General features: G+C 37.6%; 2 protein-coding genes, 1 non-coding gene and 2 pseudogenes across 6 annotated transcripts in view; 1 reads left to right on the forward strand and 4 right to left on the reverse strand.

The window, feature by feature from the left end:
* Positions 1–11099: 11099 nt before the first annotated feature.
* On the forward strand, positions 11100–107441 carry Cdc42se2 (CDC42 small effector 2). The gene is made up of 7 exons (XM_058586553.1): positions 11100–11241; positions 35404–35575; positions 65718–65814; positions 68115–68447; positions 99674–99775; positions 104183–104298; positions 104796–107441. The coding sequence occupies exons 4-6, from the start codon at positions 68394–68396 to the stop codon at positions 104279–104281; spliced, it is 255 nt and encodes an 84-aa protein (XP_058442536.1). The 5' UTR covers positions 11100–11241; positions 35404–35575; positions 65718–65814; positions 68115–68393; the 3' UTR covers positions 104282–104298; positions 104796–107441.
* On the reverse strand, positions 42234–43224 carry LOC124109155 (tRNA methyltransferase 10 homolog B-like; annotated as a pseudogene).
* On the reverse strand, positions 87480–87586 carry LOC124109174 (U6 spliceosomal RNA). The gene has a single exon (XR_006856884.1). It is a non-coding gene; the product is annotated as a U6 spliceosomal RNA (small nuclear RNA).
* A 19514-nt stretch (positions 107442–126955) lies between the features above and the next one.
* Positions 126956–128126, reverse strand: LOC124109156 (glyceraldehyde-3-phosphate dehydrogenase-like; annotated as a pseudogene).
* Positions 128127–131279: 3153 nt separating this feature from the next.
* Positions 131280–144179, reverse strand: part of Rapgef6 (Rap guanine nucleotide exchange factor 6) — an 83975-nt gene continuing 71075 nt past the window's right edge. For all 4 annotated transcript variants that reach the window (XM_058586554.1, XM_046467685.2, XM_058586555.1 and 1 more), the window contains 4 exons: positions 141102–141327; positions 137547–138049; positions 135535–135849; positions 131280–134645 (listed from right to left, as the gene is read on the reverse strand). In XM_058586554.1, coding sequence (XP_058442537.1) covers positions 134620–134645; positions 135535–135849; positions 137547–138049; positions 141102–141327 — 1070 coding nt within the window. In that variant the 3' untranslated portion in view covers positions 131280–134619. The remainder of the gene's footprint in view (positions 134646–135534; positions 135850–137546; positions 138050–141101; positions 141328–144179) is intronic.

Consider the following 144179-nt stretch of genomic DNA (forward strand, 5'->3'; position numbering starts at 1 on the left):
AGGCCTGAGAATATAGCTCAGTGCTAGAGTATCTGCTCAGCATGCTCAAGGCCAAGGTTTTCATCCATGGCACCATACAACCTAATAGATAACAAACCAAAACGAACTTGGAAGAAGTCAACTTCTCAAATGCCCATCAAAAGCAAACATATAAGCATGAAATAATCCTGTGGATACCATTTTCTTTTTAAGGTTTCACATTCTGCTCTTTATGAATGAATGTCACATGAAGTTTATCAAGGAACCAAACAAAGCAAGAACATTGTAAAGTTCAAAGGTTATGTATAATAAATTAATAATTCTCCATAGATATAAACTTTATTCTTAAAGCAACATCATTAGCACTTTTGTCTTTCTGCCTGCCTCATTATCATCTTCTGAATAAAGTGAAACTCCTTAGCATGATCCAGTGTCTTTCTGCAGGTTCAGTATTGTTTCCTGTCTGTGCCTACATGCACCCTTCTCACCCTGCATTCATTCTTTAGCTTCTAAGGGCATCACCCTTTCTCGGACTGTTTTGATTTTATACATGTTGTTTTTTCATGCCTTGAAAGTTACTACCTTCCTTTCATTCTTAGATAATTCCTCTGAAGCATCTGCCCTTTTAGGACTCCTTTCTGGACCCCCTCAGCCTGCATCCAGTGCCCTCCACTAGAACTTTCTCTGCAATAATACTTAGCAAACTTCCTCTCACACAGACTAATGCTGGAGCCGGAAGCTGTGGTGGGAGCTTCTTGATTCAGCAGCTTCCTGGCTGCAGCTAGAGCCACAGTAGGAGGGGGAGGCAACTCCTGCATGTGGGTGCAGGACAGGGGACAGAGGGTAAACCAACCACACCTTCCCTGGCAAGGCTGGCCTGAGCACAAGGTCCAGACCAAGAGCCATATCCTTAATAGAGGGCGGAGACACAGAAGAGGCAAGAAGTTGTTCATGGGTATAGGAGGCGAGCATAGGAAGACTTGAGGGGGATGTAAAGGATGGTGTGAGGTGTGAAGAGCTGTTGGAACCAGAAGGTGCTATATTGCTGCTATTGTTTTTCACCATTCTCCTCCCCAGCAGTCTTAGGACAGAGACTCCCATCATTAAAGCTCCACTGCCACACAACAAACGGTTCAACAGCTGAACTCCACTGAATTGAATCGAGTCTTGTTAGCCTTCTCTTAAAGACCATTCTGGAACAACTCTTATAAAGGATACTTTTCTAGGAAATATTCGTTCATCCCCATCAAAAAGGATCCTCTTTTTACACATATGGTGTGCAAGCATCTCTTAGTGTCTTTCAGTGTTCTACCTTGTACTGTATGTGTTTGAATATAGCCCATTTTTTCTGAGTCTACTCCAGGAGAAAGATCACTGTCTGAGTCATCTTCGAAGATCTCACAGGACTTTCTGTCCAGTAGAAATACCACGGATTTGTGTGTGTGTGTGTGTGTGTGTGCGCGCGCGCATATGTAGATATGCTGAGTCTTGGATGGCTGCTGTGTGTGCATCGCTCCAATTTCCTACCATTTCTGATTTGCTCTAATATTTATTTATTTAGATGTAGGAGCTATTTTTTAAAATATTTTTTTAGTTGTCACTGGACTTTATTTATTTTTATGTGATGCTGAGAATCGAACCCAGTGCCTCACACATTCTAGGTAAGCGCTCTACCACTGAGCCACAACCCCTACCCTAATCTTTATTCTTGTATAATGGGATATTGACTTAGGAAAAAAAAAAACAAGCTTATGTAGAATTCAAAAGTCTAGTCCTTTAAAGGAAAAGCAAAGGAAATAAATATATAATCATCTACTGAAGTTGGTATAAAAACCAGTGTGTATCCTTCTGTGCAAGACGGGGTTTTGTTTTAACCTGGCAATCTCGGTTGCCAGGTATTACTTTACTTTGGCTGCACAGTTTGATTTGTCTTACATTTTGCAATTTGAAACTAGAAATTACTGCACCACGTATACCCTGATCCTCTGATTGAAGAATGACTCATTATAACTGAAACAAACAAACAAAAACTATTTGGTGTATACCCGAGTGTGACATACGTGTATGTGTGTTCTCACTTATCTATAATCATCTATTTATCATGTATTTATATTAATTTTAGGATTATCAAAGAAAATTTGTTGAAACATATATTTAAAGGTCTAGAATTGGACTATCCAATACATAGCCACTAGTTATATGTTGCTATTAAATTCTTTTTTAACTATATATGTATGTGTATATATATATATATATATATATATATATATATATATATTTAGTTGTCAATGAACCTTTTGGTTTTATTTATTTATATGTGGTGCTGAAGATCGAACCCAGGGCCTCACACATGCCAGGCAAGCGCTCTATCATTGAGCTACAACTCCAGCCTGCTATTAAATTCTTAAAAAATGGTTATTCTGAACTGAGATGTGTTATAAATGTGAAAAATACGTACTAAAACTGGGCTGAGTCATATGTTTGTAATCCCAGTGACTCAGGAAGTTGAGGAAGGAGGATTACAAGTTCAAGACAAGTCTGAGCAATTTAGCAAGACCCTATCTCAATATGAAAAATAAAAAGGGCTGAAGGTCTAACTCAGTGGTAAAGCATCTCTGGGTTCAACCCTCAGTACCACAAAAAATCAAAAGAAAATACATAATGAATTTTGAAGTTCTAGTTGAAAAATATAAAATATACCATTTATTAGCAGTGGCACAGTACAAAAAAATTATGTTCACAGTATTTTTGATATGTTGGGTTAGATAAAATATATTATTAAAGTTAATTTGACATTTATTTTTTATGTGGCTTCTAGAAAATTTTAAATTATTATGTGACTTGCATTCTATTTCTGTAGGATAGCATTAGAAAAAATTTCCCATAGTCTCCTTCCTCATATAATCATAAACAGACAACTCAGGCTTATTTATTAGTGCCTGAGAATCAATGCATTTGTCTTTATAGTTGACAATAGAATCTGAGATTCACTCTTCAAGCTGGAGGGCTACCACAACAGCTGGTCTAGGGAAGGGTCAATTCAATGTCAGAGGCTGTATTAGTTTTCTATTGCCGTGTAATAAATTAATACAAATGTAATGGGCTGAAACAACACACTCATTTATTAGCTTATATTCTCAGTAGGTCAGAAGTCCAGCACAGTGTGGGTAGGTTCTTTGCTCATAGTATCACAGACTGAAATCAAGATGTTTGCAAGTCTGACTTTCCATCTGGAGGCTCTGGGGGAAAGATCAGCTTCCAAGCTCTTTCTTATTGGCAGAATTTAGTTCCTTGTGGTTATAGGACTTAGGTCCCTGTTTCCTTGTCAGCCATGGGCCACCTTGTTACTAGAGACTGCCTGCATTCCTTGCCACATGTCCCCCTCCCATCCTCAAGCCAGCAAAGCTGAATCAAATCCTTTTTTATGCTTCAAACTTCTCTGATTTCACTTTTGCCACTAACCAAAGAAAACTCTCCACTTTGAAGGGCTCACGTCATTAGATCAGGCCCACCCATACATGACATAATCGTGAGAATGACATCTGGTCCCATTCACAGGTTCTGGGAATTGAGGACTGGAATGTAGATGGAAGTGGGAGGAGGGGCATTTTTAACAGTTGTGTCCAGCACAATCCAGGGTATTATATACAGCATATACCCCACCACAGTGGCAGTGGCAGAGAACAAGGCACCAGAATCCTCCCAGCTCCTTGGCTTAGCTAGTGGTGGGGACAAAAGCAAGAGCTGAGTCTTTATGAGACAGTTAACCCTTTCTGGGGGAGGAGTGCCAGTGGTATACGAAGGTTTGCCATCTTCCTTACCTTCTAATTTTACCTCTGACTTTCATTCATTAGGGGAAGCAGCCAGTAGATCTCTGTACTACGAGGAAGTGGCAACATTTCTGTCCTACCTGTTAGAAAGAAGGGCACCAATCTCCAGGTGCTTAAGGCCTGGATGCCCTATGTCTCTTGCTGGAGGCCTGGGGAATGCTGGAGACGGAAGTCCTGTTGGTGCTTACTAAATGGCCTCCTAACAGACCACTGGAGGTGACTTCTGCTCTCATTGAGCCTCCTTAAGGTGTCAGGCAGAAGCCTCCTCTCCTCTGCCTATAGTCAGGGGCTGAGTGAACAGCCAGCTCAGACTCTATTGGGGGCCTCCTGACTTTTGGAATTATCTTTCCCAGCTCTTGCATCACAGTCTGCTAATACCTAGCTCAAAATTAATTATCCTTCTTGCTTTCCCTGGGAACACACCTTGAAGATGCCAGTTTCTGTACCTTTGCTCACTAAACTTTGTGTTTCCTATAAGCCACTTTTTCTTTGTCTTTATTGCCATTATTGCTTACTTGGTAGGTTTCTATAGGTGAATCATATTTTTAACTTCATATTTCAACAAATAGAGAAAGGAAACTTTTATTGCTATCATAGGAAGAAGATCTGCATTACTTGTCATATGTAGATGTTATTAAGTGTGAAAAAAAAAAAAAAGAAAGAGAAAGTCATGGTCCTCGACATTTAGTTTTTATGTGGCTTCTAGAAAATTTTGGTGTTCTCTAATCTGCCATATAGCAGAGTGATTCTCAAAAGATTCCCTTCCAGCCAGCTGTGGTGGCACAGGCCTGCAATCCCAGTTACTTGGAAGGTTGAAGCAGGAGAATTCCAAATTGATGACGACCCTGTAGTAAGACCCTGTCTCAAAAGTAAAAATATAAATAAAAAGGGTTGGGGATGTAGCTCAGTGGTAGATCACTTCCCTAGCATGTGTGAAGCCCTGGGTTCAGTCCCAGCACTGGGGAACAACAACAACAAAAAGACTCCTTTCCTCTTCTCTTTCCCTGTTGTCAGTCCCTGGAGGCCTGCCTTTCTTTCTTCCTGCCCTTCCTTCTTTGGTACTGAACTCAGGATCACTCGATCACTGAGCTATATTCCCACCCCAATTTATTTTTTTATTTTGAGACAGGGAATTGCTAAAACACTGAGGCTGGCCTGGAACTGTGATTCCCCTGCCTGAGGCCTCCCAAATTGCAGGATTACAGGTATGCTACACCTGGCCCCAGAGGCATTTTGATTTAACTTTTTTTTTCAGTATTGAGGATGGAACCCAGGACCTCACACATGCTAGGCAAGCACTCTACCAACACTCCCAGTCTTTCCAGAGGTATTATTACAATTCCTCACCTTTTTTTTTTTTTTTTTTTTAGCTGAGGGGCTACAATATAGTTAGATTACAGGCTATGTGTTGGAACTTTCTCCATCCTTGCCCCTGCCCTCCCTGCAACCCCTAATGAAGTATGGTACCTGAAGTCAGCTCTCACACCACCAAAGGTGTTTAGAAGACAGCTCTTCTAAGTAGCTAACTACCTTCATCCCAGAGGCCCTCCTCAAATTCCCCTCCCTCTGAGGAGTCTTTTCTGACCAATACGGACCTCACTGATCCCTTGACTAAATTCATAAGGCTACTGTGTCTAGTTATTCAAATGCTGCTGTGTGACATTTCATTAGGAAACAAAGACCTTGCTTTACCCTGAGCTTTCCCACAGCTCTTGGTATGCTACCTGGCAAATAGTGGGCATTCAGTGAATATTTGTGGTTTGATGAGCAGCAAGGGTCAGCTCTAGGTAGAAGAAGCATAAAGTCAAGTCTGAATTGTGTTCCTAACCCACCTTTGGCTGTTTTAGTCACTGAAAGAACTCTTTTCTGAGTTGTGCATTTTCTTTCTCAATAAGTTCTGTGGGTTTCCTGATTTTTCTCAGTCTTCTTAAATTATAATTCATCTGCTGTGTGTCTGTTTACTAATTAGCTAAAATATTTGATGTTTGCCACGAGTTTTAGGCTACTTGCCTGTATCATAATTTTTTCTTACCTTCAATGACACCAAAGATGGACCATGTATGCCTAATAGGTGCTTAAAAGATGTATGTTGTATAAATAAGAAAATATGTGTTTTATCATTTATTTCTTGGAGTGTCCCTTTTGTATCTTCATGAAAAAAACTAAATCTCAAAGTAATTCATCTAACATCAGTCAATGTGATTTACCAAGTTTTTTTTTTATTAGTTACTGTCCAAAGCACAAGTATAGAAGACCTAATGACATCATCCTTTCCTCTTTTATTTGGTTTACCTGGCCAATTCAGATGTACCTTTCAAGAAGCAATTTAAGAGCTGGGGGGTGCGGTTTAGTGGTAGAGAGCTTACCTAGCATTCCTTAGGCCCTGAGTTCTAGCCCCAGGGCCTACTAGAAAAATTGTTATTTGGTATTTTGTAATTTCAAACTACATCTTGACATTGATGAAATGTATTGTCAATGGTTTGGTAAATAAATACAAAGTTTCTTCTACTCTTGTTCTTTTGGAACAAGATTTTACTTGGCAACAAAAAGGGAAAAAAGAGAAGCCATTTAAGTCTGTATAGCTTTCACAGAATGGATGGCTTCCCCTCAATGTCCCAAACCATTTGCCTATACTTCTCATTAAGAGTTACCATATAACTGAGCATCAAAACTGGACACAATTGAGAATGAAAGGGGGCACAAGTAACTATTAAACCAGAAGAGATGTGACAAACATTCAACTGTAAAACTCTCCTAAGTCTGGGCCTTATTTCTCTTTGTTGCCTAAAACCATCTAGCACATTGCAGTGATAGAAGAAATGCTAGAGCCCCTTAAAAATGATCATTTAATTGAATATTTTATTATCTTGATATATAACTTAAAGATATTTTGATATATAATTGTCTCTTTTGGGGCTGCTTAGCCTGTTCCAGGCCCAGGGACAAGTATTTTTCTTGAATTCTCTCAATGATTTCTTACAACAGTCCTCCAAGCAGGGTTACTCTTGGTCCTATTAAATTAAGAGAATAGGGCTGGGGCTGTAGCTCAATGGCAGAGCGCTTGACTCGCATTCGTGGGGCACTGGGTTCAATTCTCAGCACCACATAAAAACAAACAAATAAAATAAAGGCATTCTGTTCATCTACAACTACAAAAAGTATTTTAAAAATATAATAAATTAGGAGAATAAGCTAGATTGAAAAAGAACTTGGCTCAGCATCACCTAGTAAATTAAACAGCAGGACTTGGACATGAACTCCAGATACCAACTCCTCTAAACATGGAAAAAGAGGTCACATCAAGTTTTGGAAAGCAGTTAAAAAATATTAATAGCATACTTTTAGGAAAAATCCATTTGCTTTAAGATTTTTGAAGGAAAATTTATTTAAGTAAAAGATTGCAAAATCATGTCAGTGTGGCAGCTACTTGATTAGCAGTGGGTTGGACCAACATGTTGCTTCCTGTTGCCCTTGGTGATAATGTTTCCACTTATTATGGACTAGTAATCACTCCAAACAGTTTCTTTTGTTCTGTAACAGTAGCATTTACTTATCAGTATTTTTTATATACACTATGTGAATAAATTATGAATAATGTCTATTTTCTACTCTTGTTCTTTTGGAACAAGATTTTACTTGGCAACAATTTTAAGGACAGTGCAGACACATCATATTATTGATTCTAGAAAAATTATTATTTGGTATTTTGTAGTTACAAACTACATTTTAAAAAAAATTTTTTTTCAGTTGTCGATAGGCCTTTATTTATTTGCTTATTTATATGTGGTGCTGGGAATCGAACCCAGTGCCTCACATGTACAAGGCAAATGCTCGACCTCTGAGCTACAACTCCAGCCCCTACAAACTACATTTTGATATTGATGAAATATATTATCAATGGTTTGGTAAATAAATATAAAGTTTAATTTTACTTAAAAAATTTGAATTGTAAAGCATAGTCTGTAGCTTTACAGGTTTTTTTCTTTTTTTTAACATTCCTTATTTCTTTTTCTTTTTTAAAAAATATTTTATTTTTTAGTTGTAGTTGGACACCACACCTTTATTTCACTTATTTATTTTTTTATGTGGTGTTGAGGATCAAACCCAGGGTCTCACACGTGCGAGGCAAGCCCTCTACCACTGAGCCACAACCCCAGCCCCTAACATTCCTTTTTTAAAAAATTATTTATTATAATTTGTTATACAGGACAGCAGAATGCATTTCAACTTATAGTACACATATAGAGCACAATTTTTTTTTTATGTCTCTGGTTGTATACAAAGTAGGGTCACACCATTCGTGTCTTCATACATGTGCTTAGGTAATATGTCCATCTCATTCCACTATCTTTTCCCCATACCCACTCCCTTCCCTTCCTTTCGCCCTATATAAAGTTCCTCCATTCCTCCCATGCTCCCCCCAAACCCCCATTATGGACCAAAATCCACATATCAGAGAAAACATTAAGTCTTTGGGTTTTTGGGATTGGCTTTCTTCACTTAGGATGATACTCTCTAACTCCATCCATTTACCTGCAAGTGTCATGATTTTATTCTCTTTTAATGCTGAGTAATATTCCATTGTGTGTGTGTGTGTGTATATATATATATATATATATATATATATATATATGACAGTTTCTTTATCCATTCATCCATTGAAGGGCATCTAGGTTGGTTCCACAATTTAGCTACTGTAAATTGTGCTGCTATAAACATTGAGGTGGCTGCCTCACTGTAGTATGCTATTTTTAAGTGCTTTGGGTATAAACTGAGGAGTGGGATATGCTGGGTCAGATGGTGGTTCCAAGTTTTTTTTTTTTTAGGTGTAGATGGACACAACGCAATGCCTTTATTTTTATGTGGTGCTGAGGATCGAACCCAGGTCCCTCCAGTGCTAGGCAGGCGCTCTACCGCTGAGCCACAATCCCAGCCCCCCAAGTTTTTTAAGGAAGCTCCATACTGCTTTCCAGATTGATTACAGCAATTTGCAGTCCTTTCAGCAATGTATATCTTTTCCCCCACATACTCACCAATACTTATTGTTGTTTGTATTCTTAACAGCTGCCATTTTGACTGGAGTGAGATGAAATCTTAAGAGTAGTTTTGATTTGCATTTCTCTAATTGTTAGAGGTGTTGAACATTTTTTCATATATTTGTTGACTGATTGTATGTCATCTTATGAGAAGTGTCTGTTCAGTTCCTTAGCCCATTTATTGATTGGGTTATTTGTTTTTTTGGTGTTGTTTTTTAAATTCTGTATATATCCTAGAGATAAATGCTCAGTATGCATGTGGTAAAATTTTGCTCCCATTCACTGATTGTTCCTTTTGCTGAAAAGAAGATTTTGAATTTGAATCCATCCCATTTATTGATTCTTGATTTTATTTCTTGCACTATAGGAGTCTTAAGGAAGTTGGGGCCTAATCTGACATGATGAAGAGTTTTACAGTGTTTTAAATCATAAAGGATCAATTAAATATGTCAAGAGACTATGCTATGAATATACTACTGAGTAATACTCTCTCAGAAATGGTATTATGAATCAAACTGTCCTTAATTGACTTTTTTCTACTGACAATAGCAATTGAAATTGTCATACTCTTCAATCATGTTTTTTAATAAACAAAATATGAAATATATGAAAATATATACTCACATAACGAATTTTTACCCTTTATTAATAATGGTAGGAAATGTTACTTAAGGCATTCAAACTTTATTTGTAATTCAAAGGGATGAAAACAAACATATACATCAAATTCATAATTTTCTGCATCTTTTGCCTTAGGAAATTTTTAGAAACAATATGCTGCTGAGTATCACATCAGTAAAGTTCCTTTGCCCTATCACGTTATTCCTATTCAGTAAAATAGGATACCAGGATATCACTGGTCAAAAAATTGCATTAAATGTAAATAAATGGTATCACTGTACTCTGGGTAACTGAAAAATTAAAATGCTTATGGGATGATATAGATTAGGGTTTTACAGTTAACTGATAGTAATTGGAACCAATAGCAAATTTAAAATGAAAAATTGGTCATTTTTTGTTGCTTTACTCTTTTTATTCTCAGAAAATCTTAAAAATTTTCATTTTATTTCTAGGTACTTAGAACAGACCAAAATCTCAGCTTTTACTTGATGAGACAGATACTAAAAGAAAAACATATGGAATAAAAAAGTTACAGACTGTTGTAAGAGTCATGGCAAGAAAGAAACAAGACCAAACAAGGTAGGAAGGATTAAGAATGGGAGTGGGGCTGTAGCTATTTTAATAGCGTCAGTAGGCTGACCTTTGTTAAAGTGAGATTTAAGCAAGAAAAAGAGGTGAAAATGACATTAAGGGGAAAATGTTCTAGACCCTGATTCTGATTTATTTTTAAAGTACATCCAACAAACTCTCTTGACAGATTGCAGGTGAAAACTGAGTTGCCAAGGAGAAATTAAAAGTTTTTGAACTGAGCAACCAAGTAATTAGGTCTTGCTATCAAATGAGATGTGCATTACAAAATTGTATTCGGAGTAGCTTATACTTGAAAATTTACTTTAATGGTATTTGGTTCTTTCCCTTTCTTTTCAACCCATGATAAAAGTTTGGTAGGCGTTTCGGTGGAGTATGAGCTAGATCACACGAAACACACTCTGTTTCTGAGACATATAAAGTATACAGCTAAAGGAGTCACAGAGGTCCAGTTAGACAAGTAATTTTCACACATTTCAAGTGCCAGGTGGATATTCTTGGCCTTAAGCCAGTGAATCATTGACGCAAAGATTCCGACTTCTATCTTGTACAAAAAAACAGTAACCGGAGGATTTCGTGGCACCTCTCAACTGCCACCGCTGAGAGATGTCTTGTTCCACCGCCCACTCAGCACAGATGCTCCCTCGCCCGCGCGCGTCCGCTGCCCCAAATCGAGAGCTGGTACCGCCCCTCCGCGCTGCCTCGGAGGTGCGTGGGTCGGGGCCCAACTGAGCGGACAGGGGCTCCCGCAAGCCCCACTGTGGTCGCCATTTTCCGGGATGTCCGTTCGGGCTCCAGCCCCGGTTCTCGGCCCACCGCTATCCTCACAGGCGGCTTCCAATCTCGAGTGATTCAGATCTTCGGGGTCTCCAGAGCCACCAGCTAGTCCATTCCCTAGGCGGGGCAAGGGGCGGAGACTGCCTGGGGCCGCGGACGGGGCGGGGCCTGCCGGGGGCGGGGCCTCGCGAGGGCAGTTGCAGCTGCGCGAAGAAGCCCTGCCTCCTGCCTTTCCAGGGGCGCGCACCGCCTCTGGCTCCACCCGCTCGCGAGCCTGGGCGGGGAGGGCGGGGGCCAGGAAGCGGCGAGCGCGCCGGGGAGCGCAGCTGCGGGCGCGGGGACTGTAGGAGCCGCGGAGCCGGCGGTCAGAGCGGCTGCAGCTCGAGCGAGCGGATGAAACAAAGGCGACGGTGAGTGGAACGCCGGCCCCACGCCTCACTTTCGCGGCCCTTCGGGCGAGGACTCGAAGCCCTGAACCCCCGCCCCGAGGACTCCGGGGCGAGCGCGGCCCGGCCCTGCACGCCGCGCGTTGCGGGCTGTGGGCTGAGCCTGCGGCTCCATTTTCAGGTCTGGGCGAGGTCTTCATGCCCGAGGACCCTGCCTTTCATTTTTCTTCCATTTGCTCTGAGGAATGCTTACGTGCTCTGTTCAGAATTCACGGCAGGCAGGCGGGCGGGCAGGCGGGCGGGCGGTTGAGGCAGCCAACAGTCCGCCTGATGTAAAATGGAAATGCAGACCCCTCCCCCCAACTTTGCAGGTCTACAAGTCTAGAAGGTGGCGCGAGCTGAGAGGGCCCGGGTCCTCCAAGTGCAGATTTTGGAGGGCCGGGGACCTCCGGCACCGGAGCCCGGAAATTCGCCCGAGGCTCCCCGCGCGTTCCGCCGGAGGTTCCTGCTCTGGGCCCCCGGAGAGGAAGCCCTGGCCACCTCGGAGGAGCTCGGACTACTCTTACAGGTTGTTTTACCCAGAGCTGGATGCTTCAGTTGTGATCATTGGTAACGGGTGTGGTAGGTAGCGGCTAGCTGACGTCGCACTCATAGCTGAAAAGCAACCCTGTAGGCTGACTTCATATATACCGGCAGCAGCATTGGGATTCCACTTTGGCTGCAGAAAGGTTAAGATTTTGTAGAGGAATTTGGTGTGATTAAAAACTTTAAACGTGTTAAGGGTCTGACATATAGTAGATGCTCAATAAAATATTGGTTGAATGAATCTTGAAACATCAAAGCTGATCTCACATCAAGTAAGATTTAGGCTCATACCCTTTTAAGACTCAGATTAAGGAAAAAACGTTGGAACCCGTCATTTTATCTGCTTGTTGTTGGTTTTTACCCGCTATGACCCCCCCCCCCCCCCCCCCCCCCCCGTGGTGCTTGGGATTGAACCCAGGGCCTTGTGCATGTGAGGCAATCACTCTATCAAATGAGCTATATCCCCAGCCCCCCCCCCCCAACATGTACTGTTGATCAATAATCACTTATTATTGAAATGTGAAGTTTTTCATCTTGAGAAGTTGGCACACATTTTCTATTTCTTAAAACAGGGTTATGGACTCGAGCTGTACCTCAGTGGCAGAGCGCTTGCCTAGCATGGGTGAGGCACTGGGTTTCATCCTCAGCACCACAGAAAATAAACAAAGGCATTCTGTCCGTACACAACTAGTAAAAAAAGTTAAAAAAAAAAAACAAAAAAACAACCTTATTTCCTTTGAGGATACTGGAGAAGATAAAGAGATGTTTGAGTTGTAGTTTGAGATGGAGCTTTGTAGTTCGTTATGAATAAAGTTATGTCTTTTGAGGGACTGGCTTTATGATCAAGGAAGAACACTGAAGGGGTTGAGGGAGGAGAACTAAAGTTGCACTAATCTAATTAAAGGGCACCATTGGCAAACCGATCGTCAGACATTTATTATGCGCTGAGACCTGTGTTGGGTGTTGAATTTTTGGATGCCAACAAAACCTACAATTATCATTTTTTAAAACTTCAACATAAAGTTCTTTCATCATCATCATTATTTTTATTTTACTTTTTTTTTTTTTTTAATTTTGAGATAGGGTCTCACTAAATTACTTAGGGCCTGTAAATTGTTAAAGTTAGTTTGAACTTGCAATTCTCTGCCTCTAGAGTTGCTGGGATTACAGGCATGTGCCTCCATATCTGGCTCTTCTGTTATTATTGGCCATTGGGGACTGTCTTAAACCCCTAGTGCCTACTTTTGGGAAAGATGGCAGGTGAACTATAGGAAGTGTCCATTCATAAGTCTGTTTAAAGATTAATAAATAACTTTTTAGGGCTAAGATTGTTGGGTTACACTTTCACATTGTCAGTTAATAAAAAATCTGTCAACATTTTAAAATGAAGGAAGGAGTTCAACAAAGTAATATGCTTATTTCCCCCCTGATTTTAGATGGTTTGGGGAAGGTATGTTTATTGAAGGGTAGTTTACTGATGGGTATGCTTTCTATAAAAACATGTTTGCAGTAACATCATTTTGTCTTTAAAAATTCCCAAGGATAAACAGTGGATTTCTTTTCTATAAGAAACGTTTTTATCAGACTGGATATGTGGCTCAGTGGTAGAGTCCTTGCTTAGCATGTGCTAGGCCATAGGTTGGATCTCCAACACAGCCCCCACCCACCAAAAAAAAAGTTTTTAAATAAAGCAACTTTTCAGAAATTTTATTTTGGCCTTTTGTTTATCATCTACAAACAAAAACAGTATTAACTTGATAGTGCTAAAAAGGGGAGGATTATGATAATAATTTGTGGTTCCATGTTTGAACTTTCCCTCTATTACAGGTGTGATAAAGCTTCTTACTAAAAAGAGGATGAGATTAGCGTTACAGTTATTCTGAACATAAAATTGCATTGCTTTTTTTTTTGTTGTTGTTCTGAGGATTGAATCCAGGATCTGTATCATATACTCTTATCATTGAGCCTCTGCATTGCCTATTTAAAAATCTTTTATTTATATATGTTTTAAAAACACTATAGTCCTGTGTCACACAGTTACTTTCTAGTCAACAAGAGACTGTATATACTACTAGGTACATAGTGGGCCTAAAACATCTAGGTTTGTGTAAGTGTACTTTGATGTTCATGCAAGGATGAAATTGCCTAGTGACACGTTTTTTTCTGTCTCCCTGTCATTAAATGACACAGTACAATTTATTCATTATATTTGGCCACTTCAGAAGTCCAAATTCATATGCCACAAAGTCATTTATGATCGTTATAGGATATTGTAGATTACTGATGTTTTTATAGTTAGCTTTTGAATTTAATGTACCCTTTTGATTTATCAGTGCATAGACTTTTCTTTAAAGGTCTGATGTTAATGAGAAACCTTATAGTGAATGATAATGGAGATGGTAAAGAACAGTGTAAACTAAACAAATTGTGAGATGTTAAATGAATAGTGACAGGTGCCAGGCACAAATATATATATATATTTTGATAAGCACTTCACTTAATAACATTTCTATATATTATAAATCTTGACAATCAGCAGCATTGAGACATGGTAAAATATTTTTTCCAATAAATAAGAACTCATGATTATTTTTATATCTTTAAAAATATTCTTAAGTATTCTTACCTTGGAGTAGTTCATGATGTTTGAGGCCAAAATCCAGGATTATTATTTTTTACAAATGTTGGAATATTGGAAATGTTGGTGGTTTCTTTTTTTTTTTTTTAAATTGAGGTTTATGTATCTGTTGAAGGAGATAGTTAATTTTTGTAATGCTTTTTAGAAACAATTTGGAATGATTTTAGATTTAGATAAATTTCTTTATTCAGATATAAGTAATAAAATGATTAAGAATGATGCTGATGTGACATATTGCATCTGTACCCATATTCACCTGTAAAAGATTATAGAAGTTTATCAGTTAAATGTTAATATAAAAAATTTTAGGGCTTTTTAACTAATTTCTCATTTATTATCTAAGATAGGTTGCCATTATATTTTTTAAGTCTCAATTGTCTTTCAAGTCATGAAAGTGTTTAGTTTTCTTGTCTGCTTTGGATGAGTCTAGAAGATTTTGTAAGATTTCTCTGCACAATTGGAAATGCACGTTGATTTTGATCTGTTGTAGTGTTCTTTTTTTTTTTTTTTTTTTTTTTTTAGTTTAGAGGGATACAAGACCTTCTTTTTATTTGTTTATTTTTATGTAATGCTGAGGATTGAACACAGTGCCTCACACATGGCCAGGCAAGCACTTTTATTTATTTATTTATTTTTCTGGGAGAAAGCACTTTATTAATTTGAGGCTTTTGATTGTGTGAAAGAATTGTAAGTGACAAAGATGAGAACAATGTTAAAAGGGAGTAACCATACTACCTTGGCCTTTCCCAGGATAATTGATTTAAAGGTGATATAAACAGGGTGAAGAATGAAATGTGGTTTTAGAATTCTTATCCCAAATGATAGATTTTTAAGCAACACTTTCTTTTTCGAAGTTAACTTTCAATAATTCACAGTATGATATGTTCATTAATGAATTATTCTTCACATTTACAATACTTTTGTCCATTCTGTGGCCATTTTCCTGCTAATTAGAACTTCCATACCAGTGTAAGAGAGCTTGCGGGCGGCAACTGGGCCCTTCCTCCAATTGGGGTGATGTGTCTACCACACCGGCGGGCCGCTGGGCCTGTTCTCCCGGTCAGTCGCAGGTCTGCCTACCTTGCAGGCACTGGCAGCGGCTCTCTAGGCAAGCACTTTTATCACTGAGCTACAACTGCAGCCCCTATTGTAGTGTTCTTAATCGGAATTTTCATGAAGGAAATATTTTAGGATTTTATTGAGTGTTAAATATTAGTAATGGTTTAAGTCTGTCTCGGAGACATTATAGGTTCTTTTTATTTCTTTGGTGGTGGTGCTGGTGATTGAACTCAGGGATTCATGTATGCTAGAGAAGTGCTCTTCCACTGATGTACAAACTCAGTTCCTCATGCATTCTTTTTTTGGGGGTCCAAGGAATTGAACTCAGGGGCACTTGACCACGAGCTACATCCCCAGTTCTATTTTGTATTTTATTTAGGGACAGGGTCTCGTTGAGTTGCTTAGCACCTCACTTTTGCTGAGGCTGGCTTTGAACTTGTGATTCTCCTGTCTCAGCCTCCCAAGCTGCTTGTGATTATAGGGATGTGCCACCATGCCTGGCCCCACTTCATTCTTTTTTATTAATATTTATTTTTTAGTTGTACACAATACTTTTATTTATTTTTATGTGGTGCTGAGGATCGAACCCAGGGCCTTGCACATGCTAGGCGAGCGCTCTACCACTGAGCCACAATCCCAGCCCCACCACTTTACTCTTTATGGTACAATAACATTCCTTCATATGAAGATAGGACATTTTGTTTATCAATTTAAATAGGTAACAGGCTATTTTTTCTATATATTATAAATGATGTATGTAGTAGTTTACAAGATTTTATACAGACAGATGTTTTCTAGTCTCCTGGGTACACATAGAAATAAAACCAATGGATCGTATGATAACTCGATCCTCCTGCCTCAGCTTCCTGAGCCGCTGGTATTGCCAGTGTTTGCCACAGCGCCTGTTCCTTCATGCATTCTTTTTTTTTTTTTTAGTTATATATGGACTCAATGTCTGTTTATTTTATGTGGTGCTAGAATTGAACTTGAACTCAGTGCCTCACACTTGCAAGGCAAGTCCTCTACAACTGAGTTATAACTCCAGCCCTTGTGCATTCTTTAGAGTAACTGAGTGAAACATTGTGTTTCATGTTAATGTTTAACTTGTTAATTAGGAGAGGACATTTTTTTTTCATACAACCTAGAAAAACTTGAAATTTAACTTATTAACTTTATGCATCCTGGTGCCTCAGTTCAATATTTAGGTATATTTGAATCTTTTTGTAATGTTAATAAATAATGAACAGAGCAGGATATAGCTGAAACTCTCTGGGACCTTGTCCAAAGGAAGTTTCTGAATTGAAATGCCAAAAGATTTGGTAAGAAGTCTTTATCCTGACACTATAAAATAACTGTAAATGTATTTTAGTCACAATAAATCATAGTAAAACAAACTCCCCTTTCCTGGAAAGCATACATGTGTTCACATTAAATCCAGGCATATTTGACAGTGACTAAATGATGAGCCCAGATAGTTGCCTTTTGTTGCTCACCTACTTAAATTCATGCTAAGATTTCTTATGGAATCTCCATGATAGAATTTTGTATGCAATATGTACTAAAAGATAAACTCATGCTAAGCAAGATAAATTCATGCTTAGCAAGATAAATTCATGCTAAGATTTCTTACGGAATCTCCATGATAGAATTTTGTATGCAATATGTACTAAAAGATAAACTTACTTTTCATTTGGTTTAATAAGTAATCTTCTTTGACTTTTTGCTTTATAAAGCAAAAATGAGTTTTTGCTACATAGCATTTCATGCGTTTGATACCTTATTTATAGTGTCAAATTATGATATCCGTAGAACTGGGTTGTTTAGTGGTAGAACTTAATAAGGTTTAAGCAGAAAACAACTTAATTCTCCGCTGTGCTTTCACACCCTGCCTCTTAGAGGATCTTAGAAGAGGTCTTAGAAGATCAGATAGCTTTCTAATCACTTTTAGGTAATAAAATGTCTTCTTTCACCTGTCAATACAAGTATTACTTTTGTTTCTAGAAAGTCCAGTTTCAGTATAGTATTCAGGGTTCAAGCTTGTTCACAATTTAGAACTCTAGCTGCTACAGATCTAAGAGCATGCTTTGGAGGAAGTATCGTAGTCAGTGTCCCATTTTTCTTTGTCAGCTCCTCTTCAAAAATAAGGTATCCTCACCTTTTCAGAGTCCAGCTTGGTGGGAAAAAGGTAAGGTTTTTAAGGTGGCTCATCTGTGATCTGGTGTTTATGCCACGTTGAACAGGCTGTTCAAAGATGAATGTGTCTCTAATTGTGCTGGGAATGGTGTTCTCTGGGGTTTCATGTATGGAAACTGTCAGCTACAATTTCTGTGATAAACTTCTTCCCTGGCTCCAGTTTAGCCTTCCACTTTGCCTCATCTGCAGGCTCACTTAGCCCAGGGAAAAGTTTTGCTTTAGCCTTTAAGGTAGTGCAGTAACATTTTAACCAGAATTACCCATACTTTATTATGATTATCTCCTACAACGTAGTTTCAAGCATTTCACTGGGGTGTCAGCATCCTGTCTTTCCAACTCTTTCTGTCAGGTACCTTCACTTCAATAGTATTTCTTTATGGAACTTTGAATCTACTGCTACTCCATCTTTTTAATGTCCAAAGCCCCCCCTTCCTCCATATCCTCACTTATTTACCTTGCTTTGAAGCCATAGGCCACTATTTTTCTCTTCATACACCCTCAGTTCCCTGTACCTCTTTTTTCGTTGTACTCAACTAGCCACCCTTTCACCCCTATACCCTTTATATCTATTTCTCCATCTAGTTCAGTCTCCACCTGGGCAGTTTTACATGTACACCTGTGCTGACCCAGGTCTCCCTTTAAATTCATGACTACTGACTTCATGCTGCCCCAGTCCTATAATCCTAATACATTTCCCTGGTTGAATCACTCTTCCTCTTCCCTAAAAGACTAGTTTACACCTCTCTCCTCAATTCACTAGTACTTTTATTGTTCCTTTATTTTCAGCTGCAACCTTGTTTCCTGTATATTAAAAATGAAAGCAATCATATTCTCTTGTATCTTCACCCATACTCTGCATTTTCTACTGTTCTGTCACCTTTGTTTCTACTCTTGCCTTTGCTTTTATCCCCTTTCTTATGTCAAGGACATTGCTTTGCTTTAGTATTCATCTCATCCTCCTGCATGCCAACGAGCTGCATTGTTTTCTCATTTCTACTGGATTTTTCCTGTCGGAAAATAGATGCAGATAATGCTGAGATATCTTCCATGTTTGAAAAAATGAAACAAAAACTTCCTCAATAATATATCTTTCTTCAGTTTATAGCTCTTCAAAAACATTATATTTTTGGTAATCAGTTAGTTACTCCCTGACTTTTTTGGATCCATTACAGTCAGTCTTAAAATTTTTTTCCTTTTCTGTTCCACTAACTGCTTTCCATGTTGTTGTTTTGAGGTTACTATTGACCTTCTTGGTGTTAAATTCCCTAGTCAGTTCTCCACAATAAGCTCAGTGGAGATAGCAGCATTTGATGTAATCGTTAATTGCTTTCTCCTTTGAAACCTTTCCCCCTTTGCTTTGGGGTATTATTGCTTATTTTTAGTTTCTTTTGCTGATTCCTTTTCTTGCCTCAGCTTCTAAACAGGAGGCAGTGTTCCAGGACTCTATGTTTAGATCTCTTCTACATTTATATTTAGTTTCTTGTGATCTCATCCTATCTAGTTAGAAATATCATGTATTTCAAACTGAAAATTTTCTCTTTAGTCTAGATTTCTTAACTAACTTTCAGGCTTTGGTATCCATCTACCTACTAGGCATTTCCAACTAGATGTCTAATAGGCATTTCCTATTTTAACTTGTTGCAGTTGAAGTCTTGTTAGCACCTCCCCCAGTAATTGTTCCCATTCTAGTCTTCCTCATCATATTAAACGTCAGCTCCATTTTTCAATTTCTCTGACCGAAAACCTAGTAAATATTCTTTCTTTCTCATACTCCCACATTGACATATCATGAAATCAAATGACATATCATGAAAGCTTGTGCTTTACCTACAATAAAAGCTATGTTAAGTAAAAAGGTAATCACAGTTTGCTATCTTCAAGTGCTGGCACTTCTTAAGCAAGTGTCATCTTTTTCCTGTATAATTTTAGTAGACTCTTTCTAGTTTTCCTGTGGCTTCTATTCTTTTCTTTTCTCAACACAGTAACTAGGGTGATCCTCTTAAAATTAAAGTTCACTGTAATCCCAGCAATTCAGGAGGCGAGGCAGGAGTATGCCAGGATCCCAAATTCAAAGCCAGCCTGTCTCTAAGTAAAATACAAAAAAAGGGCTGGGGCTGGGGCTCAGTGGTTGAGTGCCCCTGAGTTCAATCAAAAAAGAAAAAAAAAGAAAAGTCAAGTCCAGTTCTTAAACTCCTGTGGTAGGGCCCTTCAGTGATTTTTCCATATTATTGAGAATAAAAACCAGAATCTTTACAATGCCTGCAAAACCCTCCATAATCCATACCTCCTGCATCTAAATTCAGGTCCTACTAGTTTCTCCTTGTTGTACTCTACTTCAGCCACATAGGTCTCCTTGAAGTTTCTTTTATGTTTTTTAGTTGTAGATGGACCCAATTCCTTTATTTATTTATTTTTTTAAATTTCTTTTTATGTGGTGCTGAGGATCAAATCCAGTGCCTCACACCTGGTAGGCAAGTGCTCTACCACTGAGCTACAATCCCAGCCCTCCTTGAAGTTTCTTAAACCTACCAAACACAGGGGTTTTTTTAGTATCCATGGTGGGGAACAGAGCTTTGTTTTATTCACTGCAGAATTCCTGGTATTCAGAACAATAGATGGTACATGGTGAGCATTCATATTGTGCTGTGTTTGGTAACAGCTTGTGTGTTCAGTCCTATAACCAAAAGTATCTGAACTTATCCTAAAGCAGAAAATTAAGTACTTAAAATTAAGTAGAAATAGATTTAGTTACAAGAAGAAAAGGTAAGTTTGTAGTCAGCTTTTGTGTATGAAATGGGAAAAGACCCAGTAAAATGATAAGAGATAGAGAAAAGAGGCAGGAAAAGAATGAATAGAGGAAAGGCAAATGAAATAAAGAAAAGGCTTATTTGGAAGTAGAGTAACAATACTTAAAATTTTGGGGGGTTTCCTTCATATTTCTTTTAAGCTATGTTTTTAAGCTATGTTTCTTGAATTCTAAGTATTGTTGATTTGCATGGACTTAAATACTTGAAATTACACTGTGTTAGGCTTTTCTTTTTATCATGGATATTGGCTCAAATGAGATCAAAAGCCAAAACCTCATTATTTTTCTCTTTTTCAACAAATTTTTGTTAATGAAAAGCTGTTACTCCTATGAAGAAAGCCTGGCAGTACTTGTTTTTTTGTAGACAGCTCAAATACATGTTTCAAAGTTTTAGGCAAATGTGTTGAACAGAATGAATAAATGAATTAATTAATGGACCAGCAGTGTAGCTCAGTGGTAGAGTATATGCTTAACATGAGCCAGACCCTGGATTAAATCCCCAGCACTGCAAGTACAAAAACAAACAGGAAGAAGAATGAATGAATGTATACTTCTATGCACTCTTTTAATGACCCCTGAGAGACAGATCTCACCTATTAATTGCATTGACTTTTCTCAATATGATCATTTTATTATTTATTATTTCACAATACATATGGAACATTACACAGTTGAAGTAGTACAATATGGCAGGCCTTAAACTATGAATATAACCAAAATAAACTTAGTATACACCAGTTCAAAAACAGGGATCTTGCTTTTTTTTTTTCTTTTTTTGGAACTGGGGGTTGAGCTTATGGGCACTCAACTATTTTTTTTTTTAAAGAGAGAGAGAATTTTTAATATTTATTTTTCAGTTCTCGGCGGACACAACATGTTTGTTTGTATGTGGTGCTGAGGATCGAACCCGGGCCGCGGGCATGCCAGGCGAGCGCGCTATTGCTTGAGCCACATCCTTAGCCCGCACTCAACTATTGAGCCCCATCTGCAGCCCTGTTTTGTATTTTATTTAGAGACAGGGTCTCACTGATTGCTTAGTGCCTTGCCGTTGCTGAGTCTGGCTTTGAACTTGAAAAACAAGAATCTTATTAATCCAAGATAGGTTTTTCATATGTGAAATGCTAACATATGAATTCTGGTAGGTCAGTGTTGAATTTTAATAAAGATGACCTAGTTTATAAAATAAAAAGATAGTTTCAAAACTACAAACATTTCTAGTGTGTCAACCAAAATTTTAATTGTCATGTAAATAGACTTGTGAAAATTATAATGTTCATTTTAATGTGAAATAAAACTACCAAAGCTGATTTTTATGGATATTATTGCTTAGAAATTAAAAGATACCAAGGTAAGTTTAAATTTAAATTGTATCTCTATATTACAAAAACTTTAAAGATGTAAATATACACACAAACACCTATACTCCTCTAGCTATGAAAATCAAGTCCATGTTTTCGCCATATAAATGTCCCACAAGACAAATCAGTAGGACACAATCACATATTACACAAAACTACAAACATATTTAGGCTGATTTATGAAGAATCTATTTGTTCAAGAACTTCTCAGCCACCTTTGTCAACAGTTTACCTAAAAGATGTTTTTTTAATTGACCAACCAGAAATAATACCAACAGCTTAGAGAAAAAAAATGTGGTCTCAGCAGAATACTAAAAGTTTGCATATAATTAATTTCCCTGGAACTCTCATTTCTTTTCTAAAAATTTTTTTAGATGTTGATGGACCTTTATTTAATTCATTTATTTATATGTGGTGCTAAGAATTGAACCCAGTGCCTCACACATGCTAGGCAAGCGCTGTACCACTGAGCCACAACCCCAGCCCCTAGAACTCTCATTTATTACCTATGTTAAACTGCAGTTTTAAAAAAATGTATTTATGTATATTAAATCATTTTTTATTTAAGAGCACAAATATGTATATCTATATAATAAAATATTACTAAACAGTTATATATATATTACTGTAGCTAGATGCTAGTTTGCCATGGAAATACAATAAATAGATTTATGTACCTCTCCCTTTTGAGAGGAAAGTAAATAGATGTATGTACAGTACTGACAGGACTAATAAATTTTTGCATGCTGAAAATCTGTCCTAAATTTTGAGACCTATATTTGAGCTCGATACAAAAAAAAACACGAAGCGTGACCAGACTTTCTCAGTAATAGTAACAGCTTTTCTTTAACGAAAGGAGCTTATTGAAAATGCTGTGGCAATTTTTTTAGGGTTTAACCTAGTAGAGTGACTTGAAAATAATTTCTTCAGGGCTGGGATTGTGGCTCAGTGGCAGGGCGCTTGCCTTGAATGTTCTATCCTCAGCACCACATAAAAATAAATAAATAAAGGTATTGTGTCCATCTACAACTAAAAAAAATTTTTTTAAAAAATAATTTCTTGGGGCTGGGGATGTGGCTCAAGCGGTAGCGCGCTCGCCTGGCATGCGTGTGGCCCAGGTTCGATCCTCAGCACCGCATACAAACAAAGATGTTGTGTCCACCAAATAAATAAATAATTAAATATTAAAAAAAAAATAATAATTTCTTCATTGGAGTGCTTAGTGCTTTTCTTAAAAGTATTGTTACTGAATTCATATTTGATAATTATTTCTAAATTTATTGAATATATGAAAACTGAATATCATTATGTTTGAATATTAATTCCATAACTATATATCTAATTGTTTAACTAGTTCATCTCAAAACAGGAACAAAAGATCTTTTGATCCTTCCATGTATTCTTGGTTTTGTTGTTGAACTTTAAATGAGCCTGTTGAAAAGTGTTTCTTGTCTGATGAAGAAAGCAGATCTGATTCAGTTTGTTGTATATCATTATCAACTTCTTTCTAAACTATTCCTAAGTTCAGGTTGTTTTTTATTTTTCCCCCTTGTTTTTCCTTTTTCCCATTGTCACCCTCAAAGTGCTTGCATCTTTCTTTGATCATTTACTTTCTGCTACTCCAATTTCTTTTACCAATTAGTATCGCTGAATCAATGAAATAATTTTGTCTTGTTTCTCAATTTTAGTAGTTTCTTTCCTATGGTCACCTGGACATTCCAACCCATTTCCCACCCTTATGTTTCTGGTTCTGTAAAAATACAAAGTTATGGGCTTTGTTTTCCTATCAGAGTAGATTTATTGTTTAAAAGTTGATCTTTGTTGGGTTCAGGGGATTTTACTGGCAACATGTACTGTATTTTAACTCATTTCTCTTATCCTTTAACTTAAATTGTTCTCTTATGGGCAAGCACTAAGTAAAGTAACCATATATCATGAAGAGCATCAGAAAATACATTTAAGCTAACAAAAAAGCTTTGATCTTACAACCCTAATGTCACTGGTGATGTTTTGATGCTGATCCTTCTAGACAAATATGTGAAAATGTTTTTTCATGAAAGTAAGATCTTATTACACATAGTATCCTATAACATTTAACTTTTGCAAATCTTTTTTTTTCTACTTTTTAAAAAATATTTATTTTTTAGGTGTAGATGGACACAACACAATGCCTCTATTTTTATGTGGTGCTGAGGAATGAACCCAGGTCCCACCCTTGTTAGGCGAGCGCTCTACCGCTGAGCCACAATCCCAGCCTCAACTTTTGCAAATCTTATAAAAGCATTGCTTTTTATTACTTCAGTGTAAAGGAGTCTTATTGGAAAGCAAAAAGTTTGTTTGACAAGGATAAATCTGTTTATAAAGTTGTGATTAAAAACAAAGGTGCTAGTGGAGAATGTGGCAAGTTACCTCAAGACAAGAATTACTTCAGCAGTAATTTTTTTCTTAAAGGCTGTCTTACCATCATACAATAGCCTGATTGTATTATACTACGTAATGAAAACAGTGATTTTATATGTAATAGAATTATTTTAATAATGGCCCTAGGGGGGCTGGGGATGTGGCTCAAGTGGTAGCACGCTTGCCTGGCATGCGTGCGGCCTGGGTTCGATCCTCAGCACCACATACAAACAAAGATATTGTGTCCGCCGAAAACTAACTAACTAACTAAATAAATAAATATTAAAAATCAATCTCTCTCTTTCAAAAAAAGAATGGCCCTAGGGTAAAATATAGACCTGTAGATGGGTTTGCATTTTTTGTCTCCCCCAACTTTAGTAATGTCTTAATATTAAAATAATTTGAGAAAAATAAAGCTTCTTTCTCTTCTTTTTTTTTGAGTGGGGAGTTGCAGGGGATCCACCCCAGGGCTTTGCACATGGCTGTATAAGTGCTCTATCATTGAGCTGTACCCCTGCCTGAAAAGTGTGTTTTATTGAAGGTCTTCATCTATCTGTATTTAAGACATCTATCTGTAGTATGACAATATTGTTAGATATTGCTATAGTTTATGTGTCAGAATGAGGAGTTAGGGAGTTCTTAGAAAAAGAAAATTTTAGTTTGTAAATTCTCACATCAGTGTCAGATTTTTGTTTCATGAATATAAAAGTTGTTTTGGGAGAATTGCTGAAACATAAATACATGTATTGATGTGTCATACCTTCTGGAAATTTGGAAATTGCCAGCCTGTCTTGTTAAGTAATTATTTGAGTCTTTTTTTTTTTTTTGGTGCTACTGGGGATTGGACCAAAGGGGCTCAACCACTAAGTCCCCAGCCCTTTTTGTTTTGAGACAGGGTCTTACTATGCTGCTAAAGGTGGCTTCAAACTTGTGATAGTCCTGTCTTGGCCTCCCAAGTTGCTGGGATTACAGTTGCATGCTACCATGCCCAGCTAGCTTTTTGAGTCTTGAGTTAGCAGTGTTAAAGCTAACCAAGAATTCTGTAAGGGTTGTGTAATTAAAGTGAGTTTTTTCTCTTACCATAGTGATATCCATTACCTAGGGTGGAGTAAATGGCTAATATCTTGTTTTAATTCTTTGTCCTTTTCTGTGTTATATTACTGCATGTTTACAAGCTCTATGGTCTTTTTCTTCCTCAGTAGCTATTTCTCTTATCCATCAGTATTACTTCCTGGATGGTGCATATGTTGCTCAAAACTTCTCACATGTGGTAAAGAAGAATAAAAAACAATGTAGCTGATGAGGCCTTTCAGCAGTCCTTTAAAAAATGCTTTTCATCTACACTGTGTTTGTGAACAGATGTACATGTGTCTCTGCTTGTTGGAAGGCAAAGTGAATTTTGAGATAAATTTAAAAAATGGTGTTTGGAATTATTTCATATGTTTTGCTGTTTAAAAATTGGTATGTTTTTAGTTGCACTTCATTTTATTCTCTCATTTTTAGTTTTCCATTTTTATATTTATTTTGTGAATAATGACTTTGTTTTTTGTAAAATTGGCACATAAATACGCTAAAGATGCTTAGAAATTAGTCACACAGTAAGTGGCAGAATAGCTATTCAAAGTTGTCTGATTTTCAGAGTCATTGAGCTTGGGAAGCATTGTAAAGTGGCAGAAAGAAATGGACTTTGAAATTAGATACACCTCTGTTTGATTCCTAACGTTGCCATGTATTTGCTGCATGTCAAATTCTTATCCACTGTTATTTTCATTTTCTTTTTCAGTAATAGGTTTGCTAGGATTAAATGAGGTGACACCCTAAAGTATTTGGTTTGTAAAATATGTTAAATATGTCTTTTTCCTTTCTACCGTAATATTGTTTCAGATGTCTTGGGAGCCACTTGGACATTTCACTTAAAACTCCACTGAAATCAGGAAACTGGAAATATAAGTAATCTAGGTGAACTCCTATTGTAGTGACCTTTTCATTTATCAAAGGAAGAGAGTGAGTTTTTGCCAACTATTTTACAAAGTACTTGACTTTAAGAAAATTTTTATTGTAAAAGCTGAAATAAAGTTGAGATGAGTTAATTATTTTTTTTGAGATGAGTTATTTATTGCTGAGCAAAATGGCAAAAAAGTAATTTGTTTTTACATTTCCTTAGAAATTGAAGCATTTGTAGATAACATAACAGTTGTATGCATTCAGATGTCTATTTTAATATCTAAGAACTGACCCTTTGCAGAATAAAAATACAACTAAAATGGGAAGCGTGTTCAGTTTTAATAATACTAGTTTTCTCCTATCACATTTAAGATTTAAGGAATGATGTACATTCAGGCCAGAGTATAGTGATATAGATACTAAACATAGAGTTAACTCTTTTTAATGTCTATAAGTAGGAGTATACTCTAAATTATGATGAAAACTGTACTATCACTTATTACCTACTATTACATAATGTACATAATTTTATGTGCTATACTTTTTTTTTTTTTTTTTTTTTAAGGGCTGGATATACAGGGCATTGAACTCAGGGGCATTCGATCACTGAGCCACATCTTGAGCCCTATTTTGTATTTTATTTAGAGACAGGATCTCACTGAGTTGTTTGGCACCTGGCTTTTGCTGAGATTGGCTTTGAACTTGTGATCCTCCTGCCTCAGCCTCCCGAGCAGCTGGGATTACAGGTGTGGGTGACTGTGCCTGGCCAGCCCTTCTCATTTTATTTTTAAGCTGTTCTATCTCTAAGGTACAGGAAGACAGGTGTAAGAGAGTGGTAGGAAAGAATGAATGACAAGCACTACTAAATTAATCCCAACTATCTAACATTCAACAGAAGCCTTCCATTTATTAGGTGATAAGAAAGCTTTGCATGTACTGTATTTTGGAAATGATAAGATTAGAAATGTCTGACTTACATATGATTTGTTAAGAATTTTTCCTTTAATGTGAATTGTTGATTTTCTGTTATTTTCAGAAAGTATTGCATTTCTAGTTAGAAGTAAACTTTTACAGTATGTTTTTCTTTGGGTTGAATAGGTAAAGTATTGCTAGTGGATATTACTGTAAAACCTCCTTTTTCCCTTAAATGATGGACTTTTATATGATTAAATTAACACATAATTTAAATGTCTTTTTTAAAATTTAATTATGTTACCTCTGTTTCTTATTTTGTCAATATGGAAGAGGTCATGGTAATCTTTAAGAAGAATGGGTGAGGGCTGGGTTTATGGCCCAGTGGTAGAACAATTGCCTGGCTTGTGTGAGGCACTGGGTTTGATTTTAAGCACCACATAAAATAAATCAATAAAAAAATAAAGGTCCATCAACATCTTAAAAAAGAAAAAAAGAAGAAGAATGGGTGAACTAGTAAATGTAATAGCTTTTTTCCTGGATTGCAAAGATGTATTGAGGGGGGGCACCGGGAATTGAACTCAGGGACATTCAACCACTGAGCCACATGTCCAGCCATATTTTGTATTTTATTTAGAGACAGGGTCTCACTGAGTTGCTTAGCACCTTGCTTTTGCTGAGGCTGGATTTGAACCCGTGATCCTCCTGTCTCAGCCTGGGATTACAGGCATGTGTCACCATGCCCAGCTTTTATGCTTTTCGGACATTGAACTTTCAACATTTTAAAAAAAATTTCCTTAAACTTTCAACAAGGTATAAAAACTTAGTTTAGTGTGCTTTTCCATCAGAAGTTATATCTCCTGTGTTTCACAAACTATCAAATGGTTAGAAATACTAAATAAGTGACAAATACTCTTACTTAGATTTTTCACTATTTAGTATTTCTCTTTTTTTAAATTTATTTTTAGTTGTAGATGGATGCAATACCTTTAATTAATTAATTGATTAATTATTTTCTGTGGTACTGGGGATCAAACTCAATGCATCACATGCAGGCAAGCGCTCTACCACTGAGCTACAACCCCAGCCCTGACTATTTAGTATTTGAGATCAAGTTGGGTGTGTTAGTTTAAATTGGCATCTGTTTGTAACAGAAACTATTAGGATTGTTACTGCTTGGCTGCTTGAAAGCCAATACTTGGAAGATGAGAGTAGGTGGAAAAGAAATCAGTTTTATTTAAGGGTCAACATCTTGAGAAGATGGAAAGTTTTTGTCCTCAAAGCTCCATCTTGGGGAACTCAGGTACACAAAAGGGCTTTTATAGGAGGAAAGGAAGTGCAAGGAGTGATGGGTAGAAAGGCTACTTGTTGAGTGGGGCTTTTGTCATCAGGTACTTGTCTCCTTTTCTCTCTCTCTGGCTGGAACATTGCAGTGGAAAGTTCTTGAGGCTAGTTCCAGTAGTTCTTGAGATGAGATATTATTTTTCTTCAAGTTAAATCTCCCAGCAGTTTACATGTTTTATGTGAGTTGAGGAATAAGAAGGGGCATTACATATTCTGATGTGATCTTTAGGTTATCAGATGTTCTGGGTTCTGTAAATGTAAAGAAAGATTATTTAGCAAAGGAATGACCACTGTTACAGTATGACCTAAAAACTTAGCTCTGCTTTAAAGATGCCTGTTGACTATTTTCAAGGTGCAAGACATTAGGTTTTAGTATGGACATTTTCAGGCACTGAAATTGAAGAGTTGGTCCCATCCTGCATAGCCCCTTTCCAAGTTTATGACTTTCAGAGTGTTTCTTTTTTTTTTTTTTTTTAAACTTTTTTATTTTTATTTTTTAGAGAGAGAGAGAGAGAGAGAGAGAGAATTTCAATATTTATTTTTCAGTTTTTGGCGTACACAACATCTTTGTTTGTATGTGGTGCTGAGGATCGAACCCGGGTCACACGCATGCCAGGCGAGCGCGCTACCGCTTGAGCCACATCCCCAGCCTCCAGAGTGTTTCTTATATTCTGTTGCTTTTGTACTTTGGTTCTTTGGACATTGTTATTTAGTATTCTGTGTCAGCTAAGTAAGGTAATCTTTAAACTTTTTTGTTCCTGTACCCTGTAACATTTTTTTCTTTTAATTTTTTTTTTTTCAGTTGTATATGGACACAATACCTTTATTTTATTTATTTATTTTTATGTGGTACTGAGGATTCAATGCAGTGCCTCACATGTGCTGGGCAAGCAGTCTACTACTGAGCTACCCCCCCAGCCCACATTTTTTTTTTTTCTTAAAAACAAACAAGCAAACAAATACCCTCCCCTAAACTATGTACTTCTGGGTGTCAGTATAGCAAACCTGTAATCCTAGCTGCTTAGGAGCCTGAGGCAGAATTGCAAAGTCAGGGTCAACTGGGCACTTTATTTTTTATTTTTTTTGAACTGGTGTATTTGGAGAGTTTTGTTTCCTTGTTCTGTTTTTCTTTTCTTTCTTTTTTTTTTTTTTAATAAATGACAGCGGAATGCATCACAATTCTTATTATGCATATAGAACAGTTTTTCATATCTCTTTGTGTATAAAGTATGTTCATACCAATTTATGTCTTCATACTTGTACTTTGGATAATGATGTCCATCACATTCCTCCATCATTGCTAACCTCCTGCTCCAGCCTGGGAACTTTAGCAAGACTCTGTCTCAAAATTATAAAATAAAAGGGTCTGGGATTGTAGCTCAGTTGTAAGGCATCCCTAAATCCCCAGTACCACAAAACCAACCAACCAACCTGTGTACTTCTTAATGTACTTTGGAGCTGATGCTTAATATTTTTCATCATGAAGTTAAGTTGCAAAAGATGTAGTTTCCATATGTTGTACATGCTTTTTAATTTTTTCTTTTTAAAATTAATTTTAATTATTTAATTTGTTTTAATTATACATGGCAGAATGCATTTTGGTGCGCCTGGGTTGTATTTATAGATAACTAAGGAAAGTAAGGTATGAAAATAGTTTGGTTACATCTCCTTTACCTTCTTTGGGCATGATCTGATCAGTGGAGCCTGTGATTAGTTGAAGCTTAGGTGAGACTTTGATTGGGTGAGACTTCACCATCTGTTGAACTCTTTAAGTCAGTTAGGTTTCACTTTTATTTATGTACTGAGTTACTGAGTGGCACTTCAGTATATAGGAACTGAAAGTATGGAGACAGCCTTATACCAGTGGCCTTATTTAATTTACCTCATCTATTACAAATAAGTTGCTATAAACATTATTTTGTGGATATACACTTTCATTTCTCTTAGGCAAATGCCTAGGAGCTGTGTAGCAGGTATGTGTTTTTTGTTTTTTGTTTCAATTACAGATGGACACAATACCTTTATTTTTATTTGTTTATTTTTATGCGGTACTGAGGATCAAACCCAGTGCCTCATTCATGCTAGGTAAGCACTCTACCACTCAGCCCCAGCCTCAGCCCAGTATGTGTTTTTTTAAGAAACTGCCAAATTCAGGGCTGGGGCTGGGGCTCAGAGGTAGAGTGCTCGCCTGCCATGCGTGTGGCACTGGGTTCGATCCTCAGCACCACATAAAAATAAAATGAAGATATTGTGTCCACCTATAACTAAAAAAAAAAAAATTAAAAAAAAAAAAGAAAAGAAACTGCCAAATTGTTCCTTTTAAATGGTTGTACACCTCACATTTATCCCAGCAGCATTTGGAAGGCCTGGTTGGTTCTCTTTGCTGTTTCATTTAGGCATTCTAATGGATATTTTGTCTTTCAGTATGAGCATATCTTCATGTGCTTATTATTTTATATATATGTGTCTTTAGTGAAGATATTAGATGTGTATATGTATATATGTACATATATACACACATATATATCATCTGTTCAGATCATTTGTCTTCCCCCCTTTTTTAAATTGGTGCATTATAGTTATACATTCATTTGTCATTTTTTATTATTTTTTATTTTTTTTTATATTTATTTTTTAGTTTTTTAGATGGACACAATATCTTTATTTTATTTTTATGTGGAGCATCGAACCCAGTGCCTCATGCATGCCAGGCGAGCTTGCTACCACTTGAGCCATATCCCAAACCCCGCATTAATCATTTTTTAAATTGAACTTTTTTATTCCTGAGTTTGGGGTTCTTTCTGTATCCTGAATATAACTCCTTTGTCAGATAATGTGATTTGCAGGTATCTTCTTCCATTCTGTTAACAGTGTCTTGCAAATAGCAGCAATGAGTAATTTTGATGACGTCAAATTGATTACTTTTATCTTTTTGGATCATGCTTTTGTGCTGTGTCTAAGAATCTTTGCCTAAGCCAAGGGCCACAAAACTAGTGCCTTAGAAAAATGATAGTTCCCATTTTTTTTTTTTTTTTTTTTTTTTTTTTTTTTTATTTATTTTTCAGTTTTTGGCAGACACAACATCTTTATTTGTATGTGGTGCTGAGGATCGAACCCGGGCCGCACGCATGCCAGGCGAGCGCGCTACCGCTTGAGCCACATCCCCAGCCCTAGTTCCCATTTTCTTCATGAAAATTTTACAGTTTTAGGTTTTATCTTTAGATGTATGATCCATTTTGAGTTAATTTTTGTATGTTACAAGGTGCAGATATCTAATCATTCCAGCTTCAGTTGTTGAAAGGTTGTCCTTTCTCTACAGGAATGCCTTTGCATCTTTATAGAGAATCAGTTAACCAAATGACTAGTTCTTTTTTCTGGACTCTCAGTTTTGTCTTACTGACCTATTTATTAGTCTTTCTCCATACTGCTGATTTTTGTAACTTGGTAAATAAACCTTGAAGTCAAGTAGTGTAAAGATTCCACTTTTCTTTTTCAAAGTATATTTCCTTATGGTTTTAGAATCAATATATTAATTTCAATAAACAACAAAAAGAAACACACACACACACACAAAGCCTGCTAAGATTTTGATTAGAATTAATTTGAATCTATTGCTCTAATTGGAGATAATTGACATGTTAACACCATTAACTTCACTGATGTTTGAACATAGTTCCTTTCTCCATTTACATTTTTTTTTTTAAAGAGAGAGAGAAGAGACAGAGACAGAGCGAGAATTTTTAATATTTATTTTTTAGTTTTCGGCGGACACATCATCTTTGTTTGTATGTGGTGCTGAGGATGGAACCCAGGCCGCACACATGCCAGGCATGTGTGCCAGGCGAGCGCTCTACCACTTGAGCCACATCCCCAGCCCTCTCCATTTACATTTAACCCTTGAACAACACAGATTTTTCAACTACACAGTACACACATGTGAATTTGCTTTGTTTTTTGTTTTTGTTTTGGAGATTTGTGATAATTTGAAAAAAAACCCCTGTAACCTAAAAATAAAATTAAAAAAATTCTTTACAAAAATTTTCTTTATTTGTTCCTTTTAGACATTCATGAGGGTACAGTGCATTTTTTAAAAAAAGATACTGTGAACACACAGTATCTTTATTTATTTTTATGTGGTGCTGAGGATTGAACCCAGTGCCTCATTCGAGGCAGACACTTTGCCACTGAGCTACAGCCTCAGCCCCTAGAGTGCATTTTGACGTATTATGCATACATGGAGTATTACTTCCCATTCTTGTGGTTGTACGTGATGTGGAGTTAGACTGGTTGTGTATTCATGTATGAACAAAGAAAACTTATGTCCGATTCATTCTACTGTCTTTCCTATTCCCATCCCCCCCTTCCTTCTATTCATTCCCCTTTATGTAATCCACTGGACTTTTCTTACTCCCCCCCCCCTCCCAATTGTGTGTTAGCATCTGCACATCACAGAGAACATTCGGCCTTTGTTTTTTGGGGATTGGTTTATTTCACTTAGCATGATAGTCTCCAGTTCCATCCATTTACCACAAATGCTATTTCATTTTTCTGTATAAAAAAATTTTTAAAAGATATGTCATGAGCGCCTAAAAATATGTAGAGTAATATATATTATCATTTACTACCAGAAAATATACATGAATTTGTTATATAAAGTTAACACCAAGCTGGGGCTGTAGCTCAGAGGCAGAGCGCTTGCCTAGCATGCATGAGGAACTGGGTTCAATCGTTAGCACCACATAAAAATAAACAAATAAAATAAAGGCATTCTGTCCATCTTAAAAAAAAAAAAAAAGTTAACACCAAAACTTTTTTTACATAGACAGTGCATGGTACCATTTGCAGTCAAGAGAAATATAAAACAAAAGAAATGTGGTATTAAATCACAGTTATTTAAAATTGACTGTAGTATATACTGTATTACTGTAGTGGTTTTTGTTTGTTTGTTTGTTTTGTTTTTGCCCCCACCTATTGCTACTGTGATGAGTTCAAGGGTTGAGAGTATTTGTCTCTGCATGAACTATACCAATAAATTGGATGTAGCAGTAAAAAGTGATCCCTCATAGTTCTCTTGTGTTTCTCACCATATATATTTATACACATAATAAAATAGTGCTAATTAACTGTTTATGTTATCTGTCTGGCCAACAGCTGCTATTAGTAGTTAAGTTTTTGGAGAGTCATCAGTTATACATATAAGTTGTTTGTGTTCTTTACACATCAATGAACCATTTATTCCTAATTACTTGTTTGTTTGAGGGGTGGTGCTAGGGATCCAACCCAGGGCTTCACACATGATAGGCAAGTGCTATACCACTGAGCTACACCTCCACTCCTACTGTTTTATGAATATTTTTATGACCCTGTAAATGTGATTAAAAACAGAATTATAGTTTCTGATTGTTTGAACATTTTTTTCTCTAGAAATGGCATTGATTTTTGAGTACTGATCTTATATCCTACAACCTTTCTAAACTTATTAATTCTAGTAATTTTTTTGTTTTATTTCATCAGGTTAAGCATAGTCTTTTAGGTCACTGTCAGGTCAGAGTTGAAGAAATGTTTAATTTCAGAAAATTAATATTAATACCTAAGAAGGAGCTGGACATGGGTGGTGCATGTCTATAAGCCTCAGGAGGCTGAGGCAGGAGGATGGCAAGTTCTAGGCCAACCCTGGGGGTATAGGATGTAGGTCAGGAATGTAGATGAGTGATAAAAGTGCCCTTGGGTTTAATCCCCATCACCAAAAACAAAACAAAACAAACCCTGGAAGGAGTGATGTGCAGCAGCCCAGTGTTTTGTCATCGTTTTTATTTTAATGAAGTAACCAATATTTCTCATAACACAGAACTGTTGAAATTTAAGCTACCATTATTAAAATAGTTGAGTTAGTAGGCAGTTTGAGTAAAATAGTTGATTTTGAATAAGTAATTGCTGTTTGTTTTTATTGTTGGAATTCTTAGAATCTGTTCAAATTACATATTTTGGGGGAGAATCAGTTGCCTTGGTGATGGTTTTGGTGAATGAGAAAGAATATTTGGTATGGACTTTCATGTTTGTGACTGGAACAGATCATAGTGTGATTCACTGAGAAGGAAGGAATGGGTTTGGGATTATCAATTTAACTTGCAAATGTTAGATTTTAGGCCTGTTGTTTGGTTATGTTTATTTGGATGCTTGTAAATGAAGAAATAAATCTTAGGTTAAATAAGGCCCAAAGTCATAGCTAGTCAGTTGCAAAATTCAAACTCAAACTAGGGCCTTCTGACTTCAAAGTCCACATTATTATGCCTTATACTATATTATATCCCCAATGCAGGAAAAAAAATGCTTGGCTTTTACAATGATCAAATGTTCCCTGTGAGTTATTATAAATAGATAGCAAAGTTTGCAAGTTCAGATGTCTATAGGGTTCAGAAAGGTAACTGTGAGCCAGGTTGTAATGTAAGAGTGGTGATATTTGTGGAGAACTGCAAAGTCCATCTAAACAGTTAGATGCTAATCAGCCCCAAACTATGTGGGAGTGTGGACCCAGTATTGCCAGACCTACTTATTTTTCAAGAGAGGTCATAAATCTGGATTTTTTTGGTAAACACTTGAGATTTGTAAATGTAGGCAGCTATCCTTTAACATACAGCATAGACCAACCTTAGGTGGGTCCATTAAAGACATTGTATACTGGATTCTGCCCAGTGGGCAACCTTGGGTAAAAGTTGTATGTGGTATAGTCTGGAAGCAACAATAAATTTATACGATAGGAAAAGGGTTGTCACTCTGTATAATGAGCACATTACAGACATTAAAATGTAGGTTGTTTAGTTTAAACATGGTGTTTAGTGAGTCAAGGTTTGACTTCAGTTTTCATATGTATCAGTTAATTACATATGGGCTAGGGAGGAATTGCTCCCTGTAGCTCTTGCCTCCTAATTGCATGCTTTCATTTGCAGATAGAGCCAGTTTTGAGTGTGGATTTTTGAATGAAACCTGGAACCCAAATCAGAAGAAACCTTCAAGGAACAACTTCTATTGATAATGAGTCTGCAAAATCATCTGTGTACATACATATGGAGTGTTCTCATTTCAGATTTAGCTGAATGAATGGTTCATTCATGAGGAGTGGTAAGTCTCAGTATCTCGCCAATAATTAAATAACCTTAATCTTTTCCATATAAAGACTACTTTCCCTATATTTTTAGTGTTTACTGATGAATAGTGAGTTAATTTTTGTATTATAGAGAATGATGATAATGGAATCTGAGGGAATTCGTTATCTGTAACAACATGTTTAATGTTTGATTTCAGAGTCTGACTGTTCTTTTGATTAGGCACATAATTTCCTTTGCCTCTATGTTTTTCTTTTATTTCTTAAGCAGTTCAAGACCTGAAATATTGTCCTTGAAATATTCAACCAACACTGAGGTGATGGTCATATTTACCAGTAACCATTCTCTTTTAGTTGTGATAGCTTTTAGTTCCTTTGGAAGTGATTGTTTTAGGAATGGGCCTGAGTGCCACTTTTGTCCAATAGGAGATAAAAGGGAAATCTGTAGGAAGATTTTGGAGAAGGTTTTCTTGCTTTTGAGAAAAAGAAGAAAAAAGAGATGATTTCTTTTCTCTCTAGAATTGTTTTATCTGAGTGTGACTTCTGGAGCAACTGCAGACTTCTTGCTAGTAGCCTGAGGATGATGCCTTCTGTGAAGAAAGGCAGAACCAAGGCTTCTGCAGAAGAGTAGAACTGGAGCCCTGTTTAATATGTCTGGAGCCACTTTACCTGAATCTCCTTACTGTTAAAGCTGTTTTGCTTTGACATTTTCTGTTATTTGTTGCAGAAATCATACAAATTCATTTGATTTCTCCTTTTCTGATTACACAGTGCCTGCACATGGAGTGTACCCTGTGCACTCTGCCACTGAGCTGTATCCCCAGCTACTTTTTTTCTTCATGGTTGTAATGAAAAATGGGAGAATAACCTTTTAAGAAGATTGGGAAGGGCTGTGGTTGGAAGCTCAGTCGTGGAGTGCTTACCTAGCATGTGTGAGGAACTAGATTCAGTCCTCAGCACAATATAAAAACAAGGTATATGGCAAAATGACTTGACTTTCTTAAAAAAGGGGCGGGGAGCCAGGTGCCATGGCACACGCCTGTAATCCCAGGGACTTGAGGCAGAGGCCAGTGAGAGGATCATGTGTTCAATGCTATCTTTGGCCGAGCAAATTACCTAGACCCTGTTTGAAAATAAAAGAAAAAGGGCTGGGAATGTGGCTTAGTGATTAAGTGCTCTGGGTTTATTCCTGGTACCAGGAATAAAAAAAAAAAAAGATAGGGAAAGTTGTATGATGTGTTTTATGCATTGATTTAAACACAGTAATACCATTATTTTGTAATATAAGAAGTTTAAGCCAGGTGTGGTGGCACATGCCTATAATCCTAGCAACTCATGAAGCCAGGGCAGGAGGATCATGATTCAAACCCAGCCCTGGCAATTTAGCAAGACCCTGTCTCAGAATGAATGAATGAATAAGTGAGTGAATGAATGAATGAGTGAATAATGGATTGGGGATGTAGGCCAATGGTAGAGTACCCCTGGGTTCAGTCCCCTGTATCACCAAAAAAGAAAGAAAAATAATTTAAAAAGAAATTTAAATTACTAAGTACATCTTTAATATGCTTTATTTTATATATACTTTGAAAAATTTATATGAATGGAACATGTCTTACCTGAAGCAATTGTGGCAGACATATGACCTAAGCCAGATCAACCAAATCAATCTGGGAAAGCTGAGATAAAGGTACTCCTATTCTGAAACTTAACCTGAAAAACAAAGGACTCCTGGCAGCTGTCATCTGACCGTGAAAGGCAAATTAGTTGAGTAAGAAGCAATACTGAAGTAGTTAGTAGAGAATGGAGAGAAAACCCCAGAACACTTTGGTCACCTCAGTTGAGGGGCTAATCAGGCCTTTCTTAAAGATAGTACACTTCTAGACGCTCATTTATGTGAGCCAGTGAATTTCTTGTTTAATCCAGGGGTTTTAGATTTTCTCTTACATTTATGTAAAAATATCCTAACAGATATATTTTTATCACTCATTCTACATTTAATTGATAACTCAAGGGAATTTATGAAGAAATGTAAATTTGGAAAATAGACCTCTGGTATGGGTTATGGGTATGTATGGTGGCAGGTAATGCAGTCCATTCGTTTTTTTTTTGTTGTTGTTCAAATACACAAGTATCAAGTACAACTGCTATTGTGGTAATATATTTGCAATATTTTCAATGTCTGTATCTTTGCAAATGGAGATTATTGTTAAATAGAGAAAACTGATATGAATAATCTTACTGACAAATGTGTTTTAACCGAGATTAGAGTTCTGGAAGAAGAGTATTTGTTCATCTACAGGGATTATTGTCTCCTTGGCAGGGAAACTTACTGAATCCTTGGCATTGTTGGAACTGTCAAACAAATAAGGGGAACTTGGCTGATTGACTTTAAAAAATACGTGTACAAGTAATTGTTAATCTCCCCCCCCCCCACCAAGATTTTATAAAGTTACAGGACACTACTCCCTTGTTCAAAATCTTGGATCTTGGGGCCAGTTGTTTTAGAATTTCAGAATTTGTTATATTTTAGAAAGGTTAATTTGTATACATACACTGTGTATTTAATGTAACATCTCTTTTTACAAAAGGGACAATGGCTTTTTATTATTAATAACATGTATTATGATGCATTAGTTGGACTACCAAGTGTTATGCTTTCTGTAAAGTACTTTTTAACATTATCTTAGCTTACTTGCTCTGTAAATTATATTCATTTATACCCTTGAGAAAATTTAGAGTGGTTATATGACTTTTCAAGTGTTTGCAGCTGGGGAATGGTGAAGTTAAGATTCAGACCCATATCTGTCTTTGCGCACGTTGTTGCCTCTTTATTGTACCTTATTGTTTAGGTTGAGGCAGAGGACTTGCGCCACTTTCACATTGGGTTATTAAACTCTTCTCAGAAGGGACTGTCTTGAAATTTTATTGTGCAGGGTCAGAGAAATAAACTTTAAAAAATTCATTTTGGGTATCCCAGCTTCTTGGTAAGTTCAACAAATTCAAACATACAGTTCATTTTCTCTCTCTTTCTTTCTTTTTTTCTTTTACTGTGGATTGAACCCAGGGGCACTTGACCACTGAGCTATAACTTCAGCCCTTTTTATTCTTTATTTTGATAGAAGGTGTTGCTAAAGTTGCTGAGGCTGGCTTTGAAATCATGATCCTCCTGCTTCCTGAGTTGCTGGGATTACAGGATGTGCCACTACAGCCAGCTGATACTATAATTTCTAAAATAAAATTCCATCAGTGCTGTTGATTAGGGACATGCGAAAGGGTCATGGCAGCTCCTGTGTCCATTCCGAAGTCTCTGTGCATATTATGAGTATTTTCTAAAACTTGGTTTCTGGAAGTGAAATTTTAGGGATACAGTTAAAAGCATATTATTGAGGTTTTTATTTTTAATTTTTAAATTTTTGTGGTACTAGGGATCAGTGCAGGTCTTGTATATGTCAGTTAAGTGCTGTACCACTGAGCCACATGCATCTCCAGCATCTCCAGTCCTGTTAAGGCTTTTAAACTCCTAAGTTGTTGATATGTAATTCTAGGACTGTTCCCTGAATCCATGAAGTCCTTGCTGTTTACTAATTTATTTATTTTTTTAAAGAGATGTGGCCTATGTTGCACCAGGCTGGCCTCAAATTCTGAAGCTCAAGCAATCCTCTTACCTTAGCCTCCTGAGTAGCTAGTGGTATGTGCCACTACTCCTGGCTTATAATATGTCTAAAATCTACCATTCTGAACAGAAAATTTTGTTTTGTTCTTCATTTTTTATTTCTTTAATTGGTATTGAGATTTAACATTTTTACATTTTATATATTTGCTCTCACTTTTCTTTCAGTCTATTAAAAATTTTAAGAATAAATTTTTAAGTGGTCTTTACAAGTCTATTATTATTTTGGAAGAGATACATAAAAAATCAAAAGGATGGACTCTGGAGCTAGATTGTTTAGTTGCATTGACAAGAATTTATAGAATGTGATTATAATGAGCACCTTGTCTTGGAATGTGTACTCTTTTTCACCACTGAGCATTAAGCAAGTCTTTTATTGTGCTTTATATAAAATGTATAAGAGATCAGTTTATTTGTGGTTTATTAAGAATTTAAAAAATCAACTGGGTGTATTGGTGAATGACTGTAGTCTCATCACTAAGGAGGTTGAGGTAGGAAACACTTGAGTCCAGGATTTCCAGACCAATATGGACAATATGATGGGGCCCCGGTCTCCAAAGGAAAAAAAGGGATTTCTCAAATTAGAAGTAAATGTTCAATACGATCAATTCCATTTTGACATCAGTAAAGCCAGATTTTAAATGTGTTTCGACTGGACTTAAAATGCCTTTAACAGTGTTTGTCATAGTGTCACAGTTGTTATTAACTCAAATTATTTCTAGTTATTCTATGCTTCAACCAATCTCTTAAAGTCTGTTAACTTATTTCTTTTTGTAAATTCAGGAATATAGTGCTTGATTTATGCTTTTAAACATTTATTATAGTTTTATTATTTGCTGATTTAGCTTATTTTATATATTTTTCATAAAAATATTTATGTGGGGCTAATGTAGGAACTCAATGAATATTTGTTGAATGATTTAATTTTTAAAATTTTCTGATTAGTGAATCATCTCTGTAGCCTATTTTTTGACTGGTGTCAAGAAAAGAATGTATCCATTTTAGAAATGGAAAAAAATCATGAAATATGTATTATTAACAATTGTGGTTTCCTGATTTGATAGTTGTATGGCTCATTTTGAGCCCATCGTTTTCCTCTTCTGACTTATAGCATCTTGCCCAAGGTTACCAATCTACTGCCAGCTGTCTGATGGATTCAGGTATTTAGCGCACATGCATGCACACTTGCACACAGAATGATTTGTTTAAATCATAAAGAAATGTGCATGTAGGAAATGGTTAAATGCAGATGTAAAATGGGGTATTTTTTTTCAGACATTACCCCTGAGTAGTTCTGAATTTCCTTCTTTTCTGAATGTAACTAAATATCTATGAGAAGAGCTTCAGAGATTTTTAAGGAATAGAATGAATAGCATTAACTCTTCAATTTTGGGTATTTGATCCCATATATATGTCTCCATCTGTACCTACAAAACAGTTTAAAATTTACTAACATTCATATAGTTTAAGTGCATGGAAACTGGTATTAAATTCTCAATTTTTTTGTTAATGGTCCAGATTAAAAGTATCTGGAAATAATTGCTGTTTGAGGGGCTATGCTGTGCTTACGTAAATAGCTTTAGTGGCCTTAAGGTTGGATCTAACCAACAGCTAAACCTAGTGTAGTAGTTCTTATGCTGCAGCTGAAATGTATTGTTGTATATCCTCACAATAAAGGCTATGATTGCAGTGAAGAAATTATGAAAGCACCCTTTTATGGTTTTGATTAAGCAGTGCTTTCTGGGCAGCATAAGCAAAAGCTCTGCTTATTTTGTGCTCTATGGACAGAAGACATTTTATAAATATTTATAAAAGAAGCCAATTCTTCTTTGAAAGGTAATAGTCACATACAAGATAATCTATTTTCATTATTATTTAATAATTATGAATGCCTTTAATATGTATTTTCACTGAAAGATGTTTATATTGTAGGGAATGATACCAATTAAATGAAATATGTTGAGCTTAGAATGGATTTAGAAATTTTCTACCTTGAGTGGTATTACCATATTCCTATGGTTATCTGTTTCTCTTTAAAAATGATTGGCTCATAAAACTCAATAAAAGTTCAGTGTTACCTATGTTGTTTTGGATTTTTAATGCCAATAATGCCAGATAAGGAAGAGTAAATGTTATTTCTTTATATTTTTATACACACACACACACACACACACTTATTTATTTATTTTTTTGGCTCAAACAAAAAAGCTGACAGATCCTTTTGGATCAGACTCACTGGATCCATGACTGACAGGCCCCTCTATGAAGAATGGTGGGGATTTTCTAGTTACCTACTAGAAATAAATATATATATATATATATATATATATATATATTTTTTTTTTTTTTTTCTTTTCTTTTTTTTTTTTGTACCAGGATTGAACCTGGGGGCTTAACACCTGAGCCACATCCCCAGCACTTTTTTATTTGTATTTTGAGATGGGCTTTACTAAGTTGCTTAGGGCCTTGCTAAGTTGTTGTGGTTGGCTTTGAACTTGCTGTCCTTCTGCCTCAGCCTCTCAAGCTGCTGGGATTACAGGTGCGTGCCACTGCACTTGGCTATTCCCTGAATATTCACCAACACCACGCCTAATTATATTATATTTTTAGATATTTTAAAATTTTTTTCAGTTACATTTATCAATACTTTTTGCTTTTCAGTTTTATCTTTTAAAAATATCTGTGAAGTCTAGTTTGTACAAGATTCAGAAAGGACACAAAGCTGTTCACACAAAGTGGAAGATAGAAACCCTTCCATAGGCAGAAAAAGGGAGAACAGGATAAGATTCACAGGAGGGAACAAAGTACTATGGGTGTTCAAAGTAGGCCTTTCACAAATAGAGGTAGATATACAAAAGATAAATCCACATGTCCAAAGTCATGTTATTTTAGGGTTAATTTCTTATTGCATAAAAACATTTGTCAGGGTGCTTGTTGTGGTCTAGTCCCTATGGGCAATGCAAAAACATTGTCCTTAATAGCTTATGCTGTGAAGATCCAAGATGTCAAGTGAAGGCAAGTGTGTGCCGCAGCCTTTGGTCAAGACATCTTGGACCCTTTACCACCCACAGCTGCAATCTTAGGCTGCTTATCATTCCACTGAATTCCAAAGACCGTAGATAGCGTTTTCCTGAAGAAACTCTTTTCTAAAGTTCTTCAGGCCAGTTTTGAATCTCAAAGTTAAGTGGAGAGGATTTTAAATACTTGATGGATGGCCAATATCTCTGAATGATAATTGGCAAATAATTTGTCTTGATAGAGTATTCCAAGGTCTTTTGAAGTGTCACCTTTGGAATATTTTCATCCATAAGTCCACCAAAGATGTAAACTTTTTTTAGGTTGGTAATCTTGAAGAGCATGTTCTAAGTCAGGAGTCAGGAACACAAGAGGTTTCCAGAGGAAATAAACGAAAGTGGTCTTCTTCTGTTATGCCTAGTAGGTAATCAGAAAATCCCCACCATTCTTCATAGAGGGGCCTGTCAGTCATGGATCCAGTGAGTCTGATCCAAAAGGATCTGTCAGCTTTTTTGTTTGAGCCGAACAATCTCTGGATCTGTCTAACTGGCCTACTCCAACGCATTCTCTGACATGTAGTGGATCATACTCAAATCAATACGTAGTTTATTCCTGATTATTTGGTCTCCAAAATTTTCTTTTTGGTTAAAGCTCTGAAATGTTTGTGCTAGGAGTAGATGCCTGGATTTTCTGCATGATTGGCTTTTCTTGTTTCTTGCTTCCTTTTTGTTCTTTGTTGCAGCTATCTTTTCCCAGTTTCTAGTTTTCTCTGAATATTTTTCTTATGTTATCCTGAAATAACCATTTGATGTGAGCACTATTGTTATGCTGCTTGTGGGGAGGGACTTTCTTTGGCACAGTCTGCAGAAGCTGGAAATTTTCAGAGAGTCCATCTTCACCTGTGTCCTCTAGGATGACTTCTTGCCTCTGCAGTATTGGTGACTTTAATCTCTGAGCATTCCCTTCCAATTTCCAGTCCATGTGCTTAGACATTATCCTGTGCAACAGCGGTGCACATCTCACATTCTGAACATTCTGAGCCATTAATTTACATTTATTGAGTCTCCCAAATATTTCAAGCAGTTAGCAAAGCAGATTTACCAGTATAGCAAACAAATCTTCCTAAACATTCAAGTAATTCTTAAGTCTAATAAACATAAATTTGTCAGATCGGATTTTTTTGACTTTCTAATATTTTAGTAAATATCATGAATTACCATAACGTTATTATAAACTATTACAAGAGTATTAATACTATAGGTTTTGACTTATTCTTCATTTCTGTATCGATTTCTGTATTTTCCCAGCCTAAGGGATTTGCCTATCCAAAGGAAACAATTACTGTTTTAGATCAACTGAGGTAATTTGGATAAAACTGAGGTAATTTGTATAATTTGATAAAAATCAAAAAGACTGTGATGCTGATATGAACACTACATTTAAAACTATAGAATAGGAGTGGATTTCTGGGCAAAGAAACTTGAGACCTATAGAGGCTAGACCAAGGTGTGCTTCATTTCTGTAACTTGAAGTCCATGTTGCATTATCAGATCTTCAAGGGATAGCACAGAAACCCTTACCTATCTCTTTGTTTTTTTTTCCCTTCTATAATAATGAATGAATCACCCAGGGAACAGACTAAGGTGCACTTAATCCCTGCAAAATGTTACTAATTCTTTTCTCTAAAATAAAGTTCTAAGGTTAGAACTAACATTGAAAATAGTTGTTTATGACTATCATTTTTGCTTTATAATGGAGTATTTAGTCGTATTTACTTTTAGTTAAAAATAATTTTATCTTCATGGTTTTGATAGCTTGTGTTAACTTTTTTCACAAGATAAGTTCAGTAATTGTCATTCAAGAGCAAGGCCAAGCAGTTAAGAATTTTATCCAGAGAACAAGATTACATGATGTGCTAGAGAAAAATGGAAAAAGGCATGTAAATTGACCTTAAATTATTTTTCCAGAAAACTTTAGGGACATGAGTGCTTTATAGCAAAATTAATGTTAAGTGTTCTACATTTTTGAGTAAATACTTGGAGTTTTTTTTTTCCTTAGAGTTTCTGAAATTATTATTTTGAAAGTGTTATCATAGAGCCTGTTTTATCATGGAAGTATATATTCTTATTCTTTATAAGCCTTGTTTCTAAAATCTGAATATCAGCTCATGAGTATCTGGCTATAATCTGTGATTACATCCTAAGTTTTATAAGTCATTTTTAAATAACTTCTGCTAGACTTTAAGGTTCATTACTGTGCAATTTACTCTCTTATAACTTTTTATATGATATTTAAGACTAAGCTGATGCCTTCTATTTGGTGTGCCAGTTGGTTGAGAGGGATGCATGTGTTTGTGTGGCTTGGGAAGGGTGGGAGTTTAATCCTCACTGTGAGTTTCCAGAAAAGATAATGAAATCCTTTATGTCCTTTTCCATAGACCTGAATTTCAAAGACTCACATTTTAATAAGAATTGGTTGTGCAGCTGCAGCCCTGGCAACAAGGCCTGGGAGAAAAGAATTGGGGCAACATTCCAGAAATCAAGGCAGGCACTGGTCTCATGTGGAGCTGAGCTAATGAAACAGATAAAAATATAAAGCATTTAGTAGAAATAAGACTGATACTTTCTTTGGCTAGAGGATGTTGAAATTTTCTACACACATTTTATTATTTAAAAAGTGCAAAAACTGTCATAAGTTGCTCACTCAATAAGAGTAGCTATATTAAATCCTCCTATAGTATAAAAACACCCTGCATATTCTTAGAAGTTATTATTTCTGCAAAATATACATAAAATTTAATTGTTGGTCTATTCTTGGTCTAGACGTTTTTAAAACTTAAGATACCAATTTGTCAGATTTTTAAAAAACAAGCATTTAGGTTTATTTTTAATAACTTTAAATGTTCATGGTAGTTTTAATATGAATTTCTCATGGTCATTTGACTCTTAGGATGCCTTTAACTAATAAAATTTGTGAAATATAGTCTCTGAACACTACGACAGAGCTATATAGTCTACCATTAAACCATTCCTTAGTACCTACTTTTTAGACATTTGGGTTACATCTAGGTTCTATCATAAAAAGAACTATTTCAACAAAGCATTTTTGTGCATATAGGCATTTTGTTCTCTTCTGGATTGCTCAGGATTACTTGTAGTTATCTAGATATGATACTAAAGCATTAAATGTAAAAATTAGTGTATATTTAATTGTGTTACTTCATTTCTTCGCAGCATTGAATACTACATTTTAAAATTGGATATGAAATGATAGTGGCTTTTGGTTTTAATTTCCATTTCTTTTTCTTCTTTTTTTTTTTGGTCCTGGGAATTGAACTCAGGAGCACTTAACCACTGAGCCACATCCCCAGGGCCTCACACATGCTAGGCAAGCACTGAATCACTTCCACAGTTCTTTAATTTCCATTCAAGAAACCTTGAACATTAAAAAAAAAAAAAAGCATGTCAGTTTCCCCCTTTGGATTATTACATTCATATCTTATTCATATCTTTTCCTATTTACCTCCTAAAAATTCATTAAGCTAATTGCCTCAAAAATCTTCCAGATTGTGATAAACCTTGTTTGTTCCTTACATATATGCCAAATGGTTTAATATGTTCCTGATTCTGTTAATAGCCTGAACAAAACAGAATGATGTAGTCACAAACTCCTAGAGCTGTAGGTGTTAGAGTCTGTAAACAAGTCAAAAATAACACCTGGCATTTTGCCAGGGGAATGTTAGAGTTCGTAAACAAGTCTGGATGGTGCCTGGCAAAATGCCTGAGGGAGTGGTTTGAGAAGTAACAAAAACAAGCCATTAAGTGTGGAGATTCCTTATTGGTTGACTGATGTATCTAGTTTATGCTAATTAGATAAGCTGTGTGGAATGTATAAATACTGCTCCTGTCCTGCAATAAACGGCTCCTACTCCTGCTGTATCAAGTACACAAGTTCTTCGTCACCCCCCCACCCCCCACCCCCCCACCCCCCACCCCCACCCCCCACCCCCCCACCCCCCACCCCCACCCCCCATCCCCCCACCCCCCCATCCCCCCACCCCCATCCCCCCATCCCCCCATCCCCCCACCCCCCCATCCCCCCACCCCCCCACCCCCCATCCCCCCACCCCCATCCCCCCACCCCCCACCCCCCCCCACCCCCCACCCCCCCACCCCCACCCCCACCCCCCCACCCCCGCTAGTTTGCTGCAGCCGGACTGCGGCAGTAGGGACTCTTAGATATTGTGTTCATTTTCATTCAGGGAAACTGAGATCCCACCCTAAATTACATGATCAGTAACTGACTTTAAAGAGTTGTAGCACAATAAAGTCTATAAACTTTATTGCCTCCCTATTATTCCATGTATCTCCTCTTTCTTCTGCTAGCATTTCTGTGAATTCCTTCCTGCCCTTTTCACTGTGCTTTCACTTCCATTGGACTAAACAAATCAGTCCAATCATAGTCTCTCTCTCTCTGTTCAAGTAACCAGTTGGCCCATTCCATTTTTCTGGCCACAGTAATTGGTCAAGGGTAGCCATGTCAGCCCAGTTGATCCAATTAAAGGAGTTTTAGCTTTAAATTTTTATTACCATTAAGTTCTAAGCATTTATGAAATCTTTTAATGTTTTTACTTTTTAATTTGGGTTTAGTTGTGTATTTAATTTCCAAACATGAATTTTGCAATTAGCTTTTTTATCAATTTCTAATTTTATTTACTTACTAAAAAAAATGTAGTTTGTATTGTATTGATCCTCTAATTTCTTTGGTATGGGGAATTGAAAACAGGGGCTCTACTACTGAGCTACATCCCCAGCCCTTTTATGTTTTATTTTGAGACAGGATCCCACTAAGTAGCCTTGAACTTGTGATCCTTCTGCCTCAGCCCTCGGAGTCACTCGGATTACAGGCTCGCATCACCACACCAGCTTCCTGTAGCATTTTTATTTTTTATCCCTCCATTAGCATTTTGAGGTACCATTTTTGGTCTATTGTATGATCTGCCTATGTGTATGTTACATGTTTGATTAATATTATTCTCCGATCTTACTCTTCGGTACTTTAGTAACTCTACTTATATTGTTTTCTTTATCAATTGAATGTTGAGATTTCCAGCTATAATTCCTCTTATTTTTTCCTTATGTTTTTATTAGTTATTCCTGCCATATATATCTTTTTTTTTTTTTTTTGAGCGGGTTGGGGGGACCAGGGATTGAACTCAGGGGCACTTGACCACTGAGCCACATCCCCAGCCCTATTTTGCATTTTTAATTTAGAGACAGGGTCTCACTGAATTGCACCTCGATTTTGCTGAGGCTGGCTTTGAACTTGCGAATTCTCCTGCCTCAGCCTCCCGAGCTGCTGGGATTATAGTTGTGTGCCACTGTGCCCGGCTTTGTCATATTATTGAGGCATTATTGTTGGTACAGATTTGTTTATGATGATGTTTTTGTTTTATTTTTTAATAGTATATGACATGTCACTTTGTCCTTTTTAAAAAAATATTTTTATTTATTCATTTTTATGTGGTGCTAAGGATCGAACCTAGGGCCTCACACGTGCAAGGCAGGTGCTCTACCACTGAGCTATAGCCCCAGCCCTCACTTTGTCCTTTTATGATTTTTTTTTTCTATTAAGATTGTTATGTTGGGGCTGGGGTTGTGGCTCAGCAGTAGAGTGCTCGCCTAGCATGTGTGATATATCCTCAGCACCACATAAAAATATTGTGTCCAACTACAACTAAAAAATAAATATTAAAAAAAAGATTGCTGTATTAGGGTTCGGGATGTGGTAGAACATTTGTACAGAATGTTTGAGGCACTAGGTTCCATCCTCAGCGCCACATAAAAATAAATAAATATAATAAAGACATTGTGTCCTTGTACAACTAAAAATATTTTTTTAAAAAAGACTGCTATGTTCATTTTCATTTGGTTCATATCTGTCAGGTTTACCCTTTAAGTATGTCTCCTGTAGGCAGTATATTACTTTATTTATTTATTTTTGCTTTGTCATTTTTTAACAACATAAAACAATTTTTATCTCAATATGCATTTAATTTGGTATGTCTAACTCATTTACATGATTGTAATTATTGTTCTAATAGCGCTGAGTTTGGCCCTTTCCTCCCTTTTCCCTGCTTTTCATTAGATAGGTTGATTTTTTTATTTTTTTAACTTTTGTTCTTCTGATGGTTGTCCTATAGTCCTATTCTTTCTTTCCTTCCTTCCTTCCTTCCTTCCTTCCTTCCTTCCTTCCTTCCTTCCTCCCTCCCTCCCTCCCTTCCTTCCTTCCTGATTGAACTCAGGGACACTTACCCACTGAGCCACATCCCCAGCCCTTTCAATAATTTTTTTTAGTATTAGTTGGACACAGTACCTTTAATTAATTAATGTATATGTGGTGCTGAGGATTGAACCAGCAACTTGCATGTGCTAGGTGAGCACTCTACCGCTGAGCCACAACCCCAACCCCCTTATATATTTTATTAAGAGACAGAGTCTTGCTGAGTTGCTAAGTGCCTTGCTAAATTGGTGATGCTGGCTTTGAACTAACAATCCTCCTGCCTCAGCCTCCCGAGCCACTGGGTTTATAGACATGTGCCACCATCCCCAGTTTATTTCTGACACTTTTTAATAGCTCTTTCTTCCCCCAAATTGAGAAATACCCTTAATACTCTTAAATTCTTATGTGTCCCCTGACTCTCCATTGCTAGTGTTTTTGATCAGAACTTTTAATGGGTGGGTACCAAGCCATTATCTTTTAGAGTACCTTCTGTATTTCTTCTTTTGAGTATTACTCCAAAAGTATTTGTTTATTGGACTTTATATGGTGTTTATAGGCTTTGTATATTTGAGAATATTTTTGTCATAACTTGATATTTGAAAGACATTTTGTCTGCATGTAAAATTCTAAGTTTAAAGTTTTTTTCACTTAATACTTTAAAATATAAGCTAGAGTCTCTTGTATTCTAAAATCAAAAATGATCTGAAAACCAAATAATTTTTTTATAACTGATTTGGCAAGAAGACCCAAACCAAGCTGATTTGAGACTATTATGATTCATTTGGTAGGAAAACCTGACCTGAGCTAAGGGTGTTTATGGCTTTTATTCATCTCACTTAATGTGTGTATTGGGTTCATTTATGAGGCAGTGTCTTAGACACTGTTGCGATGTTATATAACATATATACCACATTACTTTTTCAAAAATCAAAAATATTCTAAATTCTGGAAAAAAATTGGCTTTAGGGAACATGTATAAAGGATCATAGATTTGTATTATTCTATCCTCTGATACCTATTACTGGTACTACTTGTTTCAATATCTGATGATAATCCTATTCTATCATTGTTTTCTATCCCCCACCCCCAGTCTTTTAGAATTTCTCTTTGGTAGTTTTTAATTTTCTAGTAATATTTTTAAATTTTTCTTCTCCTGGATCTCCTATAATTTGAATGTTGTCTCTTTTTCATATTCAGTATTTCTACTTGATTCTTATTCATTATTTGGCTTCATAGTGCTAATTATTATGTTATTATAATTATCATCTCCCCTTTACTCATTAGGGGTATGTTCCCAGATCCTCCATTCCAATAATTCTGCTTCAGATAGTAAAGTTTTTCAGTATGTTATCTTTCTCTTACAATACTTTTATGTTTCAGTTATTTCTTTTTGGGGTATTAAGCTAATGATTCTTTGGGGGACATTTGTCACTTAATCCAGATGAGTTTAAGGAGAAAGACAACTTGAGTCTTGGGTCTGGCATCACTGATGCAGTTAAGTTCTCCTGTTGAGCATTTCAGATTTTTGCATTAGAGTGGTCCATGCAAACATTCTAAAATCTGAAATTCTTCAAAAAAGAAAATACTTCTCTACCCAAGCATTTGTGATAAGAAATACTCAACCTATATTGGAAAAAAGGTAATCTCTTTGGATTGTAATTCTTTACCAACCCTATAGGTATGTCCTGTGGCATGGAGTAAGACTGGGAGAGTGAGCCAGGTGGATGATGGCTGCCTGTTTTCATGAGCTTTCCCTCTAGAGCTTGTGTGCTACCCTTGCTTTATCCTACTGACAAAGACACCTAGGCTGTTGGCTGCATATCTCTGGTGAGGGAGAAAAGCAAGGGCAGAATCTAAAAAAAAAAAAAAAAAAATCTTTTAGCTAATCAGTCTTTTAGCTCCTACCATTGTTGTACTTTGCTTTTGGCTATAGGTCACCAGTTTCTTCTCAGATGAGTTGACAAGCTTTTGTTGTCTCCTGCAGTTTTTGTTTGTTTGTTTGTTATTACTGCTATTATTGCTCTTGGAGCCCAGCACCCCTCTCTCCTTGATTTTTTTACTTGGGGGTTGGGGCAGGAAGCTGTGATAGTTTGTGTCATTTCAGGAACTAGATGACCTCATTTAACCCAATAAAGATAGTTACACAAGGATTTCCTTGAGAATACACGGAAATCTTTATTGAAAAGTTAGATATAAAATATATACAAAATTTGTGAAAATAATCATATAAGGACTTCAAATATCTATTGCTATTTAACAAACTACTTCAAAACTCAGTGACTGTTTTGTTAAATCTCTCAATATTGAGAGTCAGAAATTTGGGTAGGTGTTGACAATTCTTGACATAACTTCAACAGAGATCATTTGTTGGTATTCAGGTAGCTGGGGAGCTGGACTGAAAGATACTAGGCAGCTTTATTCCCATGCCTGGTGCCTTGGCTAGGAATGCTGAAAAACTGAGTGCAGCTGGAACTGTTAGTCATATGTCTAAATGGTGGTTTGTCCAGCATGGCAGTCTTGGTGTAGGTGGACCTCTGAGCTGAAGCTGCAAGGCTTTTTATGATCTCATAAATTCTAAGACCTGACTTAAGCCTCACTCTGTAATTAAACAAATCAGTAAGGTCTGCTGAATCCGGCATAGAAGAATTTGACTTCCTCTCTCATTTGAAAGAATAAGAATTTGTCATCATTTTTTGAGGGGGGGGTGATACTAGAGATTAAACCTAGGGCCACTGAACTACATTTCCAGCTCCTTTTCATTTTGAGATAGGGTCTCACTAATTTTCTGAGACTGGCCTCAGACTTGGAGATCCTCCTGCCTCAGCCTCAGTTGCTGGGATTTTAGGCATGCACCACCATGCCTGGCAAGAATTCATGACCTTCTTAACATACCACATAAAATTATTAGAATTTTGATTTTTCTAATTGTTGCTTTTAGGAGAATGTCATGAAGCTTGGCTCAGGGAATCTTTTCTATTTCCCTCCTGTCTGAAGGAGATTCTTTGGAATAGAGGGTTATATAAGTCTTTTTTGGTTAATTTTTATAATATTTTCCCCTATATCAATGATTTTTTTTTCTAGGGGAACCACTCCCCAAGGACATTGGCAGTGTCTGGAGACATTTTGGTTTGTTGTATCTATTGGCGTAGGTGTTACTGTTGTCTAGTGGATAAAGACCTAAGATGTTGCAAAATAGTACAAGGCACAGGCCATCTCCCCTACAACAAAGAATTATATAAGCCAAAATACCAATATCACTGAGGTTGAGAAACCCTGCCCTGAAGCAATCCTGCAAAGTTGATACACTTATGATACTTACAAAAATAAGTGGTAGAATCTAGTTTTAAACACAGATCTTTTCCCCCAAATTTTATGGGTATTATACAGTACAATATATATTTTATGTTGTGAGGTTAATTCATTAAGCATTTATGTGAAAATATTGGGACAAGTTACTGTATTAAACGCAATGAGGTAAAATGATAATTTATATTTTACTTTTGATGAAGCTTATAAGAATCAGTCATAAATAATTATAATGTAAGGTAGCACTGAATATATCCTAACAAAAGATGCAGAAAAAATGGTCTGTCTTCAGTGTTACTTAATGCATCTGAGCTATGGTTTCTTCACTTCCAAAGAAAGAATACTTGCCTCTTAGGGTTGTAAAGAATAAAATGAGATATTTCTCGAAAAGTATAATGTATAATTAGCATTCAATGTCAGTACTTTCAGCTGGCATGGTAGCACACACCTGTAATTCCAGTGGCTTGGGAGACTAAGGCAGGAGGATCACAAGTTTGAGGCCAGCCTCGATAACTAAGCAAGGCCCTAAGCAATTTAGGGAGACCCTATCTCAAAATAAAAAATAGGAAGGGCTGGGATGAGAGTCAGTGGTTATGTGTCCCTGGGTTCAATCTCTAGAATCGCCCCCCTGCCCCCCCCCCCCAGTGTTTTCCATGTCAGGGACTTAAATACAGTTGGAGTTTTCTTTTAAGCTAGAAGTTTTCTGTCATTATTGATTTTTTTAAAAAAAATAATCATTCAAAAAGAGAATAGAGAATCCAAGAATATTGACCCAATATGAATTATTTAACTTCGTAGACCACAAATAATCCATGTTCTTTAATGATGGATTAGTATTCTATGTTTCTGAAATCATCTTCATCATTATAATGTCATTATCAATGATTTCCATTATTATAAGCTTTCTTTTGAATACAGGTATGAAGATCTGTCACATGCCATATTAAAAAATTTTCCTCCCAATATTGTTCATGATTCTGGGTAATATAAAAGGCTTAAACAGTTTTTAAAAATTATTATTTAATAACTTCATTACAAATAAACAAATAGTTGCCACAAATTTGTAAAGGAAATAACCTGTTACTTATTTAGTGCTGAGTAGGTACCTTTGGTATAACATAGCAGCACAGGTCAATGCCATGGTCTAATTTTGTTCCAGTCATTTCATATTGTCATTTCATATTGTCATTAGTGATAGTTTCATTGGCAGCCAGCATGAATGCCTGCAGCTCCTCAAGTCTGTATGGAATAGGTGTCTTTGCTCGAGTTTTCTTTTTGCATATCTCCTCTAGAAATTGGTTGTTATAAAGCTGGGAATCTAGGTGGCTACTGATTGAGAGGCAGGTCAAAATTTTGAACAGAATGAATATCCTACCACTACAATAGGTTTTCATTAAAGAACCTCTGAATTGTGTCAGAAATAACACAGAGCTCTATGGAGCTGCTGGAGAATGGAGACTTCCATAATCTGGGGAAAATACCAGTTCATCAAAATGGCTGTAGGAGATTCTTGTCTTTGTATTCTTCTCTGCAAAAATAGAATGATTGAAAACTCAACTTAAAATGTGGCACAGAAGTATTACATTTTGATGAATTCATTGCATGCTCAATTACAATGTATTAGTTTTTACTGGGACCTTGTAGACATTCTAATTATTTTTCCTCCTAAACGTAGCATCATCACTGATGGAACCTTTAAAGAGTTATCCATGTGATTGAAAATTTTATCTTCCTCCCTTAGGGCCTGTGAAGCAAGTACAAATATTGTAAGATTTTTACTTCAGTAGCTTAATGAATATGTTCCAGACCTATGGACTGTTTGGATGCAAACAGTCCTGGGACATAACTAAATGGCACACAAAAGTCAATTACTCGGGGCTGGGATTCTGGCTCAAGAGGGAGAGCGTTTGCCTCGAATTTATGAGGCACTGGATTCTATCCTCAGCACCACATAAAAATAAAGACATTGTGACAATCTACAACTAAAAAAAATAAATAAATAAAAGTCAATTACTCTTTTAGCAGACAAATGAAATGGAATGGTGGACTCCTCAGTTCGTTATGTAATATATATCTCTATATAATGTTATTTGCATAGTAGTCTTTTTAAATTGTCCATTTCTATTAAATCACCCTTTGTTGATCATTGTCATATCCCCAATGCCTTATATGTAGTAGTGTTCATGCTGTTCAACAAATACAAACATGATTGCTGTCAACAAAAATATTGGTGAAGCAGAAACATTTTTTTTACACTGCAAGTTTACTTTTGTTTTCATAACTATTTCTTGAACTTCTCTAAAATACAATTGGCATTAGGAACTAAGTAATATTTCTCTGCTGTTGTTCTCTGATTTGTTGATTATAAATTGCTGCTGGTATCTACAACACATGTTTGTTGCAATCCTACATTCAAAATGAGTACTGAAATTCACTTCTGAATATGTGGTATCAAAGAAGGATTTTGATTTTTTTTTTTAATATTTATTTTTTTTAGGTGTAGATGGACACAACACAATGCCTTTATTTTTATGTGGTGCTGAGGATCGAACCCGGGTACTGCCCGTGCTAGGCGAGCGCTCTACCGCCGAGCCACAATCCCAGCCCCTGATTTTTTTTATTTAATTCATGTATAGCATGTGGAATCTTGCCTAGCATGTGCGAAGTTCTGAGTTCAATACCTACTATGAAAAAATAAATAAAATGAAATAAATCTAAAATAAATAAATAAAATAAATTTAACTCTTTTTTATAAGTTTGCATATAAACTGCCAAAGCTATGTATAGAAAGATTAAATTCCACTGCAGAGCTGGAAAATGATCATCTAAGCCATCAGAAAAGGCAATAACTTAACAGTGGCTAAAAACACTGACTAAAATCTCACATAAATATTTTTCATATCTTTAACCTGTTTAGTACTATTGTCTCAGATGTGAAGCACCTGTAAAAACTTAAATGGAGCAACAAATATACCATTTATTACCACTTTGGAAATAAATGTTATATTTTTAGAGTTCTATTCTTTTGAGAAAAGTAATAGGTGGGTGATTGGAGCATCTACCAAAGAAAATTCATATATGTAAATGAAATATTTTCATATATTTTTCATTTATGAAATATGAGAACACCTCATTTTAACTTGGGGTTGTCATGCTCGGGAGAAATCTTGGTATCCTAATATCATCTTCTCTCTTATATGATTATTAGTTATCTACCCCAATTATAGGGTTAAACATTTTGATAATATCATTTGATATAAACTTTTGTATTAAATGTACAAGCTGTGATGAGTAACTATGGTCCCATCTGCTCAGAAGGTTGAGGCAGGAGGCTCAATTGAGCCCAGGAAAGTTTGAGGACACCCTGGGCAACATTAGCCAGACCTCATCTCAAAAAAGGGGGGGCAGGGAGGGGGGCAGTGTTAAACAGTAAGAGCACTCTTTAAAGAAAATGACAATTTAGGGGCTGGGGCTCAGCAGTAGAGCGCTTGCCTTGCACGTGTGAGACCCTGGGTTCGATCCTTAGCATCACATAAAAATCAATAAAAAGATATTAAAAAAAAAAGAAAATGACAGTTTAGATGTTATAGCAAATTAATCTTCAGTGGCAGCTAAAAATGCCTCATTTATTTGGGAGAAAATATCAAGTTAATAATTCCTAAGTCATTTAATTTGGCACAAAGCAAGTAGGAGTCAAATGTAAATCACTGATCTTTTTCCTCTCTGGGGATGAGTCTGAAATACAGTATTACAGCCTGGTCTCCACCTTGCCTTGTTCCACATCCAGAAAAGTGAATGCAGTTTGTGCTTAGTTGGCTTTCACATCTCCAGGGGAGTAATAGCGAATTCCTTGCCTGTCCAGAACATGTGATTTGCACATACTTCTCATTCACTAAGCCTTTTAAGTTATCTCCTCTCATCCTTTCTTATACAAAACACTTGGCAGGTATTTCAGAAGTAACTAGATAATGAATTGAGTGGATCCTTCTAAAAGTTGATCCTCTGAAATCCAAGGCCTTCCATACTAAAAGGAGAAAACCTGACTAAAACCAATTTATTATATGAACATATTTCATTTGTAATTAATAACTGATAGAGTAAACAAGTTAGAACTCTTCAACTATGTACTGAATTTTCTGTGCTTTTCATCTTGGTGTATTTCGTAGACATAAAATTTATATACATTTAAATCACTTTTGAAGAAGCAATGCACTTTTGCTATCAAAGGGAAAAATTTAATTGACTTAAGTATTTTTTAACTGTACATTGGTACTAATCATGCCTCACTTCCCCTTTTAAACGTAAATTTTAATAAACAGAATTGTGTTTTTGATGTGTGCTGTTCTATCTAAGAGAGACAGACTTAACTAGAAAATAATCTTGGTACACCTCCTAAGGTGAGCTTTAGGAAAGCTTGTTTCTGTTCAGTTCTCTGAAGAGGGAAAAAAGGATATAATAATAGTGACTGCAATAGTAGTAACCGTAGTTACATATAGTAATTACTATACATTGCTTGCGTGTGTGTGTGTGTGTGTAGAGACTTTGTGCTAAGCACTCTCCTAAGCAATTAAATTTATTCATTCAGTCCTCAATTCAGTCCTCATATAAACCTTTGGTGCAGAGGTTGAACCCAGGGGTACTTTACCACAAAGGTACATTCCCAGCGCTTTTATTTTTTATTTTGAGATGGGGGTCTCACTAAGTTACTAAAGGTTTCATTAAGTTGCTGAGGCTTACCTTGAACTTGTGATCTTCCTGTCCCTGCCTCCCCAGTCACTGGAATTACAGGTGTGTGCCACTGTGCCCTGCTTATAAATTCCCTTTTATAGAATAGCAAATTGGGACATACAAAGGTTAAGTAACTTGCCTAAAATCATAAAGCTAGAGAGTGGAAGAATTCAGAATTGAGACTTAGGCCTTCTACTTTCTTGAGTCTTAAGTTCTAAATTATGTTTACCTACACACTGGTGTGCAGTGTGAATGTATGTATACTATCCATGTGGTACAAGAATCCTAGGCCAGAGGATTAATTTAAAATTTATACTTGAATTCTAACCATGTATTTGACTAATAGTAATAAACAGACATTATTTGTTGTAAAAAAAATTTATACTTGTGAATATCTAAGTAGCAGCAAAAGCAATTGCCTTTAGGGATACATCTTTAAACAAAGAGCACAGATTTACACAAGAAAAACAAAACTTAAGTCAGGATGAATCTATAATAAAATGATTAGAAGGAAACAGTCCAACTCACCAGTGGCAATTATACTAATACGAACTTTGAATATTGCTTCAACCAAAAATTATAATTATCTAGCAATGATGGTACAAAGGTATTATTGAGGGTAGGTAGTCACGTTATAAAAGAGACATTCTAATCTATTTTTAAACAGGAAGACTGGAGGTTTAAAAGAAAGAACTTTGTAAGCTAAAAATTGTTACCACTAATAGATATGGACAGATAGGTCAGAAATCTGCTTCTGTTTATTTAGCAGTACTGGGGATTGAACTCAGAGGTGTTGTACCACTGAACAGTACTCTTCCCTCCCGTCCGTCCGTCCGTCCTTCCTTCCTTCCTTCCTTCCTTCCTTCCTTCCTTCCTTCCCTCCCTCCCTCCCTTCCCTTCCTCCCTTCCCTCCCTCCCTCCCTCCCTCCCTGCATCCATCCATCTATCCATCCATCCAGATGGGACTTCTCTAAGTTGCCCAGATTGGCCTCAAACTTGAGATCCTCCTGCCTTATCCTCTCAAGTAGCTGACATTATAGGCATGCACTATCCCATTGCACCTGACTGAGATTTGCCTTTTTAGTAGACTTTTTAAAATGTGCTTTTTCTTTTTTTATGTAAATTTTTAAATTTATATATGACAACAGAATGCATTACAATTCTTATTACATATATAGAGCACGATTTTTCATATCTCTGGTTGTATACATTGTATAGTCACACCAATTTGTGTTTTCATATATGTACTTTGGATAGTATTGATCATCACATTTCACCATCATTAATTACCCCATGCCCCCTCCCTTCCCTTCCAACCCCTCTGCCCTATCTAGAGTTCTTTTCAATAACAATAAAGTTTTGTTAAAATGTAAGAAGGCATATTATTGAGTGGTTTTATTCAGAGAATTGGAAGGTGTAGGATAGAATTTGAATATGGATTGCTTGGTAAGTAGTGTGTGATAGTGCCACTCATCAAGAAAGGTAAGATAAAAATAGAGGAAAAAGAGTGAGTTCAGTTTTGCACATATTAGTTTGTGGTACCTGGGAGGCTACAAGAGATGTTCAGTAGCAGGTGATTATAAATGTGTAGACTCAGGAGAGAAGTTTAGAATAGTAATAGATTTCAGTTCATCAATCAATAAACTGAGACCGTCCATATCACATAATCTGTATTTCTAAAAACTCTAGGTAAGCTAAGGAAGGGCATAGAGTAGGTAAAGAGATGGAAAATGGATAGAGAGAAAAATGAAAAAGAGAAGAAAGAGTAACAGGAAAGAAAGAGGGAAGTTGCTAAAGAGAGAGGGAATAGCCAATTGTGTTGACGCACACCTATCGTTCAGCTGCTTGGGGTGCCAAGGCAGGAGAATTGCAAGTTCAAGACCAGACTGGATAACATCTGAGAACCTGTCTGAAAATAAAAAATAAAAAGGGCTGGGGATATAGCTCCAGTTTCAATCCCCAGAAATACACACACACACACACACACACATACACATACACGAGAAAGAAAGGGAAAGATAATTTATTCTACACAATTGTGCATTGTAGAGGATGGGCAAGCAGTTTTCATGGATATTACTTTCTTCACTGTTAGTTGGCTTTCTATCACTAACACAAAGTACCTGAAATAATCAACTAAATAGTTTTTGGCTCATAGTTTTAGAGATTTCAGTTCATGAAATCTTTGAACCTGTGGTGAGGCAGCACATAATGATGGGATTGTCTGTCAGCAGAATCACTCACGTCATGGTCAGAAAGCAAAAGAATGTGAAAGAGGAAGGGGCCAGGGTTTCCTAATATCCTTCTTGGAGATATCCCAAATGACCTAATGACCTCCCACTAGGTCCCTCCCTGGGGACCAAACCTTTAACACATAGGCTTTGTGGGGCATTAAATGTCCAAATTATAGCAGTTGTTATATTACTCTTTCAGGTTAGAGCTAATATATCTTCTCCTATATTACCTACTGTAATAATAGGTTTGTGTTTGGTATTAAATACTTTGAGTTCTAATTGAGTGGGAAAGGGAGGATGTCAGAAAGTAAAAGCTTAAGTATATTATGAAATGTTACCTCATTACAGCTTTTAAAATATTACGTATTATGTTTTGAGGTTGTAGGGATCATTCAATCCTAAGGTTTCACATGTGCTAGGCAGGTGCTCTACCATTGAGCTATATTCCAGTCCAACTCTAAAATACTAATGTACAAATTGATGCAAATCAAACAAGACTATAATGGGGTAAGAGGCATGGAGTCTTTGGATGAGCACAGCCTTTAAGGCTGTGATAAAAATTGAGATTTGACTACATAAGACATTAAGGCTTTTATATGAAGGCTATAAACAAAGGTAAAAACAAATAGTGATACAGCATAATACTTGGCAAAACCTATAAATAGAGAACTGTAAGACTTTGGATATGTTATATTCTTGAATTAGGACATTCAGTATTATTAAAAATATAATTCTCAAAATAATTGATGGAATAAATGCGGTCCCACTCAATCTCCAGGGGGCTTTTTATAGGAATTGATTGATTTGGAAGTGTATATAGAGATATACAGAAGAACTCAAAAATACAAAGCAATCTTGATTAAAAAATTGGGAGACTTATCAGTACCCGACTAAGTTTTACTGTAATGGTACTGGTGTAGGATAAACAAATAGACCCTATAATGCAATAGCCTAGAAATAGACCCAAATTTGCAATCATTTGATTTTCAATAAAGGTACAAAATCAATCCAATTGGAAAAGGGTATTTTTTAATAAATAAGCTGGAACAGCTGGATGTCCATATCAAAATAATAATCCTTAGCCTTTTCCACCAACAATTTTTTAAAATTAAAAATAGATTATAGACATAAAATTAAACCTAACAATTTTAGAAGAAGGTACAGGAAGTCTGTGATTTTGGGACTATGCAGAAATTTCTAAGAATACAAAAACACAGATCATAAAATATAGAATTGATACATTAGACTTTATTAAAATTAACTTAAACATTTTAAGAACTGTGATTAGGAAACACACCAGGGAAAAATAATCATAATAAATGCATTGGACAAATAACTGATTCCAGAATATATAGAGTGCAACTCAAGCCAGCATAATTAGAAAATGGATAAAATATCTGAACATATATAACTAACGAAGATATGTTGAATAGCATCAGTTATTAGGAAAGTGCAAATTAAAGCCACAGCAAGATACTACCTGACACTCATCAGAATGACTAAAATTAAAAAGACTGACAATACACAGTAGGATATGAAGCATCTGGAGCTTTCATACTTTGCTGGCAGGAAAGCAAAGTATTAAAACTGATTTGGAAAATTGGTGGACAATTTCTTAAAAAGCAAAAAATACACTGTACCTACAGTATGATCCAGTATTTCTATTCCTAGGTATTTTCTTGGAAGAAATGTAAACATCTATGTGTACAAACAGTGTACATATGTTCATAGTAGATGTAATTTTAATAGCCAGAAACTGGAAAAACATTAATACTCACCAACAAATGAATGAGTATGTAAAGTGTACAATATCTGTACAATGGAAATTAACCTAGCAATAAAAAAGAATGGATTCCTAGTGGGGGGTGGGTACATTCTGTGTGACTGCACTTAGATGAATCAAATCAGTTATTTCTTTCTTTCTTTCTTCTTTTTTTTTTTAAAGAGAGAGAGAGAGAATTTTTAATATTTATTTTCCAATTATTGGCGGACACAACATCTTTATTTGTATGTGGTGCTGAGGATCGAACCCGGGCTGCATGCATGCCAGGCGAGCGCTCTACCGCTTGAGCCACATTCCCAGCCCCAGTTATTTCAAATACAAGAAAAAACAATTATCCTTCATATTTCCATAATTACATACATCCCTGCTTGTACCTTTTATAACTGAGTTCAGTTCAGGGAACGATGGTTTGTTGAACTTTGATTAACCAAAGAAAAGTAGATTTGTGGTAAGTTCATTATTTGAAAGATGTTTTAAAAATGAGTTTATTTTTTTAGAAATCAATTCCCCCTCCACCAATCAATCCCCCCTCCCCCACGCCCTGCACGCTTTATTTTATTTTATTTATTTATTTTTTAGAGAGAATCTTTTTTTTTTTTGGTAGATGGACACAACACAATGCCTTTATTTTAATGTGGTGCTGAGAATCGAACCCGGGTCCCACCCGTGCTAGGCGAGCACTCTACAGCTGAGCCACAATCCCAGCCCACACGCTTTATTTTTTGATACAGGGGATTGAATGCAGAGGCACTTTACTACTGAGCCACATCCCCGGCCCTTTTTATATTTTATTTTGAGTCAGGGTCTCACTAAGTTGCTTAAGGCCTCACTAAATTATTGAGGCTAATCTTGAACTTGTGATCCTCCTGCCGCAGCCTCCAAGTCACTAGGACTCTGCAGGCATGCAACACCATGCCAGGCCCACAAATCAAATTCAGAGAACCATTTCACAGTTTGAAACAGAGCTGGTGCTAGTGCAACTCTGAATAAGCTTTGTTGATAATTTATAATTCATGGTTATTGATGAATCATTGTTGCATTTCTTGCAGAAATGCCTTTCACATTTGATAGAACTTCACCCTCCTGTAATAATTTTATTGTCTTTCAAAATCAAGAATGTTATTTTGATAATCAATTACAATTGATAATCAATTACATTATCATCCCTGATCTTTATCAATTCATTATGATCACCTGTGAATTGTTAGTGTTTACTTCTTACATCTTATTTGAAATTTTGGTCATTTAAAAATAAATACAGAGAAAATTATACAGTACATGAATATACTATTTAACTCACAATTATAAAACAAATAAATACCTGTGTAGCTACCACCCAAATCAAGAGGTAGTAGAGTGAGGTGTAACTGAGTGGTAGAGCACTTGCTTACTGAAGGTCTTGGGTTTAATCCTCAGCATTGCAAGAAACAAAAACAAAAACAAAAAACAAAACATTGTCAGCATTCCAGGAGCTCTCCTGTATCTCTTCCTATTTGGAATCCTTGCCCAAACCTTCTCCTGACTTCTATTATAATGTCTTTGCTTTACTTTTATACCTGTGTATAAAACAAACAAAATACTTCAATTTAATCTGTTTTTGAAATTCATATAAATGGGTTCATTATATGGCTATTGTTTTGTGTCACACTTCTAATAACACATGATCATCATCTATATTGCATAAAACTATCATTCATTTTCATTTGTATGAATATACCATAATTCATTTAAAAATTTTTTTGGTTAGATTTTTAGGCTATTTCTTAAAACTTTATAGTAAGCCAGGCACAATAGCATGTGCTTTTAGTCCCAGCTATTCAGGATACTGGGGACAGAGGCTCACTTGAACCCAGAAATCAAAGACCAGCCTCAAACAAATTCCCAGAAATTGATAACCTTTTTTTGTTACATTGTTCTGCTTCTTGCCATTTTAATTTTGATAACAAAATAGCTCTTAGTACCTTTATATGTATCATGTAATGAAGCCCTCATTTTAGACCTGTGAAATTGTCAGTGTAGCATTCTGTTTTATAAATGAGAAAACAGAGTGTGCTAGAGCTTGTCACTTGTCCACAGTATTTCTAAAGATTACCAGAGTGCCCTATACTTTTAAAAATCTTTGGATAACAGGAGGAGTATCACTCTACACTAACATCAACATCTACGCTTGGCTTTAAACACAGCTGAACACATGCCACAGATCCTTAATTTCAAACTCTAAATTCTGAACTTTTCATTCAAGTTCATGCAAGCTGAGCATGCTCACTTTCTGAATTGAGTTAAAATATTTCAGAATTCAAAAACCCCATAATTTAAGAAATTACCTGGTTAAAGATATGCCCCATTGTCCAGTTTTTCAGATCAAGGCTTTATTATTTTTTCTTTGAAAATTGACCTAAAAAGCACTTACATTAAATTGTAGCAAAAATGTAATTTCTTTAAATTTTCAGCAGAAAAACTATTTTATACTAGTAGTAGACTGATGTCTTGTAGTTTTTGACTTATAGGTGGGAAAAATGAGGATGGGAAACTGATATTGGTTAATATTTTGACCAGAGAATGCTTACTACTTTTACACTATTCTCATGTTAATCTCATTTTTAAATCAAAAGACTGAGCTTTTAATTCAAGAAGCTCTGCTTGTCACTAGCCAAGTGGCTTTGACTAATTTACTTCAAGCTTTTTAATGAGTAAACTTCACTGTTTAAAGTTCCTTCCTTTTGTAAAAGCTTGTCTCATGAGTCTCTGAGTCAGTGAAATACCTCAATACTGTAGACAAGTCTGACTCTTTATTTATGTGTGGAATGTGCTGAGCTGTGTTTAAAGCCAAGTTTAGAAGTTGATATTATTAAAGAGTGATACTCCTTTTGCTATCTAGAGTTTTTTTGTATAAGATTTTTAAAATGGACATGTTTTAAAATGTAATTTCTTTAAATTTTCAGCAGAAAAACTATTTCATACTAGTAGTAGACTAATGTCTTATAGTTTTTGACTTATAGGTGTATATAAGTTTTTGACTTATATACTTCTCAGTTCAAGAAGTGGAAGTAACTACTAGTATAATTATTATTATTTAAATTTTTTTAGTTGTAGATAGAAGCAATGTCTGTATTTTATTTATTTATTTTTTAAATGTGGTGCTGAGGATCAAACCCAGTGCTTCACACATGTGAGCGAAGCGATCAATCACTGAGTCACAACCCCAGCCCTAGTATATTTATTAGTTGGAATGTTGATTTGTGTGTGTGTGTGTGTGTGTGTGTGTGTGTCAGAGAGAGAGAGAGAGATGATTTCAGTAGTCTCTGAGAGTGTCTATAAATGTTTTTACTCATATACTTTTTCTTTTTTTTTTTTTTGGCACTAATAATTAAACCCAGGGGCACTCTACCACAGAGCTACATCCCTAGTCCTTACAGTGTCTTGCTACATTGCTGAGCCTCACCTTGAACTTGGGATCATCCTGCCTCAGCCTCCAGAGTCACTGGGATTATAGATGGGTACCACCTTGCCAATCTAGATTAATATACTCTTAGAAAACCACCTTGCCCCTCTAGATTTATATACTCTATGAAAAAAAAATTGAAATGGAAATTTGTTGAGGAAAGACAATAGAATGTATCAATAACACATTCCAAAGCATGTTTGAAACACCTTATCATCTATGTATTTACTTAACAAATAACCCATAAAGTTGAAAACATCCCCTGGGTTTGAAAATATCTATTAGGTAATAGAAATACATAGAAGCACAGATTATTGTACTTTAAACAGTATTCTTGAACTGAACATTAAGAGGAAGTATTGTGAATATCATTTTGGGAGGGGGTGCAGGGGATTGAACCTAGGGCTTTGTGCATGTGAGGCAAGCATTTTACTGACTGAGCTATATCCCCAACCTCCTTGAATATCATCCTTAGAATGGGGAAGTGCTCATTTTAAAATTCACAAAATAAATAGAGAAGGAAATTTGAACTTGGGAAAATGTGGGAGTGATGAAGTGTTATGGACTGTAAAATAGAAAAACATTAATTTTAAGTTTAAACAGAAGAATCATTTAGTTAAAATAAGAAAAGGAAGTTATAACATTTCCCAATGTTAAATTAATATTTAAAGGTAGTTTTATGGCAATTTATATGTAAATGAGAAAATGATATTAGATGGAATAGACCAAACAGATTTGCAGGCATCAGACTACCTCCTTATGTGTTTGTGTACAATAATCATGAGCATAAAGAATTTTCAGTTTCAAGCAAAGGCTTATTTATTTTCACAGAATCGTTCAAAAGAGATTTCAGGGCTGGGGTTGTGGCTCAGAGGTCGAGCACTTGCCTAGCATGAAGAGTCACTGGGTTCAATCCTCAGCACCACATAAAATAAAATAAAGATATTGTGTCCACCTATAACTAAATAATATTTTAAAAGTACAAGTTATTAAAAAAGATTTTATTTCACTATTTCTGTTTTAAAAAAAAAACATTTCTAGTTGTAGATACACAATACCTTTATTTTATTTATTTATATGTGGTGCTGAGGATTAAACCCAGTGCCTCACACCTGCCAGGCAAGCCTCTACCACTGAGCTACAACCCTAGCCTTCACAATGACTTCTTATTGGCCAAAGTCTTTGATCTGGGTGAAGTTAAACTTCTTAGAGAGCAAGCCTCAATCAGTGGTTACTTAGTTACAGTTAGGAACAAGAAGTTCTGGTGTGCTGTTGCACAGTGGGCAACTAGACAGAACAGTATGTCCCGAACATTTCGAAAAGCTAGAAGAAAGGATTTTGATAATTTTCTTCATAAAGGAATAGTAAATGAGGCATAAGTATGTTTAAACATACAAGGTGTACATGTATCAAAAAATTACATGTTGGGGCTGGGGGTGTGGCCTAGTGGTAGAGTGCTTGCCTTACATGTGCAAGGTCCTGGGTTCAATCCTCAGCACCACATACAAATAAATAAATAAGATAAAGTGATTGTGTACAACTACAAAAAATAAATTAAAAAAAATACATGTTGTGCCATTAACATGTATGTATGTATGAATGTATGTATGTATGTATTTTCAGTACTGTAGATTGAACTCAGAGATACTTTACTACTGAGCTATATCCCTATCCTTTTTTATTTTTTATTTTGAGACAGGGTCTCACTAAGTGGCTTAGGGCTTCTCTAAGTTGCTGAGACTGGCCACATACTTGGAATCCTCCTGCCTCAGCCTGTCAGTTCACAAGGATTACAGGTGTGTGCCACTGCATCCAGACAATATGTATACTTTTTATGTTTTTATGTATCAGTTAAAAAATAGATTTAATTAAAATAATAGAGCTACACTGGATACTGATGTGTGTTTTTTTATTTAATGAAACTGGAGATTGAACCCAGTGTGTCAAGTATGCTGATTTTGTGAAGTTGGCTATTTCCTCTTATATTCCATCTTACAAGATTGGTTAGAGAAATAAGTGAAGTATATAGTCTTTTGAGCTAATAAAACCTCAGACTATTTACCTAATTTAGTGGACAAAGCCAGCCTCTTCCTGGATTTGGACTTTGGTTGAAAAAGGATTATTCATCCTGCTTAAAATAGGCATTCCAGGCTCTAAATTCTAATTATGGCAGGAATGTAGATTTTTCTTTCTTCTGTTTATCTTTGAACATGTTTTAATTTTAACATCTCATTTCCTATATAGCATGATAGGACTCTTGTCAAATCATGGTGCAGAATTTATGCCTTTTTGTTCACATCTTTGACATTGAGTATGTGTTCACTTATCTTCACTAAAGATCTTCATCTACACAAATATAAAAATCTGTTCTTAAAGTTTAAAGAGTCATGGCATTGTTCAGCAAAAAAGGGAGAAATTCATTTTGCTTAATATTTAGGGTTCTGTGATACTATAATATGGTTGTTAATGGTTTATAGCGGGTACATCTTCTAAATGTATGAGATTTCTTTCAAACATTTATGAATATGTGATTTATGTTTCTCCATTTTTGACAAAAATGTTAACATCCCTTTGAATAATTGAATGAAGTAGACTTTGATTTTTTCATTTCAAGGATGGCTGTTTTTCTTCACTCTGCCTACCTTTTTAACCTTTATATCCATTCTTCTTGAAAACATTGCCTCTACTTGTTGACTCTGCTGATTAGCTTTCACTTACATGTCAAGCTAGTGTAATCTGAATTCTGCTCGTGCTTTTTCACTTTGGTGGCCAGGACCACTAAATATCTTTTTGCTACACAATCTAATGGACAGTTCTCCTATCACAGTGGCAGTTAATCCTGTTACCTACTTCCTCCTTGGAAAAGACTCCAGTGATAACCACATTTAATTACTTTTCCTTTTTTCTCTCTCTGGTAATACCCAGCCTCTTTGTGGACTTCTCTGCCTCACATAAATTAGTTATTTCTCAGTTTTCTGTTAAGACTTCTTTGCTTCTCATGCTACTATTTCCCCTATATTATCATCATTGCTTTAGTCAATCTGCTAAAGCAGATATGCTGCTGATTCTGAAACTTCTCTTGGCTTCAGATCTGTATATCCAGTTGTCTGTTGGACATCTTCACTTGACTGTCATAGGAGAATAAAAGTGATATGGATCACTTTTAGCTTTGGGCTAAAAAGGGAGAGACATTGCCTCCCAAACAAACTTCAGGTGCATGGGTGTAACTGGTCTTAGGGATTACAGGAACCGCTTTGGGCTTCTTCTCTTTTGTCTCTGCTTATCAGTATTAAGATCCCAGAAATTTAGTTTACTTATTTATTTTTTGTGGTGCTGGGGATTGAACTCAGAGTCTTGTACATACTAGGCTCTACTACTAGCTGCATCCTTAGCCCTGTCAGAACTGTCTTCTATATGAGGGTGGATCATGGCTCACCAAAGTCATTATTGTGACAATTGTAAATCAGAAATAGGTCCACTCTTTGTCCAATTCCAGTTAGAAAATTGCCTGACAAGGATTGTGTTTGACATAGCAGACATAAAGTGTCTTGACTGATATTCATTCTGGTGGGGGTGGGGATCTACTGACTCAATTCACAGAAGGAAGCTAACTTAACCCCTGTCCAACTTTTGTGTATAATTCTAATTTCAGTGGATAAGGTGATAATTTTAGTTTTTTGATGAACCATACCTCCTTGATTATCTTCTTAGAGTTGATTGCTGTCACTTGGTGGTTGTCCATGAGAATTGAAGGAACATGAAAATGTTGATCAGTGTTTCTTCTTGGAAACAGACTTATGTACAGTAATCATAATGTTCTAATTAGTGATTTAAAAACAGTAAAATAATTAATAGTTTTATATATAAAATGGAATTCATCAGGAAGGCAAGGTTTTCTGTTTTCACTATAACATTTGACATTCAAGAATTAATTAAAAGATAATTTGTTGAATGAGTATCCATTTGTTAAAAGGTTTTCATTGTTTACTCTTTTGGGTATATTTACTCTTAATTTTATCACAGATTTAAGAAATAAGAACTTCTAAGTTTAAATAACGTTAACTTACTTTCATGTTTTCTTTCTTTTTTTTCCTAGACTACCTGTTATAGGCCCTGGGTCAGGAGAGCAATTTTGTACCTTCCTGCTGGTTCAGAAACAAGTCTCTGTAGAACCAGAAGCAAAGAAAAGGAAACAATCTGACTTTTTTCTTACACTGACTATATATAAGATACTTGACTTCCAAGAACAAAGGCAGTGAAATACAATTTTTGTTTTGATTGAATATTCATCACATTGAGGATCATACTTTGTGGAGCTTCCTGAAGTGAGATTTGGAACCTTCATTGGTGCTCATTTATACCTTGGACTGTAAGCATGAGTGAATTCTGGTTGTGTTTCAACTGCTGTATTGCAGAACAGCCTCAGCCTGTAAGTATGAAGTAATGTTTGTATAGAGTGGGTGGGGTGCTTCTTAAATATACTCACACTGAGACTTGGGACCCTCAGAGCAATTGCAGGACAATTCTAGGGGTATTGCCAAGAATAGTTCTGTGGAACTCCAAACATCTGTTTAAAAAGAGAGATTAATGTGTTTTGAGTAAATACGATGTGTTAAGAACTGTGCTAGATCATTGTATATGACTGGACAGCTTGTGGTGTTCCCATACATAGACAGCTTCTGGAGGAACAGTGAGAGGAAAAGGAGACAACAGCCTGAGGCCAAGCAGCCAGGTCAGGCTTTGACATCAGTGGGTGGAAGAGGATAGCAGCCAAGTTCCCTTCATATGCTTCTCAACATACCATCTTATTTTGAATCACAGCAACCCTCTGAGGAAGGTTCCATTATCCTTACTTTTCAGTTGATAACATACTTTTTTTGCTCACGGTATTGGGATGGTAAGTGGTCTTGGTTGATTCATCACATATGCCACACTTTTGTGCCTTCTTACCTGTGCACATATTCTACCCAAACCCTGCCTGACAACCCCCAAATTATTGTTTGTCTTTGAAGATGCCTAATCAGAAGTTACCAGTTACCTTTGTAAAATCTTTCCCAGCTTTCCCCTAACTTAGATAATACCTCATCTGTATTCCTACAGCCCAGAGCCTTTTGCATAGTGAATAACTGTTATGCAGTCCCACCACATTCTGAATTCTTTAGGAACTTGATCATATCACTTTGTGTCTTCAGAATTAATTATTCTACCTTGGCGAATGTAGGTGTACATACCAGCTGTCTGTCTGTCTGGCTAGCTGAGTAAGTGTATTCATTGTTGGTTTTTTTAGGGTTGTTATTTGTTTTGGGGTGCTACAGATCAAACCCAAGGCCTTGCACATGCTAATCAAGTACTCTACCACTGTGCTATACTCCCAACTTTTCTTATTTTTTCTTTTGAGACAGGGTTCAAGTTGCCCAGGTTGGCCTCAAACTTGCCATCCACTTCCTGAGTAGCTGGGATGACAGTGTGTGCTACCATACTCTACTCAGTTTTGTAACAATACAAAAGGAAGATGAGGGTTAAATTAAAAAATATAATTGCACATATAATACATAAATGAATTCTTACAATAAAGATTCATACAGTGTAGCTGGATGTGGTGGTACATACCTGTAATTGCAGTGACTTGGGAGGCTAAGACAGGATTGCAAGTTTGAGGCCAGCCTCAGCAACTTAGTGAGGCTTTAAGCAACTTAGTGTGACTCTTGTCTCAAAATGAAAAGGGCTGGGGATGTGGTTCAGTGGTAAAGGGCCCCTGGGTTTAATTCCTGGTACCACCTCCACCCCCACCAAAAAAAAAAAAAAGAGAGAGAAAAATTTATACAGGGCAGACAAAAGAGAAAAATTAAAAAATTAAAAATGGGAATAATCTTTTTTATTTGCTTCTCCAATCTCAGTGATTCACCTTTTAGAGATTTGGTATTTATTTCTCTTAGTTAATATATATGTATGTATTTATATAAGTTTTATTAATTTCCATCATTACAGCATTTGTAGTATTTTTGACATAACCATATGGTCGCACATTTAATTTTTCTGTTGATACTTATTATATTTGTAATGTGTTATTTTAATTTGTACTTACCAGGTTAGTAGAGAGGTTAAAAATCTTTTTCATATATTTAGTGTAAATTTGTATGTTTCTTCTTTCATCAAATTTTCTATTGATAGTCTTTATAATTTTTAGATGGATTGTTTGACTTTGTCTGTTTTTATAGCTTCAAATGTGCTGTGGTTAATAACCCTGTGTATTGTAAGTGTTTCTCTCAGTATCTGTCAGCTTGTTTCTATAGCATTATGGCATCTTTTATGATAGACAAGTTTTCCTTAAGAATACCTTTATTATAATATTTTAAAGACCTGCTGTGCTGTTTTCTTATTCTACTTTAATAATTTAAAGTTTCTTACATTTAGCTCTTTGATCAATACAGAATGGAAGATGGACTTTAATGTGGTGTGAGGGAGTCTGAAACTTTTTACATGCTAATCAGATATCTTAAAAACAGTTTATTAATGGCACTGCCATACTGTTTTGTGTGTGTGCACACACGTACTAGGGTTCAAACACAGGTTCTTGTTCGTGCTAGCTAAGCTGGCCTCCTGTACTGCCATTTTCTCTATGAACACGTCTCTGATGGATCTGAGAAGAGTTTTGGTTGTTGGTTTTTTCCTCCATCATTATGCCCAGGTAGGTCTCACACCTATTAGCTCAAGATATCCTTCCTGGGCTGGGGATGTAGCTCAGTGGTAGAGCATTTGCCTAGCACATGTAAGGCAAATCCTCAGCACCACATAAAAATAAGTAAATAAAAAATGTTTATTCAGCCTCTTGAGTAGTTGGGGCTAGGTATGTAGCATCATGCCTGGCTTCTCATACTGTCGGGTTTTTTTGGTAGTTGCAGATGGAAAGCATTTATTTATTTACTTATTTATTTATTTTTATTCATTTATTAATTAGTTATGTGGTGCTAAGGACCAAACCCAGTGCCTCATACCTCAAGTGCTCTGCCACTGAGCTACAGCCCCAGCCCCTCCTATACTGTGTTTTTTAATTGTTTTTAGTTGTACATGAACACAATACCTTTTTGTTTTATTATTTATTTTTATGTGGTGCTGAGGATCGAGCCCAGTGCCTCCCACATGGCAAATGCTCTACCACTGAACTACAACCCCCCAGCCCCCCATACTGTTTTTTTTTTTTGAGAGAGAGAGAGAGAGAGAATTTTTTAATATTTATTTTTTAGTTTTCGGCGGACACAACATCTTTGTTTGTATGTGGTGCTGAGGATCGAACCTGGACCGCACGCATGCCAGGCGAGCGCGCTACCGCTTGAGCCAAATCCCCAGCCCCATACTGTTTTAATTGTTATCATTACCTAGTATGTTTTGCTTTCATAGGGAAGTCTTTTTTGACTGTATTGGTAATGTCTTTTTTTTTTGTTGTTGTTGTTGTTTTTGTTTTTTGGGAAGGTGGATTATGGTTACATGTTTCCTCATTATGTTATTTTTCATATTTTTCTTCATATGAGATACTGCATAATGCATATTTTATTTTTTATTTATTTGTTTGCTTCTTTTTGGGTAGCAGGGATTGAACTCAGGGGCACTCAACCACTGAGCCACATCTCCAGCCCTATTTTGCATTTTATTTAGAGACAGGGTCTCACTAAGTTGCTTAGGCTGGCTTTGCTGAGGCTGGCTTTGAGCTCACTATTCTCCCGTTTCAGCCTCTGGAGCTGCTGAGATTAGAGGTGTGTACCACTGCGCCTGGCCATATTTTAAAATCTTATGGCTGTTTTTAAGATTGCATTGAGTTGAGAGGAATTAGGTAGAAATTGACATGTTTTGAATTTTTAGTAATCCCACAGAAAGGCATGGCTTATATCTTCATTTATGTAGACCTTTTATGTTCTTTTAGTGAAGTTTTTAAAAAAAATTTTTTGATAGTTGTAGATGGACAGTGTATTTATTTTATTTGTATGTCTTTATTTTATTTGTTTTATTTTTATATAGTTGAACCTAATGCCTCACATTGTGCTAGGCAAGCACTCTGCCACTGAGGCACAGCCCCAGTTCCTTTCTTAGTGAAGTTTTAAGATTAAGATTTCGTCATATTAGTTTGCACATTTCTTGTTAGATTTGTTGTAGATGTTTTATGGATTTTTATTCTGAATTTCTGTTTTTCTGTTATTTTTCCTAATTACTAGTTTGTAGGAAGCTCACAATTTCTAAGTGCTATTTTTTTTTATCCAGACTCATTAAAACACTTAAATGAGTTTAATAGTACTTTAATTGATTCAATTTGTCCTCTAAATATTTCCAGATAGTGATTGTTTTAGTTGTTTCTGATATCTAAGCCTTTTCTCCTTCATTATCTGGGACCTGCACTATGACATCAAATAGTGTTAGCAATAGTTGAATATTCTTGTTTAACCTGACTTTAATAGGAAAAATCCTAATACTTAATCATGAAATGAAAGAATATCTTTGGGCATTTTAATGACTGCACATACATATCAGTTATTGTGTATAGTTTATAATATATGGTATCATCAAAGAATGTGTTTTTAACACTGTTTTTAAAACGTTTGTGAGACATTTGAGTCCTCTTACCACATGTTTTGGAAGGTGGGTATGCCTTGTAATTTTATGTTGAACATGAGATATAGGATGAAAGGAACCAAGGTAAATGATCCTTTAGTGTGAGGTTTTATACCTGTCTGGCTATAGGTTAGGCCCTTGTACTATTTGGTATAGCTGTAGGTGTCAGAGGATAAAATTTCCTCCAGTGTTCTTGTTTCGGCCTCCTTTGTCTTCGGGTTTTCCTTGAGACCTCTTCTTAAATAAGGTGTGGGTGTTTAGTTGTTTCATTTGTAATCCGTTATTCAGGAGCCCTGTAGATGTGGTTGTAAGGTGTAGGGAGAGGAGCATTACATAGTGCTAAGATTAGATCTCATTCTGAGTGAGCCTGGGCCACTGAACTATGACTTCCACGGAGTGCTTCTCAGTTTTTTTCCCCCCTAATCTCTTAGGTGACACAAAAGAGACTAGAAAGGATTAGAGATGAGCATTTCCCTTCCCCCAAGGTAGGTAGTTTCTGATAAAAACTCCAGTTGGTTAGGTTTTGGTAAGATAGTTGCTCTTGAGGGCAGGCCTTGTTAAGAACAGATTGCTGTGCCTTATTTCAACATGGCTGTCTTTCACTACTTTTGTTGAAACCCAGGGGATTTTTCTCCTAACTCCATTGCAGGAATCTGGTGCCGTTCTTGATGATGATTACCCCATATGTGTAGGGGTCCCTGCCAGACTGCCTACCCCACTGGAGTTGTTAATTCTCAAACTTGTCCATATTGAGTTGCCAGCAGTACATCTATTGGAATTCAGGCTTTTGTTCTTTTTTCTTTTTTTTGTACTTTTTTTTTAGTGGTCAGTGAGCATTTATCCATTTATCTGTCTGTCTGTTTATATGTGATGCTAAGAACCAAGCCCAGTGCCTCACACATGATAGGCAAAGTGCTCTACCAATGAGCTACAAACCCAACCATTGAGTTTAGGCTTTCCTACTTAAGTACTAGAACCTGTGGCAGCTTCTGCTGTGGTAGTTTGTGACTGTACCCACCACCTGTCTCTTCAAGACATCCCTTTGGAACAGCCATTTTCTCTATGAACATGTCTCTGGTGGATCTGAGAAGAGTTGTTGGTTTTCAATTTGTTCAACACTTGTATGGATAGAAGTGATGATTTCCAAATGTCTTATGTGCCAGACAGTCAATCTGCCAGAGGTCAGATTGCCATAGTTTTAAAGATTGATTGATTTATTGCCAGTTATCACAGTAAAGTAAATTATATTCAGGAATGTGATAGAGGTATACTATATTCGCTCATAGCTAAAATAGACACATTAGGAATTAAGTAGCTGGAGCATGAGGCCTTGAGGTTATAAGATATCAGAAATACATTTTCTTCACAGAAAGACATTGCAATTGAGTGTTTTGCATACCACATTTAACATGTCAGTTATTTTTAATAAATACATACTTATGTTAAATATTTCTCCAGATTCCACGGATATCTGATTTCTTTACATTTTTGACTTCTGAGAAAAAGTACATAGAACTTCACGGGCTGTGTGGTCACTATAATGGAAGAATAATATGCTCTTGGCGTCAGCAAACAGATTTAAAGAATGTCTCTTAAGTTTTATAAAGCCATATGTTTGCTCTTATGGTTGGCAGCATCAAGACTGCTGTTTCGGAAAGCAGATTGTCATCTCTGAAGTTTTCTGAAGTATTTTCTGAAGCTGAGTGCTGCATGCCAGCTCTCCTACTCATGTTTTATTACCCCTTGCTCTTGCACATTCCATGTGTGAAAAAGGAACTGCCCAATACTGGGGAGAAAATAGAAAGCATTTTTCTGAGTAGTAGCTTAAGAATCATTTTTCTCTTCCTACTCGTTTATGTTAACACAGTACAATACACAGTATAATAGTGTCCAGTGTTTTGAGTCTTAGTAATCCAAAACTTTTTACTTAACTATAAATGCTGAATTGGTGTTGCTAGATACAACTGAAATTTTAAATTAGATGGTTGCTGCCTTGCAGCTACCCAGCTGAGCTACATCTGCCTCCTTTTTATCTTTTATTTTGAGACTAAGATCTTGCTTAGTTGTTGAGGCTCACCTCAAACTTACTATCCTCATTCCTTAGCCTCCCAAGTCTATAGGATTACAGGTGTGCACCACTATGTCTGGTGCAATTTAATTTTTAAAAAAATGAGTTGTCAGCGGACAGCAGTGATAATTTGTGGGGTTAGGAATTGAACCCAGAGCCTCCAATGCTAAGCAAGCACTCAACCACTGAGCTACATCTCTAACCCAAGGCTTTTAAAATTTGAACTTAATGAAAACTTTTAAACATTTAAAAATAGGCAATAGTATAATGAACCCCATTTCTTAGCTTTGATAATTTCAAGTCTTATCTAATCTTTATCTTGTACCGTCTACTTTTCCCTTTCCTGTATTATTTCAAATTCAAACTCAAATTGTTATGTAACTTTACCAATGAACATTTAGTAATCATCTCTTGAAGATGAGGACTCAAATCAACTGCAATACTGTTAAGATACCAAAAGAATGAGTTTTTTGTTGTTTTGCTTCCAGGGATTGAACCTAGGGGCTCTTGACCACTGAGCCATATACCCAGCTCTTTTTATTTTTATTTTGGGACGGAGTCTTGTTAACTTGCTTAATTTAAAAGGGTTTGTTTTACATGTAAATATACAGTGCAGTAAATTTTTAGGACACAAATATATTGTGAAGTAGTAATTACTCAAGAAATAGGACAAACTCCAGGAGCCTCTGGTGTCCTTTCCAGTTAGATCCTTGCTATGGGTGTAGAACTGTGAACAATGCTGTTTTGTGTGTTTGTTTGTTTGATTTTCTTTTTTTTTTTTTTTTTAATTTTTTATTGTGGGTTGTTCAAAACATTACAAATTTCTTGACATATCATATTCCACACTTTGATTCTAGTGGGTTATGAACTCCCACCTTCACCCCATACACAGATTGCAGATTCACATCAGTTACACATCCATTGATTTACAAATTGCCATACTAGTGTCTGTTGTGCTCCGCTGCCTTTCCCATCATCCACCCTCCCCCCTCCCCACCTCTCCCCTCCCCTCCCCTCCTCTCTCTCTACCCCCTCCACTGTATAACCCTGAGGGTCTCCTTCCATTACCGTGCAATTTACCTTCTCTCTCCCTTTCCCTCCCACCTCTCATCCCTGTTAAATGTTAATCTTCTTCTCCTGTTCTTCGTCCCTACTCTGTTCTTAGTTACTTTCCTTATATCAAAGAAGACATTTGGCATTTGTTTTTTAGGGATTGGCTAGCTTCACTTAGCATAATCTGCTCTAATGCCATCCATTTCCCTGTAAATTCTATGATTTTGTCATTTTTTAATGCAGAGTAATACTCCATTGTGTATAAATGCCACATTTTTTTTATCCATTCGTCTATTGAAGGGCATCTAGGTTGGTTCCACAGTCTTGCTATTGTGAACTGTGCTGCTATGAACATCGATGTAGCAGTGTCCCTGTAGCATGCTCTTTTTAGGTCTTTAGGGAATAGACCAAGAAGGGGGATAGCTGGGTCAAATGGTGGCTCCATTCCCAGCTTTCCAAGAAATCTCCATACTGCTTTCCAAATTGGCTGCACCAATCTGCAGTCCCACCAGCAATGTACAAGTGTACCCTTTTCCCCACATCCTCGCCAGCACTTGTTGTTGTTTGACTTCCTAATGGCTGCCAATCTTACTGGAGTGAGATGGTATCTTAGGGTGGTTTTGATTTGCATTTCTCTGACAGCTAGAGATGTTGAGCATTTTTTCATGTACTTGTTGATTGACTGTATGTCCTCCTCTGTGAAGTGTCTGTTCAGGTCCTTGGCCCATTTGTTGATTGGGTTGTTTGTTCTCTTATTGTCTAATTTTTTGAGTTCTTTGTATACTCTGGATATTAGGGCTCTGGATATTAGGGCTCTATCTGAAGTGTGAGGAGTAAAGATTTGTTCCCAGGATGTAGGCTCCCTATTTACCTCTCTTATTGTTTCTTTTGCTGAGAAAAAACTTCTTAGTTTGAGTAAGTCCCATTTGTTGATTCTAGTTATTAACTTTTGTGCTATGGGTGTCCTATTGAGGAATTTGGAGCCCGACCCCACCGACTGTAGATCGTAGCCAACTTTTTCTTCTATCAGACGGCGCGTCTCTGATTTGATATCAAGTTCCTTGATCCATTTTGAATTCACTTTTGTGCATGGCGAGAGAAAGGGATTCAGTTTCATTTTGTTGCATGTGGATTTCCAGTTTTCCCAGCACCATTTGTTGAAGATGCTATCCTTCCTCCATTGCATGCTTTTAGCCCCTTTATCAAATATAAGATAGTTGTAGTTTTGTGGATTGGTTTCTGTGTCCTCTATTCTGTACCATTGGTCCACACGCCTGTTTTGGTACCAGTACCATGCTGTTTTTGTTACTATTGCTCTGTAGTATAGTTTGAAGTCTGGTATCGCTATACCGCCTGATTCACACTTCTTGCTTAGCATTGTTTTTGCTATTCTGGGTCTTTTATTTTTCCATATGAATTTCATGATTGCTTTCTCTATTTCTACAAGAAATGCCATTGGGATTTTGATTGGCATTGCATTAAACCTATAGAGAACTTTTGGTAATATCGCCATTTTGATGATGTTAGTTCTGCCTATCCATGAACAGGGTATATTTTTCCATCTTCTAAGATCTTCTTCTATTTCTCTCTTTAGGGTTCTGTAGTTTTCATTGTATAAGTCTTTCACCTCTTTTGTTAGGTTGATTCCCAAGTATTTTATTTTTTTTGAAGATATTTTGAATGGAGTGGTTGTCCTCATTTCCATTTCAGAGGATTTGTCGCTGATATACAGGAATGCCTTTGATTTATGCGTGTTGATTTTAAATCCTGCCACTTTGCTGAATTCATTTATTAGCTCTAATAGTTTCTTTGTAGAGCCTTTTGGGTCTGCTAGATATAGAATCATATCATCTGCAAATAGTGATAATTTAATTTCTTCTTTTCCTATTTTTATGCCTTTAATTTCTTTCGTCTGTCTAATTGCTCTGGCCAGTGTTTCGAGAACTATGTTGAAGAGAAGTGGAGAGAGAGGGCATCCCTGTCTTGTTCCAGATTTTAGAGGGAATGCCTTCAGTTTTTCTCCATTCAGAATAATGCTAGCCTGAGGCTTAGCATAGATTGCTTTTACAATATTGAGGTATGTTCCTGTTATCCCTAGTTTTTCTAGAGTTTTGAACATAAAGGGATGCTGTACTTTGTCAAATGCTTTTTCCGCATCTATCGAGATGATCATATGGTTCTTATTTTTAAGTCTATTGATGTGGTGAATAACATTTATTGATTTCCGTATATTGAACCAGCCTTGCATCCCAGGGATGAATCCTACTTGATCATGGTGTACAATTTTTTTGATATGTTTTTGTATCCGATTCGCCAGAATTTTATTGAGGATTTTTGCATCTAGGTTCATTAGAGATATTGGTCTGTAGTTTTCTTTCTTTGAAGTGTCTTTGTCTGGTTTAGGTATCAGGGTGATGTTGGCCTCATAGAATGAATTTGGAAGTTCTCCCTCCTTTTCTATTTCCTGAAGTAGCTTGAAAAGTATTGGTATTAGTTCTTCTTTAAAGGTTTTGTAAAATTCTGCTGTATACCCATCGGGACCTGGGCTTTTCTTAGTTGGTAGTCTTTTGATGGTTTCTTCTATCTCCTCAATTGATATTGGTCTGTTTAGGTTTTCTATATCCTCCTGACTCAATCTGGGCAGATCATATGACTTAAGAAATTTATCTATGCCTTCACTATCTTCTAATTTATTGGAGTATAAGGATTCAAAATAGTTTTTGATTATCTTCTGTATTTCTGAAGTGTCTGTTGTGATATTGCCTTTTTCATCCCGTATGCTAGTAATTTGAGTTCTCTCTCTTCTTCTCTTCACTAGCATCGCTAAGGGTCTGTCGATTTTGTTTATTTTTTCAAAGAACCAACTTTTAGTTTTGTCAATTTTTTCAATTGTTTCTTTTGTTTCGATTTCATTAATTTCAGCTCTGATTTTAATTATTTCTTGCCTTCTACTTCTTTTGCTGTTGTTTTGCTCTTCTTTTTCAAGGATTTTGAGATGAAGTATGAGATCATTTATTTGTTGGTTTTTTCTTTTTTTAAGGAATGAACTCCAAGCAATGAATTTTCCTCTTAGAACTGCTTTCAATGTGTCCCATAGATTCCGATATGTTGTGTCTGTGTTTTCATTTATCTCTAAGAATTTTTTAATTTCCTCCTTGATGTCTTCTATAACCCATTGATCATTCAGTAACCTATTGTTCATTCTCCAATTGATGTATGCTTTTTCCTTCCTTCTTTTATCGTTGATTTTCACTTTCATTCCATTATGATCAGATAAGATGCATGGTAATATCTCTACTCCTTTATATTGTCTAAGAGTTGCCCTGTGACATAATATATGATCTATTTTTGAGAAGGATCCATGTGCTGCTGAGAAAAAAGTGTAACTGCTTGATGTTGGGTGGTATACTCTATATATGTCAATTAGGTCTAGGTTATTAATAGTGTTATTGAGTTCTATAGTTTCCTTATTCAACTTTTGTTTGGAAGATCTGTCCAGTGGCGAGAGAGGTGTGTTGAAGTCTCCCATGATTATGGTGTGGTGGTCTATTAGACTCTTGAACTTGAGAAGAGTTTGTTTGACGAACATAGCTGCACCATTGTTTGGGGCATAAATATTTATGATTGTTATGTCTTGTTGGTGTATGGTTCCCTTAAGCAGTATGTAGTGTCCCTCTTTATCTCTTTTGATTAACTTTGGCTTGAAATCTATTTTATTTGATATGAGTATGGACACGCCTGCTTGTTTCCGAAGTCCATATGAGTGATATGATTTTTCCCAACCTTTCACCTTCAGCCTATGTATGTCTTTTCCTATCAAATGCGTCTCCTGTAGGCAGCATATTGTTGGGTCTTGTTTTGTGATCCATTCTACTAGCCTGTGTCTCTTAATTGGTGAGTTTAAGCCATTAACATTTAGGGTTATTATTGAGATATGGGTTGTTCTTCCAGCCATATTTGTTTATTTCTGTTACTAAACATTGTTTGTTTTCCTCTTTGATTGTTTCCCCCCCCCTTTACTGTCCTACCTCCCACTGTTGGTTTTCATTGTTATTTTCCATTTCCTCTTCCTGTAATACTTTGGCTAGGATGTTTTGAAGAGATGGTTTTCTAGCTGCGAATTCTTTAAACTTTTGTTTATCGTGGAAGGTTTTAATTTCATTCTCCATCCTGAAGCTTAATTTCGCTGGATACACAATTCTTGGTTGGAACCCATTATCTTTCAGTGTTTGAAATATGTTATTCCAGGATCTTCTAGCTTTCAGAGTCTGTGTTGAAAGATCAGCTGTTATCCTGATTGGCTTGCCCCTAAATGTAATCTGCTTCCTTTCTCTTGTAGCTTTTAAAATTCTCTCCTTATTCTGTATGTTGGGCATCTTCATTATAATGTGTCTAGGTGTGGATCTCTTATGATTTTGCACATTCGGCGTCCTGTAGGCTTCTAGGATTTGGGATTCTGTCTCATTCTTCAAGTCTGGGAAGTTTTCTTGTATTATTTCATGGAATAGACTGCTCATTCCTTTGGTTTGGAGCTCTGTACCTTCCTGTATCCCAATGACTCTTAAGTTTGGTCTCTTAATGTTATCCCATATTTCTTGGATGTTCTGCTCATGGTTTCTTAACAGTCTTGCTGAGCTGTCTATGTTCTTTTCCAGTTGAAATACTTTGTCTTCATTGTCTGATGTTCTATCTTCTAAGTGTTCTACTCTGTTGGTAGTATTCTCCATTGAGTTTTTAAGTTGGTTTATTGCTTCCTGCATTTCTAGGATTTCTGATTGCTTGTTTTTTATAACCTCTATCTCCCTGTATAGTTGATCCTTTGCTTCCTGGATTTGTTTGCGTAATTCGTTGTCGAAGTGATCTTTCATTGTCTGATTTTGCTGTTTAATGTCTTCCTTGATACTCCAGATCATCTGAAGCATGTATATCCTGAATTCTTTATCTGACATTCCATCTGCTGCAGCTGTTACCTCTTCTAAAGTTGCGTTGACCTGCATTGCTTGTGGTCCTTTCTTTCCTTGTCTTTTCATACTGCTTGCGTATCTTTCCTGCAGGTGCGGGCGGCGGCTCTGCTCTCTCCTTATTCCAATTGGGGTGTCGTGGCTACCACGCCGGCAGGTCACTGGGCCTGTTCTGGGAGCTGGTGGCGGCTCTGTTCTGCCCCTACTCCAATTGGGGTGTCGTGTCTGTCGTACCAGCAGGCCACTGGGCCTGTCCTGCTGGTCGGTCGCAGATCTGCCCACCTTTCGGGCACGAGTGGAGGCTCTGCTTTGCCCCTACTCCAATTGGGGTGTCGTGACTACCCCTCCTGCAGGATGCTGGGTCTGTTCCTGGCAAGGGAGGCGACTCTGCTCTGTCCCTACTCCAATTAGGGTGGTGTTTGTACCCCGCCGGCAGGCTCCTGGGCCTGATCCGCCGGTCTGTTGTAGGTCTGCCTACCTTGAAGGCGCTGGCGGCGGATCTGCCCTGCCCCTCCTACCACGCCTGCGGACCCCTGGGCCTGATCTGCAGGTTGATCACTGGTCTGCTCACCCTGCGGGCACGGGTGGCGGTTCCGCTCCACCCCCACTCCAATTGGGGTCACGTGACCACCACACCGGCAGGGCCTGATCCGGGCGTGGGATAAGGATCTGCTCTGCCCCTACTCGAGTTGGGGTGACGTGTGTACCACACTGGCAGGCCACTGGGCCTGACCCGCCAGGCTGTCACAGGTCTGTTTACCTTGCAAGCGCGAAGGGCGGCTCTGCCCTGCCCCTCCTACCACGCCCATGTACTACTGGGTCGTGGGTCTGCCCACCTGGCGGGTGTGGGTGGCGGCTCCGCTCCGCCCCCTCTCCAATTGGGGTCACGCGGTCACCACGCTGGCGAGCCGCTGGGCCTGCTCCGGGGGCTGGCGGCGGCCCGGCTCCTTCCCTCTGGCTCGAGGACAAATTGAGGAGACTCGGGTGACTGAGCCTCACCCCCCTTACCAGGAGACCAACTGCTTATGTCACCGCTGGTATTGATGAAGATCTCTCCTCCACCGCTTTCTGCTGACATCAGATCTCTGCCATGTTGGTATCCTATGCGAATGGCAGCATTTCGTTCCCCTTGCCAGGCAACCCAAGCAATGGGTGAGTCCTGACCTGCCCTCAGCAGGACCCGGACCGAGACACAGTTTCCGCGGGCTCCTAGCCCCGGTCCAGGGAAGTTCCGGGAGCCGGAACTCGGCCGCTCCGTGCTCGGTGTAAGCTCCTATAAGTGTAGGCTCCAAGAAGCAGCCCCCGCGGGCTCAGTTCCGGGAGCCGGAATTCGGCCGCTTAGTGTTTGGTGTATGCTCTGATAGTAGCAGGGTCCAAGAAGCAGCCTCCGCGGGCTCCGCAGCCCTGAGCCAGGGCGGTTCCGGGACGGTTCCGGGAGCCGGAACTCGGCCGCTCTGTGCTCGGTGTAAGCTCCAAGAAGCAGTCCCCGCGGGCTCAGTTCCGGGAGCTGGAATTCGGCTTCTTGGTGTTTCGTGTTTGCTCTGATATTAGCAGGGTCCAAGAAGCAGCCTCCGCAGGCTCCGCAGCCCGGAGCCAGGGCGGTTCCGGGACGGTTCCGGGAGCCGGGACTCGGCCGCCCCGCGCTCCGTGTTCACTCCGATAAGATCAGATTTTAAGAAGCCCCCAGGCGCTGAACCCTAGCAATCTGTCTACAAGCCGCAGGCGAATTGCAGCCTGAAATTACCTGTTCTATGGCTGAATGAGCTGCGGTCAGTCAAAAACAGGTGTGGTGACGTCAGTTTACCAACATGGTGGCTGCTGGCCTCCTCTGTGGTCTGACCGGTGTGGAGAACCGAGATGGACCGCTTCCTTCCCCGTCTCGAACCCAGAATTCAGCCCTGAGTGCGGTGCTTCTTGATTTTCTTTTTCTTTCTCTTTGATTGGGGATTGATCTCAGGGGTACTCTACCATAGAGCTATACTATCCCAGTCCTTTTTATTTCTTATTTTGAGACAGGGCCTCCTAAGTTGCTAAGGCTGACCTTAACCTTGGAACTCAGCCATAAAAAAATGGTATAAGCCTCAGCCTCCAGAATCGCCAGTATTATAGGCTTACCCCTATAATATTTTATTTTGTGCATTTGTAGCCTGGAGATTGTGTGTGTGAATTTCTGGCTCTAAAATTACTGGCTCTAAAGTTTAAGGATGTTCACTTTTATCATGAAGACCATGTTGTTTAAAAATTTGGTGTTACCATTTACATTCCCAACGGCAATTTGAATGTTTCATTTTGACATATCCTCATCAACATATGGTATTTTCATACTTTAAAATTTTTATAATTAGGGGAAGACTAGTAATATCTCTTTGAAGTTTAGTTTTGTATTGTCTTGCTTTTTAATATGAGAGTTGACAATAATACTGGCTTAGATTTTTAAGCCCCAGGGTTATAAACAAAGAGATTTCTTGAAATAAAATTCCCTAGTTGAGCCCTTCTACACTTTTGTTCTTCAGCGTATTCCATTTATGTTATAGTAAAAGATCAGTCTTTCACATTCTTCTAAAGACATTTAGACAAATCAAAGCAGATTTAAGTGAAGGTATTATGTTATAACATCTTTTCATTTTTGTATTTAGTTTCAAGTATGGTTAAGCATTAATATAATTCATTTTCTACTTTCTGTGTTTTGGTAGCTCTTGTAGAAATAATTAATAGCCCACAGGTCAGTCTGAATTGGGAGACCTTAAAATGATGAAAAGTGAAAATAATAGTTGTAGTTTTTTTTTTCCCTTCTATTCTAGCAAAAAAAATTTAGCACAGGTAAGCACATTCCATGTTGTAAACCATTATGGAACATATAATCTGTGATACTTACGGAACAGTCAGTGTGCAACTATAAAGTCAAGAAACACTGATTATATTATCTTAAAATTTTTTTTTTTAATTTGTTGATAGACTTTTATTTATGTGGTGCTGAGTATTAGATACGGAAAATGACAAACCCCCAAAATAGTGAGACCTTGTAGAAGGGGAGTGGGAAGGAAAGCCATACATTGAGAGCATTGATCCTTTTCCAATACATTCTTTTCCAGTATTAAAACAAACCCTGGGGAAGAGGTGTGTCCATCAAACCTAGAAAGGCAGTCTCTGGGAAGAGGCCAAAGCATTAATCTTTCCGTAAACAAATCCTTTCCAGATACCAACCACTGACCTCAGGCCCTCCATCAGGTCCAGTAACATAAATCCCAGAGACTGACTGCTGACCCTAGAGTTCCTCCCATTTCACCCAGTGAAACAGACCCCAAATTCCTGAGTGCTCAAGCTGACATGCTCATTAATTAAGTCACCTCTCAGTATAATCTACATAAGCCCAGTCCCTTCATTTGTTCAGTGGCTCATTTTCCACCAGGAAGGTGGGTTCATTCCCCTAGGTGTAATCCTGTTTCTCAATAAAGGCTGAAATGATCTGTGAAGTTTGCGTCCAGCCTGGTCTCTTTGTTCTAACACTGAGCATTGAACCTAGTGCCTCACACATGCCAGGCAAGTGTGCCACCGCTGAGTCCCAGCCCCAGCCCCAGCCCTAGCCCTGATTATGTCATCTTTGTTATGACAAAAACAATTATCTTGAAAAGGAAAAGAAACAAAACTCAAGAAAAAACTTTTTAGAATGGTGGGGAGGCCCAGGCCTCTTACTCCAGTGACTTGGGAAGCTGAGGCAGAAGGATTGCAAATTCAAAGCCAGCCTCAGCAATGGTGAGGTACTAAGCAACTCAGTGAGAAACCCTGTCTCTAAATAAAATACAAAATAGGGCTGGGTATGTGGCTCAGTGGTTGTACTCCTGAGTTCAATCCCCAGTGCCCCCACACCCCCAAATGAGTTGTGGATATGGTTCAGTGGTGAAGTGACGACCCTCCCCCCCCCCCCAAAAAAAAAAAAACTTTTTGATAAACAGAAAGAAAAAAAGCTGGGCTGGGGCTCGGCTGTAGCACACATGCCTAGCATGTGTGAGGTACTGGGTTCGATTCTCAGCACTACATTTAAATAAATAAAGATCTATCAACAACTTAAGAAAAAAGCTAATGTCAAATAATTTTTTAAAATATGATTATTAAGGGGCTGGGGAAATAGCTTAGTTTGTAGAGTACTTGCCTCGCATGCACAAGGCCTTGGGTTCAGTCCTCAGCACTACCAAAAAAAACCCTAAATGCTTATTAAATAAGCCCCACTTTTTTTTTTTATTGTTGTTGTTCTGTAAATCCATTGTGGTGTATCCTTAAGTTCATAAACTTTGTCATCTAAAAGTGTTAAATGGAGTCTCTTGAGCTATTAAGTGTCAGGTTTCTGAATACCAAACATTTCTTAAAAGATCTACTGTTCGCAAATTATCTTGCCACATTTGGGAGATTGTTGTGCTTATTTAGAAAGCACAGCCTTTATTTACAAGTTCTGTCTTGTGAGAATGGTGTGAAGATCAGCATCATTTTATAAGGTCACAGAATTCTTAAAATGACTAAAATACAGTTGGCTTCTATAACACCAACAGCATAGAATTTTTTTTCCTTGGATCTTATAAGAAACCTAGACATTGAAAGAACGAAGAGGATTAAGTTTTTATGTTTAGAGAAGTATGAGTGGATCTCATTTGACCTTGGTGTATTCAAATAAGAATGAAGGGAATACTGGTAAGGAACTCCAATTTTATTCATTTTAAATTAGTAGAAGGAAGGAGAGCTCAAGGTAATGCTTTGGTATAGAAAATAAAATGTTTATGGCACATGTGTAATTTGTCACTAAAGACAAGTTAGGCTTAAGTATTATGTGGGACTAAGTAACGTAGTATTTTTTAATAATTATCTGGGGCTGATATTTTATGATTCTATAGCATACTGAACATTTAATATAATTTTTGCAGTGCTGGGGATTGAACCCAGGGTCTCTTTAATGCTAGGCAAGCACACTCCCACTTAGCTACACCTGCAGCGTCATGTACTGAACATTTTAAAAGCACTTTTTAAGAATCTTGTTCATTTGAAATGCAAACATATGGTAAAAACTATTTTGCTTTTCACTCTTTTCTGCCTTAAGCATAATTATAACAAGTAGGGATTATTGTAGATAACTTTATTGACAAATTCCAGCAGAGATCACAGCTCTTTTCAAGTACTAAGTAATTTAAAGTTTGGTCAGGTCTCTTATTGCCTTTATACTTAGTAAAAATTCTTAGATATTTCTAGGACTTGCGATTCATCTACTTTTGCAGATTTGGCTTTCTTTTAGTTCCTTAGAAAGTTTTTTTGTTCTTATTTGTTTATTTCTATGGTCCTGAGAATTGAACCTAGCACCTTGCTCATGTTAAATAAGTACTCTATCATTGTACTATACGCATAGTGGTAACTTTTGTTTGTTCATATTCTTTTGTTTAGTAGGGGGGATATCGTTTTCTTTTCATCTATGTCCTATTTTTATTTCAGTATTTCTTTAAATATTTTTTTTAGCTGTAGATGGACACAATATCTTTATTTGTTTGTTTGTTTATTTATTTATTTTTATGTGGTGATGAGGATTGAACCCATGGCCTCATACATGCAAGGCAAGCGCTCTACCACTGAGCCACAACCCTAGCCCCTATTTCAGTATTTTTTGAAAGGTTGTTTTTGCCACTAAAATGTAAATTATCATTTGCCATTTTTATTGACCTTCTAAATTAAAATGCATTCATATATAACAATGGGATGTATGACGTGGTTCCCATTTCCTCTTTTGTATTTTCTCTTCCTTGTTACTCTTTGATTTTGGCCTGTCTAGGTAGTAGTTTTGTGATGTCTTCACTAGGATTTTTTTTTTGTTAAGATTTTTTAGTTGTAGATGGACACAATACTTTTATTTATTTATTTTTATGTGGTGCTGAGGATCAAACCCAGTGTCTGACACATGCTAGGCAGTCACTGTACCACCGAGCTATGTCCCCAGCCCCTTCACTGGGATCTTAATGTTGTAGAAGTACTTCTGTATGTCTCTGTCCTGTATGCATACATATGCATATATTAAAAAGTTAAGATATTGGAAATGGTATTACCTATCTGTTCATCATGTTTGTAGGATAAGTCTACAAAGAATCTCTTTGCCTTAAGAAAAAATATTATGAGATGCCATTTTCTTAACTACCTTAAGAGCAGATAAAATTAGTAAGAAACCTAAGACAGATAAATGTACTTTCAGTAGTATTTAGCTATGGGAAATGGTTTCAAAATGTAGATATGGAAAACCAAACAAGTTTTTTTCTCTTCATGTGAGGTCCAATTCTGTTGGCTTTAGTGTTCAGATATTGATTGGTATGATTTCCAGTGCCAGTACTTATTTACTTTTGATCTTGAGGAAGTTAATTGAACCTCTGCAAATGGGAATAATCTTGCTTTTCTTACAGAATTCAATGTATTTTTTTTTTTTTTTTTTTTTTAGAAAGCCAGTTTTTTTCTTTTTATTTGTGAAGCTCTCATAAAATTTCTAGCGAGTGCCAATGGTCACCTGCCATACTCGTACAAGGTTGTCTGTGTAGCCAGCAAACAGGGTCTGGCCATCAGCGGACCAGGCCAGAGAGGTGCACTGGGGTGGCTCTGCCTTGCTGCTGGTACTGATAACTTCTTGCTTCAGTTCATCTACAATGATCTTGCCCTCCAAGTCCCAGATCTTAATGCTGGGGCCTGTAGCAGCACAGAGCCAGTAACGGTTGGGACTGAAGCACAGAGCATTGATGATGTCCCCACCATCTAGTGTATAAAAAATATGGAATGCTTCACGAATTTGCGTGTCATCCTTGCGCAGGGGCCATGCTAATCTTCTCTGTATCGTTCCAATTTTAGTATATGTGCTGCCGAAGCGAGCACTCAATGTATTTTTTAATGTTTATTTTTTAGTTTTGGATGGACACAATATCTTTATTTTATTTTTATGTGATGCGGAGGATTGAACCCAGTGCTTCACGCATGCTAGGCAAGCGCTCTACTCTGAGCCATAACCCCAGCCCCAAATTCAGTGTATTAAAGTGGGTAATAGATTAAAGTAAGATTAATTTATGTAAGTGCTTATCATATATATTTTTATGGATATTGAACTGATAAATTATAATTTCCTCTGATTTTAAATATATTTGTTGTTTTTGCTTTGTTTTTTGTTTATTTATTCTTTTTTTTTTTTATGTGGTGCTGGGGATCGAACCCAGGGCCTCACACGTTCAAGGCAAGTGCTCTACCACTGAGCTACAGCCCCAGCCCGTTTTTGCTTTGTTTTTTGTTTTTGATTTTATCTCCATTGGTTATTTCCCCTTCCCCCATTCCCCATTGGTTATTTTTAAGCACATTGTATTTGAAATGAGCAGGATCATCAGATTTGCAAAAGTTGGTCTCTTACCAGAAGTATTTTGTTTTGGTTTGGTTTGGTTGTCACTTGCCACAAAGAGAGATACAGTTGTCTCATGTAAAAGGATGTTGGGGTTGGGGGAAAATACACACACACACACACACACACACACTTTCTCTCTCTCTCTCTCTCTCTCTCTCACTCTCCCTGCCCCCCCCCCCCGAAACCCCACTTTATATAACATTAGAGTTAAAAAAAGGGGGTCATAAACAGTAAAAACCCACAAAAAAGAGAATGGCAAAAATAGGTAACCATGGATAAGAGATAATAGAAACCAGTTAGACGGTAGAGTGGAATGGATTTAGCCGAGTACAGCCACAACCTCATTGTACAGAGGCGCATATAGATCAGAAGCACGTCAGCACTCTGTCTGCCTTGTTCTTAGAACATCTATATGTTTTGAATCCCTCACACTGGCCTGCAGCAGGTCTGTCTTTGGGGAACAAATTGTTGGCTCTGCAGAAAAGACCTGCTGATATCTGCAGTTGTGGGTTCCGGTACCAAATGGCACCAGGGATTGAACCCAGGGGCACTTAACCACATCCCCAGTTTATTTAGAGACAGGGTCTTGCTGAATTGCTGAGGCTGGCTTTGAACTGGTGATCCTCCTGCCTCAGCCTCTCAAGCTGCTGATTACAGGAGTGCGCTGCTACACCTGGGTTCCTTAAGGAAAAATCGGCTCACCATCTGATTCTTCATTGAGCCCACCATTTAGTGCATACTGAGCCTCATTTGGATAGTCTCTAATGTCAGGCATGAGGAAAACTAGAAGAATTAACTGAATAAAAGAATCTGGAGGGAAATAGATAACATAGGGAACAGATAATAACTAAGAACAATATAAGACATGAATAGACTTTAGATGAGTATGATATTGAATCCACTAAACAAGAACAGTGTGGCTAAAAAGGAAAGGATTGAGAGAAAGAACAAATCAATAGCAAGAATCAGTGCATGGAGATAATATGAAAGCTGAAATTAAGAAGTCTGTGATAAAAATGTAAAGTAGTTTTTGTTCCAAAAAGTAAAATAGATACAGAAGTGGAAAGTAGAAGGGAAAAATTAAGAAAATTAGAATGACCTACCTAAGAAGTTCAAAATCTGTCTGATTAGCTCCAAAAAAGAAAAGCATTGAACAAGGAGAATAAATCATCAGATAGTAATATGGCAATGTTTCCAGGCACTTTTTAAAGCTATGAGTTTCTTGGCTGAAGGGCCTGCTGAATTCTTTTTTTTTTTTTTTTTTTTTTTAAAGCCATACCACCCAGTGTTATTTTTAGACCATCTGGACTAGTCATTTAACTACCTAACCAGTTACACCACAAGATATTTATGGACAATGTTGGAACAATTAATGATGGTTCCATAGAAAGTTCAGCAAAGAAGCAATTCCAACCCAAAACATAGTTCAAGAAATCAATTATAATATACTGCCTAACTCAATTGTGAATAATATTTACATAGAATTACTATAAACACTTCATTTTTCTTTCTCTTTTTTTAAATAGTAAATATTTGAGTGACTTACATGACTTTCTTTAAAACAGAATGAACATTTATTACAGTACAGTGAGTGGCGTGAAGGAAAGGCTCTCAGATTTGCGTTTAGATGTCTGAGAGGCCCTGGCAAGTGTGTATCCCCAGGTACTTTGTTTCGTGTGCCTGCGAAACAAGTGATCACAAGCTTAGTGGTTTAGATCATCATCTTACATCATATTTTTTTTGTGCATTATAAATGGTGTTTTACCAACCACTGAAATTAGTTGTCTTGTGCATAAAACACTGCAAACTTGTATATATAGTATACAGAAACAATTTTAGATGGACCCATAGTGACAGAAATTTCTAGTGTAAAGAAAAATGTATTTGAAATGTATTTGAAAAGCCATTTCAAATTATTGTTTTTTGGTTTTTTTTTTTTGTTGTTGTTGTTGTTGTTTTACCTACTTTGGACTTCAGTTTTCATTCTTGGAATATGTGACTTAAACCAAATACTAATTTTAAGTAGAAGAGAAAAAAGAACCCTTTGTTTACTTCACATTTCTCCTGAGAAATGAGAACAGCTGGTTTCTTCAGTTTTGCTTTTAGTAATTTTGTTTCTGAAAAGATCACTATAGATTTGCCTAGAGATTCCTTTTAAAAACCAATTTTGGGACCTCTTGCAAACTTCTCATCTGTTACAAGCTGCAGAATTTATATGGAGTTGGAAAAGGTCGATTATCTACTAAACTCCAAAGGGTAAAATAGAGTACTCACTTAGATTTGGATTTTAAACCTATTACCATAACCCGCCTATTTACTTATAAATATTTCCAGCGTGAAATATCTTTCCATTCTGTGCTTTTTTTAAAAAACTATCACCTGTGGGCTGCCGCTGGGATTTCAGAGTAAGAAAGCTCTGTAAGCCAGAGAAGTAGAATTATTTATTTTTTCCACAAAAAAATATAGTATAAGGGGCTAGGGCTGGGGCTCAGCGGTAGACTTGCCTGGCATGTGTAAAGCACTGGGTTCGATTCTCAGCACTGCATATAAATAAATAAAATAAAGGCCTATCAACAACTGAAAATATATGTATATATTAAATTTATATAAAGAAAGCTTATTAGCAAGTTTATTCTGAGGTTTTGATGTAAATATGAAAAGTTAGCATTCCGAGTAAGCTACTCAAGTTTTTATGGAGCCGATTTTTTTTCAATCTCTGCAGTATATTACATGTTTCTCTTGCATTTGTCTGTTAACATTAATCAGGAATTTTTTTATTATAGTCTTTGAAATCAGACTTCCACTTGGAGTTTACCAGGTCTCATTACCACCCAGGGAAAGGCAGGGTCTGGCTTCTTTAATATCTGTGTCCAGGGCACTGTTGACTTTCACTCTTGATTCTTTGCTCATTGGCTTCTTTCCTTCTACAAGGAGATTTTTTTTTTCTTCTTCTACTTCTTCATAGGAAACATGGTTTCCCTTAGCTCTGGGTTAACCATTCTAGTTTATGACCACAAAAAAGAGAAGGCTTCTTCCCACTTGAGCCTTTCCCAAGGAAGAATTCTAGCCCCAATTATGTCTTATGTGGTGATGATTGTGAGTGCCGTGGTTGGAGCCTATCTGAATCATATTGTTGGGGCTGGAAGAGCTTGGTTTCCCCTGAGAAAAAGAGGGAGGCTGCTTTCTCCAGGAGCAACACAGTATGCGGAAATAGTACGTGCCTATTGTAAAGATCTGAGGCTATTTATGCAAAAGAACAGAAATGAAATCTCAGTTGGTCATTTTGGTAAAAATATTATAGCTGCCTTAAATTTTTTTAGAAGTATAAAAATCCATTATTCATTGTAGGTCTGGAATTACCCTAAACTGTGTAGGTTTTAAAATTTTAGGTGCAAAAAAGAAGAAAAAGCTAGCTGGACATGGTGGTGCATGCCTGTAATCCCACCAACTGAGGAGAATCGCAACTTCAAGGCCAGCTTCAGCAATTTAGAAAGAGCCTGTCTCAAACTAAAAAAAAATAAGAAAGAATGTGGTTAGGGGTAAAGTGCCCCTCGGTTCAATCCCTAGTACCCTCCCCATTTTAAAAAAAAAAATCTAAAGAATATATTATCACAGATTTAAAATTAAGGATATATTCTCTAGACAACTCTTAGTAAACAATAATTTTGAATGTCAAAGACTTAAATCTCTTTGCCAAATACATTATTAACTTTGAAGCTCTTTCATATCCTATTGGTAGAACAAAGTGAAAAAGTCAGAGCTTGGAGACTTGTTGCTAGTTATATACCTTCAGCAGGGTTCCTGGGACCAGGCTGTGTAAGCTCTTAGCTATTTCCTTTTTTCTTTTTCTTTTCTAAGAATTTAACCTTTATTTATTTTTATTTTTTGTGTGATGCTGGGCATTGAATCTAGGTCCTTGTGCATGGGAGGCAGGCACTCTACCAAGTGAGCTATATATCCCCAGCCCTTAGCTGTTTCTTTTGATGTATGTGCCATATTAAGTTAATTTGGAATTTGATATGAAAAATGATAAGCAAAGGGTAGAAGCTTCCTGTAAATCTTAAGTAGTCAATTTACTTTGAGTAATGTATTGGAACTTCATTTTGCTACTATTTACAAAGTATAACATAGTATAATCTACATTTTATCTCCAGAGCTGGTCTGACTCAGCAGTAAAGAGCACAGATGGGAGATGGGCTAGGCCACCACTGATGCTTGTAAATAGGGACATATCATTCAGGAATCTCTCTGTGTAATCATCAGTTTTCAAATTGCATGGGAGTAAAACCATGAACCATGACTCACACTTGAAGTGTGTTGTGGAAAACTTGGTTAGGGCCAAAGGTAAGGAATGAAAATGGTAAGAAACAGATCATAGGAGGCAAGGAAGGTGTTGAAGTCAATTTCCTGTCTCCAGTCTATGAAATACAAATAGGTGCCCTATTTATTTATTTATTGACAAAAGTAATTTGATTTTTTAAAAATTGAGAACATTAGTAAACTAATGGTCACTGTATTTTTAATGAAAAGAATCATGTAACCTGATGACTTTTCAAATAATTAAAACATCAAAATTTGAAAACTTTATTCCAGGTCTACAACAGATGAACGAATGAAGACTTGAGTAAGGAATGGCCAGGAGATGTCAAGAGAGAGTTTGCCAGAGATCCCAGATTTAAAGGGAATATTAAAACATTAAAAATGCAATTCGAGATGCTATTGAATGATTCAGTTCATGTATTTAAAGTTCTTAGAACTGTTCCTAGTGTCTAGTCAGCACTCCTAAGTATTAAGCATTGTTGTTTTAAAAATACTCAGCTGTTAGATTTGGGGCCAGTGTTGCTAAACCATTGAGCTGTCAGTTTCTTTTGGAATCTCATTAGACATTCCAGCCCCCTCCCCATACCTAGATCTAAAATTCTGCTACTGGAGCTCTCAGCACCAGTGTTTTAAAAACCTTCCAGGGATTTTGATGTACCCTATGGTTTGCAAATCACTGCTTTAGAGGTTCCATCTAATATGACAGTTAAAACAGTAGTGACAGTTGAAGCTCCTCTGTAGGGACAACAGTATTTCTGTGAATCAGAGAAAAACCAGCAGATAAATATTTTTTTAAGCAGAAATATAAACTTCATTAGAATTGGCATTACTAGGAATTGAATCCAGGGGCACTTTATCACTGAGTCATGTGTATTCTAATCTTGAAATTGTGAATTATCTTGAGCTTGTAGTTCATGGTTTCATATATACTTTGACTATCACTATGTTTTTCTCAAATTGGAAATATTCTCTGGCATCTCTGGATGTCCCCTGGGACACCTTGACATAGTTCGGAAGTTATGAACTTAATTTGATATAATTTACAGATGGGAGAATGAGTTACACAATTGACTTCTCTAGGTCAGAGTTGAGTCAGTAGCATATATAGTTTGTCCACATCAGCATAAATAATTGCCATTTTTTTACCCTGACAGCACGAGCTTCTTTCCACTGCCCGGGTGGCAGTATGTTTTATTCTTTCCCTCTGTCTTCTTCACTATCTCGGGCCATATCTGCCTGATGCTCACGAGGATCCTCAAGCTGGACCTCACTTGCTCTCCAGTGGTGTGTGTTTTGCTCATTAAGCTACCCAGAGAGTAGTCTTAGAGGAAGTTTTACCTTTTGAATGTTTTCTAGACTCTGCAAGTGATGCATATTCGTAAAATGTAAAGGGAAGCACAAGGTAAGCAAGATATCTTGTATTAGTATTTTGGAGGCAGACAGGAAGTAAGTAGTGGGTTACTTTAGAAATGTAAAACCTGGGCAGAAATGAGAACAAGATTAAGTTCTGGAAAAAAAATTAATTTTTAAAAGATTTTTTTAAAAAGATGAAGTTCTGATGGATGTTAGACATGGAATAATAAGTTTATGCCTGTGTCATACTGCTTTTACTAGTACACAATAAATAAGCTTTTATGTAAAGTTGTAAGAGTATCAGGAAAGCACGAGTTGAATCTTTTTTTTTTTTTTTAAACTTTTCTATTAGGAAAAACTTTTCTATTGGGAAAGTTATCAGACATACATGGAAGTAGAGAGAAGGGAGAATGGAGAAAATTAAAGAGAAATACAGTACTCATCTAAAATCTAGTCAGTTTCTAAATTTCCCCCATTGTCCCATAAAGGTGGTTTTATAATTTCTCCCCCCTTTGGATTGAGGATTGAATCCAGGAGTGCTTTACCACTGAGCCACATCCCCGGCCCTTTTATTTTTCATTTTGAGACAGAGCCTTTGCTAAGTTGCTGAGCAAACTTGGTGAACCTCTTTTCTTGTCTCAGCCTCCCAAGTTGCTGGGATTATAGGTGTGGTGCCACTGCGCCTGGCAATAATGAGTTTATTGGTATATAATTACACAGAAATGTTATGGAAAGACATGTTGCCTAATCCCCTCTATACTAATAAATGTTTGTGTACCTCTACTCCTTGACCTGTTACAGAATAAAAGAATAACTTTATATTTAAAGTTTTGCAATTATTCCAGTGGCTGGCAGTCTTAATAAAGTTCCCTATAATGAGAGAAGTGTGTTTCCAGGAAATTTGGTGATTCTTTGCTACTGACAATTCAACATAGAACAGAGCAGAGGGCACAGTTTGCATATTTCCTGTTTTTTGCAGAGGCCTGCCTCTGGAATTCCCCCATTTGCCCACGATTTACATCTGTGTCTCTGTTGAACTGTTGATACTATTCCTTAAATGTCCACATTGTACCTGAAAAATACTGTATTTTAGGATATTTATACTTAGAATTTTTGTTTTGATTCAAGAATTGTGCTGGGGTCTGAAGAACACCTTGACCTTGGCTATCTTCTTCCCTTCTCAGGAGCCTTATAATGCTGAAAAATCCTTTATTTTTCTTCACCTTCAGGTCTTAATGTTCCTTTCTTTTTGGCCTTTTTTATTAAATCTTTTCACCTGTAGCTGTTGTGGAGTAGCCTTTTTGGTTTTTATTTATTTATTTATTTTTAGTTGTAGATGGACACGGATACCTTATCTATCTATTTGTTCTTATGTGGTGCTGAGGATCCAACCCTCACTTATGCTAGGCAAGCACTCCACCACTGAGTCCCAGCCCCAGCCCTTGGAGATCGCCTTTTAAAACCATCTGATTGTGTCCTCAGCTTTAACTGTCTTTCAGTTACTTCCCATTCTTGGGAAGATAGAAACCTCAGTCCTGTGTGCTGTATGCAGACCCGGAGTGATCTGAGTTTGTGCATGTTTCACCACTTTTGTTCTAGGACTCTCCACCCTTCCTATGCTCTAGTGATGCAGCTTTGTTCTAGAACAGCTGTGCTCCTTCCAGCTTGAGGGAAGGAGGGACTGGAAGCTTCTGCATACATATTCCAGATATGGGGTGTTGCTCTCAACTCAGTAAAGTCAAGTTGAAAAATATTCACTATTTTCTGATTTTTAAAGTGGCTATTGAGTAACGGGTCATTGTCATAATAAGAGCTGAAGTCTTCTCATCTTTTGCTTTTCAGTGTGAGAGTAAATTTTTGAAACCTGTTTACTTGGCTGCTTTTGAACATCCTCCCTTGGGAATTGCAATGTGTGCTAGAGTGTGTGGTGGCCTGACCAGTATGCTCCAGCATCATTGTGCAGTAACTCAACTATGTGTGGCCATTGTAGCCTTCTGCCAAGTGCCAGACACACCCTTCCAGAGGAAATTCCGCAGATTCAGACCTGTCAGAGTTGCTTCTCTGCAGGTTCACAGGCAGGGGACGAGCTGGACTCCCAGTGGCCTGGAAGTAGGTCTGTTCTCTGCATCGTGCCAGTCCCTTGTTTAAGAGGGCCCTCTGGCTGAGCAGAGTGGCTCTGCACACCAGGAGCAGTTGCCTTTGTGAGTTTGATTTTAGGAAGCCTTAGGAGAAAACTAGTCCTGTAGATGGCAGTGTTTCATGGAACTTAACTGCTGTCCTTTCATTTCCACTGGAATCGACTTCTCTATTCTCACAGGAGTATGCCAAGAACTTAGCAAGCTCCTTCTCTGCTCTTCACTGAGGATCTTACTGGGGAGAAGAACCCAATAATTTGTCTGCCCAGATACTGAGAAAATTCATATTCTCAGATGGTGAAGATACATTTGGATGTGTCTGGACAAATGGCTTCCTAATGAGGCAAATTTAATGGAAACTTAATATCAAGAAGAAAAAAGCACACAACTAGTATTAGCACCTTCTTTTGCTATTTTAATCCTAAAAAAGAGAACTTAGTGTATTTCTTAAGGCTTATTTAAGGAATTATGTTTTATTATCCCAAACAAGACGAGTGTGCAGTGATCTATGTTGAGTAGGGTGAATGGAAATAGACAAACTCCAAATTAGGGAAAAGGTGAGAAATAGGGCATAAGAAACCAGTGTGTTGCCAGGGTGTAGCACCCCAGGTCAGATGATGGCTGTGGGCTGTCAAGTCTACCGTCAGGCTTTGTATGAGGCATTTCAAGGGCACCTGAAGCAGCAATATGCACATTAAAGATAGCAAAGAAATAGAAAACTTAAAAAAAAAAATAGACAGGGGGTCCTGGCCCTCTCTTAGCTTTCTGATATCATTTTATTTATTTATTTTATATATACATATATATTTTAGTTGTAGATTAATACAATACCTTTACTTTGTTTATTTGGTGCTAGGGATCGAACCCAGTACCTCACACATGCTAGGCAAGCGCTCTACCACTGAGCCACAACCCCAGCCCCCTGATATCATTTTAATCTGAAAGTTTTATGTGACCCTAAGGAGCAGGGTCCCAGAAGACAGAGTGAATTTTTTACTAGTCCTTCTAAGGGACTAAGAAGTAACTGAACTTGGAGAAATTTAATTTGAAATTTGGAGAAATACAGAAAAAAGAGATTTTGTTTCCTAGTGTTACAGACAGTTCATATAGTAAAGCATTTTAAGGGGGAAAATTGAAAAACTTACATACAAATCCTCAAAGAGATTAAAAAAAAAAGAGAGAGAGAGAATTTTAATATTTATTTTTTAGTTATTGGCGGACACAACATCTTTGTTTGTATGTGGTGCTGAGGATCGAACCCGGGCCGCACGCATGCCAGGCGAGCGCGCTACCGCTTGAGCCACATCTCCAGACCCTCAAAGAGATTTTTTAAAAATATTCTAATAACATAACAAAGAGCTCTTGAAAAATAACCATTAAAGATAAAAGTTGTGCCAGGTACATTGGCACATGTCATTAATCCCAGCAGTGTGGGAGGTTGAGGCAGGAGGATCACAAGGGTGAGGCCATTTCAAAACAAAAAGGTCTGGAGATGTAACTCAGAGGTAGACAGGCCCTGGGCTCAATCTTCAGTACTGCACATAACAAATAAATAATTTGTGTTGCTACTACTAAAAAAATTACTGATCTAGAACTGAGGTCAGCAAACTAATACATGCAGGTCAGTCTAAGCTGCTGCTGCTTATTACAGATGAATTTTGCTGGATCATAGCTGTATTCTTGTGTTTGTGTGTTATCTTAGCTGATTTCATCCTATAGTAGAAGAGTTGAGTCAGAGCAATGATGGAGTCTTCATTGACCTGCAAGCTTAAAATGTTTACCCTCTGGTCTTTAAGAAAAAGTTTGTGGATTCCTGAGGGGATCAAGTTATTTTCCAAAACAAATTATAAAGAGAAAAGAAACTAGGATAATTACACACACACACACACGTAAGACAGAACACGTGGAACAAAAAAGAAATGTAATGGCATAAAACTCAAAAGATTCAGAAAATGTGTATTCAAATAGAGATGGGCCACCATGTGCTATGCAGAATTACTGGAAGTAAACCCAACAAACTTGAAGATGTCACAATATCATTGCTGAACTCTGAGGAGAAAAATAAATATTTCAGAGGAAAAGCGTCAAGCTTCTTTGGGGCTTCTAATAATAAAAACTAGAGGACAGTAAACAGCACATAATAGCTTCTACAATTAATGTGTGAACTCTCTCCACTTCTGTGAGTTTGTAGACAATCATGTTCTGACCCAAAGGAGCTATTACATGGGACTGTCTTGATGAAATTTTAGAATTATTAGGATCCTGCTTACATTTCAATAAGATGTGGACGTGAAAATACTGTGTTCAACAGCAGCCTAACCCAGTATGTTAGTAACTTACCTTAGTGTTGAGGCAAGCTGCAGTCTTGCAAACATTATACTCTTGGAAGTCAGTTGGGGTAAGTGGTGACCAGCTGTGCCAGCAAGCCCCTCCCAATTAGAGTGCGGTATCTGAGGCATCAAGGAAAGCTTGGAACTGATCTAAGAGAACCATCTCTAGAAAGATAGCTGGTCAGTGAAACACAGCAGCAGGATAAGAAAATGTCTCTAATGAGAGAGTGAGTGGGGATGTTGGTGGGAGGAAGGACAGCAATTGGAGGCTGTTCACAGAGAAACAAGGTCGAGAACCCTGTAAGAAGTGGTTGTCAACAATTAACGACAGTAATTAAACCCCAGCCTCATTGAGTTTCCTTCTGGGCCAGAACAGACCAGAAAACTGAATGGACTGCCTCCCAACCCCAAGACAGCTGAATGACACAATCATTTTAGTGGGGAAAGGTAGCTGGGCATAATCTCTAATAGCCATCAAAGTTTTGTTTGTGATGAAAGCTAGGAAATTAAGTTTAAAGTCAGTGTTGTGTGCAATTCATGTATTCTTTGCTAACAGTAATGGTGACTGATGAAAATTTTACATTTTGTCACATTTTTAAAATGTATTTTAAACTGATACTTTAAAAATGTAAAAATTGAGCATGTTGATGGGGTAACAGTTAATGTTGGATACATTGTCTGATGTTTAATCAGATTAAATATTTATCTCCTCAAATTTCTATCATTCCTTCATGGTGAAATCTTTCAAAATCCTTTCTTCTACCTGTGCTAGGTATGGAACCCAGGGCATCAGGCATGCCAGGCAAGCATGAGTTCACCCCCAGCCCTCTTCGAGCTTTTTGATCTCATTTTTTTAAAGAATCAAATTTAAAGCCAGGTACAGTGGCGCATGCCTGTAAACACAGCAGCTTGGAAGCCTGAGACAGGAGGATCGTGAGTTCAGAGCCATCCTCTGTAATTTAACAAGGCCCTAAGCAACTCCACAAGACTCTGTCTCTAAATAAAATATAAAAAAGGGCTGGGGATGTGACTCAGTGGTTAAATGCCTCTTGGTTCAATCCTCAGTCCAAAAGAAAAAAAAAAAAGTGTTATGATTGGGGTTTTGGGCTGTTTTGAGATGCACTTCCCCCAATCTGTTTTACAGCTCCTGCACATTGCCCATCTGTCATGAAAAAAAGAAAACACGTAATGTAGTTATGGATGGAATGGCCCAGAGTTCAAAATAATAACCCATTATTTTGCTTTACGTGTGTGTGTGTGTGTGCTAGGGATTTAATAAGAAGTAATTGTGGTCATCTAAGTTAGGTGTTTTTGTGTTGTAGAAAAATTTATGATATTACTAAGCAAAGTCATTTACCCATAGTCTAAGAATCTGTTGTAAGCTTCTTTTTAGTAAGATCATTTTCTCAATACATTGTTTCCCATATTGTTTTAGAAAAGACGACGACGGATTGACCGAAGCATGATTGGAGAGCCAACCAACTTCGTACACACTGCTCATGTAGGATCAGGAGACCTGTTCAGTGGGATGAATTCAGTAAGTATGTTGGTAGAATGTGTACACAGGGCCTTGGGACATGGTCATGTGATAGATTCATACCCTCCCCCACTTTTAGGGGATGGGTGGATATAGATACTCAGAATTAAACCGAGGAACACTTTACCACTAAGCAACATCTCCACATTCTCTTTATTTTTTGAGACAGGATCTCACTAAGTTGCCTGGCCTCAAGCTTGCAGTCCGTCTGCCTCAGCCTCCTGAGTCGTGGATCGTAGCCATGTACCACCACCATGCCTGGCCTTATTCTTCAGTTTTGTTTTTTTTCTTTTGGGTACCAGGGACTGAACTCAGGGGAACTCGACTGAGCCACATCCCCAGCCCTTTTTGTATTTTATTAGAGACAGGACTCACTGAGTTGCTTAGCACCTCACTAAATTGCTGAAGCTGGGTTTGAACTTGTGATCCTCCTACTTTCACCTCCCAAGCTGCTGGGATTTCAGGCACGCACCACTGCGCCTGGCCTTATTCTTCAGAAAAAAACAGAATGCAGGGACAGCACCAAATGAGGGTTGTTATCAGGCTCAGCTTTCCCTAAGTCTAAGGCCCTCTTTTCCCTGTGTCTAAAGTAAACAGGAGGGCTGGGGATGTGGCTCAAGCGGTAGCGCGCTCGCCTGGCATGCTCGCAGCCCGGGTTCGATCCTCAGCACCACATACAAACAAAGATGTTGTGTCTGCCGAAAACTAACTAAATAAATAAATATTTAAAAATTCTCTCTCTCCCTCTCTCTCTCACTCTCTTTTAAAAAAATAAATTATAAATAAGTATTTTAAAAAAATAAAAATAAACAGGAGTCTAGGTGATTTCTGAGTGTTCAGATTGAAAGAAAGACTTATAAAATCAGAATTATGATTCATCGTATTCTGACTGACTGGACAGCACTAACAAAAGACTTAACCAAAGAACAGGGACTTTTACAATAGGTGGATGGGTATCCTGGATACAGCAGACCTTTTTGTGACTTCAGTTACTAGGTAAGCAAAGGAATGACATTTGTAGCTTCCTGAAAAGGAAGTAACTTGTTTGTTTTAAATCTGTAGGAAAAGTACTTTGTTTCACTTTACTGCTTTTATAGAAATGTAAGTGTGTCAGTATTGCTGTCAAAAGTGTCAGTGGGGGCCTGGGGATACAGCTCAGTTGGTAGAGTGCTTGCCTCACATGCACATAGGCTGGGTTCTATCCCCAGCACCAAAAAAAAAAAAAAAGAACAAAAGTGTCAGTGGCTTTGTTTCCTGGATTGACATATTGACATGGAGTTAAAAAAAAAACAAAAACACCATGGAGCGAAAACCTATTACTTTGATTAATATGGTTATTTTTTTTTTTAATTATTTTTTAGTTGTAGTTGGACACAATACCTTTGTTTTATTTGTTTATTTTTATGTGGTGCTGAGGTTCGAACCCAGGGCCTCGCATGCGCCAGGCAAGTGCTCTACCGCTGAGCCACAACCCCAACCCTAATATGGTTACTAATATATAATTATGTATCCATGTGTATAGAATGAGTGATTTTAGATTTATTATATGAGGGCTGAGAATTTATCTCAGTTGCTAGAGTGCTTGCCTAGCATTCACAAGGCCCTGAGTTCAATCCCCAGCACCACCACCAAAAAAATAAAAATAAAAATAAAAGATTTTTGGGCTGGGGATACAGCTCATTTGGTAGAGTATAGAGTACTTGCCTTACATGTACAAGGCCCTGGTTTAATCCCCAGCACCAAAAAAAAAAAAAAAAAGAAGATTTATTACATGATGAATCTTAATTCTTAATTTATTATCAACAGATGTCTTCTTAGCTACATCAGACTTTTAAAAAAATCTAACTATAAACTGGGGATGATTGTGCCCACCTGTAATCCTAGTGGCTCAGGGGGAATAGGATCCCAAGTTCAAAGACAGCCTCAGCAACTTAGTGAGACCTCGACTCAAAAAATACAAAGGGCTGAGGATGTAGTTCAGTGGTTAAAAACCCCTGGGTTCAATCCCTGGTACCCACCCCCCAATATAACTATAGGAGGAATTAAATTTTAGTTTATGATATTTTGTTAACCTTATAAATCTTGCCTCTGCACATTTCAGAATTTTCTTTAAGATTTCTTTGAAAATTATGTTGTAGATACACAACTCTTCTGCTTGCCATAAACTTAGGTAGAATTTTAGGATTACACTGTGGGGGCTAGATGTCCATCTTCTTAGCCCAAGGTGGACATCAGCTATTGCCCAGGTTTTGACCTACAGGGTCAGATCACTGGGATTTCCCTTTTTCTTTTCTTAACACATATTAACGGACAATTTAGTAGATTTCACTATGATATTTCTATACATGCACAAAATCTTACATTAACATGTCACCTTTCCTTCTGTGCTTTTTCTCTGGGACTTTTTATCAAGTGTGTCAGCTCTTTAGAACCAAATTTGTCTTCCAAAGGCTTTTTGTAGTCATCTGTGAGTTTGTCGTCACCAAAGTAATGCCACCTCCACAGAACATTGAGTTCTTGTGGTCAGGAAGATAAGTCAGCCAGTCAGTTTCTTAAAAGTATCAGTTGATAGTTCTTAAAATAAAACATTTTTAAAAAGGACTGGAGATGTGACTCAGTGGTAAAGTACCCCTGCATTCAATCCTTGGTACCAAAAAATAAATTTAAAAAATAAAGTAAAATATAAAATATAATTACACAACACATCACACATAAAACATATAACATAAAGTTTAAAAATAGGACTAGAGGGGTTTGTTTATACTTTTACCTAAATTTGCTATTTGAATAATATGAATACAGATACTGCAGTATTACCTTATTATGTGGTATCATTAGAGTAATATATTCAAATTAGTAAAAATTTTCCAGATCAATAAAAATGCATCCATTTAGGGCTGGGGTTGTGGGTCAGTGGTAGAGTGCATGCCTAGCACATTCGAGGTCCTGGGTTTGAACCTCAGCACCACATAAAAATAAATAAAACAAAGGTATTGTTTCCAACTAAAAAATAAATATTAAAAAAATATATTCATTTAACACAGAGTTTATTATTTAAATCCTTTGGATCTAAACAAGCTGTGCCTTTTATATATTACTATTCTCTTCTATTAACATATCTAAACCTTACTCCAAAAACAGTTCAGGAAAGTCTTTCTTAAACATAATAAATTCAGGATCATGCTTTATGTTACAGTAGTGCTCAGGAAGCACTTAGTAAATAGGTTAATGAAGAACAGTGGCCCTGTTTCCTCCCCTTCCCCTAGATCTTGGCAGTGGGAAGGGCCCTTTGAGCTGATTTCATGATGCTTGATGAAACTCAGTGTTTTGACCCTTCACTGCATGGCTATCGCCTTCAAATCTTATTGTTGAGTTTTTTCTTCCAGTAGCCTGACCTGGTTTTCTAATTCTCTGCTTCCAAAATATTTCTGATTTATATGAATGAAAATGATATAAACTAGCCAGATATGGTGGTGCACATGCTTGTAATCTCAGCTACTTTGGAGACTGAAGTAGGACAATGTTAAGTTTAAGGCCAACCTGAGGAACTAAGAAAAATGGGGGCAGGGACTGAGGATGTAGCTCAGTGGTAGAGTACCACTGGGTTTCATTCATCCCCAGTACCACCAAAATAAATAAATAAACAAAAGTGCTTCACAGTTTGCAAAAGACTGTGTGTGTGTGTGTGTGTGTGTTGCAACAAAGTAAGAAAATATTCCTGTGTTTGTATATTTTAGTTTATATTTTGTTAGCTCCGTTCAGAACCAGATGCAGTCCAAGGGAGGGTATGGAGGTGGTATGTCTACCAATATGCAGTCTATCAGAAAATAGCCTTGTAATGTGGTTAGGAGAGATTATGATCTTAACCACTGTATAGATATGAAGCCATATATTCTAAGAAGATAGTTTGTCCAGTTACAAGATTAATAAATAAACTTATCTTTGAATTCCTAGAGTCTCTGTCAGACTATATTAAGACCATACATTTTGCACATAGACTTGAAGATTTATCTCTGGCTGATCCCGTTTCATTCATGCTTATTTTCTTGCTTCTGGTCTAAGAAGTGGTCATGTATCTGAGGTGTCTTCAAGTGAAGAAACTACTTTTTAAATGTTACCAAGCACCTTGTGCATTACCAAGCTGACATTTCTTTAAAAGTTATTTAAAATAGAGAAAGTAAAGTGGAAGAAGTTGTCACAAAAAAAAAAAAAAAAAAGTCAATTATAAGCCTCACCATTTGTCCTTATAATCAGAAGAAATTTAAGTTCACCAGAAATTTTTTTTTTCTTCCCTCTATAAAAGTGTCCTTCTGACAAAAGCAGCCCAGCTAACATGTTGGGAAAACAATGGTTTCATTGTTGCACTGGACACCTGGTTTCTTACTTCTGTCTTATTTTGTCTCGTAGGTTAGCTCCATTCAGAACCAGATGCAGTCCAAGGGAGGGTACGGAGGTGGTATGTCTGCCAATGTGCAGATGCAGCTTGTGGACACGAAGGCGGGATAGCCCTGGGTCCTTCCCCAGTGAGTACTCAAGAGTTGTGGGGCCACAGGCCAACGTGGCAACAATAGCCTTTCTTTAAGCCTCGGGTTAAAAATATGGGTCTTGTTCTTTTATTATTTTTCTTTAACTGCAAACTTAGAAAAGCAAAAATAATTTCTTCAGCTAAAAGTTTAAAGGGACGGGCATAGGCAGTTACTGTATTTTGAATATAAGTTTTGGGTGTTGTTTTCCTTATGAAGAATTTTAAATGCTTTAAAACATCTAGTTGGGGAGGAAGCTTTTGCCTGAGATTCTGGTGACAAGATGCTATTTCTTGTGTCCTTACACAAAAATGAAACTATCATTTTGAATATTGATACTGTAGGTATCATGATAATCTCATGAGTAGTACAGTAATCTTATGTTTAACTTAATTGTGAATCGTTCATAAGCTTTCAAATTAAAAAGACTATGATGACTAAGAAGGGTGAACCTTGAAAATATAAAAATAATTTGAATTTTTCTTTTGGTTTTATAGGTCATTGTGAATTTCTATATTTTTCTGTCTACTATAATTTTTTTTGTCTTGTGATTGCATTTATTTTATTTTTAATTACAAAAAAGAAGTGCGATGGCATCTTATTCACCCTCTGTGATTACTCCAGTGAAATGTTGCTGTTCTGCTCTGAAGAAGATACTGTCAAGTGGATCCTGCCTTTTCTCCGCTGGCGTGCATGCCTTTGGACTCGTGGACTGAGTTCTTTGGATTGTAGCTGAATTTTCAACGTTTAATCATTGTGGATCTGATCTTAGCATGATTTTTATTTGTTTGTTTTCGTGAATGCTAGCACCATTTTGTAATTTTTTCCATTGTAGACATTTTCTTTCCACCTCCAACCCCCTCTGCCTTATGATTTCACTGGTAAACAAAGATCTGCTATTGCTAACTTGTCACTATGTGTGTATATTTTGGAAGATGTGAGACACACAAGCACAATGGTCATTTTTATTTGTTTGAAACTTCAGCAGAATAGGTCTCTGCATGCTTTATGGAGTTGCTTTGATGGGAGCCCACGGGATGCCAGAGTTAACGTTTCCTTGCTGCCATGGGCTAATGATACTGCTGCTATTAGATGGCGTTCAGCTGTGGCACCAAGTCACATCAGTTTCACAGAAAAAAAAGATAACTTCGTAGCTTATTTTAGAAGTATGGCTTTTGGGCCTATTTGATTAGAATTGCAATAAGAAAAACTTACATTCATAAGGCATTCTTTCTGTTGTAAATGTTTGGTATATTTATTTTGAGAGCAAGGCCCTGCGGTTTTGAGGAGGGGTGGGTTTGCATCTGGATGCTGGAACAGAGCTCTCATCCAGTCTGAGTAAGCTGCTCCATCCCATTAGCTGTTCATTCTTTGTGCACTTGTTTTCATTTCATATTTAATATTTTGGCATCCAGTTGTTTCTGCTAGCAGCATGTTGAACTTACGGCCTGTGCTACTAATAGCAGACCACCAGAGTCATTGGACTTTCTGTGTTCTGCATATTTTGGGGGCCTTGGGTGTTGCCAAGAGCAACACACTGACCTGGTGGAGTCACTGCTGATGAAGGCAGCCTATATGGTGGCTTTTTATGGTATTGGTAAGAAGCCTTTGCTCAGGTTCCAAAATGTGTTTATCTTTTATAAATTGTGTATTTCAAATATTTCCTCTTCCCAATTATAGCAGTGGCAGTGGTTTGTGTTATTAGAATGTTTAAATCCTATGTCCAATTTAGGCTGAACTACCTTGGTAGGATTAATATTTCATGCAGCAGAAGGGGGCTTAATTAAAAACTCAGCTGTAAGGAATTAGTCCACTGCACAGAGGAACGGTTACCACTTTCTTTTCTGACTTCATTTATCCCTTTTCCCTCACCTTGGTCCCAGGTTCTTGTGAAACAGGTAACTAAAGACATGTTAGATTTATGTAGGCAAAACAACATGAAAGCATGTCTCCCCTAATTGTTCTAAATTTAATTTACCCAATAGAGTAGGACACCAGAGTGCTTGATTCTTGTATTTTGCAATTTTGAGCCTTCTTAGGTGTCAGTCTTAAGCACAGCATCTGTTGAGGTTTCATTAGTGAAGATCAAATTCTGGAACTTGCTTGGGTCCCACTGTCATTTTCCTCAGAGTCAGGTTCCTGCCAGGAACACTGCTGTGGCCAAACCCTGTAAGATGGATTGTAATATTTTGGCATTATCAGCATGGATTCATTTTAGCTTTTAAAATTAGTAGTTAACTCCTAGAATGATGCAGGGAGCCACTGTCCCTTTTATCCAACTCATGATTTGATTTTGTTCTTTTCTATTGCTCTCTTTTCTTGCTCCAAAACCAGTGAGCGTTGGAATCTATCTCCAGGGTAAGCCAAAGGCTGGGCTCATCAGCCTCTAACTGTCCTACAGCTGCCGCTGACCTCACAGGCACAGTAATTACACTGTACACAAGAGCACGTGCCAGGAGTGCCTGGGAAGGTGCCAATAAAATCAAGAAATAAAAGTTACAAAGATATTAACTTTGGACATAAATATTTTATGGAGGCTTAGAATATTTAGAGGAGTGAGGCGACATTCCCACCTGCGTTAATGGGATTTGAAGCCTTGGGAGGTCATTTGTTCTCCTTAGCAACATCTCATTTTTAAACTGAAGTTAGTTAAATAAATAGGATTTTTGTACTCCAAATTCATTATGCTGTTAATACTTTGCTGAAATATATGCTAACAGCTGTTAAGGGAAACCAAATGAAGATTTGATCACGTGCGTCTTGTTAGCAGTGATCTGCATTCTGTAGAATCGTAGGCGTGAAGCGGTGCCAAGAAGCAGAGTGAGGATGCCGACTGCAGGGACCTGGGCACGGCATTCCGAGGGCAGCATAGTCAGTGGGCCGGAGAGCCCTTTGTGAGTACACGAGCCTTCACTGTCATTAAATTATAGCAGTTTCATTATAGAGAATAAGTTTGCCTTGATTTTGTTTAAGATAACTTCTGCTCAGCACCCAGAAGATAAAATTGACATATTTTTATAATATAAGCATACTTTTTTTGTACATTGTGTTCATTCTTAAATAAAGTGAGTTCAGTGTTGGCTTGTAGATAATAAAAAGAAAGTATTGATTTTGATTCAATAAATGTTTTCTTTCACTCCTGATTTTTCCATTTCATTCCAGGAATTGTTGGACATTTAGGACACCTTTCTAGCATTCTTGTGTTTTCAGTGGTATAACTCGTATACAAAAACAGTTCATCACTTTTTGCTTCAAAAGAGGATTTAAAATTGTCTGTAGTTGTGATTTTTAACTTCAAACTTTACTATATAATTTAACCTATGCCTACTCAGAATGAAACTTAGGACTATATATCTGTCTCTCTCTCTCTCTCTCTCTCTCTCTCTCTCTCTCTATATATATATATATATATATATATATATATATTTTTTTTTTTTTTTTTAATGTAAGATGGAATGAAAGTTTTTTGCCAGAGGTAGGTTAAAAGCAGAAATAATGTGGGGCATGTTGGCCCACCCCATAATCTTCCTGCTTTCTGTGGAGTAGAACTGAGGTTCTATCATACCGCCCCCCCACCCCCAGGGTTTAATTGCCAGTCAGCCACATCTGATTTTTTAAAAAGGTATTCAAAAGAAGTATTTTTGTAGGGTTTAAATAACTTAAAATGAAATCAGGAATTTTATTCCTCATGCTGCCATGTTTCAGGTACTAATAGCATCATGTGGCTATCGCCACCATATCACCAAGTTATAGAACACTGTCACTACAGAATGTTAGGGAGTTACAGAGTTGCTTCCTAGAATAGCTTAAGACAGTGTTTCCCATAGGGGTGGCGACTCCCCAGGGAACAGTTGACAATGTCAGGAGATCCTGATTTGGTTGCCACAACTTGAGAGTGAGACAGTGAATCTGGTGGTGGAAACCATGAGGTGGCTGAGTGGCCTGCGAGGCACAGGACAGCACCTGCAGTGTGGGGCCACAGCTTAGCCCTGCTTTAGGGCCACATGGAGTTGCACAGGCTGCTGAGGTACTTCAGTGGCTGGACACTAAGGACAGGCCAGTCAGGTCATCTTTATCATGAGAACTGCCACACACATTTTGAAAATAGAGATTGCAATAAGGAAAATATTAGGAAAGAGTAATTTTTTTTTCTTTTTTAGTTTTTATGACTTGTCAAAATGAAGTTCTTCCTGGTGCAGAGGTGCACTCCTGTCATCCTAGCTATATCCCCAGCAACTTGGGAGGCTGAGATAGGAGATTGCAAGTTCAAGGCCAGCCCTGACAATTTAGTGAGACCTCTGTCTCAAAAAATTAAAGGGCTGGGGTATACCTCAGTGGTAAAGTGCCCCTGGGTTCAATCCTCCGTACCTTGTCCCTGAAAAAAAAAAAAAAAGTTCTTTACAAAATAACATTTTGACATTCTAATATTCAGACCTCTATCCCAATTATGAAGAAATTATCTGAAGAAATTGTTGCTGGTATATCAAGCACTTTTTAAAAAATTTATATTTTAGTTGTAGGTTTGCACAATATCTTTATTTTACATTTATGTGGTGCTGAGGATCTAACCCAGTGCCTCATGCACGCTAGGCGAGCGCTCTACCTCTGAGCCACAACCCCAGCCCCAAGCACTTTGTTTTTTAAAAGACATGCATAACATGTTAAGGAGAGGGCACATAATCACAAAAGCGTATCCAGAAAAAATAGTGTCAGACAGCCTGCAATTTCTTGAAACTTAAAAAAAACTCAAAAAAGTGATCCAAAAAGGAATTTATTCCTTCTGCTTAAAGTACACTGTTAGCAAACCTGGGAGCCATTTATTGTCTCCAACCAGAATGGGCCAGAATTGAAACCATTAAATGACTTGACTCAATCTCTTCCTATTTTGGCATTCTAGCATTTGGTTTTTACAATGTTCTCCAGATAAGGTTTGTTGTTATTGTTTGTTTTAAATACTTTCTCCAAGGTACATGCACCCTAGGCTCCCCTTGCCCTCTGCCCTCGTGTTCTGCATGCCCGCCATCTGTTAGTTTTCCAGCTGGTCTGCCTTTGATGCCCAGCAAAAGGGATCCTTTCATTTAGAGAAGTCGTCCTTCCCTGAGTAAGAAGGTTTGAGTGTCTGCCTTGGGGCTTTCTAGCAAGTGCTGAAAGAATGATGATCTTGATATTGAACAAACTGTTTTTCCTCTCAGCAAAATGAATATTAGCAGAAAAGCCAAAGCAGTGTTGTGTTCTGGATCCAGACATCCAAAAGGAAATTGAGGCTGGGGTTGTGGCTCAGTGGTAGAGCGCCTGCCTGGCTTGTGTGAGGCTCTGGGTTCTATCCAGAAACTAAATAAATCAAGGTATTGTGTCTGTCCATCTACAACTAAAATAAAAATAAAGTTATCAGACTTCTATTAAAAAATTCATAGGTGGTAAATAGAAGTTATTCAGCAGAGATAGATTAAAAAGTAGAAATAAGGTGGGGAGCCAGGTATCCTCTCCCAAAAAAATCATTAGTACAATTCAAAGAATCAAGGTAGGAAGTATGCCTGCATTATTTAGAATTGAGGTAACTCGGGCTGGGGATGTGGCTCAAGTGGTAGCGCGCTTGCCTGGCATGCGTGCGGCCCGGGTTCGATCCCCAGCACCACATACAAAACAAAGATGTTGTGTCCGCCGATAACTAAAAAATAAATATTAAAATTCTCTCTCTCTATCTCTCTCACTCTCTCTTTAAAAAAAAATAAATAAAAATAAAATAAGAATTGAGGTAACTCTCAAGACGCATTGGCTGTTAAGAGGCTATCCTTAGGCAGTGGGAAAGATGCTTGGGATGTGAATAAAAAGACAGTTTTCAATTCATGCCTTTCTATGGTGTTTGAATTTCATTCTCTTTATTTTACCAATTTCATAATGTCAACAAAATTCTTATCATCATTATTGTTATTTTGGTACTGGGGATTGAACCCAAGGATTCTTTACCACTGAGCTACATCCCCAGTCCTTTATTTATTTATTTTTGGAGGCAGGGTGTTGCGATGCTGAGGCTGGCCTGCAACTTGTGATCCTCCTGCCTCAGCCTCCTGAGTTGCTGGGTTGGACATTAAATTTTATACAAGAAACAAGAGACAGGTGACGTCAGCAAGATAGATGGTAGATAGGAAGCTCTAGGCCCTCACTGCCCCATGAAGAAACGGAATAAACAACATTCAGATCAAAATAGCTTTGTGAAAACTCAAAAATCAAGCAGCAGCAACCAAGATAATACCTCATCAAGAAACAGCCACACTCAAAAAGTCTAGGGATTTCATGGCATGTTGCTTCCCTGTGCACCATCCTCCCCTGAAGCAGTGTGGGGAAACCCAATTCTGTTTCTACCTTGAGACTCCTGGAATAAAGGGAAACTTGCTTGTAACTCTGAGGCTTGTCCAGGGCTACCAGAGGGACTGGTTTCTGTCTTGCTGGTTCAACGATGGGAACACTGGCACAGCTGGATGTGAGGTGGGTGTTCGCACTAGAGCATAGGTCGCCTGCAGGTCTTGGGTGCATGGGGCAGTAAGTAGGTGACAGGCAGAAGAAAAGGTGACACCAGACAGCACAATACAGTACAAGTAAATAACCATGAGGACACGCGCAGTTCCAGGGAAAGTGCATGACCAGAAGAGGAAGGGTGGGGGGGACATAAGCCTTGACTAGGCTGGGTTATTACTGAAGCTCTTTTTCTGCTCTAAGCCAGTTGTCTAAGACCGAGGTGTTTGCAAATGCCCAAATCTGAGCAAAAGGTCACAAGGCATAAAACAACAAAAGAAAAAGAAATGAGGAACAAAGTAAATCTGCAGAAGTCAAACCTAGAGAAACAGACCTTTGTATACTTGGCATGGAATTTAACAAATGGTCTTAAATATGCTCAGTGAGGTAAACTAGAACACGGACAGACAACTAAATCAGGAGAACGATTTGTTGAACAAAATGAGGATATTAAGAGAAATAGAAATTATAAAAAACAAACTCTGGAGCTGAAAAATAAAATGACTGGATTGAAAAATTCATGAGACAAATTCAACAACAGACTTGATCACACAGAACCAGTGAATGTAAAGCCAGAGCACTTGAAATTACTGAGAGCAGCAAAAAAGGAGGAAAGTGAACAGCCGACGGGACCCCATCAAGCTGACCAATATACACACATGGGGGCGGGCAGAAAGGGGGAGAGAGTATTTGAAAACCAAATGGCTGTAAACTTCCCAGATTTGAAGAAAGACGTGAAAATGTAAATATTTAAGGTTAAGTGAATTCCAAGTAGGATACACCAAAGACCCACATGGACACAAACTGCCAGCAAAGTCTTGTTACATATAATGTCTCCATGGCAGCTGGAGAAAAATCACTTAAAAAACCCTTAAGAAAGTACTGTAATAGATTTCAACAATAAAGTAAAAGGATTATACACTGACATGTAGATATTCAAACAGTAGAAATACTGCCAGGCATGGGGGCACACGTCTAATCCTAACAGCTTGGGAGGCTGAGGCACTCGGCAGCTTAGTGAAATCTGTCTTAAAACTTTAAAACAGGGTTGGAGATGTAACTCAGTGGTGAAGCTACGTCTTGAGTTAAGTCCCTAGGGGGGAGGGGGAGGAGATTATACAACATTGCCAAGTGGGATTTAATTCTGGAATGCAAGGATGGTCAGATGTGAAAATCAGGGCTGGGGGTGTGGCTTAGTGGCAGAGTGCTTGCCTTACATATGTGAGGCACTGGGTTTGATCTTCAGCAACACATTTTTTAAAAAGTGAAGATATTGTGTCCATGTATAACTCTAAAAAAATGAAAATCATTAGGTACAATCTAAAGAATGAGTAGTTGCATTCCATGTATGTATAACGTGTCAAACTCATTCTGCTGTCATGCATAATAAGAATAAAAGATAATTTGAAAAGACATGAAAACTTCAGTGTAATACTCCACATTTACAAAATGAGGAAAAACCCTGGATGATCATTTTAATTGGTGCAAAAAAACATCAGCAAAACTCAACACCATTTCATAATAAAAGCACTAAAATTAACGAGGAACAGAAGGAAAATACCACAACGTAATGAAGGCTACAAAAGAAAGGGACACAGCTAATAGCATACTGGGAAAAGCTTTTCCTCTGAGATCAGGAACAAGATATGATTGACAGCTTTCACAAATTTTCTTTGAACAACTGGGAGTCTTAACCAGAGCAATTAGGGAAGAAAAGGGCATATGAAGTGGAAGGGAAGGATCTCTGGTTCAAAGGAGACATGATCTTATGAAGCCAAAAGTTTCCACAAGAAAACTGCTGAAACTATTAAACTCTGCAAAGTTGCAAGATACAAAATCAATACAACAAAAATCTGTTTCTTTATATATTCTAATAGTGAACAATCTGAAAAGGATGTAAAGAAAACTTCAACTCTTCCCGTAAGCAGCCTGTGGTGATTTGTGGAAATGATTCACAATAAACTTGACCCACAAAATTCCCATAAATTAAGAGTTTCAAGTCTTCATTTTTCTTTTTCTTTTTAAATTGATTTATTATTTTTTATTTGTAGATGGACATACACCTGTAATTTTTTTTTATTTTTTAATGTGGTGCTGAGGATCGAACCCAGTGCCTCACACATGCTAGGCAAATACACTACCACTGAGCTACAACCCCGGCCCCCCAAGTCTTCATTTTTCACTGCCCCCCTGGGGTACGCAGATCGTAAACCAACCAACAATTTGAAATATGTCACTTTAAAGAAGCAATGTGTGTCATTCCATTAGAGTGGTGGAGTTGGTAATCCATGTCCAACAGTGGGGCTGGGCACAGGGTTGGTAGCTCCAAAAGAATCATGATTGGGCTGAGCTGCTTCCCTCCGCCACACCCTTCTGCCCTAGTGTTCTGCCTTATCTGGGGCCTAGAGCTGTGGAGTCAGCCGACCATGGACAGAACCTCTGAAACCCTGAGCCAAAATAAATTCTTGTAAGTTGTTCTTGACAGGTATTTTGGTCCCAGCAATGAAAATGCTGACTAAAACAAATTGGTTCCAAGAAATGGGGTTGGTGCTGCAAGTAACCTGACCATGTGATTCAGAAGCCTTTGGAGCTGGCTTATAGGTGAAATGTTTAAAAACTTAAAAGATGCAATTTGGAATGGAGTATAATAAGCAATTGAGGTGGGAGCTCAGAAGACCAGAATGCACATAGGACTTAAGACATAAAAACTTGGCTCATGAGTTAATTAATCTGGTGGAATAAATTTCAAAACAGCACAGCATTAAGGCAATGAAGTGTGTATTGTTAGTGACTGTTAGCCAAATTTACTGTGATAATCAGGAGCAGAAAGAAAAACTAGCAACTTGGCCAGGAAAGTGTATGTAAAACGGGGGCCAAAAAAAGATGTGGTTGCTAAAGAGTTTACAGCCACTGAAGAGATGCTAAGTGATTTGCACAAAGACAACATGGCTTGAGGGTATCTCAAATTGGCAAGATCACTCTGTCAAGGGTGTAAAATTCCTTAGAGAAGAGACACTGGGGGCACCCTGTTTGCAGGGAGTAGGCAAGGGCAGGAAGTTTTTTCCCTGTGCTCAACTGCCCAGCCACTCATAGGCTGCTGCAGCCATGGTCACAGGAGGGTTAGCTACTGCCCACCAGAATGGTGGCAGACCTTGACACCAACTGTGTTTTACTGGCCGTGCAGGAATGCAGGGTGCCAGAGTTAGGGGGTCCTGGAGGCCTCCACTGAGATTTCAAAGGAAGGCCTGGGAAGCCATACAAAGTAGCAGGGTTGTAGTCCCTGTGGTCTGGCTCTGGGATGGTGACAGGCCAAGCGTGGAAAGGAAGCTGGAGCTGCAGTGGAGACCGCCATTCAGATGCCAATATCCATGCTGATCTGAGGAAAGCTGTAGGAAGTAAGCAGATTCAAACCAAGAGGCCACTTGGGCTGAAACTAGCAAGGCCATTGGAGCCGAGCTGCACAAACCTTCCAGAGGGCACCATGATGCCCTGTGCTCCAGACACCAAATGTGGGGCTACAAAGACTTTTTTGCCCAATTGGATTTTGGTCTTGCTTTGTTTGGTCCCATTGTTGTAGGGACAGATGAGGCAAGACACCAAAGGTAGCAGGAAATAGTTTTATTTGGCTGCAGCCAGGTTCAGAGGGCACAGCTTTTGCTGTAATCAATCAATCCCCTGAACCCCGAGTTCAGGGAGTTTCAGAGTTTTATACCCAGCATGAAAGGGGAGGGGCTCAGAAGTTCACCGTCTGCAGAAGTTCACATAAAAGCAGCTTTTTCTTTCACTGTTGTGGGCAAGTTAACTCTTCAAGGACAACACCTGAGAAGGGGAGAGCTTCTTACCTTTCTTGACCGCCCCCCACTGCCAACTGTTACCATGAGCCCAGTGGGTAACTTATCTTAAAAATGTAGACATCTCTGTGAAGTCCAGCTCAAGGCCAGAGGCCTTGTTTACACATTTCTACAAACTACTATACTGGATACATGTTTGTGAAAAATCATAAGGGTGTGTCCAGCACCTGGAGTGCTGGTTTCTTCCTGGCCAGTGGCCAAGTTAAACAGGGCGACATGAAAATTGGAAGTTTATCTACTTTGAACTCTTTTGCAGAGACTCTTTTGCTGACAGTCCTAAAATCAGCCATGGTGAAGATTTCTGGAGAAGCCCAGTTAAGACTTTTCTGTGGAGAAAGGGGGTGTCACCGCCCCTATTTCTCCCTTGTGGAATAGAAATGTTCACTCTGTGCCATCGCATATTGTATATATGTAACTTGTTTTTGATGTTTTTAGAGAAAAATATTCAAGAGTTTGCCTTCTACTTTTTTCTTTTGGTATCAGCAATTGAAACTCAGGGGCACTCGACCACTGAGCCACATCCCCAGCCCTTTTTTATATTTTATTTTGAGACAGGGTTTCACTGAGCTGCTTAGGCCTCACTAAGTTGCTAAGGATGGCTTTGAGCTTGTGATCCTCCTGCGTCAGCCTCCTGCTGGGATTATAAGCGTGCACCACCACACCTGGCTTGCCTTGATTATTTTTATTTATTCTAATCAGTTACACATGATAGTAGAAAGTTCTTCAATTCATTGTACACATATGGAGCAGAATTTTTCACTTCTGTGGTTGTGCATGGAGTCACCCCATTTGTGCAATCATACGGGTACCTAGGGTTAATGTTGTCTGTCTCATTCCACCATCTTCCCTACCACTTAGCCCCTTTGCCCTATCCGAAGTTCCTCCCCTCATCCTATGCATCCCCCCACCCCATTATGGATTAGCACCCACTTATCAGAGAAAATATTTGGCTCCTGTTTTTTTTTTTTGAGATTGGCTTATTTCACATAGCATGATATTTTCCAACTCCATCCAATTACCTGCAAAGGCCATAATTATATTCTCTTTTAATGCTGAACAATATTCCATTGTGTATATATGTACCACAGTTTATTGCCTTCTTTTAAAAAATATTTTTTGTTGTAGATGAATGCAAAAACTTTATTTTTATGTGGTGCAGAGGCTTGAACCCAGGGCCTCAAATATGCCAGGGAAGCGCTCTACCACTGAGCCACAACCCCAGCCCTATTGCCTTGATTCTTAGGTGAGATTTTGGACAATGCTGGAACTGTTAAGACCTGGCGACTCCTGGAAATGTGCCAAATGTATTTTGCACTGTGACACAGACATGAGCTTTTTAAGAATTAGGGGCAGAATGTTATAGTTTAGATGTATATGATGTCCCCAAAATGCTCATGTGCAAGACAATGCAAGCATGTTCAGAGGTGAAATGATTACATTACAGTTGCAATCTAATCAGTGGATTGATCCTCTGGTAGGAGTTAATTGGGTGGTAACTAGGCTTGGAGAGTGTGGTTGGAGGAAGTAGGTCCCTGGGGGCATGATTTTGGGTTTATATCTTGTCCTTGGTGAGCAGAGGTCTCCTTTCTTCCTGGTTGCCATGTACAGAGCTGCTTTCTTCCATCAGACCCAGAGTTATGGAGTCAGTCGACCACGAATTGAACCTCTGAATCCAAATAAATGTTCCCTCCTTAAAAAAAAAAATAATAGTGGTGATTTGGGTTCTGGGCAGGGTGATATCATCCCATCTACCCAGGAAACTGAGGCATATAAATTCTATTTGAGCTCATGGCCAAAGAGCTCTTTCTGTTCCAGGAACTGCAGGCAGGGGACAGGTTGTGAGTCTGAAGAGTAGCAGGGCCGTGTGCTCAGGACAGCCGGGGTTCTGGGTTGTGCGCTCTTCCCCTGTTCAAAGTTGAGCCTTGAAACTGCTTCCTGGCTTCTGACCTTCCCAAAGCTGTCAGGTTGCCCACCATCACCTGGGCCTGGAGGTAGGTGCTGTTCACGGACATCTCTGTTGCTGCCTTTTTAAAAAATACTTTTTTAAAATTAAAAAAAAATATATTTTGAAGCCATTCATACCTGTTCTACGTGCACTGCTCAGTTTAAAGAATATGGCGTCCTAGGTCTCCAGAGACAGACTGCCACTTCGGGTCTGGGGTCACTGTGAGTCAGAGTCCAGGCTTCAGCACCAGGCGTCCTCCCCTGTCCACCAGGAGACGGGAGAGAGCCCTTAAGTCTGGCAGAGAAGCTTGGTAGTATCCTCCTCTGTCCTGCCCTGTCGCCTTTCTCCCTCCAAGCACTGGTGGATGCAGACTGGTTCTGCATTCTGTCCTACAAACTTTCCTGCTTTTCCTCAGTCACCCAGATTCTCTTCTCTGGGCAATGGGGAGGCTTCTGGTGGGACCACAAGTCAAGCAGCCAGCACCCGCATGCTGGTGGTGGTCCAGTGCGAAGCCTTCTGTTCCATCTAAAGCCCAGCTGGGACTGGCCAGTGGAATAGGTTAAATACCTGGGAGGTATTTAAATACAGGAGGCCGGAGGGTTTGCTGTGAAATGCTTTTGGGGAAGTTCCAGTAGCAACTGACCAGACAGGTAGCACCTCTGTCCCTCACAGCATTTGGTCCACGGTGCCCTCAGTTCTGCACCAGGAGCCACTGAGCTGCAAAGCTGCAACTTCATCATTAGCTTGCCCAGTTTGCTTTGTATGACCAGCACCCCAAGGAGCTGCAGTTCTGGAGTTTGTGCAAAAAGCAACTTTGTACAGATGGCTTTACTTGCCTAGATCCCAGTGTGCATGAGAGCCAGTGTCCCTCAAGATAACGTGTCTGGACAATGTGGCCCAGGCTTACTCTCATTGTTCCCTTAACTTGGCTAGGTTTGGGGAACAGAAAGTGGGTAGTCAGAGACACAGTATTTTACTGTTCTCCTTTTCTTTAAGGACAATATACCTCTCCTCAATTTCCAAGGTTATAGGTTAACCCCAGTCCGTGCATGACCCCAGGACGTCCCCCCTAACCACAGCCCACCACCATAAGAAACCTGCCTGGGTGGGAGAAGAATGGGGCCAACACACAGCTGAAAGGACAAGAGGAGAGCTGGAAGAGAAGCCCCCAAGAGCCCTGAGGCCTTGACTCCTGATCCCAGGAATGCCCAGGAATAGTCATTGCTTATCTATTTGGCTTCAGGAAGTTTTTTACCCTCTCTCACCGTCTGTAAATGTCATCTGTGAAATTGGGGAAATAAAATTTCAGGAATTCTCACCAGGAACAGGTGAGAATGAGATCACCTAAGCCAGGCTCACACCTGTCACATGACTGGTGTTTACACGGCCCTCTTTCCCACCCCTCAGTAATCCCCTGGCAGGAACTTCCACTGAACTCCCCGTTTCCCTCCACCATTAGACACAGGGACTGTAAAGTGCTTTTGGCAACCTGGAATAAATAAATAAGTCTCATGAATCAACCAATAACTGAACCTATCCTGGAAGATGTCCCTTCCGTGTTTAGTGCTTAGTTAGGGCAGAGGTCATCATGACATCAGCATTCTTACCACCCACTTCCCCCAAAGCCCAGCAGCTGAGTTCTCTTTCTCTAGACTTTGTGAAACTAAATCCAAGGTTAGGACTTACTTAAGAGCAGCCTGAAGCTAGAACGATCTGCCTGACTGCTTGCTGATTGTTATATATGAGAGCTGCAAAAGATGGCCCTGAGAGACAGGAGGGAGAGCTCTACTGAGTTCACACAGAAAAGAGGAGCTGGCAGTGCAGTCTAAAATGCGGTTTGTTTCTTTCTCACTGGCTGGGCTGCGCTGGGTTTCCCCTTTCCTTAGGGACTGACACGCCAGGAAAGTCCCAGGTCCCCATCAGAGTGTTGGGCACATGGTACTTTTCACATGAAATGCTATGAGCGTGTCTGAGGTTTCAGCTGAAAACATCAAACAGGCATTCATGATTTCTACTGCCGTTCATGATTCATGTATCCACATAAGTCCCTGCTGTGTGCCAGGCACGGCGAGGATGCTCTGTATACAGTATGAGGCATCAGGAACCCTTCAGCAAACAAAGGCTTTGTGTGCTATGGTTTTTAGTCTGTATTGAATTCCTGCTGCTCAAGGGATGAACACAGTTTAGTCCTGAGGCATTGGGCAGGTGCTGAAAAATTTGAGCTTTTAATATGGCTTCTTTTTTAAAAAAATATTTTTTAGTTGTAGTTTTACACAATACCTTTATTCCATTCATTTATTTTTATGTGGTGCTGAGAATCAAACCCAGGGCCCTACACATGCTAGGCTAGTGCTCTACCGCTGAGCCACAATCCCAGCCCTAACATGGCTTCTTTTGGGATATCTGGTCCTGGCCACAACCAGACTCTAGTGCAAGATCTTACTCATCCAGGCATCAATTTCTACTGGTAGAGTGTCCAGCACTTGTGGTCTCAATTAGAGATAATCCAAGTAGATGTGAAAGAGAAGAGGATATTACGACCGAGTCTTTCATTTTTTAGCTGCAAGCATAAATACTTGGAGGCAATTCTTAATGTACAATCAGACTGTGAGCATCACTTAATATTTCCCTTCTCTGTATTTTTCCACTCTGGTGTTACCTTTGAATGACTTCACCTGAAATGAGAAAATCTTCTTTGTTAAGAAGCTTCTAGAATGTGTTTTCTGGGTCAAAGTTTGCAAAGCACAAATCTAATTTCTCTCTGCATATATATGGTTAAATTGATAGAAGAAAATGACTTGCATAACAATGCATATGCAGTAAAATAGATGGAGGCTACAACGATCTGCAAATAAAAAATACAAGAGTCCAAATTATCCTGCAGCATTGTGAAACAAGGTACAAGAATAACATTGATTTTACAGGTACCCAATGCCTTTTCAAGCACCAGATTTTTCAAAAAATTTTTTGATACGGGGACTGAACTCAGGGACACTCAACCACTGAGCCACATTCCCAGCCCTATTTTGTATTTTAGAGACAGGGTCTCACTGAGTTGCTTAGCACCTCACTTTTGCTGAGCCTGGCTTTGAACTTGTGATCCTCCTGTCTCAGCCTCCTGAGCTGCTGGGATTACAGGTGCAGATTTTTATTTTTAATTATAATAAAATAACATAAAATTACCATTGTAACCATTTTTTAAGTGTACAGCTACATTTGCTTTGTGCAATCAATCTCCAGAATATTTTTACCTTGCAAAACTGAAACTATATCAATAAACAGTTCCCTGTATCTGCTCCTGTTCTACTTTGTGTCCATGAATTTGACTGTTCTAGATGCTTCATAGAAGTGAGTCATACTCGTCTTTTTGTGATTGGCTTATGTCATTTGGAATAATGTCTGTTCTCAAGGTTTTGTGATTGGCTTATGTCATTTGGAATAATGTCTGTTCTCAAGGTTTATCCACATTGGAGCAAAATTTCCTTCTAAGGTTGAATATCCCCTTGTATGCATCCCACATTTATTCACTCATCTGCTGATGGACATGTGGGTTTCTTCCACCTTATCCATTGTGAATAATGCTGCTATGAAGAAGGGTGTATAACTATTCTTTAAGATGCTACTCTCAATCTTGTGGTTGTATACCCACCAGTGATACGGATGGATCATATGGTAATAGTTTACTTTTTGAGGAATGGCCATACTGTTTTTTTTTTACACCTGCACAATTTTACATTCTCAATAATAGTGCACAAGAGTTCCAATTTCTCCACATTCTCAACATTTGTTATTATTTATTATTTTTTTGCCGTGCTGGGGACTGAACACAGGGCTGTCTACATGTTAGGCAAGAACTCACTAAGCTACATTAGCAGCTCATTTTAAAAATTTGAAATTAGAGGGCTGGGGATATAGCTCAGCTGGTAGAGTGCTTGCCTCACATGCACAAGGCCCTGGGTTCGATTCTCAGCACCACCAGGATGAAAGATTTTTTTTTGAGGTTATAGATGTGACACCTTACCTGTCCTTTAAATTGTTTTTTAAAAAAATAGGAACCATTCTAATGGGTATAATACCTTCTTATGGCTTTGAATTGCATTTCCCTAATGGTAATGAGGTTATGCATTCTTGTATGTATTAGTCAATTGTGTATTTTCTTTGGAGACATGTCTATTCTGATTCTTTGTCCCATTTTTTAAATTGAGTTATTTTTCTGTTGTTGAGATTGTTTGTGGGGGGACAGTTTGCAGGGTGGGAGCATTACTGGGGGCTTAACCCAGGGGCAATTTACCACTGAGCTATATTCCTGGTCCTTTTTATTTTTTGAGATAGTGTCTAAGTTGCTTAGGACCTCACTAAATTGCTGAGGCTGGTATTGAACTTGCCATCTTCCTGTCTCAGCCTCCTGAGCTGCTGGGATTACAAGTTTATGCCATTGTGCCCGACTACTGTTGATATCTTTAGTGATATTATAGAAATTTTTTAAAAATTACATTAACCTAATAGTTTTTTTTATTTTTTAGGTGTAGATGGACACAACACAATCCCTTTATTTTTATTTGGTGCTGAGGATCAAACCTGGGTCCCGCCCGTGCTAGGCGAGCTCTACTGCCGAGCCACAATTCCAGCCCACATTAACCTAATATTATACAAAATATGTTACCTGCCTGCAAACATTCAGCTCTCCTAATCAGCAGAAGGGACTTTGCTTGAGCCCCTCTTGATAAATCAATGTGGAAATTGAGATTTGGAAAGGATCAGTGCATTGTCCAACAAGACAGGGCACTTGTTCAGTGGTACCTTCAAGAGATCCCAGAGGGCTGGGGATGTGGCTCAAGCGGTAGCGCGCTCGCCTGGCACGAGTGCGGCCCAGGTTCGATCCTCAGCACCACATATAAAGATGTTGTGTCTGCCAATAACTAAAAGAAATAAATGTTTAAAAAATTCTCTCTCTCTTTAAAAAAAAAAAGAGATCCCAGAAGTCAGCTGTCTGTGCATCACGCTGCTTTTTTTCAGGTTCTTTCCCTCTTAGGTTGTTTGAATCAAGTTCTTGGTATGAATATGCTTCCTTGTAGTTTTCCACTCATCATTTTAATTTTTATCTGTATGAATTTCTTGAGACAGGGTCTTGCTATGTTGCCCAAACTGGCCTTGAACTTGAACTCCTGGACTCAAGTGGTCCTGCCTCAGGCTCTTGAGTAGCTGGGTTCATGGGTGGGCATCATCGTACCTGGCTCCACTTACCATTTTATTTTATTTTTTATTTTTTTTTCCCCACTTACCATTTTAAATTTTGACTTACAGTGAGTGTGCTTTGGCTTATGAAATAAGACAGCTCTGACAAACACACTCAGGGTCACTCCAGGTGAACTGGGCCGCGCGAAATAACAACAAAAGACAGATACCCTTTTCTTTGGGGGTCCTGTGACGGCTCCTCTGAATTTAAGGGTCCCCAGAAAGAGAGAGCGAGGGAGCACAGGTGCACACGCTGGTGTGCTGACTCTCTTTATTGAGGAGAAGCCTTTCAAATGAGGCAAGGGGTCAGGTTTCAAGGGGCTGAGTCTAGCTTCATGATGCCTGCTGTCAGCAGAGTGACTGACATTAAGTAGGCCACACCCAAAGGCAGAATAAGAGAAGGGGACACACAAAGGGTGTTTCCATGGAACATTCTATCCCAAACAGGGCAAAGGGTTAATATCACAAAGGAACAGGTAGGTGTAGCTCAACCCTGGGGGCTGCAGGAAGGCATGAGGACATGAGGACACATGAGGACACATTTGTTACATTTTTACTACTCTCAAGATCTGGGCTACTGTCTACAGCCACTTGAAAGTGGCCAGATCACTGGAAATGACCCACAGTGCCTCAAACCAATCAGGAGAGAAAAATGCTGGTCACATGAAGTGGTGGCCTCCCACATCTGAGGAGGAGCTTTTAAGTCTCATCAGCAAGTAAAAAATAAAACTTTAGTCTATTTTCTACATGAGTCTATTTTAATTTTTGGAGTATCTTAATTCTATTTTGAATAGTTGAGGCTGTCAGATAAATGAGCACTAGATAAAGGGGGTGTTGGCCAGCCAAGACTATCCTGAGGAATGAAAGAAAATTCTAGCGCGATGAAATGAATTCAGACACTAAACTACAGAGGTGTGAATAGTGGAAGACGTGAGGGAGAGAGAGAAAGCAGCAGCAGCATATAATCTTAGGGCACTGATGACACACTTCAGTTACTGGGCACATTCTATGTGCTGGGTAATGCCAAAAAAAATCACAGGTGTGTGAACTCATTTCATCCTCATGGCAACTATAGATGGGTTATTGTTGTGTCCTGTTTTAAGAATGAGAAAACCAGGCACAGGGGGATATCTGCGACTTCCCCAGGGCCACAGGGCTAACAAGTGGTATTCTAGTCACTTACTGCTGCATTACACCACGAAGTTTGCAGCTTAAAACAGCATATTATTATTATCTCCCCAGTTCACTAGGTCAGGAGTCCTGGCCAGCTTAAGGCTTCACAAGGCTACTTAGGGAGTCAACCACTGGGTTGTAGTCTAGGGCTTCATTAGGGTCGAAGCTCACTCGAGCTGGTCAAGAACTGAGGCTCCCACTTCTTGGCGACTGCAGGTTGGAGGCCTTCCTTAGTTCCTAGAGATCTTCTGCAGTTCCCTGTGCCATGGGTTTCCTCAACATGTCCACTAACTTCAAGCCAAGAAGAGTCTCTAGAACTAGCCTGTTAGCACGGTGGTTCTTCTAGAAGATAACTGTGCAATGATACCCCCTCACTTCTGCCATTTTCTATTTGTTAGCAGCAAGTCACAGTTTTGGATCTTAATCAAGGGGCTCCTCCTAGAGGAAGGCCTGGCCATCAGGTGACCATGTGTGGCAGTCTGCATTTTCCAAAAAGGGCTACAGCATACAGCAATATTTTCTGTCCCCCACATTCTTCCAGAAGCTTGCCACTTCATCAAGTCTACTTCCCCCGATTCCCCGCCACTGAACCTGGGTGAAACATTATGAGCATAATGTGGAACAGTGACACCGAGGGACTTCAGGGGCCAGGTGATGAAGAGTGATGACTTCCTTGGCCCTATTTTTCAAAATGTCCTTAAAATCTAGCCTCCATGAAACAAGGGAGGCAGAATCAGCCCACAGGGAGAGACCTATAGAGAGGGGAGGTCCATGTTATCAGGAACTGAGGCCTCGAATAATTGCCAGCGATAGGGTCCTTCAAGTAATTCCTGTTAAGGCCTCAGTCCTGTGGGGCAGACACAAGTGTAAATTCCTAACTCATAACAAGCACAATAATTTTTTTAAAAATATTTTTTTAGTTGTAGTTGGACACAATACCTTTATTTTATTTATTTCTATGTGATGCTGAGGATTGAAACCAGTGCCTCACATGTGCTAAGTGAGCGCTCTACCATTGAGCCATAACCCCAGTCCCCAATTTTTTTTTTTTTAAATGACACTGTTTTGGGTTGATTTGTTATATAGCCATAATAACTGGAACATTACATTAATAAAATAAAGGAGAAAAAAATCACAATGATCTCAATAGATGCAGAAAAAGCATTTGACAGAGTTCAACATTAATGATAAGTTTGAGAAAACTAGGACTAAAGAGCACTTTCTTAGTTCAATAAAGAACTTAGACTTAGAACTTAAAGTAAACATTGTATTTCATAGTGAAAGGTTGAATTTTCCTTATCTTCACCACTTTTAGCATATACTGAAAGTTCTGGTTAATAAAATAATAAAAAGAGTAAGAAGGAGGAAGAAATGGAACTATCTTTAGCTGTAAATTTTATGTAGAAACTTTAAACTATTAATCATTAGAGGTAAATTTAGTAAGGCTGATGGATAAACATTAAAATCAATTTTATTTCTATTTATGAAAACAAAATAATTAAAAACTGAAAATTTAAAAGCTACTGTTTATAAAGGCAAACACCAAAAACCAAAAAATAAATTTTACATGAAAAGTATGAATGTTTTTAAACCAAAACAATAAAATAATAGAAAATATAAACAAATAGCTGGGTGCAGTGGTGCATGCCTGTAATCCCAGTGGCTCCGGAGGCTGAGACAGGAGGATCGTGAGTTCAGGGCCAGCCTTACTAAAAGTAACTAAGCAACTCAGTGAGACCCTGTCTCTAAAAAAAATACAAAATAGGGCTGGAGATGTGGCTTAGTGGTCAAGTGCCCCTGAGTTCAATCCCTGGTACACCTCAAAAAAAAAAAAAAAAAAAGGATAAATAAACTCAAGAAAATTCCAATCAAAATTGCAATTGTTTATGTAAACATGCTAGTGCATGTGTGTGAAAGCTGATGTGCTAGTTTTTTTTTTTTAATGTCTTTAGTTGTTGATGGATCTTTTTGTTTTTTAAACTCATTTATTTATATTCGTGGCTGAGAATCGAAGCCAGTGCCTCACACATGCTAGGGAAGTGCTCTACCACTGAGCCACAACCCCAGCCCTGATGTGCTAGTTCTGAAATCTACTTGGAAATAAAATGATAAAAGAACTAAGATACTCTTGAAAAAGAACAATATGGGATTTATAATGTCAGAATGATTAAGATAGTGTGGTGTCGGGAAATGGAGAAAAGCAGACCAGTAAGGCAATACAGATCCCAGAAATAAATATGTATATAGACACACACTTGATTTATAGCAAAGATGGCACTGAAATGCAGTGGGAAATATCCTTTCACTAAAGGGTATAGGAGTGATTTGTAGAAAGAGGGATGAAATCTGATTCCTACCTCATACTATATTCAAAAACCATAAAGGAAAATAACTTTCTCTGGTTTAGAAATAAGAACTTCTTGGGCTGGGATGTGGCTCAAGCGGTAGCACGCTCACCTGGCATGCGCTGGGTGCTGGGTTCGATCCTCAGCACCACATAAAAATAAAATAAAGATGTTGTGTCCACCGAAAACTAAAAAATATTTAAAAATTCTCTTTCCCTCTCTAAAAAAAAAAAAAGAACTTCTCTTCATGGAAGAGACACCATTAAGGGTATGACAAAATAAGCCAGAGTAAAGATTTTACCATAGGTAAAACTAAAAAGAGTCACGTCCAGAATATATAAAGAACACCTACAATTAAAAGAAAATAGACTTAAAAAGGCACCTCAAAAAAAGAAAATCCAATGGTGGACACAAAGCCGAAGGGAGCTTAACCAGACTAATAACCATGGAAATGCAAACTACAAGTACATAAGTACTTTAAGTTTATTCAAATGCCAACTGGTCAGAAAAGATGAGCAATTGCTGGAGGATCTTTGAAAAATATAGCTCTTTTGTATATCCTGTTAGAATTTTGACTGGTTCTTATGCATCTTACCGGCTTTGCATTCCAGTTCAGAATGCAACCTTTTGTATTTTCAATAGATTTCTCTTGGGATCCCTGGAAAAGACCAATACTCACGAAGTGTTCTACATCCTCTGCCCACACCTGCATTAGGAATTAGTTGCAGCTATATTATTCATTCACTGTTGTTCCAAGATTATCCAACCAGAATCTGCTTAAAATTTCCTGGAATTATCTCTTTTGAAAATGCTCCCAGATCATTACTTTTGTGAAGGAAAATTCTTCTCAAATATATCACGAGGGTCTGCATCTGGAAAGATGAGAGATTACCTCTAATCTCTTTAAAGAAGACCCTCAAGGGCTGTGGCTGTGGCTCAATGGCAGAGCACTTGCCCAGCATGTGTGAGGTAATGGGTTTGATCCTTAGCATTGCATACAAAAATAAATAAAGGCATGCTGTCCATCTACCACTAAAAAAAAAAAAAAAAAAAAAAAAAATCACGTTGTAGTATGAGGCCACCTAGTGGATCCTGTGTATTTTTTACCATATTTCCCCTTGGAGTCCATCCTCTTACTTTCCTTTCTTCCTAAGCAGTTTTCTACCTAGGATCACCTGCCATTACAACTCCACAGAGAGGGCAGTTAACACCTTGTTGTCCATTCAGACCTACAGAGGTTTTTAAATGAGATTAAGCACCTCTCCATGTGTTTATCAATAGCTTTTTCTCTTCTATAAAATGCTAAAGCCTCTTTTTTTTTTTTTTTTTTGGTGCCAGGGATTTGAACCCAGGAGAACTTAACCACTGAGTCATATCCCCAGCACTTTTTATTTTTTGAGACAGGGTCTTGCAAAATTGCTGAGGCTGACCTTGCTATCCTCTTGCCTCAGCCTCTCAAACTGCTGGAATTATAGACTTGTGCACATTTCTTTTGACTATTTTTTTTAATTGGGATTTTTCTTTTGTATATAGAAACACTTTATATATTCTGAATACAAGTCTTTGAAGGTTATTAAGAATTAAGTGTTTCCCAACTAAGCCTTTTGTTTTTTGCTACTGGGGATTGAACTCAAGGGCACTTTACCACTGAGACATATCTCCAGCCCTTTCATATTTTATTTAGAGGGTCTTACTGAGTTGCTTGGGGTCTTGCTGAGGCTGGCTTTGCATTCTTGATCCTCCTGCCCCAGGCTACTGGGATTATAGGCATGTACCACTGCACCCAGTTCTCTGAACTTTTTTACAAATAGTAATTTTGATGAGTGTTTTTAATACAGGCAAATATGGGGCTGGGGTTGTGGCTCAGTGGCAGAGCGCTTGCCTCACAAATGTGAGGCACTGGGTTCGATCCTTAGCACCACATAAAAATAAACAAAATATATTGTGCCCATGAATAACTAAAAAAGAAAAAAAATATAGGCAAATATATCAATTATTTATTTTTTGGGTACAGTGACTTTCTTGATGGTTTTTAATAACAGGGCTTGCTAGTCCTTTCCCTTTTTTAGGGGTCTGTGATGGAAACTAGGAGGAGAGTTCTCAGTGTGTTGAGGGACTGAGTTGGGGCAGGGACTCCCCAGCAGCTGAGGGCCTCTCTCTTCCTCTGTGTTCATGCTGGGGTAGGTGGTCTGCGGACTCAACTCCTTGGAGGCCATGGGGACCACAAGGTCCACCATCCCATTGTTATACCAGAAAATGAACTTGACAAAGTGGTCGTTAAGGGCAATGTCAGCCCCAGCAGTCATGGCATGGACTGTGGTCATGAGTTCTCCCACAACGTCAAAGGTGTCAAGGATGCCCTTGGCCAAGGGGGCTAAGCAGTTGGTGGTGCAGGAGGTACGGCTGACTATCTTGAGGGAAGCTGTCACACTTCTCATGGCTCACACCCATCACAAACATGAGACATCAGCAAAAGGGGCAGAGATGATGACTCTTTTGGTGCTGCCCTTCAATAAGCCCCAGCCTTCTCTGTGGTAATGAAGACACCAGTGGACTCCAAAACACATTCAGCACCAGCATCACCCTCTTCGATGCTGGGAATCCCGCTCCTGGGAGATGGACTTTCCACTGACCACAAGCTTCCTATTCTCATCCTAGACTGTGCCATTGACCTCATGATGGGTGAACTCATACTGGGACATGTTAATGGTGTAGTTGGGGTCACTGATGGCAATAGTGCTAGAGTTGAAAGCAGCCCTAGTGACCCAGCGACTGGCTGTCTGTTAAGTAGGGAGGAACAGAGAGACTTAATTATTTTTGATGGCATTGTCTCCTATTTAAGATATTCCGACATTCCTATATTTAAGATTTTGTTATATAAATTCAATGTTATTTTTTCTCTTTTTCTGGTATAATCTATCCATGAGACCATCAAGGAATGGAAAAATGTTACGTCCAATTTCTTTATTATAGGACTACAAAAATTTGTCCCTCCTTGTTAAAGTTTTGGTAAGTTACTTTTTGTTCTTTCTGTGGTACTGAGAATTGAACCCAATGCTCTACCACAGAACCACACCCCATAAACTGTTTTAATATCAATCCCTATGTCATTCTCTTTAGTAAACTTTACAGTCATGATTATTCTTCAGTCTTGACATTAATTATGTCCTTTTCCTTATGTTGATCACCAACAGTTTGTCAATTTTATCATTCTTTTCAAAGAATAACTTATTGTTTGTTAACCTTTTTGGGGGACATATTATATATTTCACTAATTTCTGCTATTAACTATTTCCTATTTAGGTTTAATTCTCTGTTATTATTTTGGTTTCTTGAGAATAACGCTTAATCAACATTCAGTCTTTCTTTTTCATGTATGCATTTAATACTATAAACTTCCCTTAAAGACCACAGTAACAGATAATGAAAAAACAACTTGATGGATCATCAATAGATTCAAGAAAAGTGATTGACAATAAACTGTAAATTTTTTTTTTTTTGGTGGTAGCAGGAATTGAACACAGGGCCAATCTATCACTGAGCTGTATCCCCAGTCTTTTTTTTTTTTAAATATATTTTTTAGTTGTAGATGGACACAACACCTTTATTTATTTTTATGTTGTGCTGAGGATCGAACCCAGTGACTCACATATGCTAGGCAAGCACTGAGGTACAACCCCCAGTCCTCCCCAGTCCTTTTTGAGACAGGATCTTGTTAAACTGCCGAGGCTGGCTTTGAACTTGTGATTCTCCTGCTTCAGCTGCCTGACTTGCTGGAATTATAGTTGTGTACCACCATGGCTGGCTAAATCATAAATCCTTTTTAACAAAATATAAGTAAAAGGGGATTTCCTTAAACTCATGAACACCACAGCAAACAGCATGCTTAAAGGTGATTTCTGAAAGATTTCCCTGAGATCAGGAACAAAGATAGGAATTCCACTCTGACCACTTCTCCCTAACACAGAACTGAATATTTTGGTCAATGTAATAAGAAAAAAATGTAAAATGGCCAGAAATAAGGTTTTTATGAGCATTTAAGCATGCAGAATAATCCAAAAGAATCCATAAAGTGTTAGATTCTTTTTTTTAAAAAATATTTATTTATTTTTTTAGTTATCGGCAGACACAACATCTTTGTTGGTATGTGGTGCTGAGGATCGAACCCGGGCCACACACATGCCAGACGAGCGCGCTACCACTTGAGCCACATTCCCAGCCCCCAAGTGTTAGATTCTAAGTGGACATTGCAAGATTGCTAGATATATAAGCTCATTATAAGTTAATTATGCATTCATATATTTTAACAAATAGAAAACAAAAACCTAAACACTTTGCAATAGTATCCAAATAGCCAATAAGTATTTGAAAAGATGCATATTATTAATCAATCATTATGGAAATTACAATTAAAATCACAATACTGGTACATACGTACCTTGAAAGGGAGAAAAACAATAGGCTGACTAGGCTGTGGTGGAGACCATCTCTGTGACAACCAGTTCTCTCTCCTAGATTAATCACATGCTTCCTGGGAGTGGGGAGAGTTGAAGGAGGTTCCTGAGGTTTGCTTATAGATCACCACATTGCTGAACTACAGGGTCTGGGTCCCCCCAAAATAGGCAAATAAAGTTATTTTCCTAGAACTATTAAAAAATTATCAAAAACTGGGTGGCTTAAGACAGTAGAAATGTATTATCTCAAAGTTCTCAAGGCCAGAGTCCAAAATGAAGAGGTCAGCAGGGCAGCACATCCCCTGGAGGCTCTAGAACTCTCCATCTCTTCCATTTCCTGCTGTTGGCATTACTTAACTTGTGGCTACATCTGTCTGCTCTGTCTTCATTATGGCTTTTCTTCTGTGTATTTCCCTTCTTTTTCTTTTTCTTATGAGGACGCTTCTGCTGGCATTTAGGCCCAACAGATAATCCAAAGTAATCTTATCCCCAAAGTGTTTAATTATTACATCTAGATTCTTCTCCCAAATAAAGTAACTTTTACAAATTCCTGGACAGGGTATAATGCTTTTGGCTAGCTGTTATCCAGCTAACTTCATTTGTGTTTAATATTTTCTAAATCGAAGAAAAAACTAGAGAGACTAGAGAGCCTGTCTGGGGAAAAAACAGCCTGGGAAAACGTGGTGTATATGTTGAAAAGGGAGAACTAAGAAGACTTGGTTACTATAGGAGTAACATTCTCTGGATTCAGAGGGATGACTGGAGATTTTACAAAGGGGTGCTGAAGCACAATTTCCTTCTTCCTCAACAGGACCCTGTCCCATAAAAAGACTGCATTACCACATACTTGTCCAAAGGAGTTGGCAGTAGTATGCTGCCCAGTTGATACCCATTCTTTCCTTTTTCACTGAAAAGAACTCCAATTTTGTTTGGGGTATCAAATGCTCAGATCAGATCACTTCCCTAATCTCCTCAGAGGTCATACAGCAGTTTTGATGGGATGTTAAGTAGAAATACACAAATGGAACTTCTGAAAAACCTTTCGCTTTGCTAATAAAAAGAGACATACATTTGTTTATTTTCCTCTAAGTTCTTCCCTTCCTGAAGTACTGAGGTGACTCCTTGGGGTCTGTCAGGTTCTCCAAGTCCCTTACAGCACTGTAGAGTTACTATATCAGCCCTGAACAGTTTGTCTGGTGACTTTTCTGTTATAAAAGAAAAACAATCCCTAATGGAGTTTAAGTCACTCTTAATTGGTTTGTAATCAAGATACAACTTTAACCTAAACAAACCATTGTTTCACAGATTCCATATGATCAACAAAAACAGACCACTTCAATTTCTCTGCACACTTAAAAACATAAGGCCGCCTTCTAACCAACACAGATCCCAGAACAGCACTCTTGAGTGCACACGTGTAATTATTTCATCTATTCCATACATTTGCAATAAAGTACAGAGAAGGTTAATGTAGACTCTTTATTGATTCCACCAATGTTATCAGTAGATATGGTAATAATAAATGGTACTTTTACATTCTCTTAACCAAAAATATAACAAATATTTACACTCAGTAAAAATACAAAAAGCATACAGAGGCACTGTCTTTCTAAAAGACATAAGTTTAAGAGGTATCAAAAAATAGGAGACAAACATTGCTTGTTATAGGATACCTTACAATCACTGAATTGTGCAGTATAGTTGCTATTTTGATAATTACAATGGTGCAATTTTGTTTTTGTCTTTTGCTGATAAGCTTACCGTTTCAATTTAAAAGATCAAGTGTAACCGCATTCTGTATATCAAAAATAAAGAAGCCTTAAAAGAAGCACAACAAAAGCTAAAGATGAATTGGGGTTCAAGTTTAAATTTAAAAAATGTATTTGACACTTTTCTGAAGAGTCATCCTTTTTTTTCCCTAGCCTTTAAGTAATGCTCAAGGGATACAAACACTTTAACATAATATTTTGTATCCAAATAACAATCACTGTTTTAACTATACAAAGAAACTCCCCCTGCTCCACTTTTTTGGGGGGTGGGGCAGGGGAAAGAATATTTTATAAATAACACATTTCTAAGTTCATTCTTAGAAATCCCCATGATTACTGCTGCATTTCCTGTCTAGGAGAGATGCTCAGGAAGGTGACATAGATGACAATGATCTATCTGACTTATCACCTTCACGAAAACTTATCACCATTAAAAGATTCTTCTCCCCAAAGATCATCTTGAAATCATTATTCGAGGAAATGAGAATCTGTTAATTACAATAAACTTTAATGGAACTATATACTGGATTTACTAATTCTCCAAATCTTGCATAAGAAGAGATTCTGCTGAAATTTAACATTTGGCAAAAGTTTACACTCAAGGTTTACTGTTTTACAAGTTTTGGCAGATGTAGAGTTGTGGTGGGAAGAGTGGGCACTAGTCTTTTCAATGAAGTTTAAATTTATAAAACAAACACAAAAAGGGATTTGGAACTGGAGCAAGGACAGGTTAAGGCTTCCCCATTCTAGTCATATAAGAAACTAAGACAAGACTGAGAAATGTACCCTAAATTTTGAAAGAAGTCAATAGTTCATGATTTTGTAAGGGATTTATACTTATCAAACTACAAAGCATTTGGTTTTAGTTCCTGATCAATGTGATCAGCTGATCCACTCACAGTTAAAGCTAAATACAACAAAGGCAGCTACATGGTGCAAGTCCAAAACCACAGGCCTCAACTCTCTGAGCAAGGTATTATTTACACCACTAAGAACAAACACAGTAAGGCTTCCATTTGGTTTGAAAGACCTGCTAAATAAACAGATGCTGTGCAAATAGCACATATTTTTTTTCTGGAGTAATGGATATAAAATGGTGAGAATAAATACCCAAACTTGATAAAAAGGTGGTTATAGCAAAAATATCTTTCTTTCTTTTTTTTTGCTGAGGACACAAAAAGGATGTTATGTAAATCACAGAATAAAAAATTTATAATCAGAGAACCACTATTTATAGACCAAATTACTAGAGTGTGACTTTCAAGCCAGGATTTTTGATTCACTTTTCTCTTCAAAGAACCAAGAAAGCTATGAAGCCATCTAGCTTTATTTTAACATACTGGGGTTAATCTCTAAGGCTTAAGTTTCAGCTTAATGTCCCACCCCCCCCCCCAGGAGATCATCATTTTGATGGGAAAAATGAATTGCTATGATTTATCACCTGGAATTCATTTATAATTTTAATAAAGGAGACAGGCAAGAAAATAAGAGAGAAAGAAAGCTAGGAAAAAAATACAGATTCTTAAAAAAGAAGTCACTAACTAAATCCTATATGGTCACATATGGAGAACCATTTTGAAGTAAATCCTTAGGCTCCAAGTTGATTTGGATAGTGCACCTTAATGGCTTTGGCTTTTTTTTCTCCCCTCCTTTTCTTCCTTTTTTTTTTTTTTTGGTTATCACAGAAGTTTATGAAAATCCCATTTGCCTTTACATTAAAAAACAAATGAAAAAAATTTAAATACAAGTAGAAAACATTATATTTAATTTGTAAAAAATGTGAAAAATCTACTTCATACAGCAAATAGTCACTGGAATTTTAATTAAATATTTAAATTAAGAATGCCATGCCCAAGAGGCCAGAAAGCTACGTCCCTCAAGGGCTAAAATGAGAACCAAGAGACAATCATTTTTACATTTCTAGCTCCTCTTTCTCCCACAGAGTTTTCAACCAGTTATGTACCTTGGTGGGCTACTGAGCTTTACTGAGATGGCTCAGAGCTGCATGTTTTATTAAGATTAGATGCAATTTGTGCTGAGAGATGTGGGATATGTAGCAGGACAATGCATAAGGGCAAATTCATCTTCATGATTACAACATCTATGATTATACTTCTTTTAAAAATGAACTCCATACTTGAGTTGTCAGAAATTTTAGTTTAGGGTTTCCTTAGAGTAGAATTCTCTAGAACTCATTCTCTATTAGGTTTACTTTTAGTTTATAATTAGATGCAGCATGACTTTCACTTCAGAAAGAATTAGTCTTTGGAAATTAAGGTTCCACCTATCATTTTACCTCCCCTCCCCTTTCCCAAAGGTCTGACAAGAAACCCTGTGGCAACTTCATTTCACACCATGATCTAGAAGGTTCCTAACATTTCCACTGCAAAGGGCTTCTTAGTTTACTCAAACTGAACCCGTCCCCCGCCCCCCCCCATCACATTGGTGCTCAGATCAAGTTACATCTCCATATAGATCAAGCACAGCATCTTTACAAAGATGACTTCTGTTTAGTCAGACCAGAGACAGTTTTATCACCTCAAACAAACATCATCTAACAATGGCTCCCACATACAAACAAAATCACAACACTTTAAATAATAAATTACTTTTTAAATATACAAGAGAAAGCTTGATATTGGCAGACATTTTGAATTTGTCCTTTAGTCCAAGCTATGGCTTGGAAATAACAATACCACTACCTTTAAAATAATTTGTGAAAGGAAAATCTACAGTGATATACATGGGGATGACTCTTGAGTTTGGATTGGTTCTGTAATGTGGTCCCAAGGCAGGTATGGTGTACAAAGTGCAGAATGGTATCCAGGCACAGCATTAATAGCTGAGGAAACTGCATCTTCAGAGATTAAATGAAAGCAAGTACCACTCAGGTCTATCTCACTGCTCATAGTATAAGGAATGAAACCTCTGGGTTAGTAGCAGTAAGCTATTTGTTGGCAATGACCTGCAGAATCATCAGGGTTTCTGTCCACTTCTTCAAAACTTTTGGTGGTCTTCAAAAGGGTCATCCAATGGTCAGACAGCTGACACCTGTTCATTTTCTGAAAATTAAAAAAACCCACAAATAGCAGATCAGCATGTTAATGAAGATTGAGTAATAATCTAGTGATCTGTTGCTGTTAGAAAATTTATCAGTTTCAACAAAAAAATCCTTAACAGCCCATCAAGGCCCACATTTTATTGTAATGACACTTCTGATCACAACAAAGGGTGAAAAAAACCTGGAATTTCATAAATGTTTTTAATTAATTTTATTATTTTACTGTTCAAAAGGATAAAACTTCATTTATTTCTGCTGAGTGTGGTGGTACATGTCTACAATTCCAGCTACTCAGGAGACTGAGGCAGGAGGATTGCAAAATTCGAAGCCAACCTGGGTAATATAGTGAGAAGCCTGTCTCAAAATAAAAAAGACTGAGGATACAGTTCCTGGGTTCAATCCCCAGTACCACAAAAAACAAACAAAAAAACTTGATTTAAGAAAGCCAATTATTTTTCAAATTATTACCACAGGTACAAAGTCAGTCAAGGATATTGCAAATAAGAGGAACTGTATCAATAACATAATTTCAGACAATTTGGCATTTGAAACACTTCCATGTGTTGATGTAAATCACAACTCTACTGATGTCAAGTGTTTCCTCTCAAAATTATCCTATTAGACTAAGTTGCTGTTCTATCAAACATAAGAATACTCCATTGGGACCCAGCAGAAAGGTACTGGGATCACAAAAAAGAGCAGCTTGCATCTCTATTTAAAAAAACAAAACAAAACATACAATCATGTTTAGGGATTTCTTATTTTTTTAGATAGAGATTTTTAAGGTATTAAAAAAAAACATTAATTACCACAAAAGAGCCAAAGTAAAAATCATTTTCTATTAATTCAGCAATTCATTTAAGACCCATTAAGGTAGGTTGTCAACATACCATCTGCTTCACTATCTGCATCAGTCACATCTGCTAGTTTAGGATGGGATGGCTCCAAATTATGCCTCTGAGACTGAGTTACAATCTTCGATGGAACACACGCCACAGGGCTGCTACTGAGAGAAGCTGGTGGCAGTCTAGAAAGGCTGTTATGCATCATCTTTGACCTTTGCACTGCCACACTATAATCTGGAGGTTTTAGGTGCAGGTGGGGTCCTTCTTTTATGTCCGCTAAAGAAATTCCCATATATCCTGGAGGAGTAGGAGGTGGCTCCCTATACCTATCATCCTTCTTGGGTGAAGTTACACAGTACACTGGCATGAAAAATAAGCAGTGGAAATGTTAATGAAAAATGTAGAAATAACACACACAGAAACTTATTATGATGACAAAAGAACTTAAAATGGATAAAATAAATTTAAATATAATGACAGCAGATTACCTTAATAAACAATACTGAAACCTGTTTTAAAACACAGGTTACATTAAAATACAATTACGTTAAGTTTTATAAACATTCAAAGAGTGTGCTGAAGATGATATTGATGATAAACTTTCTTCTACAGTTTAGCACTCACATCACAGAAGTGTGAGACACATCCTGTACTAACACTAGTCCTAAAGACGACAAACATTTAAAAGTTCACCCTAACCATCATTCTCTGTTGACTAGTCGAGTTTTCAAAAGATGTTTGGGGTTGCTGGAGAGCTGTTTCACCCTTTCCTGGAGACATGAACCACTGTTCTGTGGTACTACTGGGCAGATTAGTTCTCCATCAAGCATGTGGACAAATTTAACTTTACCCATAAAGATGAACTCATCTTTTTTTTTTAGGACCTTACTTCTAACTTCTGCTTTTGGATTAAATAGAGAAGAAAAAAAAACATAATCTTAGAAAATTTATCTTAAATTAAATTTCTCTGATTTTCAGTGGACATTAAAAATTAATGGTGACTTTAGCTAGGTGTGGTGGCACACAACTGTAATCCCAGCAGTTTAAGAGGCTAAGACAGGAGAATAGCAAGTTCAAAGCCAACCTTAGGAAAAACAATGTGATAAGCAACTCAGTGAGACCCTGTCTCTAGGGGATGGGGATATAGCTGAGTTGGTAGAGTGCTTGCCTCGCATGCTCAAGGCCCTGGGTGCAATCCCCAGCAACCCCCCCCCCCCGCCCCACCGCCCCGACGCACACGCAAAATGAGAGCTAAACACCCAATCTATAGTGCAATTTAACAAGTGACTATAAAATAAGCACACTTTAGTAATTAAATGTGATATCATGACTATGTCATAGAATTAAGAACTGATCATGAATAATATAGATTTAACAAATAGTCATTCCACATATGTAGAAAAGCAGGGACTATTCAAATATTTATATAATTCAGGGAATACATTTTTCAAAAATATTATTTGATGGCTAAATACACTAAGAAAGCCTAGAATGAAATTCCCAAATGATTTTGTACACTAATGATATGCAAAAGGAAGGTATAGTGAAAAATGTTTCAGATTGATTTCTTTCTTTTTTCATGGTGCTGAAGATTGAACCCAGGGCCTCCTGAATGCTAAGCATATGCTCTACCACTAAGCTCACTCATATTTCCCCCTCTCACTTTTACTACCTAAAAGTAACAAGAAGAATAAATGTTTCTACCATGTATGCCTAGCAGTTGTGGTCCAAATAATTTCTTCCCCTTATAACAAAGAGAATAATATCTTTATTACTACTGTATAGTAATGTGATGATATTCTTCAATGAACCAAAAATATCTTAAAAAATAAAACATGTCAAATGTATTTCCTTAACTACATATTTTCTCACCAGACTTTTTATTTTAATGGCTAGAATATCTGCTCCAAAACTCTTGAGAAACCATGAATTTTAGGGACAAAGAGAATGATTTTTTCCAAGAATAAAATCCTGGCCAATATATTCCACTGCCTTATTAATATTATTTTTTGCCACAATCTCTGAATACCAAGTATACAACAAAGCACACAACTTACCAATCAAGCCCTTTTCTGTGCTTGAAGTGACAGTTTTATAAACTGGGTCAGTGGCATCCTTTGGGTCCAAGCTATCAGATGACTCAGTGGGGATGCTCTCCAATACTCTCCGTTTAACTGTCCCATAATTTGGTTCATATGTATCAGAGAGAGAACTGGAGGAGGCCCAACTTTGTCTCAACTGATTAGTCTCTAGGTTTCCCTTACACTGGCCACAAGTTCTAGAGCAGCCTTTAGGACAGGAGTAGGGCTCACAGTCAGTGGGTTCCACTTCAGCAATGGGATCATCCAAATGAGTATGCCTATAGGAGTTCAAAAAGTCCCAGCTTTTTGGGTTTGGAAGGCTCTGAAAGTTGTCATGGGAGCTGCTTGAACAGGAAGTCCAACTTCCACGACCACTATCAGCTGCTTCAATAACAACATGCTCATGAGAAATCTCTTCATTGCTCATAGAAGCTGAGACAGCTAAACCCTTGATTAAAGATGGTTTTGAAAGCATCCACCTGCAATTGAAGATAACACAGAATTAGAAGTAATTTACTGGCTTATTGGGCAATCTTTCTTCTGTCTATTCCAAGTATAAGCTCCTATAACAAACACAGAACATACACAGCTAGAAACATACAATGAAAAAAACTTAAATGCTTAGGCAAGGTTTCCTAAAAAGTTTTAAAAAATACATTTTTAGTGAAAAATGCAATGATAAGGTTTGAAATGAATAAAATTAAGTAAACCTTTTCATTCTATTTCAATATACTCTTCTCTAATGAATACAGACATAAGAATCCACAGCTTAAGAAACCATGTTTTACTTTTCAAGGTATATTTGAAGTTAGCCTATTATAGTACCAAGGAAACAGCAACTTCCCCCACAATCTATTAAATGAATCCTATCATTTTTGGGGGGATCCTCAAACTTAGGCTGATTGGCCAAATCTAGCTAACAGCTCATTTTTTTTTTTTTGTATGGTCTGGAGCAAAGAACGGTTTTTTATATTTTAAAGGGCTTAAATAAAACCATATGCAGCCTGCTGGTCTAAAATATTTCCTATCTAGTCCTTCACAAAATATTTGCGAACCTTTGATTTATAATATGGAAAAGGGGTCAACAAACTACAGGCCAAGGTCAAATCCAGTCCTCTGCCTAGTTTTGTAAATAAAGTTTTATTGGGGGCTGGGATTGTGGCTCAGAGGTAGAGCACTTGCCTAGCATGTGTGAGGCCCTGGATTCGATCCTCAGCACCACATAAAAATAATTAATAAAATAAAGATATTATGTCCAACTACAGCTAAAAAATATTAAAAAAAATAAAGTTTTATGGGAAATAGTCATGCCGATTTGCTTATGTATTGGCTACAGCTGTTTTGGTGTTAACAATAAAGGCAAAGTAGTTGTAACAGAGATCTTATGGTCTGTGACATCTAAAATATTTAGAATTTGGGGCTGGGGATGTAGTTCAGTGGTAGAGAGCTTGCCTAGTATACCTGGGGCCCTGAGTTAGACCCCAGGACAGGAAAAAAACAAAACAACAGTAACAAAAAACAAACAAGGAAAAAAAAAAAAAGAAAACCCTAATTTTTATAAAAATACTTACTCTATGAAATCTAGAATATACCTTAAAATAGATATTAAAGTAGATGAAGCTTAACAATAATCACTTTAAAGCTTTTTGATGCTTTATTGAAGATTTCTATTTTGCTTGATTCTAAAAAGAAATTGGAAGATTCTAAAGAGAAATTGGAAGTTAATTTTTTTTCTCTTTCTACATTTTTTTAATTGGTGTACTATAGGTGTACATAATTGGGACTTCTTGTTACCCAGTCATACTGGAGTTAAAATTTTTTTTAAAAAATTAATCTTTGATAGCTCATTATTCTTTTTTTTTTTTAACGTTGCAATTTTTTAATTTTTTTTATTGGTTGTTCAAAACATTATAAAGCTCTTGACATATCATATTTCATACATTAGATTCAAGTTGGTTATGAACTCCCAATTTTACCCCAAATACAGATTGCAGAATCACATCGGTTACACATCCACCTTTTTACATAATGCCCTATTAGTAACTGTTGTATTCTGCTACCTTTCCTATCCTCTACCATCCCCCCTCCCTCCCCTCCCATCTTCTCTCTCTACCCCATCCACTGTAATTCATATCTCTCCTTGTTTATTTTCCCATTCCCCTCACAACCTCTTATATGTAATTTTGTATAACAATGAGGGTCTCCCTCCATTACCATGCAATTTCCCTTTTCTCTCCCTTTCCATCCCACCTCATGTATCTGTTTAATGTTAATCTTTTCTTCCTGCTCTTCCTCCCTGCTCTGTTCTTAGTTGCTCTCATTATATCAAAGAAGACATTTGGTATTTGTTTTTTAGGGATTGGCTAGCTTCACTAAGCATAATCTGCTCTAGTGCCATCCATTTCCCTGCAAATTCTATGATTTTGTCATTTTTTAGTGCTGCGTAATACTCCATGGTGTATAAATGCCACATTTTTTTTTATCCATTCATCTATTGAAGGGCATCTGGGTTGGTTCCACAGTCTAGCAATTGTGAATTGTGCTGCTATGAACATCGATGTAGCAGTATCCCTGTAGTACGCTCTTTTAAGGTCTTTATTCTTATTCAAATCATGATATCAGAAAACAAGATTAAGGACTGATACCACTTTCCCAACCTGTCTATGATACGTACAACACTGGGTGTACATGTTTTTTTTGGTACTGTGGGTTCAACCCAGGGGCACTAAACCACTGAGCCTCCATCCCCAACCTCTCCTATTCTTCCAGCTTTTTTTTAGACTTTTGAGACAGGGTCTCAGTAAGTTGTTTAGGGCCTTACTAAGTTGCTGAGGCTGGCTTTGAACCTGTCATCATCTTGCCTCAACTTCCGGAGTTGTTGGGATTACAGGTTACAGGCATGTGCCAACACACCTGGTGAGGGTGTACTTTCTATTACATAATTTTCGAGACACCCTTAAACTAAAAGCCAGTTTCTTTTTCTTTTTTTTTTTTGGGGGGGGGAAGAGAGGGGTGGTGTTGCTGGGGATCCAACCCATAGCCTTGAACATGCTACGTAGTAAGCACTCTACCATGCAAATTTACCATTGGGTTAAATCCTGAGCCCTAGTAACTTCTATCATTTAGAAGTTACTTCAAGTCAGTAACACTTTAAAAATAAGCATCCCTAGCAGGGAGGGAAGGCTAAGGCAGGAGGATGGCAAGTTTGAGGCTAGCCTCAGTAACTTAGCAAGATCCTGTCTCAAAATAAAATATAAAAAAGGGCTGGGGTGCACCTCAGGGGTAAAGTGTCCTGGGGTTCAATCTCTAGTACCACAAAAAGAAAAAGAAATCATCTACACATCTTTAAAAATGTACTTATTTCCACATTCGGCATAGAGAATATGTGCTTGACCTTCATATTCTTTTACGGAATGTCTTGTGACTTTCCCACTTAGGGAAGGTACAGGGTTAAGATGGGGAATGCTGCTTAATGATTGATGGCCTCTTGGCTAAGGTTTTATAATTTGAACATAGATAAGGATGGTTTACCCAGGACCAAGCTGAGTATGGTCTCCTATCCCTGAGGAGTGCTCTGTCTTTTCCAATGTCCCAGTGGATTCAGGGATTGCCATGGTCTGAGAACATCGTTCATCCTGTAGAGTTGTAGACATGGAGTCAACAGAACAATTGCTCACGATGCTGGACCGTGAAGAGATCTCGCTATGGCTGGAGTCCGACAAGTTGTCCGATTTAGCTGATGGTATAAGTGCATAACCTGAATGGAAAAAACAAACAAACCAAATCTCTAATCAAACTTCAAAGGAATATGAGTGGGAGTAGTCAGGGAGAGGACAAAGAAAAATATAAATATCTATATAGATGTAATAGTGCCCAATTTCTCCACATATTTCCCTAAATATCTGTTAACCTACTTATCCCACATCTCACCAATACTCTAAATTCAAGAGCAAAGTCAAAATCCAGCATTACTAAGAATTTGTCCAAGGGTATATCTGGCCTAGGCTCTCACACAGTCACAAGTATTTAATAAAACAAAAAAGCATTAAGTACATTACAAATATTAAGAAGTACACATAATAGAGTTTCTCAATTTCTTTTTAGCCCTACGCCCTCTTCCTTTGATTAACACAAATATTTCCTGGCCTGATTTAAATCCAAAATACTACCTTGAGGTAAAGGTGGAAGTCAGGACTACATTTTTGCTTTTTCAAACTACATATACTTACCAAAGATGTTCTGGTTATGCCACCTAAGAAGTCTTGCTCCGAGTTGAGAATCACTGTTTCAGTATTTGATTTTTTTTGTGATGCTGAGGATGAAACCCAGGAATTCCACACTCTAGGCAAAAGCTCTACTACTGAGCCATACCCCCAGTTATGTTTCAACATCATTATTATTTTTTTCATCATTATTATTAATACTATTATTTATACTGGGGACTGAACCCAGAGGCATTCTAGCACTGAGCTATATCCACAGTCCTTTTTATTTTTTGAGATAGGATCTTGCTAAATTGCTGAGGCTAACCTTGAACTTATAATCCTCTTGACTCAGCCTCCTGAGTTGCTGGGATTATAGGTATGCATCACCAAGCCCAGTCCTGTTTCCATATTTTTAAAGATTGTTTTGGATTGGACTTAATTATATACCTACTTTCCTTTTTCTTCATTTCTTTGAAGAATATTCAACAGCTGAACAGATAGATTTAGAAAAATATATAATGGAAAAAACAAAACAAAACAGTGACTACATGTTTTAAATTCTTCTGTGACTTACTGCATAGCAGACAGCCAGATTTTCTTTTGTATTCTTTGGGTTAAAAGGGTAAGGATGGAATGAGGTAAAAGGATCCAAAAACAAAGTTGAAAGGAAGTGACCCAACAAGGGGGCAGGTCTCTAGAAAGCAAACAGTATCTTCTTGTTCATGGAGTGAGGTTCAACAGGTATATGACCTTGGACCAATCCAACAGGATATGACCTTGGACCAATCCCTCAGGTATGTTACTAGCATTTTCAGAGCCTTAGCTTTCTTATACATACAGAGAGGAAGTCAACTACCTAAGCTCCAAGATCTTTTTCTGAATTAAAACTCTTGGGAGTTTATTCACCCATGACTGTAGTCATTCAAGAAAAAATGTGTTGTGCAATAATCACATTAATGGCCTCATTAACTATTTCAAGGAGAAGTATCAAGCCCCAGGAAATGTGCAATTAACCCATGGCTTAGGGGCCCAAGAACCAGGTTAAGTCAAGACAAGCTAGCCTCCTGAGTTGCACATCTTTGATCTTGAGGATCATTGTTATTTGCTAATGCCCATAAACTGATCAATTTTCAAGAGGATCAATAAAATGGATAAGGTAAATAAAATAAAAAAATAAAAAAACTTCCTTAAAAGAAAAATCATTGCTCTTTTATTCTTGGAACACACTTGACTCACTTTTTAAAAATAATTTCATCCTTGTGTGTTAGTTATTTCTCAAATATAATGTATTTCAAGAATCACCTGGAAAGCTTACTAAGATACACATTCCCATGCCCACTTCTGGCAACTTATGAAGTCTAGGTGGGGCATAGTAATATAATTTCTTTTTTTTTTTTTTGGTACTGGGAATTGAATTTAGGGGCATTTGACCACTGAGCCACATCCCTAGCCCTATTTGGTATTTTATTAGACAGGGTCTCACTGAGTTACTTAGTACTTCACCAAATTGCTGAGGCTGGCTTGAACTTTCAATCCTCCTGCCTCCATCTCCTGAGCCACCGGATTACAGGTATGCGCCACTGCACCTAGCTTATTTATACAGTTTTAAACAAGTTTCCCAAATGGCTTTGAACCTACTGTTAGATCAGTTCCTCCTTTCACAATCAGAGATATGTGAAAGACAGATAATACAAAAAATGGATGCGAAAAAGATCCAATTTCTTGCCTCCTAAAAACATCTTTGTCCATTAGCTTATAATGCTGTAGGGAGTACTAAGATGTCAATAAAATTCTCTAAGGCAAAGAGAAATAACCATCAGATAATTAAAAAAATAATAATCAAATCAGATTTTTACCAGGGGTTTTATGGCGAAAATGAACACTAATTCCTGAAAAGCTTCTATATTTATTTCGCTCACAGACCCAGCTGTAAGAAATAAAGCCAACTACAGAAAACAAGTGTATAACATTTACTAACTCAATACATTAGTAAAATAACATGTACAAATAAGGCACTTTTAATCAAGATTACTTTGTTGTAAGAGGACCTGTAATACTAATCATAAAATGCTTATTAATAGCATCTTACTAAGTTGTCTCTCCAAGTGGCTTAATTCAAGCTACATTTACATTAATAACTGAAAACAAATTTAACACTGTAATAAGGAACTTCGTCAGAGTGTCTTCCTCCTTTTAGACTTGAATCGCGTATGGAAGCAGTTTAAAATATTACTGTTGCCTCGGCTATTTGAATTGAAGATGTCACTCCCTTTCTCATCTTTGATGTTGCTTCCAACATCCTTCACTTTCTCACAGCTGTCTGTAGCTTGATTGTGATCTGTGTCCTCTTTTTGGCTGTTGACTAGTCTCTCCCTTGAAAGAGTTCTTTCCCTAAATCTTCTAA

The sequence above is a fragment of the Marmota monax genome, unplaced genomic scaffold, assembly GCF_021218885.2.
Source record: "Marmota monax isolate L192 unplaced genomic scaffold, Marmota_monax_Labrador192_F-V1.1 WCK01_AAM20220418_F8-fsc00415, whole genome shotgun sequence".
Taxonomy (NCBI): Eukaryota; Metazoa; Chordata; class Mammalia; order Rodentia; family Sciuridae; genus Marmota; species Marmota monax.

What these genes read in the sequence shown, in the direction of transcription:
- Cdc42se2 (XM_058586553.1), top strand. Translation starts at nt 68,394, where the DNA reads ATGAGTGAATTCTGGTTGTGTTTCAACTGCTGTATTGCAGAACAGCCT. An exon ending in TTGCAGAACAGCCTCAGCCT is followed by an intron (nt 68,448 to 99,673) that starts GTAAGTATGAAG and finishes ATATTGTTTTAG; the next exon opens with AAAAGACGACGACGGATTGA. An exon ending in TGTTCAGTGGGATGAATTCA is followed by an intron (nt 99,776 to 104,182) that starts GTAAGTATGTTG and finishes TTTGTCTCGTAG; the next exon opens with GTTAGCTCCATTCAGAACCA.